The following is a 144,179-nucleotide window of genomic DNA, read 5'->3' on the forward strand; positions in this document are numbered from 1 at the left end:
GCACAATTCAACAAAGGACAGTTTAACATCACTATGGCCACATAGTGATGAATTTGGGAAACTTTTAGTATTGGGCAAGATTTTTCATTTATGGGATGCCTTAGAATAGAAAGACAATGAAAAATATATCTGCTCTGGTATGATGAAACTTGTAAAGGCAATTAGGACTCTAAAACTATTTCCCTAAAAGACTTCTGGCAAAAGTGTGGTGGGTTGAATTGCTTCCCTACAAAAGGTATGTTCAAGTCCTAAGCCCCCATACTTATGAATGTGGTCTCATTTGGAAATAGTCTTTGCAAATGTAATCAAGTTAAGGTGAGTTCATACTATACCCTAAATCCAATGGTCAGTGTATTTACAATGAAAGGAGAGGGAGGCTTGTATACAGAAAAACAGAAGAGAAACACAGAGGAAAGAGACCATGTGAAGACAGAGGCAAAAAATCAAAACAGTGTGTTCTTCAAAGCCAAACAATGCCAAGGATTATTGGCAACTACTACAAATTAGAAGAAGAAAAGGTTCTTTTGCCCCTGCTGACAGCTTGATTTTTGAATTCTAGCCTCCAGAACTTTGACAAAAATTTCTGTTATTTTAAGCCATATGGTCTGTAGTAATGTTACAGAACCCCTAGGAAAATGATACAAAGGACAAATGAAAAATAAGAAAGGCTTGAGACTGCTTCTCTTAAATTCTACTCCCCTGAGCTTTATCGTTGCTTTTCTCCAATTCTTACCTTTCCTGACTTGTCAGTAATTCCCTAACCTTCTCCCAGACTCCATGGGCCATGCCTGGTACCCACTGATGCGTTTTTCCTTTGATTTCTCCTTTGATCACACCTGTAAAACCCATGCAACCAGAGTTTGTATTATACCTGTCTGAAGCCCAAACATCTCTCCCTATTTTTTTCTGTTTCTCTTTTTTATCCTCACTCGGGAAATTTAAAAGGTAAATTGATCAGAAAAAAGCAATCTTTTTGTCATTATGTGAACACTCTAGGAATATCTAGTTCAGATAAGTAGTTAAAAATGTGTAAGAAAAAGTTAATTAACTGTGATTCTTTTGCTTTAAGAAATGTGAACAAGTAAATTTAAATAATAGCTTTTGTTACTATAGTTACAAGATAAGAAGAAAGGCTTTGGTTCAAGATAAAAGAGGAGCCTTCAAAAATGATTTAAAGATTCTTTAAAATTTAGTTCATGAATATCAGATTTGTAAATTGTATTTTTTGAAGTTTGTGTAATATTTCTGATAAATAGATAAAATTTTGAACTAATTGAAATGATTTAGTAATCTTATTTTAAAGACAACTCTACATCACTATGGCTTATTACATGAAGTGACTTTCTTGTTTAAATAAGACTAAATCTAAACTCATAATTCAAAGTTTCTAAATATATTATCATTCTTTCTAAAGGTTGTTTATAATTATAATCTAAGAAATAGTATTTAGCTATATGATATGATGATGATGAATATCTTTTTAAAGGTTTTTTAATGAAACCTCTGTTAAGGTATAATGATATGCAATAAATTGCACATATTTAAAACATGCAGTTTGATTTATTTGCACATAACTGTGCACTCATGAAGTCATCACACAATCAACGTAAAAAAAAAAAAAAAGTAGTCATTATCTCTAAAAGTTTTCTTATCCCTTACCCTAATTTCTCCCTCTTATCTCCCTATCTTCCACCCTGAACTTATCCAGAAGACTACTGGCCTGTTGTCACTATAAATTAGTTTGCATTTTCCAGATTTTTATAAAAGTGGAATTTTATAATATGTATGCTCTTTTGTCTGAATTTTATCATTCAGCATAATTAAATGGAGATTCATCAATATTTTACTGTGTATCAGTATTTTATTTCTTTCTATTGCTGAATAGTATATCATTATAAGGATATCTCACAGTTTGTTTGTGCATTGACTTTAATGGCAATTAAATGATCAGCTCTCTCAGGTGTCCTTGGTAGCTTTGCCTATAAACTGATATCTAGTGATTCAATATGCCTCAGAATATCTCCCCTAATCTTAGGTTCTGCCTTATTACAAGCTGACAGTATTATATATCCCAAAGGACTCACACTATACACAGTGCAATTGTCAGGAGCTGTGAACCACCTTTCCTCAACATCCTCCTAAATAATCTTTGCATACCCTAAAACTTGGACACCTAATTCTCTTCAGGTATTGGAAACAACACCAGACAAAAAGCTGTTCTTGCGTATTGATGTATAAGGACCTTATCAGGCACTGTTAACAACCAGCACATCAGTGAATGTCCTACGATATTATCTTTGGATTCATGTCTCTCAATTCAAAAATACTCAAATCACTTTCCCAAAAAACTTTCTTCATTAGAGACTACAAGCTGAGGATTCTTAAGCAACCCCCAATGAATACATACATATATTCCCAACCTTAAGTTTACAGTCTTTAGAAGAAGGAACTAACTCCACCCAAGAATTTTGGATCAAGTAAATGACTACAATGAGATGCAGGAATTTACAACATGAGATCTGCAGAGCACAATCACAGATTGCTCTCTTAATCTTCATTATTTTGTTTTTTAGTTTCCTAGCTATCTTTTTCTTCTGGTTTAAAGCTACTTTTAACCATGTTACTTATAAGATCTCAACTCTTAATATTGTTTTTTACATCATTAGTTACCCCTTGGTATGAGTTAAACATCTGTCTGCAATTTGCTCATGATTTGACTAAAACATAATAGTTAAACCAACTATTGAATTTCCTTTGGATGCTATACAATATCCCTTGGTGCCAATTTCTTATAATAGATCAATTGGCTTCCTAAGTATTAAGATTTTTTTTGGAAAGCAAACATCACAATAATTCAGAGAAACAGAAATCTAATCACCCTATTAAGTCATACTTTCTCCTCACTGAAATAACACTGAAATGCCCTTTTGTGGCATTTAGCTTTATAACTGGACTTCTAGAGATACAGAATTTGAGGAAGTCCTAGGGAACACATTGTATATATTTGAAGGCTTACTTTTCCGGACTATTTAAGAAATGTGTAGTACCTAGGCTCAGGTTTAAGTTTATTTAGTTTAGATCTACCTGATGGTCTATATTTGAAAAACATCATCATTTAATGCCAAGCAAAACTTGATAAATTGCACCAAAGTGTTATTATACTATTTGGCAAGCCCACAGGTTATTTTGGCCAAAGACAGACCTTTAGGTGGCCCCTAATAGCAGGCAACAGTATTCCAGCACAAAAGACTATTGGTATTACCAACTTATCAGAAAAAATCTGCTGTTTTGGTAAACTAATGCTTACCTTCAGGAGAGTCTCTGATGTCATTCAGCTCATCCTCTTCTATTCATGCCCTTTTCTCAGCCCTGGTGACAACTGATCAGTTCTCTTTAAATATTTACTTTTTCCAGAATTATATGTAAATGGAACCTATTGTTGTTTTTGAGATGGCTTCTGTCACCTAACATAATGTATCTGAGATCCATTTATGTTGTTTAAATGAGTCATCTACTCCTTGTGTTGCTCAGTGCTCCATTTATGAATGTAACTTGATAGGCTCTTTAGTTTAAAAATCTAACCTTCCTTTGTCTCTGAGACATTGTTTTCTAATTGTACTTTCATCATTTCCTTCCTCCCTTTTGTTCTGTTTTCTTCCTAGTACTCTTCCTCTTTTATGCTTAGTTTTCCTCAAATATTCGGCAAATCTCTGTTTTCCAACCACATGTAAGAATAAAAGCTTAGTTTAATATTAATAATTTAAAAATATTGGTAATCGATATAGGTTTCCTCTACCTCTCCCTACAATGTATGGAGATGCAGCATTTTCTTTTTAGATGTCACCTGGGTTAGATATTTCTTTTAGAGGAGGCTCAAGAGTACAAAAGAAGACTCACTAGGAGGGTCCTTACATTAGAACTCCCAGTTTCCCTCAGGAAGATTATTTAATTCCTTTAGAGGAGAGATCTCAGTTGTATGTCTGGATTTGGATACTGGCTACCAAGTACTATTCATGCATTCAAGGGCAGAAAAGGTGATGGCTGGGGTAGCTTCTCCGTAGATAGTACTTGAAATAAGCATTCTTCTTTCATTACTAGCTGCTCCTTTTCTTTGTACATCTGCTAGCAATTTGGCTGTGCATCTTTACTAGAAAACCTGTTTCATCTCTGCTATGGCATTTTTCTCTTTGTCTTCCAGAAAATGCCTTCTTTAGTATTTGTTTATCTGTCTAAATGTTCTCATTTACTTACTGTCCTCCAGAAATCTTCCAAGGTGTCTGGACTTAGAGGTCTCTGATCTGTTCTCAACAATGTAGGATTTCTCTTTTCAACTCTTTGGATGTCGTTCTTGAATGACCCAGACATTTATAAAATCTGATTACTGACAGAAAAGAAAGGAAATGCATACTGCCATACCGAAATATTTATTTATGTATTCACTTCAGCTTTGTCATAAAAAATTTGTAGCTTAATTATTCTATGTGTAAACCATATGGCTACCACATAGTTACTAACTAAATGTGTATAGAAAGTATTTTCTTTCTGTATATTTATTTATAAATTATATATAGTTTATTATGTGTAATAAACTATACTTAAACATGAAGTATTTCAAATTTTATTTTAATTGGTAGAATATTATAACTTTTATGGTTTCAATTATAAAGTATTAAAATTATACTAAACAATTTCTTCCTAGCATATTCTTTAATGGATTTCTTAAAATAAATTTTATTCATTATAGTACTTCGAGTCAGCAAAATTTATGTTGCATCATCACTGAAAAAAAAATAATCTTATCTCTTATGTTTAACTTTTAACTAAATTTGGATCAGCATTTACAATGGTATCAAATGTCTCACTTCAGACGGAATAAACTTCCAAAAGTTTTACTTAGATTCAATGAGTTGGATGAACATAATCAAACTATCTTCAAGTGAACTGGGTTTCATTGTATGGGATCTCACAGTGTTGAAAAAGTGGCATCATGTAATTGTTTGTGAAGTTCTTCCGCCGCTAATGGCATCAATGTATTAGTACCTAATGCTTCACCTGTCACTCCTGAACAAGAAAATGTGGGATCAAAAACTAAATGAAATTAAGTCAGAAGGGTAGTCTAACTGAAAAATCATGCTTTACAGAAGGATATATATGTGTGTGTGTGTATATATATACGTATATGTATATACGTATATATATACACACACACACATATATATATGCATAACCTTTCTCCAGATTTACATAGTAAAATGTTCATTTTAAACATATTCTTCCCAAAATAGTTATAACCTTTCAAAGTAGAAGCTAATGTGTGTTTCCATCACATATATGTCATTCAGTTCTCCTAATCAGTGATATCACTGTGGTGTCCATTGGGATAGTAAATATTGACAAATATTTTATGCAAGTTACATTTCATTTTTAGCTTTCTTAAGAAATGGAAATTCATTAAATTTTCATTAAACATGGACTTATCCCCTGACCCCCTAAAGCAATTATTACAAAATAAAATACAGCTGGTAGGTAGTAAAATAAACAAATAGTTGTGCAATTATCACAATAAATGACAAAACCATTATGGCAAGAATATTTAGACTATTTTTAAACAGTTTTATTGAGGTATTTTTTGCATACCATAAAAATCGCTTATTTTAAATGTCTCCATGAGTTTTAGTGAATTACAGAGTTGTGCAGTCATCACCACAATTTAATTTTGGAATGTTTCCATCATTCCAAAAACAAACCACATGCCCAAATGCAGTCATTCTCTGCTTCTACCCCCCCAGGCCTGGGAAACTGCAAATCTATTCTTTATAGATTTGTCTTTTCTGAGCCTTTCATGTAAACAGTAGCATACAATATGTAGTCTGTGGTTTCTGGCTTCTTTTGACAACACTGTTTTAAGGTTCATCCATGTTGTAGCATGTATCAGTACTTTGTTCCTTCTTAAAACTTTCTTGACGGGAATTTTGAGACTCTTGTGTTCCCAAACATATTGCAATAACACCTAAGCTACGAACTCTCACAATTGACCTTGAATATCCAACTGACTAGCTGCTTCACCTATCTTTAACAATACCACAGCACACCAGGCACTTACACCAGTGGCTGGAAGAGGCAGCAGTGTCCCCTTCCCCCAGCACCCCTCGGACTGGAAGATGTTGGCTGTGAGAAAGTGAGAAGGGTGTTCCCAGGTCTTCTTTCAGGATTTCACCAAGATTAAAGTGGGAACTCTGCCCACTGTGTGTTGCATATACTTCTACATCATAGCAAATACTAGGAGTAAAAAAAAAAGCCTTCCTAACCTATTCCACTCTATTTTAATCCTGTTACTAATAAACATTGCTTTAAATTTAAAACTCTGGATTCTGTGACAAGAGACATAAACCGAGTACACCAGATATCATGTGTGATCATTCTAAGCCCAGGGTCTTATCTCCAAATATAAGCAGTCTGGACTTCTCTTGTTACAATGATTGTAATCATTGTCATTGCTGCTGGGTTTTGTTTTGTTTTGTTTTGTTTTGTTTTGCATTTTCTGTAATTACATATTACATATGTAATTACATATTAAATGTTACTGATGTTTGCATATTAATATTGCTAACAACTACTATATCCTCCTATTTTATCTGAGGAGGTTTTTGTTGTTTCTTTTGCATTCTCCCTGTATACAATCACGTCAGATGAAAGTAATAAATTCATCAATTCAGAGCAGGTATGGAGAGGAAACTGGGGAAACAGAGGTCTATATTGTTTTACCTAAAGAGAGAGGATAAAATGGGGAGGTATGAGGTAAAGGTGATATGGGGAAATGTCCTATAATTATGAGCACCAGCCTGCTGTCTTATGCCTCTCTTGTGAGACAGTGCCATCGTCATATTTCGAAACATCTCAGGTCTGGTTTATAAGCCAATCTAAAAAAAATATTGTCAAGTGCTAGGTAAAGAGCCAATCAAGTTATTATAATAATCTATTTCTACCTAATTATATAGCAAGAAGAAACAGAAGAAAGGAAAGAAATGGACATTGCCTTTGCACCCTGTTTGTCAGTCAAAAGAAAAGCAAATGTGTTGATTGTGGTTAGAAAGCTATCTCTGAACAAGGCAGCTTCGGGTTAGCATTAAACTTGGGACTCTGCAAATTATTTCTTGCAAGTCACAAAGAGATGCTAATGAGTATCATGGTGAGAAACCTCTATTGCTCATCATGTGGCTTCAAAGCTAACATTAATCCAGAGGCTGTGTGAATGCTGCTAACTAAATATAAAAGACTTTCTTTTCTTGATATTCATCTTTTGGTATCTTCTATGTGGGACACAGCAACACAGTTTGCAGCCATGCAAACTATTTTGTATCAGGCAGGGGCTACAAGAACAATATGCTGAACAGAGACAAGTAGAGTAAACAAATAAACAAGCAAAAACTAAGGGTTGAAGATCTTCTGAATCAATTTTAATATAGGCAACAACTAGAAGAGAAGTGCATCACATGACTTGAACATAGTGATAAAAATGAAATGAATGCACAGTAAAGGGATGATGGGTGAGAAGCTTCTTTATAAGAATATGGATCTCTCAAAATCAAAGGATATTGGAAGGAAACTTGTGCTATGTCAATTGCAGGTCTATTTGCAAGAGAATTTGATAGATCTTTGTGTTAATACCCCTTATTTGTAGGACCCAACATGACCTCATTTTATGGGTTCATCCATCTACATTCAGAGTTTCACCCTATTCCAATCAGTCATATCAATAAAATACCACAGAATGTTATCCCTCACACAATGTGGGTGGAATAACAAAATTTTAAAAAGCATTAAAATTGGTGAATAATGGTTGGATTCTTCTGATACAGCCTATTTTATAGACTGTGTTCTGTTTGGCAACTCAGTATCCTTCTATAAGAAAGTATCATAAGTAGTCTTAGTGTAGGTTCTATTATCAGTCTGCAGACATTCTTCACTAAGGAACACATGAAAGATTTTAACTCAATATGGCTAAAAATATTTCTTGTGAATCAGTTAATACCTCAGGGCACTTATTACAATGACCTAAGTCTTCCTACTTTGGAATTCTCAAAGTTCACTTTGTAGAAGATTATGTCTTTAATTCATGATTTCACTTATTTTTAGATATACAAAGGATCAATGGATGCATTCTTATAAGCAATTATATAATAATAAAGCAAAAATTTTCAATCTACAACCCAAAATTTAGCCACAGATTTCATTTGAATAAATGACCCTGGAGATTTTTCTATGCATTTTACATTTATATGAGTGCATATAGAAATATGTTTGAGGGTATCCATATTTTATGTATGCAATCATTTTATATATACATATATTTCTACTTCTACAGCATTCTTTTATATGCAAATTATATGCTTTAGAATTTTTCTATATTGGTGCCATTTTTCTGCCTCATTTTTTTTAACTCTTATACTGGTTCTATAGTATGGCTACAACATAATTTATCTAGCACTTTCTCTGGGAATACAAATTAAGGTTGCTTTAACTTTATTTAAAATGTTGCCAAAATGAACATCCATATAAATACCTTTTGCAAACATTTCTTTGAGGATCTTTCTGTCTCTGTCTCTTTCTCTCTCTGTCTTTGTCTTTTTCTCACTCTCTATATATTATTATATTATGTATTTTTATTTATTTGAGAGAAGAAGTAAGGGAGCATGTGCAGGGAGTGGGAGGAGAGACAGAAGGAGAAGCAGACTCCCCGCTGAGCAGGGAGCACACTGTGGGGCTTGATCCCATGACCCTGAGATCATGACCTGAGATGAAGGCAGATGCTTAGTGAACTGAGCCACCCAGGCACCCCTATTTTTATTATATATATATATTATGTATATAAGAAAGAGAGAGAAGGAAGATGGAGAGACAGAGACAGAAAATTGGAGAATTATTCACATAAAGATTATTTTTAAATTTTTTCCCAGATAATATATCACAAAATTCCAGCAATTAGATGCCATTATGTTGTCGCTGCTTCTAACTCAGTAATTCAAGCTTTAACATTAATCACATGTTATTATGAGGGTAGAGTTTTGGCGAATGTCAGAAATTTCAGCTATGTCTTTGTAAAAATCATGATGTAGTAGCTCATATTTCCCAGATAGTTACCTATACTCTAGGAATAAAGGTATATTTCCCCAGATATTATAATTTGATTGAAGAAGAATTCAGGTTAAAAGAATTCAGGTTAAAAATTCATAAATTTTGAAGGCTGACAAGTTCCCAACTTTTGTTAACTATTCCCTGGAATTAGGTGAGGATAGTAGTGCATAAACTCACAGAATTGTTGAAATTTTATTAAGACAGAAATTCATTATATTGAATGAAAAAAAAAACCTATTCTGTATCTTTTTTAGTTTTATCATTTACTTGACAAATTGTATACCAGAGATTAACATTTAAGATGGTGCATACAAAACCCCTTCAAGATTGACTAGTGCAATCAAAAGGTAGTTTAATACTTGGAGAGATGAGAAAATATATTAATCTTTTATTTTCTAAAATCACAATTTTCTGAGGTAAGATAATAATGTGGTTTTATTTCATATTTTTAAACTCACATTCTGATAACCTCCTAGTTAACTTTTGTGTGTCGAACAAAGGCTGTCTCTTCCACTTCACATTGGAATCACTAAATTATGATGATTTCTCTAGAATAGTAATTTTTATGTGACTAGAGACAAAATATTCAATGATAACAGCAAAATCAGTTCTAGTCTGACTTCCAGCTCCTCTAGGTCAGAGGTTCAACAGAAAATGTCAGAGAGGATTCCTCATAAGATTTATAAAAAGAAATATGGTCGAGATTTTGAGACAATATAATCTGAATTTGATTACTCTATTTTTTTTCAAACCATGTGATCTTGGGTAATTTACTCAACTGCTCTGTGCTTCAATTTTCCCTTCTGAAAACATGGGATAATAATACCATTATCCTCACAAAGGACTAAATATGCTATTTCATCAAGTAAATAGCTTAGCACGGTGCCTGGAATATTAAGAACCAGATAAGAATTTGTCTCCCTCTGACCCCAGCTGCTGGCCAGGAAGGAAAGAAGAAAAGAAAGGAGGAAGAACACAAAGAAAGAAAAGAAGCAAGAAAGGAAGGAAAGGAGGAGGGAGAAAGGAAGGACCATCATCCCTGAGGTAAAACTAATTAACCGACTTAGCTGAGCTCCAAAATAAAAAGGTGTCATAGGGACATAGACCATTCCTGACACATCAAAGATCTGGGCTCTTGTGCTCAGGAGAACCTTTTCTCCCAGTTCACTCTTCCTTTTTCTTTTGCTTTGCCACTGTCCATATCCAACTGCCAGACCAAAATGTGCTTCTGAAAGTGCTGAGTCTCTGAGAAAAACTGGTGGTGAACATATGTTCTGAGAGTTTTTCCTTCACCACAAGCCAAGAAACTCAAGGGTCTGCAAAATGCTTCAAGTACAATTGGAATGGGAAGGGCTCAGTGATGATGATGATGATGGTGGCAGTGGTGGTGGTGGTGGTGGTGGTGGTGGTGGTGGTGTCAACATCAAATGATATTAAACAACTCTTTATAGACCTCCAGTCATGAACCAGGCTGTATGCTCAGCCCTGTGGGCCCAGAATTGTGTTAGAACAACTACTGTTTATTGCTTTATTTTTACAGATGTATATTTGACATAGAACATTGTGTCAGTTTAAGGTGACTTGATACTTTTGTATTGCAATACAGTTGTCATTTTACTGTTAGCTAACACCTCTATCATGTTACATAATTCTTATTTCTTCTAGTGTTGGGAACAATTAAGATCTAGTCTGTCATCAAGTTTAATGTTTCTGATACCGTTGTTGTCTATAATCACGATACTGTGTATTAGGTCTCCGGGACTTATTTATCATGTGCCTTCAACAATACTTCTCCCATTTCCCTGCCCCCAGCCCTTAGTAACCACCACTTTACTCTGTTTTACAAGTTTGGGGGTTTTTTTAGATGCCACATAGAGGGGTACCATTCGGGGACACCTGAGTGGCTCAGTCAGTTAAGGTTCTAACTCTTTGTCTCAGGCCATGATCTCAGGGTCATGAGATCTGGTCCTGCACTGGCTCCAAGCTCAGTGTGGAATCTGCTTGAGATTCTCTCTCTCCCTCTCCCTCTGCCCTTCCCCAACTTGCACGTGTGCTCTCTCTCTCTCTCTCTTTCTCTTTCTGTCTCTAAATAAGTAAATAAAGTCTTAAAAAAAGAAAAAAAAAGAATTTGTCTTCCTAACATTAGGAATTACATAAAAATTCCATTTTTATCTAGATAAAATAATTAAAAGTTTCCTTAACCAATTCTTATCCTTCTAAACTTGAAATTTCCATTGTGATACAAATCATCTTTACTTGTGCATAATATTTAACAAACTCCTGTTTAAACCACAGCTTGAGAACAGTGATCTCACAATATCCTTAGGTAGGAATAGGTGCACAATGATGGATGAAGCAAAACATTGGGTAGGAATCATTGCACTTCTTGGATTCTTCTTATATTTTCCAGGAGTTTCTGTGATATCAAACATTGAAGTGTATACAATTAAAGCACATATAGGTATGTGTCTATTTTTAACCTATGCAGAGGATCCTCTCACTTCTTACACCTGCATCAGCTAGTACACTATTGGAAAAGTTAATATTACACTTAAATACTTGTCCAGTGGCCTGCAAAATAGCATAAATTTTTGAACTCTTGCATTTTTTTCCTAGATGAGATTAGAAATGAGAAGGGTGAGAAGGACTTTTTCCCTCCTTGCTGCTGCCTCCAAATCTAACTTCCTATCTTTCCTATAAAATTAGCCTTAAAAGTATATTTTTTATAAGTGTAAATATATATAGATATTGATAAACACAAAATTAATATTTTCTCATGTTATTCCAGATATAGAAGCATCGATATCTATCTATATATATGATCATATTTTTGCTACAGAAACTCAAAAGGTCTTTGAAATATGTGTGTGTGTGTGTGTGTGTGTGTGTGTGTGTGTGTGTGTGTATAGAGAGAGAGAGACATATTTGCCCAAAAATCATGTAAATGATTTTTGGCTATTATTTTTTTGTTGTCGCATGAATATGTTTGATTTCTGATGAGCTTACTTTTTCTTTGATCATTGACTGAGTTACCACAGAGACTGTGAATCAGTCTATGTCCCAGTTACTGGCAAGTGGAGATGGCATCTCTTTTGCCTCACTGAATTGTCCAGTATGGCTTGAAAAGGATAAATTATAGAATTAGAATTATCTGTCTGACAGTAAACATTTTCTAAAAACTTGGTAGAATTCTTTTTTAGGTATTTGATATGTATATATGTAGGTTTTTTGTGATTTTTATTTACATTTTTCCACCAGTTCTTTACCTACTAACTTTGGTCTATTTCCTATTCTGAGAGTAATGTATTACTTTTAGAATTATCACCATATTCACTATTACATTAATTCCCTCTTGCAGGTTATTTTTAATTTCTTAAATTTATTTGATTACTGTCCCAGTAGGCAGTGTTTATGGCTCCAAGTTAGTCTATGTAATATTCACTGTTCATGTCAGTATTAAACACTTATGTTTTTATTGATATATCAGAGGTTAATTCACATGCCTGGAGTCATAACAAAATGGCTGTGAATCCTGGTATTTAAATGTAGACTGTGTGCATAAATGAGCCTTTTGAAATTCACAATGGCAGTTGTGCAGTAAAGATAATGTCAAAGTTATATATTCCAAGCCTGTACAGGATCTAAACAAATAATGTTGTTACCTATAGTCTGAACCTCATATGGCAGGAGGGTTTTTTTGTTTGTTTGTTTTTGTTTTTTATTTTTTAATTCTCTCAACAAGATATTCTCATACTCATTTTCAGGTGAGAACGTTAAGTATTAGAGATGTTAAGTAACTTTCCAAAGTCACATAGTTAAAAATTAGTCCAGATGGAAAGGTTCTCTATTTTTTCTCTTTTAGTATTCTTCTTACTTTAGTGTCCTTTTAATTTAAAAATAGTTTAACACATCTTTCTAAAAAAAGATATGATTGTAATGCTTGGCATGCTGAAGAGAGAGCTGGACAAATAGGAGGCATACTGTTTAAACTAGCTCTACTACTTATTAATGCCATGATATTACATATTTAATTTTTCACTTCTCACCTTCCTTATCTGTAAAATGCACAGGTTATATTAGATGACTTCTAAGTTCCCATTGGGCTCTGATACTTTAACTCAGGTCATTACCCTATAATTAATTATTTTCCCAAATTGTGACAGCTAAGCTCCACCTCAGTTTTAGTCTTTAGAGATACCAGGATATGTCATGTGTTAGGACCTGATTTTATAATCATATTCATGTTCTTATATCATTCTAATAATCTTTTTATTCTAGAGAAGTCTGACAAATTATGGGTCATTTGGCTGACTGGGTTGTCTGTAAATTCATAGCCATGGCTTCTCAATCTTGGCATTATTTAAATTTAAGTTGGGTTATTATTATGCTGTGGAGGGCTATCCTTTCCATTTTAGTATGTTTAACACCACCATGGGTGGGAGCAGCACCAAATGTGAGTATACCTGTCACCAATTGTGACATTCTTAAATATTCCTCTAGTGATAATTACTGATGCACTTATAACAATATGAATAGGGGGTGCCTAGGTGGTTCAGTCAGTTAAATGTCTGCCTTTGGCTCAGGTCAAGATCTCAGAGTCCTGGGATTGAGCCCCACACTGGGCTCCCTGCTCAGCGGGAGTCTGCTTCTCCTTCTCCCTCTGATCCTCCTCCCCACTTTGTGTTCTCTCTCTGTGTCTCAAATGAATAAATAAAATCTTAAAAAAAAATATGAATATAATGTTGTACACTAGCCTTATTGCTTCTGTGTTTTAATGAAAAAGAAAGAATTCTTTTTATGAGTATATTTTAAAACTCTGTGCCCAACAAATGTAATTTTCCCTGATAGTACCCCCACAGGGAATTATTTTGGGTGACCATAATCATCAGCTTATCATTTGACTCTAGGACACTTGGAAATACATCCCTTGAAACCCTAAGGATTATTTATCCTAGGTCTTTCCTAGTTTGGGATACACTTAAATTTCTGCTCCAAATCAGATCAGAACAGATGATGTGGCTCCCTTCTAAAATAAAAACAAAACCTGCTAATATGTCTTTACCTTTTAGAGAATGGAAAATCTGAAGTAAACACAATAGTTAATTTTCTTTTCCCGCTTTTCTTTCTCTATATATGGGTATAATGCATTAAGTATAGACAATCAGCTGAAATCTTGCCTGTTACCAAGCTCTTGTGGCTTTTCATTAAACGCCTAATGTTATTTAAGAGAGACTTTTGTAGCTCATTATAAAAACCTGCTGCCTTATATTACAACTGAGGCTCCCAGGGAGAAACACATTTTTTTGCTATTGTTCCCATTTACATGGCATATCACTTCTGAGAATTCAAAGCACTTTGCTATCTTTAAATAAACAGAGATATGGTTTATATAGGGGATGATGAGAGGGAATGAAACACAGAAACAAGGAATAAGGATAAAAAGATAAAGAACAGAAAAATCTAGAGAAAAAAAATCTTTTGGAATGTAGGTAGACTCAGAAGCAGGTCATTTGTGTAACTTCCACAAACTGAGAAGGAAAATTTTTCCTACAATTACCTCATTTGTTTTCTTACATACAGAAACAAGAGAGCAATTACTGCTTTCCAGACTCCTCAAGCATCTAGGGTTAATTCTAGCTCCCTTTTTTTTTTAAATCTTTTTTTTTTTTTAAAAGATCTTATTTTGTTTATTTGACAGAGAGAGGCAGGCGAGAGAGAGGGGGGAAGCAGGCTCCCTGCTGAGCAGAGAGCCGGATGCGGGACTCGATCCCAGGACCCTGGGACCATGACCCGAGCCGAAGGCAGAGGCTTTAACCCACTGAGCCACCCAGGCGCCCCTCTAGCTCCCTTTTATTTTTTTAAGATTTTATTTATTTATTTGACAGACAGATATTATAAGTGTGTAGAGAGGCAAGCGGGGGTGGGGTTGGGGGGGTGGGCAGTGGTGGGAAGCAGGATCCCTGCTGAGCAGAGAGCCAGATTAGGGGCTAAATCCCAGGACCCTCAGATTATGACCTGAGCCAAAGGCAGAGGCTTAACCCACTGAACCACCCAGGCACCCCTCCCTTTTCTTTTTTTCTTTCCTTTATCACTCTCAATCCATTCTCATTGTATTGCTAAACATTTCTTCTTATCGTGGTGGTCCTATAAAACCATAAAACCCAATATGTATGCGTGTGTGTGTGTGTGTGTGTGTGTGTGTGTGTGTGCAGAGTTTTCCTGGAAGTTACTGTGTCTATTTCTTTACCTCCATACTCTTCAGGGTTCTCCAATTTAACTTCTTCCCCATAAATTCACCCAAAGTAGCTTGCACTAAAGTCACCAGGAAATTCCAAGTCTTAAATCCAATAGGAAATTTTCATTTATCGTTACTTTGCTCTCTTCAGCAGTTTTCAGGATGTTGGTCCTTTCTCCTTCTGGAATATTCTATTCAGGAGGTTCCCAAGACAAAATAGTCTCTGGATTTCCTCCTTTCTTTGTGAATGCTTCTTGGTCTTTGTTTCACATTTATTTTCCTACTTGTCATAAGATTTCCTCAGGATTGAAGCCTGGGCATTCTTATTTTCTTAATCAATTTTATCAATTTAGGCCAAGAACATATAAAGCTTCAATTACACACTATCTACTGATGGATCACAGAATTTTTGTCAAAAGGCTGATCTTTAGTAAGAGCTCCAGACCCCTATTTAATGAGCTCCAGCGGCCTATTTAACGTTTCGTCTTAGAAGTTTCAAAGCCAACTCATTTCAACATGCATTTACAATCACAAACATGGTATAGTAGATCTTTCCATCTCATTGAGTGGTATCATCATATCTCTACTTGTACAACAGATAAAAGTAGTCTGTTTTTAAGCAGTCATTCACTCTTACTCCCTCTATCCAATCATCAAATTCTGTCTACTTTTTCTTCTAAGTATCTCTCTAGTCTAGGAAGAAAACCGTTGGGCACCCCTCATTAGAAGTCATTTAACAATCTTTAGCAATCAACCTATGTTTAATCTATCCTACTACGGTAGATTAGAAACATGGCTGCACTATATTTTTTTTTTTTATTGACACCCCTTTCCCATGTAATTTTCTGTGTTCTCCCATTCTCACTCCGGGTTCTGGCATGTGATTTAATTTGGTTACTAGGATGTTAACAAATATAAACAAAGATGGATTTGAAAAACACTTATATAAAAAGGCTTGTCTTATGTTTATTTTCCTGAGACTGCTGCCACCATTGGCACCATATGACAAAGCCTTAGCTAGACTATTGGAGGATGAAGGACATACAGCCACATCACGTCTGTTGCAGCAGCCAACAGACAACTACCTCTTGAAATACAGACACCTAGCTGACTGACAGGTGACTGCACATGCCGAAGCAAGTGCAGCTGAGTCCAGTGTAAATTGCTGACCCATGGAATAGTGAGGTAAATAAATGATGAAAGTTTTAAGCCATTTAGTTTCCTGGTGTTTTGTGGCACAGCAAAAACAAACTTTAATTTTTTTAAATCTCTCTTGTAAGCTTTTTTTATTCTGCATCTATAAATAGTTTTTGTAAAACAATCTGGTCATGTCCTACCCCAATAGATGACAATCACGTTCAGAATACAAACTCAACTTTATAACATGGAATAAAAAGGGTGAGCATATTCTGGCTTCTACCAGCATCTCCAATTTAATTAATTATGAGGTTTCCTTTGCTGTCTCTACAAACTATAGTGGCCTTTTTTTCTGTCATAAGAATTCCATGCTCTCTACTAGCTCATGGCCATTGTATAATCTAAACTTTGCCTAACCTAATATCTCTGCATGTAGTTTTTATCCATTTAGTCATTATGTATCCTTCACATTTCAGTTTGATTATCACTTTCCTAGGAAAAATTACCCTGACCTCTCTGACAAGGTCAAGTCATACATTTGTTACACTTCCTTACAATGTAAGTGTCCTTATAGAACTTATATTCATGTTGTGATATTATATTTATTTGATTAATATATGCTATTTTAGTAGAATGTAAGCTCCAGGAAGACAGTGACCTTATCTTTCTCACTGTTTTATTTCTAGTGCTTCACTGCGTCTAGCACGTGGTAGACAAACTATAATTGTAAAGATGAGGAAATTAATGAATTTAGTTGAAACATGCTTAAACTATAATTCTAAAACTTGTTAACTATTAGACTAACAATGATACAAGCTAGTTTTTAGAAGTAAGTGATACTGATTCTGCATTATGGGAGCATATAGCTTGCCAGAGTTTAGTATCTTTAAGAATCAGCAGAGTAGTGTATTAAAATAAAAATTCCTGATCTATAGTTTCAGAGATGGTAGTAGGAATTTATGGGATATTGCCCTTGAGACTGCATTTTTATTAAGCTCCCCAAAGTGATTTAAATGTGCATACTTCATGGAATTTACTCTGAGAAATACCAACTATTGAATTTTGCTCACCTACTTAAATACCAGGCTATGTTATCTATTCCACTTAGAATATTTCTGGTTACCTATTAAAATGTGTTCAGAATATATAAATTCATTTTAATATCGGTCTAAGTAAACCATGAATGGGAAAATAAATGTGTGCTAAAAAAACTAAAATAACAGAAACAAAAATAACTATTATTCTTCAGCAATAGTCTTTTTGATTAATCTATGTTTAGATTTATCCTATCTCTTCCCTACTTCCCCATTATGATTGGTAACTGACAGTTAATTGCATATAAAGAGATGGGAACCTATCTTGTTCTACGACACAGACAATCTGCTGTTTCTTCAAGAGGATATAGATTCATCCAATTTTAGCATTTGAAAAGGATTTGGTGTCTTTTCTAGTTCAACTGACAAATTGTGAGTACATGTCCTGATCAAGATGAAGGTCTCACTTGGGAATGATTTAGTTCTTAGTGTCCCCAGATTGCAAACTACTCACTCAAAAAAGAGAAGATTGATATTATTTTATTATTGAATATACAGGTTCAGCTACATTCTTTAGTCTAAAGGCCTCTATGGCATTTCTTACGGCACTTGGACATGGATACTTTTCCAAAGTAATAAAGTAGGAAGAAAGAAATCTAATCTATCATTTGTTTGGTCTCTGAAGGGAATCTCCAGAAAATCAAGATGGTAAGAATTACTGAGTAACTTGTTAAATTTGCTCATTTGAGTCTTTCATATCTTTTTCTTTGTGGTGATTTTAAGTAGAATAACTAAGGTTAAGAGATTAAGAATGAAATGACCAGATTCTAGATAATGAGTTAGGGAAAAAGCTGTCTGTACCTTCTATATGTTCTTGAGGAGACATATCTATACAGAAGTCAAGGGCAAACATTATTTTTATTATTATGGTTTATATGGGTGACCTCTTTTATCCCAGAATAGGTGTCTTATTTAGTCTATTTGCTAATTCAGTAGGCCTTACTCTTAATATTTTACATGCTTCTTCTCTCCTGCAAGCTAGGTTCCCCATCCTCTTGTGGTTTGACAAAATGCAGCAGTAACAATCTCAAACGACTGCCACCTAAAAAGAAAGATATTGATTGCTTTAAGAATGTTTTTCAATCAAGAATATACTTGTGATCAAAGATGGGGGCCCAGCATAGAGTGGCACTAGCAGATACTCAAAGTGTGTCTTATCCTTTCCTGCATAGGGCTTCTTTTTGGTCAACTGGCTTGTCTATGCCAGAATGAAGCCAGGAAATGGATTGAGTGGCCAGGGATCTGCTGGTGAGAAGACAAGTCAGCTCCTTGGCTTGTTTAGAATTCCCAGCCCAAGGTGATTTTCTAAGATGACGTGATAATTTCTATAAAACTAGCAGGCTGTTGTGACAAATAGTCCCAAATGCCTGTTGTTAAACATATAATAATATTGTTACCACAGTAACCAGCAAGCATGGATCAAGTAGGATTTTCACCTCTTGCCTGTACTCTCAGCTGTAGAATAGTACTGATTTACCTGTATGTTGGTTATCATTACCAATGGGAGTGGGAGGTAACAACAACAACAACAACAACAAAAAAGTAAGTAAAAATCCCCATGGGTTTATGCAATAGTTTATGTTTGTTCATTACCTTTTACTTGAGAATTTAGACAATTGCTTTGATTATTAAGGGAAGTCAAACATTCTGTCTGGGGATTTACAATGGCTAATTACACCTTCTCGTGTGCACAGATCCATATATGTGTATGTGTGTGTTTGTATTGGTATATATTGAGTTTGGGGCAAGGATGTTGTTTAGGGACTGTAAGTAAAATCTCTGCTACTTTCTTCCCCTTTCCCTTGAGCTCATAATAAATAATGATGAAACACCAGAGGTTTCTCTGATCAGGTGGAAGATATACATAGAAGAGGACAAAATAATTAGTTTAATGAAAAATAAACTCATTTCTCCTCTCTCTGTCTTTCTTTCTTTTCTTCCTTCAGCTAGTATAAAAAACAAATTATGTATTGGTTTCAAGAAGAATATTAGCCTGTTTAACAGTTATGTTCTTCAAGCCCATTATATAAGGTCATAAATTGTTACAATTTTACGAGGCCTTTTTGTGGGTATGTGTGTATAAAGCTTAGTTTTGCCCGGAGACTGCCTTTCAGTTGATCTTAAGCTATCTCTAAAATTGTTTTTTAATTATTTATTCCTTCTCAATTTCAAAATGTTTCACTGTAATCATTGAATGTTTTATGTTTTTCCTCCAACGGCTGATTCAACAGTTAAGTGTCTTAAATTTTTTTTGAAAGACAAGAGTATAATAAATAATGGTGGCTGGTATCAATGTCATACGTACAGTTGATATAATTCTTATTGATGATATAGTGATGATATAGGTCTTACTCTGTAAAGCTCTATTTTCTTGCCTTCATGCTCACTTCCCCAAATATTCTTTGTCTGTTAAAAAAAAAAAAAAAAAAAGATTAGGTGACAGTATGAAGAAAGTTTAGTGGATGCTCTTAGTTGCCTCGTGCAGATCCTTTTTACAAGACCAGAAACTCCATTCCATAGATGCTGTGAGTTTACTGCTACTGGTTCAAAATAACTTTTCTTTCTCTTAAAAATTATCTAAGGAATTGCTTCAAGCCAAAGGTTATCAACCTCTAGGAAGTATCAGAATATTCTGCAAGGGATGCGAAAACACTGATTGCTAAATCCCATTCCACTCCCAGATCTGGAGTCAGTAATTTACATTTCTGACAAGTTCCCTGTGACGCTTATGGTGCTGGTCAGGGGGACTGGACTTAAAGGAAGCTGCCTTGCCTGGGTCACTTTGCCTTCCTGCAGTGGAATGGCCCGTAGAGTAGAAACATAGGACCCTTCTTGGGTGTGATTTTTGCTCAAAAGTTACTCCCTTCCTCAGCTCAGAACAAGAATGGGATTTCTCTAGGTCCACAGTCTTGCTCAGCTCTTTTGCCTTCATTATATTGCTTCCCTTATTCTCTTAAAGGCTTTGCTAAGCACATTGTCTGAATAAATCACGTGCTAGAAGCCCTGGCTCAAGCTCTACATCAAAGAAACAAGTCTAAGGAAGACTAAGATAATTATTTTTCCTCAATATAATTAAATGATTTAAAAAATTATTAATTGTCTTCATTCCATGTTGCTATTTTTACCTTGATTTGTCAGATTTGTTAAATTGGGACCGGAGTAGAAATCCATTGTTGTTGGGATCAGTGCAGAGATTTTTGTAGTAGCTGGTATTCAGACATGGTTACCAACTGAGCCAGAAGAAACCTCCGTTCTTGGACTTCATTGCCTCCCTACCTGTCCCCCTCTATTCCCACCTAAGGCTGAACAGAAAAATCAGTTCTTTGACTGATTTTTGCAGGTAAGACAAGCCAAGGCTCATATTTTCAAACTTAATCAGCTTGCCCTAATGGAGATATGATCTATAGAATACATCTGTGTACACATGATGTTAAATATACCTCTAGCAGGAGATTTAGGAATATAAATATAAAGAATAATAAATAAGGAAAGGAAAATGTATCTGATTTAGATTAGTCTACCTGTATTACTATTACTACCCAAATTATGTACTTTTATATTCTCCTTTCTTGATGTTCTTGATGTTCAAATATTTATATATTTTTCTGTAATTTGTTTTCATTCTGTTAATTTTTTTAACAGAATTGGTGTCATCACTATTCATTTAACAGATGAGCATTTATGCTTAATTTAAAGAAATTAACATGGAGTAAGGTCTTCTCTTTAGGCAGCTTCTTAGGGAAAATGGAAGGAATCATTTTGAGAGATGAATGAGATACTTCTATTAAATAAATTTGAATAAATTTAGTAGACATAGGGCTTAGTGAATTATAGGAGAAAAGGAATTGCTTGTTACATTCCTATCCACTAATGTTTGTATCGTGGCTTTCACAGCTCTATGGAAACAGGAAGGACACACACACATACACCATGTTTTATATGGTTATGTGGCCAGGTAAATTATGGATTAAGAAATACATGCTGTAAAATAAAATCTTTTACGATTACATGAAGAATAAATTATGTTGATAAACTTAATTTGCAGTCCCATGGCAGGGAAAATATTCAGAGGAAATATGCATTTGAGAATATAATATTTCTCTAAAAATGATGAATTATTTAGAGGTGGCAAAAACTGCATTACCCATCAATGCTTTATCAATTATAGATATCCATTTGTTGTTTGTTTATGTAGGAATCCAATTTAGCAGTTTTATCCAAATAAACATCTCAGTGCAACAAGTGGAAAAAACTCAAAAGGCTTATAGAAAGGAAAAGCTGTCTTATCTGCTTGCCAAATATGCCATCAATAGAAGAGGGTTTGGGTATGCTTATACTAAGTTTAAATTCTGCATTTCAAAAGGAAGCTGTTTTGTTTTTTACTTAATTGCAAACGTTACTCTATGCTTTTTGAATAAAACAGATAGAAGAGATTTTAGGATTTAAGTGCCTATAAACTGTTTGTTGTTTTTGTTTTTAGGATTTTGCTCCTTGAAGGGAAATGAGGAATGCTTTCTCTCTCTCTCTCTCTCTCTCTCTTTTTTTTTAAAAGATTTTATTTATTTATTTGACAGACAGAGATCACAAGTAGGCAGAGAGGCAGGCAGAGAGAGGAGGAAGCAGGCTCCCTGCTGAGCAGAGAGCCCCGATGCAGGGCTAGATCCCAGGACCCTGGGATCATGACCTGAGCAGAAAGCAGAGGCTTTAACCCACTGAGCCACCCAGGCGCCCCTCTCTCTCTTTTTTTTTTAATTTTCAAATCAGGTTTTTACCCTCTGAGGCAAGCCTGTGTAACTTCTGATTCCAATTCTAACACTACCTCTATAAATGTGTGTTACTAAACATGTCAGTTCTATAGAATGTGAAGTAGGAAACAAAACACTGACCTCATAACTTCTTGTGATGATTAATTCAATTTATATCTGCAAAGAATGTCAAATAGTGAGTGCCTATCACATTGCTCAGCAGATGCATTGGTATTTGTTATTATTGCCCTTAAGAGCCCATATTCTAGGTCGTGTGTGTGTGTGTGTGTGTCTTTTAAATGTCATAAAAAGCACTTATTTCAAATTCAAATACATTTCCTTTTTTAGAGATAAAATGCCTAGCTCTTGCAAAAATTTTCAAACAAAACCATATTTCATTGTCACTTATAACACAACTTAAAAAAAGGAACACAAAAATACATTTGAGAGTTAAAATTATTATATTAGTGTTTTAAATATATCTGGTAGGGTAAATAAGAAGTAAATATATTATAATGAATCAGAAAAAAAAGAAGTAAATATATTATAATATATAATATAAATATATCATACATTTATATATGTATATATGTAATTATATAATATATAATATCAAGTTATGTAACTATGTAATATTAAATATAATATAAATATATTACCTGGTGGAATAAATAAGAAGTTAGAAGTACATTCAGGAAATTTACGGTGGCATTCTTATCTGTGCTCCTACTCTCCACCTTAATAATATAAATTTTTCAGATTTCATTTATTTATTTGAGAGAGAGTGCAAGAGAGCACAAGCAGGGGAATGGAAGAGGGAGAGGGAGAAGTGGGCTCCCTGCTGAGCAGAGAGCCCGATGCAGGGCTAGATCCCAGGACCCTGAGATCATGACCTGAGCCAAAGGCAGATCCTTAACCAACTGAACCACCAAAGCACCCCAATAATAGTCTTAATAGTGGACATTTTCATAAGAGTTTATGATAATTTTCATAATTTCATAAATGAATACATTAATTAGTATTAGCTTTGTTTTTCATTAAGTGTGAACAAATATTTTTGTGTGCCTACTGTGTAACAAGATAGAGTCCTAGGTCTTAGAGCTCTATATTCTAGTGAAGGGAATACAGAAAATAAAAATATTAACAAATGAAGTTTTAGATACTGATAGACACCATTAAAGAACTGGGCAATGTAATAAAGAATAACTTGAGGAAAGAGATACATGAAGGAGTTACTTTAGCCATGGTGATCAGAGAAGGCTTCTCTGGAAACCCAGAAGAAGCAGAAGCCAAGTTTGGGAAAATCTAGTAGAAGAAGAACGATCCATGATGAAGAAATCACAGCGTAAAAGACCTGAGCACGTTTAAGGGATGCAATAAAAGCCAATGGGAATGAAGTGTAATGACTGAGGGGCAGAGAGGAAAGAAAAGAGATCAGAGATTTAGGCATCAGTCAGAACATATAGTACCTTGCTGAACAGAATGGAAGTTGCTATATTTATTCTGATTGCAACAGGAAGTCACTGGAGAATTCTAAGAAGTGTGTCTTGAGATTTATGCCATCCATAGCTACAAACAGCAAACTATCAGAAATCCTTTGAGAGCCCAGCTTATTAAAGTCCCATCTGTCAAATTGTAATATATTTATCATTTTAATAGGCACTAATCATATTTTGAAGGTATTATGTATTCAGAAGTTATCTTGTAAATCATTGGGTTTTTATACCACTAACAACATTTGGACTCAGAGGTACAAGTGTGGGGAATAAAACTTTGGTAGAAGAATCACCCTGCACATCTCTAATCAGCCATTGTTCATAATTAGCTAAGCAACTGTTCACATAGGTACCTTCATGTTGCTTCTCTCTCTAGGCTTGCAAGCCTCAGTGGAAACTTGTTGTATTTATTGAGTAGTAAATTAACATCACAGTGCTTCAAGCAACAACATGTTTTTTAATTCTGTTATGATTTCAGCCCGTCTGCCTTCCCTGCTGCAATCCTCTGACAATGGAGCCAACTCACAAACTGAATGCTGAGATAGCTTTGTCAACTTGGCAAATCATTTTATTGTTCTCCCCTTGTTTGGTAGCAATAACAAGAAGATTCTCTTTCAGTATAAAAATAAAAGAATGAATAGTAGAAATTGTACAGAACCTTAATTCTTGAACATTTTATATAGGCAATACTGGATCATCGCCTTTTACAACAAGAAAAGCCATTGCTACTTCAAATGTTCTAAATCCCTTAAAGATCCACAATATACTTTCTGAGAAACATCAATTTCAGTAGAAAGAAATATTTCAAAGCGACCTATTTTATAAGCTTTAAATGGATAACAACACTCATATCCTTATACTGATACTATACAGTAGGAGAAATCACCATTATAAAAGACATGAACATTCTTAATCCCAGTATCGTTCACTGAGTCACTTACAGAATAGGAAGAATGACTGGAAAATTGACTGCTTTGAGCTAAATGAACAAAACAGAAGGAAAAAGGGGTCAAGGCAACCTCCTGACAGAGCAGAAAAATATGTCAAAAAATGAGTTAAATTAGAAACAGGAACAAAGTGGTATTTGAACTTTGAGGACAAATGGGGAGATCTACAGTTTAAAAACAGGTGTCTAGTAATGCTAAATCATACAAAGAGAATCTGGCTAAAGTAGAAAGTAAAAGAATTGTTGCTCTGTTTCTCTTTCTTTGGTAGTGGGATGGGGCGACATTACCTAAAGATATTGTCCCTTTAATAATTACAACTATGATTTTGCTTAATGCACATTCACCGTGTAATCAAAGAAAGGGCAGAATTATTAGATGCAGTCCATGATCTTCAACCAAACACAATGATAAAGTATCAGTTACATTTTAGCTCAATTGTTTCAGTAAGTATATCTCAAGTACCATTAACCACTACTTATTTCTTGGTATTTAACTGATTTATATGTAGAGGGAGCTAAACCAACAATCCACACTTAATTTTACATATTTCTAGAATGGGCATAAGAATATCTGCTTTTCTGTGTTGCTTAGAGTAAGAAAAAAAGTGTTTCTGTGTTCTATGCTAAACATACAAACTATAAACTAGATTGCTAACAAAATAATGATAACAGGTGAAATTTACAACTATGTCTTAGTTTTCAAGTGCATGTGACTATTGAATTATAGAAAATAATAGGATCCTGGGTTCCTTTTGTGTCTCCATGGATATATTTACTTTATTAACTTTACAATAGAATTCTAGAAAAGCAAGGGGTTTTCAGGCCACATTTAAAAATAATTAAATTCGAGTTATTTAATATATAGTGTAGCATTGGTTCCAGGAGTAGAATTTCATTACTTACATATAATATCCAGTGCTCATCCCAACAAGTGCCCTCCCTAATACCTACCACCCATTTAGCCCATCCCTCACCCACCTCCTCTCCAGCATCCTTCAGTTTATTGTCTTAACTTTAGTTTCGTATGGTTTGTCTCCCTCTCTGTTTTTATCTTATTTGATTTTTCCTTCCCTTCCCCTATGCTCTTCTGTTTTGTTTCTTAAATTCCACATACAAATGAAATCGTGTAGTATTTTTCTTTCTCTTATTTCACTTGGCATAATACCCTCTAGTTCCATCCACATTGTTACAAATGGTAATATTTCATCCTTTTTGATGGCTGAGTAATATTCATGTGTGTGGGGGGTGGGTATAAGAATATTTTACTTTTGTTTCCTTTACCTGTGGAGACGTGTCTTGTAAGAAATTACTGCGGCCAATGTCAGAGAGTATTCTGTGTTCTCTAGGATTTTGATCTTTCCTGTCTTACACTTGTCTTTCATCCATTCTGAATTTATTTTTGTGTATGGATTAAGGAAGTGGTCCAGTTTCATTGTGCATATCACTGCACAGTTTTCCCAACACCATTTCTGAAAAGTCTGCCTTTTTTTCCGTTGGATATTCCTTCCTGCTTTGTCGAAGATTAGTTGGCCATACAGTTGTGGGTCCATTTCTGGGTTCTCTATCCTGTTCTATTGATCTGTGTGCCTGTTTTTATACCAGTGCCACACTGTTTTGGTGATTATAGGTTTGTAATACAACTTAAAGTCTGGGGTCGTGAGGCCTCTCACTTTGATTTTCTTTTTCAACATTCTTCTGGCTATTTGGGATATTTTTTGGTTCCATACAAATTTTAGAATTGCTTGTTCTTGCTCTGTGAAAAATTCAGCCCACATTTTAGCTTGCATTATGATTTCAGCATTTTAAAACACCCCCTCCTTTATTGGCTTTAATATTTCATGTATGCAGCATGGCTATAGGAAGAACTTTGCTTTACTTTTCTTAGGCCGAATTCTTTTATGGAAACCAAACTCATTATGATGTATTAAGTACCTTTCCTTAGAAATGAAACATGTTGACTGGATGCCTTAGAAACTACAATACCGTAAAAACCACAAGAGTAGGGGCACCTGAGTGGTCTAGTCAGTTAAGCATCTGACTCTTGATTTCAGCTCAGGTCATGATCTTAGGGTCCTGGGTTGGAACCCCATGTTATATTGGGCTCCTGCTTAGCTGGGAGTCTGCTTGTCTTCCTCTTCTTCTGCCCCTTCTCCCGCTCACACGTGTGCTCTCTCTCTCTCAAATAAATGAATAAACTTAAAAAAAATAAAAATAAAAATCCATGAGAGTAGGGAACGTCCTAACACAGCTTTGCTGGAGTTACTCATTCAGTACAATTACTGAACTGAATTTTAGGAAAAGCTAGTTTGTTCCTGGAATATTTGTTGCTTAATGTCTACCATTACACAAATATCTACTCCCACACCGTTGTGTATGAGAGAGTAATCTTAAAAAATAAAACCAAAGTGTAAACTTTGTGTAAAATGTACACAATTATGCTTTCATTGAAGCATAATTATGTATTTTAGTGTTACACTTTTCCAGTGTATCTAGATTATTCCATAACGTATATAATTTTTCTAAAATATGAACTATATTAAAATTTTGTATTCTGTTTATCTAAAATATTTTAGTGTAATAAGATACACATTTTAACATCTAACCTGGTGACAAAAACTTGTATATCGCCAATTTACTTCCGGCAGTATGGGTGAACTGACTCCCTGATAGACTCTTGGATTTAATACAACTAAACCATGAAGGAGAGTAATATGGTATAAATGACCGAGCAAATTTGAAAATATTAAACAAAATTGCTTACAATAATTACAATAAAAATTAGAAATATATCACAATGAATTAGTTAATGGAAGATTTTATTAAGTTGTAGAGAGAATTTAGAGACTTGAGGAAAGTATTAAATGTGTATGTAATTCTCAGTAATAATTTGCTGTTAAGATAACAAGAATAAGCATGTGTTATCCTAGTTTACTGATAGACCCTTGACTTACATATATATCAGTTAGGGAAAAGAGATACTACCTTCTTATATTTGTTGCACAAATTTGAAACACTAATAAATGATCGATTTTCATAGAAATTCTACAACATGCTTAGTATTCATATTTAGAAATTTTATCAGCCAATACAAATTATACAGTGGTTATTTTTGTCCTGGTTAGCATTTCAATTAAAAGGCTCTTTAATTTGATGTTATTTATCATTACCATTATTTACATTTCTTAAATTTGTGACCTTTTAAAAATATTGTGTTATAGTTCCAATCCACTAAATAAATAGATCACTTTAAAATTATTCATTAAAATGTAAAATATGCTGAAATGGTAATATTAAAAGTCATATTTTCAAAATATTACATGGACAAATATGGAGGCAAATAGTAAACTGAACTCAGGATATACAGAATGTAAATTTTCATGTTCTGAGATAAGGAAATATGTGAAAAAATATTTCTGCATAAGTAACTCAAAAATTATAAAAAGAGCAAATAAAGTATATCTTTAAAATTATATGCACTAGACCAGCTATGTATTTACAGTTTCTTTCCTGTTTATCTGTATGTTATACAATTAAGTTTTCATACAGTTTAGAACAAAGTACAGAGATTGTTATTAAAGTTACTGGTTTTTGTGCATGTTTATTGAATAATCATAAAATGTTTTCCAGTACAAACTGATAAATTTTTGTCATTAAATGCAGGCAAGAGCCCAAAACTAAAGAAGTATCATTAAACCTACTAATATGGCACAGTTTTGTCAAAGACCAAAAAAAATGAGTTTATGCAAAAATTATTTATTTAATAGTAGAGTTATATCCAAAGTACCAAGTCAGTACCCTGACTACCAAGGGAAAAATTCTCCCATGCATTTTGATACTAAGCGAAGACACAAAATACTTATTGATGGCATTGATAATACATACAAAAAAAAAAAATCAGTATCAGTTATTTCATGTGATCTGCTACATTGCCTGAATAGGAATATATTTAATATCTTGTGTAGCGAGAACCAGATAATTTCCCAGATAAAAATCATTCCTTTTAACATTGATAATAAAAATTCAGTTATTTAAAGCAAAATCTCTGATATGAATAATTTGAAAACTAAAAGTTTGCCTCATTACTCCTTTCTTAGACTATACAGTAGTGATGCCTTATTGGGTGTATTTTTTTTAAAAAGACCTAAATATGCCACAGGAATTATGACACTCTTTTCACTATTTAACATAAACAAAGACTAATTGAAATACTCAACAATAAAAACTAATTTTGATACATATATCATCTTAACATATTACATAAGATTGCTAAACATTTTCAGGGATAAATATTTCTTTATTTTCTGAGTCCATGCCAATATTCAGATTCATACGATGAAGACACCAAGCACTTGCTGCTATTCCCCAAACTGTAGCTGTGAGTTTTGAACTTTAAATAATTATAGAGAAATAATTATATAGAAAAGAAACTGGATAAAATATCTGAACTAGAAGTTCACTGTGTCAATTACCAAGTCTCAAAAAGATCCTTTAGAGTTTACTGGGTAAACCATATAATCTCTCTTCAAACACATGAAATTAGTAGTTTCATTAATATTATCATATTAACAGAATGTATTTTATCCATTTTAGTTTGGAACTGTTCTGTTACCAAAATTTACCTACGATGGCATTGAGCTCCAGTTCTATGTTGAAGAACATTATGTTGACCTCAATTGCAAAAATTTGAGAAATACTGATCTAAGTAAACTGGTAAAAAAGAGAAAACACAGGGGCGCCTGGGTGACTCAGTGGGTTAAAGCCTCTGCTTTTGGCTCAGGTCATGATCCCAAGGTCCTGGGATAGAGCTCTGCATCCGGCTCTCTGCTCAGCAGGGAGCCTGCTTCCTCCTCTCTCTCTCTGTCTGCTTCTCTGCCTGCTTGTGATCTCTATCTGTCAAATGAATAAATAAAATCTTTAAAAATTAAAAAAAAGAGAAAACACAAATTTGGACTATAACATAGTATATTATTAAAAATGGAATATTTCTGTGTGTAACCTGGCCATTCACAGACCTGTACCCCTGGGGCTAATAATACATTATATGTTAATTAAAAAATTTAAAAATTAAAAAAAAAATTAAAAATGGAAAATTTCTGATTAATGTATTTTTCTCCCTATGGCCATCTCATTAGATTTTATCATTGAAGTTATTATTTTGCTTCAAATCTAGTTATTTTGTGTATAATATGCTTACATACATATAATAGAACATTATAAAAGGCAATTGACTTAGGTCCTAGCTAAGGTTTAACTCACATGATGACTAAGATAGTTAACCAGAAGTTCTATTCTTTGCATGAATGTTTAAAAAATACAACCTTGTTTAAAGCATAAAAAGATTTTAACTGATCTTATTAATTGACAATGAGGTCAGTGTTCTGGTAAGAGAAATACACTTTAGTGGCTCAATATAATTCTTTGATGTGGAAAATAAACCTTTGGGAAGGTGGGACAGAGTAGACATACATGTATTATCATTTAATATAATGGGTTTACTAAAAATTATGTTGTATGACAATGACCATGCTTAATTAACTTAATCTAATGTATGATTTAAAAAAAATTACTAAGAGCAATTTTGTTCATGGCTGTATTAGATTTAGACAAGTTAATTTGTTATTATTCTATAAAGTATATCTATCTTTTTTTTAAGGTTTTATTTATTTATTTTTCAGAGAGTACAAGCCGGGGGAGCAGTAGGCAGAGCAGGCAGAGGGAGAAGCAGGCTCCCCACTGAGCAGGGAGCCCAGTGTTGGACTCAATCCCAGAACCCTGGGACCACGACCCAACTTGAAGGCAGCCACTTAACCAACTAAGCCACCCAGATGTCCCTAAAGTATATCTATCTTAAATTATTTTTATCATGCCTTAAAGAATTATTTGCAGAGTTGAAGGCAGTGCCACATTCAACTTAAGGGGAAGTTCAGTAATAAAATCAGACGTGTGGAGTGCCTGGGTGGCTCAGTCGTTAAGTGTCTGCCTTCAGCTCAGGTCATGATCCCAGGGTGCTGGGATCGAGCCCGGCATTGGGCTCCCTGCTCCGGGTGGGAGTCTGCATCTTCCTCTCCCTCTGCTGCTCTGTCTGCTTGTGCTCTCTCTCACTCTGTCAAGTAAATAAATAAAATCTTAATAAAAAAATAAAGTCAGATGTGTTTAAATCTTGCCTTTCCAACTGTCTCAGTTTTCAGTTGTAAAATCAGAATGACAGTTACACATATCTCATATAATTTTGTAAGATTTAAATATAATAAATGCAAATAACATATAACTATGTAAGGGGCATTTGTGGATATTCTATATTTAGCCATTATTATCTTAGTACTCTTAGCATACCATTTTTAATCATGTATAGATCAATATTTTTATAGATGTGTTGATAAAAGTATCAATATCTTCAGGAAGATAAGTAGAATAAGTGTCAAAGATAAAGTTCTCTCCTTCAACATCTTCCAATTTTTTCTACATATCTCTCTTTGTATATGTATCCACCTAAATAAAGGCAGAGCTATATATAATTTCTCTCTATATTTTTTCTGTTCTATTTATTTGGTTAATAGTAATGGATATCTTTTGGATAAAATATTTTTTATCAATAAGCTTTGAGAAATATGAGGAAGTCATATGAGATGGTTACTCCCTCACTGAAACCCAAAGATAATCTGGATATATTGCTTTAAAAAATCATGGTTTTGCAAAACTCCTTATAAAATTGACTTCTCTCTCTCTCTCTCTCTCTCACACACACACACACACACAAACACACACACACACACACGTGAAAACAAATATATTCCAGAAAGCCTAGGGTTCTACTCAGGAGAGAAGAAACTCACAACTATTTCCATCCCTGGTAGAACTATTCAGGAAGAGCAATCCACAAGAGAAGTGAGTGAAGAGACATTAGTAAGATTTTAACAAACATTTTAACGGTGCTGTGTGGGCTGGTGTGGCAGAATAGAATCCGGAGAATTCTACAATAAAGGAAATTGCATCTACATGCACTCTTTACTTGTTATTCTTCATTTATGTGGTGGTGGTGGTGGTGGTGGTGAAGAAGCCAGCAGTACTGAGAGAAATTCATTGAGAGCTCCCTAGGTCTTCAGTTATAAAGAGGCTCTGGTCAGTCAGGGTAAGACAGCATGAGAAACACTGTTGGTGCCCTGGGCTTTCACCTACAAAATACTGAGGGGATGGCAAGAAAATGGAGAAACATGCTTCTAAAGAATGTTGTATACCTGAAATTCATACAACACTATGTGTTGATTATATCTCAATAAAATAGTTGGGGAGGAGAACTCCACACATCTCTTAACTTTAGTCATACAGAAGCTAGGAAAGGGGCAACTGAGCTGGGAGAGATTTACTCAGGCTCAGAAAACATAGAGCAGAACTAGAGATCAAAGACTTTCATAGAAAACAAAAAACCTGGTAGTGAGGCTATTAAGAAAGATGATATTTTCCACATATTTGAAAACTAGAAGTTTAACTGTGGAACAAGAAGATCTTTAGAATCTTTCCAGGGTTCAGCTCTCTCTCTACTCCAGGCTCTATCCTCAAAATGTTTGAAAACAGTTGTAATCTGAATCATATTGAGGCTGTACAAAACTCAGACCCAGAATATATATAGGTTATATTGACTTGGACTCACTCTTTTGGGATAACAGGAAAGGGATATGCCCTTTTCTGGATATTAACATTATTTACTTAAGTCTCCATTATAATTCTTTATAAAACTTTCAGTAGAAAATCAAATATTGGATACATCCCCCCATAACAAGAAAATATGACCCAAGTTCAAGAAAGGAAATGGTGAATAGAAATAGTCGTAGAGATGGTCCAAATGTTGGAATTATCAAACAGGGACTCTCAAATAATTCTGTGTAAATAATCAAATAATATATTTGAAAAAGTGGAAGAATGTGTTGAGATATGAACTTTCAGCAGAAATATGAACACAAAAAATAAACTGAATGGAATGCAAGAAATAAAAAAATATATCAGAAGGGAAGAAATCATTTGATAGGCTTAAATTCAGACTAGACCTACCTAAAGAAAAGATGAGTAACCTCGAAGAGAGGAAATAAAAAGTATGTAAGTGGAAAACCGGGAAAAATAGTTATAAGTGCAAACCAGAGAGTCCAAGATCCTTGGGATACTTTCAAACAGTTTAACATTCTGTAATTTAAGTTCCAGAAGAAGAGAAAAAAATATGCGAAGAATAAATTATTGAAAAGAAAATGCTAATTATTCAAATTATTTTTGAGAAGAAAAAGGGTAGTGTGTTACCCTTTTAAAGATGTATTTATTCTTTTATTTTTTTTAAGATTTTTATTTATTTGAGAGTGAGAGAGAGAGCAGAAGCTCCCAAATTCAAAAATACTGTGGCATGTTACACAACGGAATAGTACTCAGCAATAACAAAATAGTAGTGAAACCGGGGTGTGAGAGGTTGGGTGAGCCTGGTGGTGGGTATTATGGAGGGCACAAATTGCATGGAACACTGGGGTGTGGTACATAAACAATGAATTCTGGTACACTGAAAAGACCTCCTGTCTTTGTGTATGGACCCACTGCTGCCTTGTTGTAGTCACCAAGTGTGACCATGACTGTCATCTCTTGCTTGCCTGAAATCTCGCTGAAGGTGTTTGCATTTCCTTTGTGTCCTGCTCTTTGGGCGTGGGGGGGGGTTGTCTGCTGGCTCTGTTCTGTTCGTTCACTGATTTGTACATTATTTGTTGTCCTTTGCTACTGTAAACAGTAAATATAGTTTGGTATTCTGTCAAAAAAAAAATAAAAAATAAAAAATAAAAAATTTAAAAATTAAAAAAAAATAGTAGTGAAACTGTTTTACTGTAGTAGAACTACCAGTACATGCAACAGCAACACTTTTGACCCTCAAACACTTTATGTTGAGTGAAAGTAAACAGACCTACAAGAAAATATATATTATGTACATTTACTTATAAAGTTTAGGAACAGCCAAAATCTTTTTATAGCATTAGAAATAAAAGTATTCAGTTTGGAGGTAGGGAGAGGGAATTTGTTGGAAAATACGTGAGAAAACTCTCTAGGGTGATGGGTGATGGAAATTTTTGTATCTCAGTTGGGGTGGTGCTTAGATAGCTACGTAAAACTGGCAAAACTCTTCAAACTGGACTTCTTATTTGTGTGTTACTTTATTTTATAGTAATGATACATTTGTAAAAAATAAGTAAATCGCATTTGGAAATATCATACCATGTTCAAGTGTATAATATCTTAAATATAATTTATATAGTATCTGCAATTTTGTGATTTTTTCTTACATAAACAATATTTCAACAGGAGATTTTCTCTAAGTTTCATGGATGTTCTAAATTTTGTAAGTTTAACTTATTCTTTTCTACTCTTAATTGTTGCAAGAAGCAAGGGAGACATGAGTAACTGAATACTGATATATTCCTATCACTTAAAAGAAAATAGTGTAGGGTTCAGATTTAAGCAATTTTTGTTCCCATTTGATTAAATTTGCTTTACTATTTTTAATAATAAATTTATCAATATTATGTAGATGTTATTCTGTATATGACATTTAACCATATAAGTGTGCTTAACTTATTCTAAACTCATACATAGGAAATTACTAAGATAAAAGATACCTTAAGGGAAAGTACTTATTTTTTCATTATGCACACAACTATTAATCACCTGTACACTCTTAAGCCCTTGGGAAATTCGTATCATGACAGGATGAAAGAAAGGAAATAAAAAATAAGAGATAAAGTGTTTTTAATGCTTGCTTTCCTTTATTTTTCTTTTTGTTTGTGTCTTTAATTATGTGAATTAAACTAAGGAAAGTCGAGAATGATTAAATTCTAGATGCAGGAAAAGGAAATGGAATTCAAAGAACATAGAGAGGAGACCTGGAAAAAATAAATCAGAAGCCAAGAAGTTAAGAATGTGAGCTTCTTGCATACTAGTAATTTTATTTTATTTTTTAAAGATTTTATTTATTTGACAGAAAGAGACACAGCGAGAGAGGGAATACAAGCAAGGGGGAGTGGGAGAGGGAGAAGCAGGCTTCCCACCTAGCGAGAAGAGAGCCTGATATGGGCCTCTATCCCAGGACACTGGGATCATGACCTGAGCTGAAGGCAGAGGCTTAACTCACTGAGCCACCCAGGTGCCCCATCATACTAGTAATTTTAAACTCCCTCCTACCCAATGTACATCTAAAAGCTTCTCTTTTCACTGGTAAGGAAGTAAAATCACCTAGTAGAGGTGAAGTTCTGTAATGAGAACATGTCTTACATATTTTTTTCCACTATATACACTGTCAATTCACAAATTGGGGCTTCCTAAAGGAGACAGTGGTAGAACATTTTGCTCTTTAGTAGTCTATTAACTGAACAAGAGTAATACTTTTCCTACTTTTATTTGGCCAGGAAATTATAGTAATACAATATTAGGGTTAAAAACTGCTAAATAACTTATTTCAGATTTGTGAATCCTTATTTTCCTGAAAATCTTCTTAACTATTAAAAGCCATTGAAAATATTAACTTCATAAATATAAAATCAGGATTTTCTGAGAGGAATGTAATTTTTAATAGACAAAATTTTGAATGTTCTGATTCACTCAATAGTGTTAGAACCAAAAGTTTTACTCAAAACATTATCCTTAACATCTGTCATCTTACTAAATTAAGTTTCCATGTCTGCTAATTGGTTGAATGGATATTGATTGACCTAGGAAATTTTAACCAGAAAAAGTTATAATTTCTCATGGATAGAAAGAAATACATACACATATTTTTTCTAACCGTGGAAAAGCATATACACTGTACACATACACATATTGATGCTTTGAAGTTAAAGCATATGTTAAAACCTATACAGAATTCTAGCAACATGAGATACATTTAAAAGTCAGTTATCAGTACAATTTTACAGTATTTACTAAGACCTGTCAATGTTCTCAGCCAGGACAATTGAAACAAATATAATCTTTTGATATTATTAATTTCACTTTACTTGTCTCTAGATGATTTTTATTTTTATTCCTTCTAATGGTTTTCCTGCTTTCCTGACCACCTAGACTCAAACCTCAATGTTAGATTAATATTGGGCAGGAGTGCGTCTCTAAATGAAATTACCTTATAGCTGAATATACCAAGAGTATATAATATAGAATTGTAGAATCAGTAGAAATAGAAGATAAAACAAGAGAATTTTGTGAAATCACAGAGAATTGTAAACAACCCAATTTCAGGTAGACAACTTTTTTTTAGGATTTCCATTTTAAGAAAGAGAAGCAGAATTGGGAAGCTTGACAATACATGCTGAAAAAAAATTCTACACTAGCTTCATTAAGCATATGAGATGAGAAAACTTAAAAAAAAATCCCCCCCAAAAAAACCAACCCCCCCAAAAAACCTAAGATCACTATAAATAAATATGAACTTATTAAAAATTAACATCCACATAATAATTAATAATAAAATCTTTCTAAGGTAAAAGTCACTTTAATCCCAAGAATTCCTGGTCACTTTACTCTTAGCATAATTTTCAAATAAGGTAGACGCGACCCACTTTGTATCTATCTATAGTTTCCATGTGGCACCATTAGGAGACAGATTTTAGTTCAGTTTAAGGAAGAGTTTTTAGAAACCTAGGGCAATCCAATGGAACAAATTTCCGTGCTAAGCAATGCTATACTACCTTCTGGAGGCTTGATGCTATCTTGAGTTTTTTCAGATAGGATTCCTCTCAGTTTCTCACAATGTGTGGCATATATATACACAACACTAGATAAACAAGATGATTTTAAGTGGTACATAAAAAAATAATCAGGCAAAATCATACTCAAAAATATAATTAACACATTGAATCTGATTTTAATAATGATATTTCCTAGGGAGAGACTAAAATAGGTCGTAATTACATACCTTATTAGCTCTAAATGGAAATATTAGTTTAACAGTAATGAAATTATTAGGTAATACTAAAGTGAGAAAGTGATAAGAGGACATTTGGAGAACATGCTAAATTCTAAAATTCCTTGAGGACTTGCTAACTTCTAAAGTTTTCCTATTTTATAATAGCTTAGCTTTTAAATAAAGGTCCTCTATTTTACTCTTCTCATATTTTGCTTAATTAGTGTTTGTTCCCTCTTCCTGAATAGATATTGAGTAAATAGTAATTTATTTGAGTTCAAAAAATTGTAATTTTGTTCCAGAAGTTTTTGTGTTTTGAAAAAATAATTTTATTGGTTTTACAAGAGGGTGATTTGATATAATTCATGGTCTAAATGGAATGTTATCATATTTCAAAAAGTTTTCATATCAGTCAACTAACTGAAAATGTATCCCCGTAGCAATCAAACTTTCAAAATCACAAAGCAGAAACAATACTGCTCAGTTTTAAACCCCCTTGGTAAATATTGGCAGAACTTTTTATGGTTTGAAATGATTAAATCATCTTGGAAAGTCTTTATGAATCCAGATCTATAAGAGATTAACAAAAATGTTGGCAAAATATTTAACTTTGCATTGTCTTTAATATGACTGATGACATATTTGATAATATTGGCAGGCCTCAAAATTACAAATATATTGTGTTCCTAGAGTTCATTTTAAGTTAACCATTTATAACTTAGAACATATATTTTAATGGGAATAATACTAAACTTGTTTAGTTCTTAGCTTAGTTCTTAAATACTAATAAACTCTAGTGTAGCACAAATGAATGTTAATATTGCTGGCCTGAGTTCAGGACCCTGCATTTAGGAGATAATAGAATATCAAAAGGAAGAAGAAGAGATTCCTTAGTTTCCTGAGGATAGGTTGTTTTTTTCCTTGAGTTGTAAAAGTTTCTTTTTATTTATTTTGTTGTTTCAAGTTTTTTATCTAAATTTTAGTTAGTTAGCATACAGTGTAATATTGGTTTCAGGAGTAGAAGTTAGAGATTCATCACTTACATACAATACCCAGTGCTCACCATAAGCACCCTCCTTAATACCTGTCTCCCATTTAGCCCAGCCCCCACCCCCCTCCCTCGATCAATCCTGTCTGTTCTCTATAGTCAAGAGTCTCTTATACTTCGCCTCCCTCTCTTTTTTCTCCCCTTCCCCTATGTTCATCTGTTTTGTTTCTTTAATTCCACATACGAGAGAAAGCGTATGGTATTTGTCTTTCTCTGACTGACTCGTTTCACTTAGTTTAATACCCTCCAGCTCCATCCATGTCCTTGAAATGGTAAGATCTCATTCTTTTTGGTGGCTAAGTAACATTTTGTGTTTTATATATATATTTTTTCTTTACCCATTCATCTGTCAATGGACATCTATATATATATCTATCTTCTTTATCCATTCATCTGTCAATGGACATCTGGGCTTTTTCCATATTTTGGCTGTGGTGAACATTGCTGGTATAAATATTGGGGTGCATATGCCCTTTCAAATCACTATGTTTGTATTCCTTGGATAAAAACATAGTAGTACAATTGTTGGGTCATAGGGTAGTTCTATTTTTAACTTTTTGAGGAATCTCCATACTGTTTTCCAGAGTGGCTGCACCAGTTTGCATTCCCACCAACAGTGTAAGAGAGTTCCCCTTTCTCTACATCCTTGCCAACATACATTGTTTCCTGTGGTGTTACTTTTAGCCATTCTGACAGGTGTGAGGCAATGAGTCATTGTGGTTATTCTTGTTATTTTCTCTTTTTTTCTTTTTTTGAGAGAGAGAGAGAGAGAGAGCACGAGCAAGGAGAGGCAGAGGGGTGGGAGAAGCAGACTCCCTGCTGAGCAGGGAGCCTAACACAGGGCCCTATCCTAGGGCTCTGGGTTCATGACCTGAGCTGAAATAGCCACTTACTGACTGAGCCATCCAGGCACCCTTGTTGTGGTTTTGATTTGTATTTCCCTGATGACTAGTGATGTTGAATATCTTTTCATGTATCTGTTAGCTTTCTGTGTGTCTTCTTTGGAAAAATATCTGTTCATGTCTTATGCCCATTTCTTAATTGGATTGTATTTGCTTTTTTGCTGTTGAGTTTAATAAGTTCTTCATAGTTTAAATATTAAAGTTGTGTTGTTACTCATTATCATGGTTACTGTTATTATTGGTATCTGCTGCTCTCCCTTTCAGTAACCTTTTCTTACCCAGTTTCCTTTCTCTAGACTATTCTGGGTTTTACCCTTCCCTAAGGCACCCACACTGTATCCTCCAGTGAACCCATTCCACTGACCTGCTTCCAAGTGTTTCATAGTTCAAAGTCATTGCCTTTCTACATGATAAGAAGTCCTTTTTATTAAGGGCTGCTGATTTAGCTATATTTTAGGAAGAATGTAATATGATTTAACTGTTTTACACTAATATAAGACTACTACCCTTGAAACCCTTAAGGATTACAAAAGGTTATTTTTTTCTTTTTTAATTTACAGTGAATATATCTAAAGATAATCCTTTTTTTTTTTTGAAATTGACTTCTGAATTTACTTCCATCAAGTCTGATTATTTTCTGGGTTGGTTTGAGTAACATCATTTGTTTTATTATCATTCCAGTTTCTTTCATTATTCCGCCCATGAATTTATAAGTTCACCAAAAATTCCAAGTCTTCTTTCCCTCTCAAAAAAGCTTATGTGGTCAAAGTGGTGAGCTCTGGTGGCTTGGGGAGAGTCAGAGGAAAAAAGGGCCAGGGAAAGTCTACAGGAGAGGTGGCATCAGTCAAAAAGCAAAAGACATTTATGATAGAGATTGTTCAGAGTCAGGGTTCTCCAGATAGAGAGCCAGTAGGGTGTGTGTGTGTGATAGAGAGAGAGAGACAGACTTGAAGGAACTGACTTATGCAATTGTGGGTACTGCCAAGTCTAAAATCTGCAAGGCGGGAGGGCAGACTGGAGAAGCCAGGAACTGGAGTAGCTAGAATTTGAAGGCATTCTGTAAATATAATTCTTTCTTCTTTGAGGAACTTCAGTCTTTTTCTCTTAAGGCCTTCAACTGATTGAATGAGGCTGTTGGTTATGGAGGTTAATCTACTTTACTCAAAGTTTACTAATTTAAATGTTAATCTCATCCAAAAAAATTATTTTACAGCAATACCTGTACTGGTGCTTGACCAAATATGTGGGTACGTTAGCCTAACGAAGTTCACACTTAAATATAATCATCCCAAAATGACTTCTAGAACTATAAAAATGATGTTTAAATATATTTAAATGTAAGTATAATTACTCCCATTTTAATGTAAGCAATAGTATCATTGCATAGAATCAAAATAAACCAATTACCTTTTTGAAATTTAGTACTAATTGTTTTTAATAATGAATTATTTATATTTTTATGATTTTTGTTATTTAATCATTTAACAAACCCTCATTTGTGAAACTGATAGAGAATATGTCCATTTTTACCTCAAAACATATGTATGGAATATATATTCACATAAAAATTAGTCCAAATTGAAAATACTTCTTAAAGTGAATCTTGTGGTTTCATCAGCTAAAGAGATGAATATAAGAGTAGAGCATATTTATATTTTGTAACTGGATAAAACTCAAAACAGTTATGTACATCCTCAAAAACAAGAAAGAAAAAAAAAAGAAAAAAGAAAAAATTTTTCATCCTGGGCTCTAAATTCCTGCTTTAATTTGGCAGCACACTTTATTTATATAGTACATAAACTTTTTTTTACCTAGAGTATGCAACTGTTCCCATCATCATTACTTCACTGCTCTTTCAACAATAAAAGTCAGTATTTTAAGGTTTAAAAGACATACAGATTTTCAAAATCTGAACAACAAAATGAGAAGATAGTAAAAGCTCTTTTCACTGATATTATAATAAACACAGACATGTTCATAGTGACATTTTATGTTTAATGAAGTTCCTTTATTTAACAGATTATAATAAGAAAGATGCTGATTTTTAAATGAAATACTTTTATCTCTGTATCTATGGCAATATAAATCACTCTTTTATGGTTATTATAATGCTGAGCAATGATAAAGTCACATACACACATAATGAATACAAATGAAAGGTAATAGTTAGCTAAATAATGTGTGCCACATAGATGTATGAAACACTAATTTAGAAATTTCTAGCAACCAAAGGGAATATCAATGAGAAATAACCTAGAGCAAGAAAAAATCAGTTTGATGAATTGGGCTATATTAAAGAAGTTCTGAGACTTTTTCTTTTTTCAACTCTAGCAATAAAATAGACAAAACTTTCATGTGAGAAAGTAATATTTTACTCTTGGAAAATGAAAACTTCGAACCTTTTCCTTAAGGGAAGAACTTTGCATTTAAACCATTGGCTCTTTAGAGACATTTTCAGGATGAAAAAAATCAAAAGATTCATTTTACTTGGAGCATTAAAAAAGATGAAACACATGGGGCTTCTTGTATTCCTCTCATTTAAGTTTAGTGTCACGATGGTTTGATAGGGCCTGAACATTCATTTAAAAAGATATGCCAAGTAATTAAAAATATTGCAGGTAAGTTGAACATTTGACCTATTTGCTTATTTTAAGCTCTGCCTCGGGATCACTCCTATTCCACATTGTAGGCTATTCCACAGAAGTTATAGGCCATGCATATATTTTAGTATGATGAATGTTGGTATTAAAAGGCTACAGTATGTCCCATCTGAGGCAGCACTTTATATCAATATAGAAACTTAGCATGAGATTGAGGGTTACTGCAGCATCCTAAGGAATCAAGAAAAGTCATACTCTAATGTAATGAATATTCAGAAGGAACAACATAAAAATACCATGTTTTATCAACATCTCTAAAACACTATTTTATGTTTTATCAACACCTCTAAAATACTATTATATGCTCTAAAGCACTATTATGTGTTCTAAAAACACTATCTATACATTTTCATTTTGATAGCAACATTGCTCAATTTTATACTTTAATTCACTCATTCATTTATATACATCTTCATTTATTCAATATGTATTTATTGAACAATTATGTTTTCAGGAGCTCTTCTAAGTCCTGGAACACAACCATGAATAAAACAAAAGAATCTCTAACCCCTGTAAAGTGAGGGGAAATAGAAAATAGCAAAATGAATAAATAAAACATATGGTTTCTTAGGTGATTAAAAATAAAGCATGCTGAGAATAGGGAGTGATGGGTGGGAATGGTGATATGGAATTTTAGTAAACACAATAACAGAAGGCTTCAGTTAACAGCTGCCATTTGAGAAAATATCCAAAGGATGAGAGGAGAGCCATGTTTTGATATTTTGGAGAAAGTCCTTCCAGGCAGAAAGAAAAACAAAACAGGGATGCCTGAGTGGGTTAAGCAGCTGACTCTTAATTTTGGTTCTAGTTCATGATTTCAAGATCCTGGGGTCAATCCCGAGTCAGGCTCCATGCTCAGCAGAGATTCTGCTTCAGGAGAATCTTGAATCCTGAAGCAGAATGCTTCTCCTGAAGCAGAATCTCTCCCTCTGCCCCCCTGCCTCTCTCTCAAAAATAACGGAAGAAACAAAGAAAGAAAGGAAGAAAGGAGGGAGGAAAGAAGGAAGGAAGGAAGGAAGGAAGGAAGGAAGGAAGGAAGGAAGGAAGGAAGGAAAAGGGAAGGAAAGGGAAGGTAAGGGAAGGAGGAAGGAAAGTGAAAGAAAGAAAGAAAAAAGAAAGAAAGAAAGAAAGAAAGGAAGGAAGGAAGGAAGGGCACGTCCAAAGGCTGTACAATGGGAATATGATTGGCAAATTCAACAGATGGCAAGAGGCCTTGTTGTTGGAGTGAGGAAATGAATTCAGAGGAAGGGATAAACTTTCCAGGACTTTGTAGGCCTCAAGAACTTTGGTTTTCTTCTGGCCGTTCTTCTTTTAGAAGCCATTGGAGGACTTGAGCTAAGATACTAAAACTTGGGTCTTAACAGTAACATTCTGACTGCTGTCTTTAGAAATGACTGTATGCAGACAAGGAAGAAAGCAGTTATACCAGTTACCAAACAGTTATAAAGTTAAAGGACCTTCCCAATAATTCAGGTGAGAAATGACAGTTGCATATCAGTTGCTGAAACCTGGTCAGATACTACATCAATTCTGACTGCAGAGCAAACAGAATCAAGACTCCTGAGGATTTTCTGCTCCTCCTTCATGGGCAGAAGACTTTGCTTCTACCTTAAATTCAAATTTCATGCAAATAATAAATCATTTTTAGTATAAGTATGTCCTGTAGAATATGCTGTTTGTGCAAACATGTCCCGTGCAATAAATTTAAAAATATTTGTTTTGTATTTGAAATTTAAATTTAATTGGAAGTCTTACATTTTTTATTTGCTGAATCCAGCAACCCTACTCCTCTCCTTTCCCCAGCTATAGTGGATCTCTATTTGCATCCTGCTGGTGAGAGTGTTCTTTTATTACCCCAGATGCAGATATGTTTTCCTCCTTCCAACCCTGACCCTCTAGAAGCATGTGTTCTGCCTGGTTTTTGAGAGCTAGAGAGTGGGCTGTCCTTCACCAGTAGCCTACAATTTTTCCTCCAATGAAAGCATGTTCTGAAGGAAATGAGCATGGTTTTGTGTCTTTCTCCAGCAGCACCTAATCATCTTCTGCATCCTATACTAGGGAGAAAGGATCTTTGATTTTCTGCCTTGTCCCCACACCTTGTTTTTGTGTTTGTTTGATGTTTTTTAGTCCCCACGCCTTCTTATGAGGGCTATAAATTTACCTTGGGTTTGGGGTCCTAGCATTTCCAAACTGTCATCCTGCCCCATATTTGGCCTTTAAAAACTGGTTAACATTTCAGTCAATTTCTTCTTACCTTTTCATAAACTCCCTCTTTCCTATGGTCTTCTGAAGGTTAAAAAAAAAAAAACAACTCCTGTGCCTTACCTCTTCCAGTAATGACTTGTCACACTTTGGAGTTCAATTGATTTGTTACCTAATGGCATCCTATGTCTTATAGATTCATAAAAATTATGATTTTTCAGATTACTTGGACCTTTTTTTTTTTCTTTGTTACAGTGAAAGCAGTATTCCCTTACAGCTCCTACTGGCTCAGTGGAAAGAGACCAGTAAAAGCTTAAACAAAATTTAGACACTTTATCACATAACTTTTTCTTTTGTTGTTTTCTATCTACCACCCAGAAAGATTAGAGATCAGAGTGTTTATTTATTTTAAGATTTGTATCCCTCTCTATTTTTATCCTATTTTATTTTTCTTTTCCTTCTTCTGTATCTTAACCACTGAAATCAAATAGTTAGAAGGAAGTGTCAATAAAGAGAGCAGGAATTTAAATAATTAACATTTAAGTAAATGAACAAATAGAAAAACAAGGCTCCCTAAGATAATACTCTGCCTGTGTCTTTACTTCATTTCTTGCTTCCGTTCAGACTGATATTGCTGGAAATGTTCATGGAACATGAGACAAGAATCCAGCATGATAATTTATTTATCTTAGGTCTTCATCTCTACCTAGAAATCTGTTTATTGGCCTCATATGGATTCATCACCTAAAGAAGTATTTTTACATTTTTTATTCTTTTTTAGATCTTTATTTTAATGTCATTTTCAATATTATTATTCTCATTCCACAGAGAGGCATCCTGACTAATTTATTGAGGATGAAAGTCATTTTCACCACTTACATCATTGAGTTTTTTCCCTCCTGCCTCAAAAGGAGATTCTTCTTTTCTAAAACTAAACTACCACCCATTACCTTTGTCAAATTCCCACATTTAACATATTAGCATTCTTATTTATTTGTGATCAATCTTTCTCCTTATAACAGAGTATTCCCAATTCCTTTTTCTATCCTTGTACATTTTTCTCATTCATTTTATTTACAAAATATATTTGTCCAATATATGGTTGCTATTATTTTGAAGAAATAGCTGTTAAGTCAATTAAGAGTAAGACAAATAAAATATTTCATTTTACCATTCTTGCAAGGCACACCTACCAGTGACAAACTCCCTCAGTTTTTTGTTTAAAAGAAAAAGTGTTTGTTTATCCTTCATTTTTTTATTAATTATTTTTATTAACATATAATGTATTATTTGCACCAGGGGTACAGGTCTGTGAATCGTCAGGCTTACACACTTCATAGTATTCACCATATCACATACCCTCCCCAATGTCCATAACCCAACCACCCTCTCCATACCCTGCCCCCCCAGCAACCTTCAGTTTGTTTTCAGAGATTAAGAGTCTCTTATGGTTTGTCTCCCTCTTGGTCGCATCTTGTTTCCTTTTTTCCTTCCCTACTCCCCAAACCCCCCACTTTGCCTCTCAAATTCCTCATATCAGGGAGATCATATAATAATTTTCCTCTGATTAACTTATTTTGCTCAGCATAATACCCTCTAATTCTGTCCACTTCATTGCAAAGGGAAAGATTACATTTCTTTTGAAGGCTGCATAGTATTCCATTGTACATATATACCATCTCTTCTTTATCCATTCATCTGTTGATGGACATCTAGGTTCTTTCCATAGTTTGGCTATTCTGGACATTGCTGCTATAAACATTCGGGTGCACGTGCCCCTTCGGATCACTACATTTGTGTCATTAGGGTAAATATCCAGTAGTGCAAATGCTGAATCATAGGGTAGTTCTATTTTCAACATTTTGAGGAACCTCCATGCTGTTTTCCAGAGTGGCTGCACCAGCTTTCATTCCCACCAACAGGGTAGGAGGATTCCCCTTTCTGGGGATCCTCTCCAACATCTGTCGTTTCTTGACTTGTTAATTTTAGCCATTCTGACTGGTGTGAGGTGGCATCTCATGGTGGTTTTGATTTGTATTTCCCTGATGCCCAGTGATGTGGAGCACTTTTTCATGTGTCTGTTGGCCATCTGGATGTCTTCTTTGCAGAAATGTCTGCTCATGTCCTCTGCCCATTTCTTGATTGGATTATTTGTTCTTTGGGTGTTGAGTTTGAGAAGTTCTTGATAGATTTTGGATACTAGCCCTTCATCTGATATGTCATTTGTGAATATCTCCCATTCTGTCAGGTGTCTTTTGGCTTTGATGACTATTTCCTTTGCTGTGCAAAAGCTTTTGATCTTGATGAAGTCCCAATAGTTCATTTTTGCCCTTGTTTCTCTTGCCTTTGGTGATGTTATTAGGAAGAAGGTGCTGTGGCTGATGTCGAAGAGGTTGCAGACTCTGTTCTCCTCAAGGATTTTGATGGATTCATGTCTCACATTGAAGTCTTTCATCCATTTTGAGTCTATTTTTATGTTTGGTGTAAGGAAATGGTAGTTTCATTTTTCTGCATGTTGCTGTCCAATTTTCCCAACACCATTTGTTGAAGAGACCTTAATTTCTCTTTCTTCTGTTTTGCTATTGGTGTATAGAAATGCAACTGATTTCTGTGCATTGATTTTAAATCCTGACACTTTACTGAATTCCCGTATGAGTTCTAGCAGTTTTGGAATGGAGTCTTTTGGGTTTTCCACATAAAGTATCCTATCATCTCCAAAGAGTGAGTGTTTGACTTCTTCTTTGCTGATTTGGATTCCTTTTATTTCTTTTTGTTGTCTGATTGCTGAGGCTAGGGCTTCTAGTACTATGTTGAATAGCAGTGGTGATAATGGACATCCCTGCTGTGTTCTTGACCTTAGCGGAAAAGCTCTCACTTTTTCCCCATTGAGAATGATACTTGCTGTGGGTTTTTCATAGATGGTTTTGATGATATTGAGGTATGTACCCTCTATCCCTACACTTTGAAGAGTTTTGATCAAGAAAGGATGCTGTATATTGCTTCTTCAGCATCTACTGAGAGTATCATATGGTTCTTGTTCTTTCTTTTATTAATGTATTGTATCACATTGATTGATTTGCAGATGTTGAACCAACCTTGCAGCCCAGGAGTAAATTCCACTTGGTCATGGTGAATAATCCTTTTAATGTACTGTTGGATCCTATTGGCTACTATTTTGGTGAAAATTTTCGCATCTGTGTTCATCAAGGATATTGGTCTGTAATTATTGCTTTGGTGGGGGCTTTGTCTGGTTTTGGGATCAAGTTAATGCTGGTCTTATAAAGTGAGTTTGGAAGTTTTTCCTTCCATTTCTATTTTTTGGAACAGATTCAGGACAATAGGTGTTAATTCTTCCTTAAATGTTTGGTAGAATTCCCCTGGGAAGCTGTCTGGCCCTGTGCTCTTGTTTGTTGGGAGATATTTGATGACTGCTTCAATCTCCTTACTAGTTATGGGTCTGTTCAGATTTTCTGTTTCTTCCTGGTTCAGTTTTGGTAGTTTATATGTCTCTAGGAATGCATCAATTTCTTCCAGATTGTCAAATTTGCTGGTGTATAGTTGCTCATAATATGTTCTTATAATTGTTTGTATTTCTTTGGTTGTAATCTCTTCTCTTTCATTTGTGGTTTTATTTATTTGAATCCTTTCTCTTTTCTTTTTGATAAGTCTGGACAGAGGCTTATCAATCTTATTAATCCTTTCAAAGAACCAGCTCCTAGTTTCGTTGATCTGTTCTGCTGTTCTTTTGGTGTCTATTTCATTGATTTCTGCTCTGATCTTTATGATTTCTTTTCTCCTGCTGGGTTTAGGCTTTCTTTGCTGTTCTTTCTCCAGCTCCTTTAGGTGTAGGGTTAGGTTGTGTGCTTTCCTGAGAAAGTCTTGTATCGGTATATTTTCCTCTCAAGGCCATCTTTGCTGTGTCTTACAGATTTTGAACAGTTGTGTTTTCATTTTCATGTGTTTCCATGAATTTTTAAAAATTCTTCTTTAATTTCCTGGTTGACCTATTTGTTCTTTAGTAGGATGCTCTTTAGCCTCCATGTATTTGAATTCTTTCCAACTTTCCTCTTGTGATTGAGTTCTAACTTCAGAACATTGTGGTCTGAAAATACACAGGGAAAAATCCCAATATTTTGGTATCAGTTGAGACCTGATTTGTGACCCAGGATGTGATCTATTCTGGAGAATGTTCCATGTGCACTAGAGGAGAATGTGTATTCTGTTGTTTTGGGATGGAATGTTTGAATATATCTGTGATGTCCATCTGGTCCAGTGTGTCATTTAAGGCCTTTATTTCCTTGTTGATCTTTTGCTTGGATGATCTGTCCATTTCAGTGAGGGGAGTGTTAAAGTCCCCTGCTATTATTGTATTACTGTCGATGTGTTTCTTTGATTTTGTTACTAATTGGTTTATATAGTTGGCTGCTCCCATGGTAGGGGCATAGATATTTAACATTGTTAGATCTTCTCATTGGACAGACCCTTAAGTATGATATAGAATCCCTTCTCATTTCTTATTATAGTCTTTGGCTTAAAATCCAATTTATCTGAGATAAGGATTGCCACTTCAGGTGTCTTTTGATGTCCATTAGCATGGTAAATGGTTTTCCTCCCCCTCACTTTAAAATTGGAGGTCCTTTTGGATCTAAAAGGAGTTTCTTGTAGACAGCATATTGATGGGTTTTGGTTTTTTATCCATTCTGAAACCCTGTGTCTTTTGATTGGGGGCATTTAGCCCATTTGCATTCAGGATAACTATTGAAAGATATGAATTTAGTGCCATTGTATTGCCTGTAAGGTGACTATTACTGTATATTGTCTCTGTTCCTTTCTGATCTACTACTTATAGGCTCTCTCTTCGCTTAGAGGACCCCTTTCAATATATCCTGTAGGGATGGCTTGGTGTTTGCAAATTCTTTTAATCTTTGTTTGTCCTGGAAGGTTTTTATTTCTCCTTCCATTTGCAATGATAGCCTAGCTGAATATAGTAATCTTGGCTGCATATTTTTCTCATTTAGTGCTCCGAATGTATCATGCCAGTTCTTTCTGGCCTGCCAGGTCTCTGTGGATAAGTCTGCTGCCCATCTAATATTTCTAGCAGTGTATGTTACAGACTTCTTGTCCTGAGCTGCTTTCAGGATTTTCTCTTTGTCTCTAGGACTTGTAAGTTTTACTATTGGATGATAGGTCATGGACCTATTTTTATTGATTTGAGGGGGGTTCCCTGTGCCTCCTGGATTTTGATGCTTGTTCCCTTTGCCATATTAGGGAAATTCTCTACTATAATTCTCTCCAATGTACCTTCTGCCCCCTCTCTCTTCTTCTTCTGGAATCCCAATTATTCTAATGTTGTTTCGTCATATGGTATCACTTATCTCTCGAATTCTCCTCATGTGGTCCAGCAATTGTTTGTCTCTTTTGTTCAGCATCTTTATTCTCTGTCATTTGGTCTTCTATATCACTAATTCTCTCTTCTGCCTCATTTATCCTAGCAGTAGGAGCCTCCATTTTTTATTGCACCTCATTATTAGCTTTACTGATTTCAACTTGGGTAGATTTTAGTTCTTTTATTTCTCCAGAAGGGGATTTTATTTCTCCAGGAAGTGTTTCTCTAATCTTTCCCATGCTTTTTTCAAGCCCAGTAGCACCTTGAGAATCATCGTTTTGAACTCTAGTTCTGACATATTACTAATGTCCATATTGATTAGTTCCCCACCCGTTGGTACTGCCTCTTTTTCTTTTATTTGTGGTGAGGTTTTCCACCTTGTCATTTTATCCAGATAAGAATATATGTATGAGAGAATAAAATACTAAAAGGGTGGCAGAGACCCCAGAAAAATTTATGCTAAGCAAATCAAAAGAGATCCAAAACCGTGGGGAGAAGAAAGGGGAAAAACAAAATAATAATAAAAAATGAATTATATATGTAATAATTTTATATTATTATATAAATATTATATTTATATAATATTATATATAATTTTCATATTATTATATATAGTTATTTTATTCTATATGTGTTTTTTATATATATATATATATATACACACATATGTGTGTGTGTGTGTGTGTGTGTGTGTGTATAAAGACTGGTGAACAGAACAGAGCCACCCACTTGATTTTGGGTATATTTTGGTCTCTTAGAAGAAAGTATGTCCCAAAATTTTAAAGAAAGAAAAACATATATATACACAAAAATAAGGGTAAACACCATGAAGAGATAGAATATGACCGTAAAGATGAAAATTTAAAAATAATTCTGAAAAGGAATTGGTAAGTTTGTTGGAAAAAAAAAAAAAAAAGAGGAAACGTGCTCAGACTGGAGACGAAAACAAATCCATGTGCTAGATTAGGGTATATTTTGATATATTAGAAAAAATTCGTATCCCAAAATTTTTTAGTAAAAAAGAACCTGTATGTATACAAAAACTATGGTTAAATACAATGAAGGGAGAAAATATGACTATAACAATGAAGGTTTAAAAAGATTTTTTTTTAGATGATAAACCAGTTAAAAATGTTAAAAGGACAAAGGAATAGTTAAAAAATAGTAAAGGAAATGGGGCGCCTGGGTGGCTCAGTGGGTTAAGCCTCTGCCTTCAGCTCAGGTCATGATCTCAGGGTCCTGGGATCGAGCCCCGCATCAGGCTCTCTGCTTGGCAGGGAGCCTGCTTCTCCTCCTCTCTCTCTCTCTGCCTACTTGTGATCTCTCTCTCTCTCTCTGTCAAATAAATAAATAAATAAAATCTTTAAAAAAAAAATAAAAAAAAATAGTAAAGGAAAAAAATAAAATTAACAAAATTTGACTTTGCAAGACTAAAGGATCATGGGGCAAAAGCCATGAAATCCATGCATTGCTTTCCCCTAGCTCTGGAGTTCTGCTGTTCTTGATAGGTGAACTTGGTCTTTGCTGGATGTTCTTGCTGATCTTCTGCAGGAGGAGCTTGTTGCAGTGATTCTCAAATGTCTTTGCCCAAGGCAGATTTGAAGCACCCCTACCAAGGACCAGGCTGTGTAATCTGCTCAGGTTAGTTCTCGGAGCTTTTGTTGCCTGAACGCTCTCCGTACTGCTTTGGGGTACGGAAATGTAAATGGTGGCCTCCCAATCTCCAGCCCAGAGGAGCCAAGAGCTCAGGGCCCTACTTCTCAGTGTGCCCTCAGAGATAAGCAGTCAATCACTTCTGTCTCCCTGGTCACCGGCCGCTTACCAAGCTCACCTGGCCTGTGACTGAGCGTTTCTATCTCTGGCACATGGCCCCTTTTGGAGTCTCCAAACCCAGTAGATTCCTGCCATGCTGCTCCTCCCAGAGGAGGAAGGTGAGTCCCCAGATCTGCCACTTGTGGGGTCCGTGCTCTAAGAGTTGTGGTCCAACTGTGCCTTGGATCACAGTTTAAGGTAACCCCATTCTGAAAGCTCACTCTTTGGCTCTGTCTCTGTAGTCAGCTTCCCCACTTGATACCTGGCAGCTCTGCCACACTCAGACACCCCAGATCTTTCTGTGACCCATGGGACCTGAGACCACACTGTCCCTGCAAGGGCTCCACCCCTGCTTAACCTCTGAAGCAATGTCCCTCAGTGGAGCAAATTTCTAAAAGTCCAGATTTTGTTCCCCATTGCTCTGCCGCTTGCTGGGAGCCAGCCCCTCCCCCCAAGGTCTGTCTTCCCATGGCTTTGGATTCATTTCTCCACATGTCCTACCTTTCAGAAGGTGTTTGCTCTTCTGTTCCTAGAATTGCAGCTCTTCTCTTCTATCTCCTGTTGAGTTTGTAGGTGTTCTGAATGGTTTGACACCTTTCTAGACGAACTCCTGAGATCTGGTATCATTTCAGTCTGATACTCCTCTGCCATCTTGCCTCTCCTATCCTTCACTTTTGAGAATAATTTGAGTGGATATGGAATTCTAGATCATTGTTGTTTTAACACTAAAACACTTATTCCACTTTCTCTTGCTTGTATAGTTTTTGAAGAAATGTCTGATGTAATTTTTATCTTTGCTCTTCTTTAAGTAGAGCATTTTTCTCTTTTGACTTTTTTCAAGATTTTCTCTTCGTTTTTGATTTTCTGTAGTTTGAGTATAATATGCTTAGGTATAGATTTTTTAGTATTTATCCTGCTTGTTCTCTGGGTTTCTTGCTGTTAGTTATTAGTTTTGGAAATTATCAGCCATTGTTAGTTAAAATAATTATCTTGCTTTTTTCTCAGTCTTTCATCTCCTTCTGGCATTCCCCATTATGTTTATGTCCCACCTTTTATAATTGTCTTGTGGTTCTTGAATATTCTGTTTCTTGGGTTTTTTTTAAATCCATTTCTCTCTTTGTTTTTCAGTTCAGATTTGCATATCTTCAAGCTCACTGATTTTTTCCCCTCATTTGTGTTAGTCTAATGATGAATCCATCAAAGGCATTCTTTGATTCCTTCATTCAGTCTTTGATTTCTTGGATTTTCTTTTAAATTTTTCTTAAGGTTTCCATCTCTTTGCTACATTACTTATCTGTTCTTGCACATTGCCTGTTTTCACTGGAGCCCTTAACATATTAAACATAGTCATTTTACATTTCCTATCTGATAATTCCAAAATACTCCCTTATCTCATTTTGGACACTTTTGTCCCTTTAGACTGTGCTTTTTCTTGCCTTTTGTGCCATGTCTTATAATTTCTTGTTGAGAACTGAACATGCTGTATCAAGAAATAAGAACCAAGGTACATAGGCTTTTTCGTTAGAAGTGATATGTTTATCTGGCTCTAGTTTATGCTGCATTAATGTTTGCTGTAACTCAAAGGGTGAGAAGCTTCAGCTTCCTCTGTGCCCTTATTTTTATCCCCAGTTTCTCTGGGGTTCCCTAGAAACTCCTTAAATAGAGTCTGTCTTGAAGCTTTCTCAGTAATCCACTATCATTTTACTGGATCCTCATTGAATTGGTTAGAAGATATTGGGGAGGAAGAACATTCTGTAATTAAAAGTTAATTTTCCTTTTGCGGGTGTGCCAGTGTCTCTGGGTTGTGACATTTAGAAGCATTTCTTAGCCTTTTTCTTTTCCTCCCCCTGTGAGACCTGAGGGCTAGTTGTTTATTTCTTCTTTGCCTTAGTTGGATAAGGCTCTTATCCTTATTTGGATAAGGTAAAGTATTTTCCTTTGAGGGCAGTTTGTTATGGGGAACATAATGGTCTGGGACTATTTCAAAATCGTTATTCTCTAATTCTCCATGACTGGAAGTAGGAGGTAATTTTTCTTGGATCCTCAGCAAAAGCCTGCCTCCTTTCCTGAAGGAGCTCATGAAAGTACAGGTGTTGTCACCTTCATGAGGTGGGGATCCTGGTGATCGAAGCTTAAGTGATGGGGGACTACGGATTGGTGATCAGTAGACATCTTTATTTCTTATAATCACTTCTTTTATACCTTCCACAAGATCTGATTACAAACAGGATATAGATTTATGTGCAGGGCATGGGCTTCCTGTGAGATGTGATTCACTTGCAGGCAATCAAGTCAGACAAGTGCACAGCAACGATTATCTCTTAGCTTTAAATGACAACATCTCTTTGCTTTAAATGACAGGAGCAAGTTAAGGATTCTCCACACTTATTAGCTCTATCTGAAGGAGGACAGGAAAACACTCTAGGGATCCTCCCATGTTTATTCCAGGCATTGGCCCAGGAAGACTCTTGCCCTCCATCTCCTAGAATTTTCTCACAGGATTCAACATGACCCCAGTCACACTGGCAAGGATCTGGGTTGTATTCCAACAAGTGTCCTTCCTAAGACTGGATCCTCAGGAGTTTTTAACTCTCAACTCTCCCTATGAGCAAGTAATAGGTCTATATACATCTGTGTCTTCAGTTTTTGAGGCAGTGGTTTGCTATGTGACCTCAGTGCTCTGCTAGATCTAATAAGAGCTATTGATTATGAATGTGTTTAGTTTGTTTTTTGTTGTGAATATGGGAGTGATCCTTTCCAAGATCTTTCCATATCAGAGCAGAAACTGGAATTGTCCCTTGAAGTTTTTTTTAAAACCTGCTATTTATACTAGTCTTAGAATGGTTATCATACATTACGAAGTAAAATATATTTTGTATATCACACTTTGTGACACTTGCCACATACCTCAATTAATTACAGCATACAGGGATATTTTTTCTATATCCTTACTCTTTAATAAATAAATCCTAAAGCTAAGACCATGTCTTCTGTGCAGAAACATTTCAATCTGTGTCATTTTTGCAGTAGATATTTATGGGAGGCCTGTTCCAATCATGCATGAATGTAAATATTTAACTAAGCACCAGTTTTTCTAACTTGATACTTATTTTCTTTTTTATTTTCAGAGGTAGTTTCAGATATTTAAGTTCTTTTTAAGTTAAAAAGATGATCCAAGTTCAGTATTAAATAGATTCTTATTGACAAATAATGTCTATTATGTAAAAATTGTATGTAGTTTCTTAGCTTTGATATTTAAGGTCAGCATTGTTTTCAATTTGTTATGCATTTTTTAAAAATTTGGTCTTTGCCTCTTCTTGAACCAAATCTACCTTAACAGATAAGATATTAAAGGAGTTCCCCTGGAGAATTATTTCAAGCTATTTAAGCTGCCATCAGTTCCTGATTTAGCATTTTTAATAAACTTCCTAGGGCAAAGGATTAATTTCCCTGGACCCTCTTTATCCTTGATGTAAAATATAATGTTTAATTGAGGATGGATCATTGTTTGCCTGCTGTCTTCCCTGTGTGTTTATGAATAAATAGATACAAGTTTAGAGAATGGAAGAAAGCCAGGACAAAATAAAAGTATTCCCAATCCTTAAAATTTGTTGCTAAATAAAAACAGCAACTAATACATATGAATGTAAATAGGATTACTTTTACCACATTAAAATGAACGCATTAAAGAAACATATGTCTACTGAGGCAGTTTATAGCCAAATAGTTGCACTAAATTGCCTACATGCTTATTGATCCTTATCTAAAACTCATCTAAAAACAGAAGTTCCATTATCTTAGCAAAACTGTGGTTCACATAGTGACCCAGAAATTTGGGGCTATAGCATTGTTACAGAGAATTAGATTAGTATGTCAATGTTCAGTAATTCCTAAGCATTACAATGGGAAATAAGTCTAAGAAAATACATACAATTATTCCTACTGTTATTACATATATACATGTAAATATCCAGAACTCAGTGATTTCACAGCATAACAAATTAATATTTGTAAGATTTCCAAGCTCAAGGTTGAACCCACATAAAACCCTTTCAAGAAAATAAGAAACTAGATGAGAAGCCATATATTAGGTGGAAAGAGGTATAAGGATCGCTGGCAAACAACATGTGAATTAAGAATACTCTTTGTTGGGGCGCCTGGGTGGCTCAGTGGGTTAAAGCCTCTGCCTTCGGCTCGGGTCATGATCCCAGGGTCCCGGGATCGAGCCCCACGTCGGGCTCTCTGCTCAGCGGGGAGCCTGCTTCCTCCCTTCTCTCTCTCTGCCTGCCTCTCTGCCTACTTTGATCTGTCTGTCAAATAAATAAATAAAATCTTTAAAAAAAAACAAAAAAAAAAAAGAATACTCTTTGTTAAAATCAAACTTCCTCTCAGGGTTTCTAATAAGATCTGGTAAAACTTATATATGACAAAAATCCTATCATGGTGCCATGAGGAAAGCACAAGCTAGGGCCATTGACAGTACTTTTCTTAATGATAACAGAGGATGATATTATCTCATCTGTGTCAATCTTATTCTTATTGATGGTGACCATATAATATATTGTCAAATGAAACACATTTGAAAATAAAAATGGCACTTACTGGACAGGATGTTGAGACAACAGGCTCAAATTGAGACTATCTCGGGAAAACTGAGATATATTTGGTAAAGTAAAAAACATCAGCCTTATGGTTAGGTGACTTATTTTCCTTCTATCCAAAGAGAAGTGTTCAAAAATTACCAATGTTTTCTTTTTTTTTTTTTTTTTTTTTTTTTAAATTATTTAATTTTTTATTTGACAGAGAGAGAAATCACAAGTAGGCAGAGAGGCAGGCAGATAGGAAGGGAGAAGCAGGCTCCCTGCTGAGCAGAGAGCCCGATGTGGGGCTCGATCCCAGGACCCTGGGATCATGACCTGAGCCGAAGGCAGAGGCTTAACCCACTGAGCCACCCAGGTGCCCCGAAAAATTACCAATGTTTTCTATGGTAGAACGTATATACTAGTAAATGGATAATATGAAATATTTTAAAAATAAAAAATTTTAATCATTTTAAGGTCAGTTTTAAAAATAATAAGAAAGCAATTATTTTTCAAAAGAAACTGATGCTAAAGCAAAAGAATTTAGAACCAGAGCCTTGGAAATACATCTAACATGTATTTCACATATAAAAATTCCATTATTTATGTACTTCTACAAATTAGAAATTCACATCTAGACTCTTTAAAAATTTCCAAAAGGAAAAGATTTAATGGAATATTAATCCATAATGGGATATGAATCCACTATGTGCTTTTTTCTTTTTTATATATTTCTTAATTTTACTTTTAAAAATTTGTAAACTTTTTTTGGGTGATGTCATAGGGTGACAGACAAATTCAAAGAAAATTACAGAGAGTTCCCATATGTACCTTCACACAATTCCCTTCCTATTAACATTTTGTGCTAGTGTGGTACATTAGTTACCTTTGGTGACCAAAAATTGACATATTACTAACTAAAGCCTGTAATTTACATTTAGGTTTACTCTTCATGTTGTATATTCCATAATTTTTGATAAATGTACAACATGTATTCATCATTACAGTATTGTACTGCATAGTTTGCCTGCCCCCCCCCCCAAATATCTGTGGAAAATCAGTAAGGACAAAGTTGAACTGAACAACACCATGAATGAACTGGGTGTCATTGGCATATATAGACTACTTCATTGATTAATAGCAGAATTCACATTTTTCACAAGTCACATGAAACACTCATTAAGATAAACCACGTTTTAATGTATTTAGAAGAATAGAAATCATTCAGTGTCTACTTTTGGATTATGATAGAATTGAACTAGAAATCAGTAACAGAAAGATAACTGGAAAATCCCATAATACACGAAGATTAAAAAACACACTTCTAAAGAATACCTGGAGTAAAAAAGAAATCTCAAGAGAAATTTAACAGTAGTTTGAACTAAATGAAAATGAAAACACAATCTACCAAAATGAAAACAATACATAAAGGGAAATGTATAGCTTCAAATGTATATATTAGAAAAGGAGAAAGATCTAAAAATCAATCACATGTTTCCATCTTAGGAAAGTCTAAAAAGAAGAACAAATCAAATCCAAAGTAATAGAAGAAAAGAAGTAATAAAATTAGAGCAGAAATCAAGACATTAAAAACAGAAAATCAATAAAGAAAATCAACAGAAGCTAGTTCGTTGCAAAGATTAATAAAATTGATAAGCCTCTAGCCACACTAAGTAAAAAAAGAAAGGATACAAATTACTAATATCAGAAATGAAAGAGGGGACATTACTACAGACTTCAGGGAATTTAAAAGAATAAGAAAAAGCATATTACGAACAACTCTATGTCCACAAATTTGATAACTGCAGAAGACCCAATCTGTCAAACTCACACAAGAAGAAATAGAGGATTTGAATAGGTCTGTATCTACTGAAGAAATTGAGTTGATAGTTAATAAACTTTCGAAACAGAAAGCAACAGGCCTGGGCAGAGTACAGAGAATTTTTAGGGCAGTGAAAAATACTCTGAAAGAAGAAGAAGAAGAAGAAGAAGAAGAAGAAGAAGAAGAAGAAGAAGAAGAAAAATCTCCGTATGATATTACGATGATGGATAAATGTCATTACACATTTTTCAAATTCACGGGATGCGCTATATTTATACAGAACCCTTAAGTCAACTATGGACTTCAGGTAATTATGATGTGTCAATGTAGGTTCATCTTTGGTAAAAAAAAATGTATTTTTCTTGTGAATGCTGTTGATAATGGAAGAGGAGATATATGTGTGGAGACAGGTGATATATAATAAATCTCTGTACCTTACTTTCAATTTTGTTGTGGACCTAAAACTAATCTAAAAAAAAATAAATCTTTAAAAACTGTCCCCTATGGTCTACTTATTTATTCTTATCTACCTCACCCCAAACCTCAGGCAACCACTAATCTTTTTACCATCTTTATAGTTCTGCCTTTTTGAGAATATCTTATAGATGGAATCATGTAGTACATCGCCTTTAGAAATTGGTTATTTTCACTTAGCAGCATGCATTTAAAGTTCCTTGGTATCTTGCTATTAATTGATATGTCATTTATTTTTATCATTATAATAATATTCCATTTTGAATATACCAGTTTACCTATTGATGTACGTCTTGGTAGCTTCCAAATTTTAACAATTATTAAAAAGCTACTATAAGCACTCATGCATAGTTTTTGTGTGGACATAGTTTCATTTCCTTTGGGCAAACACCAAGTAGTGCCATTGGTGGATAATAAGGTAAGAGTGTGTCAGTTTTGTGAGAAACTGCCAAACTGACTGTCAAAGTGGATATGCTATTTTGCAGTCCCACCAGCAAAAATGAGAATTTTGTTGCTCCAAAACTTCATAAATAGTTTCTCAAGTAAAAATTCCATTGTCTGTAGGATTTCAAAAATTCAAAATTCATATATAAGCTCTTTAATATCCCAAAGTAAGAGTTTTGACAGTTATGAATCTATATAACTAATATTGTTTAAGCAGCCATTTTTAAAGTTTTAGGGGCAATTTAATGTTCTCAAGAATGTTAGAAATGTCCTTGGCAATTAAAGATAAGAACACAAAACCAAAAAAAAAAAAAAAATCTATGCATTCTTGATAGGTGGATTTGAAAATATCTATAATATTTTAGTGAGCAAAACCCATGATTAATTCACTCTGTTTTGATCTATATAAATTTTATTATATCTTTACTTATGATCATTATTATAATTAACACATAAAACTAGGAAGATTGGAGTCATGATATATTATATTAATAATATAAAACCAGAAAAAATATAAAACCAGGGTTTTCTAAATAACTAACTTTATTTATTTTGCTATAATCACTTAAAATCTGTTACTATTACTATTGATATTTTGAGGGAGAGCCAGTAAATATTTTTACTAATGATAGATAAAATAATTAATATTACTCTTTTATTCCATTTTGCATCTTTTAAAAAATATTTTTGTTGAGTTTTGTTTTATAAAATGTTTGGAAAGATGAGATTAAAAATAAGGTTTTTCCCTAGGAAGTAAATTTTTAGTGATGTTAATAATTTTAGAAAACTATATTTGTGACTTCTTAGACTTATATTGCTATGTGGCATTTTGTTTAACACTCTACAAATTAAGAGAGAGCCAAAGAAAAATAACATGGTATATGATTAAGTTATTGTAAATAAGCATTATTAGGAAAGAATAAGGAATGAGAGAAGACAGAAGCAATGACTTAATTGCAGTTCCTAAACATCATTAGAGATCTTGAATGAAACTCACTGAGCCTTTGCCCTTTCCCTCTGAAGATCATGGGGAATATAGTTTAAATTTGGCAGTGCTGGTATTAAGAGTTGTGTTTTCAGTATGGACAATGAAAACCCACAATTAACATCATATTCAATGATGAAAAATAGAACTTTTGCCCTAAGATCAGGAATAAGACAAGGATGTTTGCTCTTACCACTTCTATTCAACATAGTACTGGAAGTCCTAACCACAGCAGTCAGACAACAAAAGGTTTTTTTTTTATTAAGGCATCCAAATTGGTAAGGAAGAAATAAAACATTCACTACTTGCAGATACTATTGCAGATACTATGATACTATTCTATATAAAAAACCCTAAAGACTTTGTGGAAAAGGTACTAGAACTGATAAATGCATTCAGTAAGCTCACAGGATACAAAATCAATGTACAATATTCCATTATATTTCTATACACTAATAATGAAGCAACAGAAAGATAAATTAAGAAAGCAATCCCATTTACAATTGCACCAAAAATTATAAAATACCTGGGAATAAACTAAACCAAGGAGCTGAAAGACCCATACTCTGAAATCTGTAAAACACTGATAAAACAAATAGAAGACAACACAAACAAATGGAAAAGTATTCCATACTCATGGATTGGAAGAACAAGTATTGTTAAAATGTCTATACAACCCAAAACAATCTACACGTTTAATACAATCTTTATCAAAACACCAATAGCATTTTTCACAGAAGTGGAATAAATAATCCTAAAATTTGTATGGAACCACAAAAGACCCCAAATAGTCAAAACAATCTTGAAAAAGAAAAATGAAACTAGAGGTATCAGAATTCCAGATTTCAAATTATATTACAAAGTTGTAGTAATCAGAAGAGTATGGTGCTGACACAAAAATGGACATATTGATTAATGGAACAGGATAGAAAACCCAGAAACAAACCCATGTTTATATGGCCAATTAATCTTCAACAAAAGAGGCAAGAATATGCAATGGAAAAAAGGCTTTTTTTTTTCAAAAATGATTTTGGGAAAACTGGACAGCTACACACAATAAGAATGAAACTGGATAACTTTCTTTCACCATAAACAAAAATAAACTCAAAATGAGTTAAAGACCTAAATGTGATACTTGAAACCATAAAAATCCTAGAAGAGAGCACAGGTAATGCTCTCTGACATCAACTGTAACAACTTTTTTCTAGATATGTCTCCTGAGACAGGGGAAATAAAAGCAAAAAATAAATTATTGGGACTACATCAAAATAAAAAGCTTCTGTACAGCAAAATAAATAACAAAACTCAAAGGTAATCTACTGAAGGGAGAAGATATTTGCAAGTGACATATCTGATGAAGTGTTAGTATCTGAAATATTATACAGAATTGATATAACTCAACACCCCCAAAACAAATAATCCAATTAAAAATCGGCAGAAGACATGAATAGACATTTCCCCAAAGAAGACATCTGAATGGCCAACAGGCACATGAAACGATGTACAATGTCACTCATCATCAGGGAAATGTAAATCAAAACTACAATGAGGTATCACCTCACCCCTGTCAGAATGGCTAAAATCAACAACAAAAGAAACAACAGGTGTTGGTGAGGATGTGGAGAAAGGGGAAACCTCTTGTGTTATTGGTGAGAATGCAAACTGGTGCAGCCACTCTGGAAAATAGTATGGAGGTTCCTCAAACCATTAAAAATAGAACTACCCTAGGATCCTGTAATTACAACTGCTGGGTATTTACCTAAAGAGTACAAAACACTAAATTAAAAGGATATATACAACATTACTTATATATGGTATATTATAACAACATTATTTATAATACTCAGATTATGGAAGCAGCCCAGGTGTCCATTGATAGATGAATGAGTAAAGAAGATGTTGTATACACAACATATACAATGGAGTATATTCAGCCATAAGAAATAATGAAATCTTGCCATTTGCAAGAACATGGATAGAGTTAGAGAATATAATACTAAGTGAAGTAAGTCAGTCAGGGAAGGACAAATACCTATGACTTCACTCATATATAGAATTCAAGAAACAAAAAAATGAACAACGAAAAAAAGACAACTACAGAGGGAAGACTCTTTTTTTTTTTTTAAGATTTTATTTATTTATTTGACAGAGAGAGATCGCAAGTAGGCAGAGAGGCAGGCAGAGAGAGAGGAGGAAGCAGGCTCCCTGCCAAGCAGAAAGCCCAATGTGGGACTTGATCCCAGGACCCTGAGATCATGACCTGAGCCAAAGGCAGAGGCTTTAACCCACTGAGCCACCCAGGCACCTGGGAAGATTCTTAACTGTAGAGAACAAACTGATGATTAGCAGAGAGGAGATGGTGGGGTCAGAGGTGAAAATGGTGATAGATTTAAGGTTATACTTGTCATGAGATGCTCTGAGTAATATATAGAATTGTTGAATTACTATATTGTCCACCAGGAACTAACATCACACTAAATGTTGACTATACTGAAATTAAAGAGTTAGAAAAACACACACACAAAAACAAACAAAAAAACATTTCTTTAAAGAAAAATAGGAGATAAGATTTAAAAAGAAATACTGGTGGTCTACCTAAGGAAACACTGTTATTTTCCTTCTAATCTGAAGCTTCTTTTCACACCTGGGGGGGGAAAAAAGTCATTTAAAAAAATTAGTCACTCTTTCTACTACTTTGTTAAAATTGCCCTCCCAATGTGAACCAACTTCCTACAGTAATATTTTTAAAGTGTTCTGGTGCTGTGAAGAATATTTAATTATGTGATTATCTTTCATGATGTGTGTAGTTAATTGTCCTTACGTCAAATGTAAATGATTTTGAACAATAAAAGTGAATGAGTAATGTTCCGGCTGTGAACAACAGATGTCATGTGGATTTTGATTTCCTAGTCATTTATAAATATTTCTTTTCAAGTATAGAAAAACAATTAGTTAGGATTACAGATTAATACCCATTCAAATCTAAGTTTAAGAATGAAAAGCAATATGAATCATGGAACTATAGAACACTACATAGGAAAAAAATTTGTTATATTCATGTTCTTAAAAAACACAAAGTATGATATTTATAAACTATGGATAGCCTAATTATAATTCTTTGGAACAATTAGTGCATTCTCATATAAAACAACATCTTTCTCTGCTTCTGACCAGTGCCTTATAAAGTCTTGCCAACAACAATCTGTGTTTATTGAATGGTATAAGTAAGAGTAAGAAAAATAATAAAGGATACTTTTTTAGTTTGGTGGCTATTTTCTGTTAACTGACAGGCATCTATTCCCCTTTTACTTGAAAACAGAACATATTTTCTTGGTCATCAGCTATCCATCCACTTTGAGCCCACGTAATTTAGGTAGAGTGATTACGATTCTGAGTCCAGGATTAGTCCAGGATTAGTCATGTGACACAGATCCACTCAACAACGACATCACATTCATCCCTCAGAGTATTTTGGCTCAGAGAGGGTAACATGATTCATGGAGTGTCAAACTCTTGGAACTTTTGCTTGAGTGATTAGGAGAAAGGCAAACATTCTTCTGCACTGGAATTACTGAAGTGACCAGAAAAGCTTCGAGCTCAGGGAATCACGAAGAGCAGTCATTTTGCTAAGGAGAGAAGCCAAAACAGAAGGAAATAGAGCTGTGAGGCAGAGAAAAATAAATATTGATGAAGTCATTTGAGCTGCTGGATTCAGCCATGTGATACTTCTTCCTCTAATTTGTGAAAAAAGAGTCTCTTCAGACCAAACTCTAGCCAGGTTCCTCTGAGCCCTTTCTTGACTAGGCCTCAACTTTTTTCTATAAAGACTTGAGCAAACATGAACAGTTACTAATACATCAAGCCTACATCCCTCAGATGACCCTTGGATCAGTTGAAATGCCTGCCTGAGAAAACACAAGGCTGCCAAATGGATTTACTGTTTGTTCCAACCAACACCCAAACATAGCAGACCTATCTCCCAGTGTCTGTGGGAGGGTAGGAGCCTACTTTCCGGAAATGTTAGTTAGCAAATGCAGATAGGTTTCTCATGGATCAATCCCTCATTTGCTTTTTATAATTTTCTGCTTCCCTGACTCTTTTGAGCCTTGCTCACCCTGCTCCCTACTCTTGCATTCTCCCTTTACGGCTCTCAGTCCCTTCTGTATAGACTGAAGCTCAGCTCAGTTCATGGGAGGCTCTTTTCCCTATCGCAATAACACATTATTGATGAAAATCTGTCCTTACCACTCTAACTGGTATACAGCTGTATCTTTGACGTTTGTGTATGGGAGCCAATAAGTTGACATGTAGCAAGTTGAGTTCAGTTTCTTTATCATCTGCAAGCAAAAATAATGAAAGTTAATTTACTGTATGTGTAACCTGGAGTTTGATTTCCCCTCTCCTTGTGCCTGAATTTGTATTTTGTAAAGATGATCCTGATAAGATCATTGTGAGACAGTTGTTCCACAGACTCCTCTTCATTTCTAGGAGGAAATAAGCATAAACCTTGTCTGATAGTTACACTGATATTGCCTTGATTGGAGGAAAAGTCTAAATTGTAGGAAAGAGCTTATAGACAAGGCAATATTTTTCTAGAATGATTACTATTGACAACTACAATTTGTTTTTTCACAAGCACAATTTTTAAAGTTCTTCCTGTTATTATTAGTTTCCCATTCAGTAAATCCTTTAAGATTTTCCTCCACCTTCTTTCTCTTTTTCTCTCTATTTTTTTCTTTTTTTCTCCTTGTTCCCTCCCTTATTCCTTTACTCCTTTTTTCATACACACAGGCTAAATCCAAAGTGTTTGTCTAAGTGAAAGTCCTGTGCTTCAGAGTGGTAGCAGCTACCCCAAGCTGAGTGAATTAACACGGACACATTGACACTCTAAATTATGGTTGGAGAGAGCCAATAAAGACTTTTTTCCCCCTAAATCTTTTAAAATCAGATCCTTAGCAAAATATGATGTTCAGTGTGGCTTTAACTGTGGAGAACAAAGAAGGATCAGACATGGGCAATCAAGAGAGGTAAAGGAGTGTAAAGGAGTGTAGCTATTGACCTACAGGGAAATTTACTTCAAATACTCAAACAATGACCTGTGCCTACAAATATATACTGTATCATCACACCAGAGTGTGTGAAACTCACTCTGTATGTGTATGAAAATCATGTGTTGAAAAAAATGGCACTAAGCTTCAGAAAAGCAGTAGTTTCTGCAAGCAAAGGGGGGTTTGGTGAAACAGGAATGCCCTTTTTTTTTTTTTTTTTTTTTTGGTAAGAGTTTATTTATTTGAAAGAGAGAGAGAGCATGAGCATGGGAAGGGCAGAGGGAGAGGGAGAAGCAGACTCCCTGCTGAGGTGGGAGACCTGTGTTGGTTTGGGACTCAATCCCAGGACTCTGGGATCATGACCTGAGCTGAAGTCAGATGCTTAACTGACTGAGCCACTGAGGTGCCCCTGGAATGGCTTTTAGAGTTGTTACTCTCCAAGTTGATTGCATATTGAAAAAAAAAAGGATATTCTTTTGTTTCTTTTTTCAAATTTTTATTTAAATTCTAGTTAGTTAACATATAATGTAATATTGCTTTCAGGAGTGTAAAAATTTAGTGATTCATCTCTCTCTCTCTTCTAATGCTGATGTCTCGTTTTTGCTCCACAGATTCTGATTTAATTCATCTGGAATTAAGGCTGACTATTGGATTTTAAAAAATATATATAGGGGCATCTGAGTGGCTTAGTGGGTTAAGCCTCTGCCTTTGGCTCAGGTCATGATCTCAGGGTCCTGGGATTGAGCCCCATTATCAGGCTCTCTGCTCAGCAGGGAACCTGCTCCCCACCCCCCCCCACCCCTGGCCTGCCTCTCTGCCTACTTGTGACCTCTGTCTGTCAAATAAATAAATAAAATCTTAAAAAAAAAAAAAGAAAAAGAAAAAAGAAAATATGGGTGTAGTGTGAATCCAAGGTTGAAAATTATTCTTTTGAGATCCCAGGACAAAGGCAGGCTAGGCATTGTGGGGCATTTCTATAGTGGCCTCCAGTGTAGCTGCTTGATACTAGGTCCTAGAGATTTATAATTGAATAAAGATTGAATATTCTTTTAAGGTTAATGTAGCTTCCTGTTGAGAGGTGCGTGGGTTGACCAGTCAGTTAAGCATCTGACTCCCAGTTTGAGCTTAAGTCATGATCTCGGGGTCATGAGATCAAGCCCCACATGGGTCTCCGAGCTCAGCACACAGTCTGCTTAGATTCTCTCCCTCTCCCTCTCACCCCACCTGCTCACTCTTTCTCTCAAATAAATAAGTAAATCTTTAAAAAAATATATAGCTCCATGTTGAGCTAAATATGCTTTTCATTGAAACTTAAGCAATATCTATATTATTTACATAGGAAAAATGTGAATGAGTTCTTAATGAATTTTGAAAGAAAATATGCAACTATTCTGAGTTAGGGGACTCCTTGTACATTATTAATTTAATATAACAGAAACAGTCCCTTAATGGAAATTATTTTAAATATATTACACAGCTTAGAGTGTGCTTCAAATTCTTAGATAAATTGCTTCAATTGGGAAAATTATAATGTATGTTAAGCTGAATCCATTTGTAAATTTTTGTAAAACTGCTTGATAGTAATTATTTTTTGTAGATAAAATATAAACTGTTTCTCAGATTTGTGTATGATTCTGGGAATTATAGGTAGGTATGTTTTCATGATGTGCTTATAAGACTTTTTTTCATTTGTGCTTATAAAAAACTTACATTACCTGTAAGATATATTTAACTGTTACAATTTTTTGAGTGTGTCTTATATTCCCTGAGAAGAAATACATTTTATTGTCAAATACTTTGTAATTGTGTAAATCCCTTCAAGAAACACAACCCTAGAATCATCACCTTATCAAAAAAAAGTATTAGGTGTATTTTTATAAGTGTACAATGTTTATTACTGTTAAGGAAATAATTATTACTGTAAAATAAAGGTAATATCTGGATCCTTCACTTGAGTATTTAAACTTTACATTTAAAAATATATATATAAATTTTAAAAATAATGGATGCATACATCAAACATTCATAAGGTTGTAAAGGATATTGTTCAGTTCTGAGTCCTTAGTTGTGAATAAAGACTAAATTCATAGAGGTAGAATTGTTCTCTCAGAGTGTGTTATTTTAATTTTGAAAGACATTGCCAGGTTATCCTGCATAAAGTTTAAACTAACATTCCAACCCAAAATAGGTGAGAATAATTCATCCCCAGCTCTTGTTAACATAGACATTAAACTGATAGGTATAAATATTTTTGTTAGACTTTTCATATTCATGTCTTAATCATATGTGTGTTGAGCATGTTTTCATATATTTACCAATTTGTTTATATGAAGGCTTTGAATTTTTTTAAAGGGTCTATAGTTATGTATATGTATGCATGTGTGCATGAGTGTTGCAAACATGTTGTAAATATGTTTTCCTGGCTCACTGTTTGACTTTGGGCTTCTTGGTATTTCGAGAAATGCAAACTTTAAAATATTATATCTTCAAAATTATCAGTTATTTGTATTGCCTTCCCCATTCTGAGACTATGATAATAATAATATCCCATTATTAATTACTGTAATTACATATAGTGTAAATTATTGATTGCCCACTTTTTTCATTGAAATATAATGCTTAGCAGGAGAGAGAGAGAGGAAGAGAGAAAGAGAGAAAGAGAGAGAAACAAAAATCAAAGAAACATTTAAGTAACTGCAACCTAAGTAAAGACAATGTTGTCAGAACTTCAGGAGTTCTATATTTGTTTTCTAGGGCTAGAGTAACAAATTACCACAAATTGGGTGGCTTATTCCCTCACGGTTCAGGAGGCCAGTAGTACAAAAGGTTTTGGCTGGTTTCTTCCTTTTGTAAATTCATGGTGAAGTTATCTGACTTTTCATTTGCCTTTGGAAAGTACTGAATCAGTTGTATTCAACAGATATAAAATCAATCAAAATTTCTATTTCTCTGTTTAAAAATTTTGTTAACTTGTGCTTTTAGGAATTTGTCCATATAAGTTAAATATTCAAATATGTAGTCATAAATTTCATCATATCATCTTATCACCTGATTTTATTTTTTTTTTATTATTATTAAAGATTTTTACTTATTTATTTGAGAGAGAGAGAGAGAGAAAGCATGAGAGGGGGAGGGTCAAAGGGAGAAACAGACTCCCTCCTGAGCGGGGACCTGATGTGAGACTTTATTCTGGGACTCCGGGGATCATGACCTGAGCCAAAGATAGATGGTTAGCCAACTGAGCCACCCAGGTGCCTTTTTTACCTAATTTTAATGTGCGTGGGGTCTGAGGCACTGTCCCATTTTCTTTCTTTTCAAAGTACCGTCTTTGGGCTTTGTAGAGGCTATGTTATGTTCATCTTCCATTTTATTATTTTCTCCTATATTCTTCTTTTTCAAAAGATTTTATTTATTTATTTGACAGAGAGAGATCACAAGTAGGCAGAGAGGCAGGCAGAGAGAGAGGATGGGAAGCAGGCTCCCTGCTGAGCAGAGAGACCAATGTGGGACTCGATTCCTGGACGCTGGGATCATGACCTGAGCTGAAGGCAGAGGCTTTAACCCATTGAGCTACCCAGGCGCCCCAATTTTCTCCTATATTCTTTATTTTTCTCTTTTCTTTAAGATTCTCTAGGTTTGATTGGCTATTTTGTTCTAATTTGTAAACCATAAAATATGTACCAAAATAAATTTTCTCATAAACATGGTTTTAGTTTCCTCACATGTGTTTTTATTTGGAATGTTCTTATTATTTTACAATCAAATTTTTTTTTGTTTTTTCTTTGACCATAAATTATTTGAGTGTTATTTCTTTCTTAATTTCAAATATACAACTTTTCAAAATTTTGTTGTTTTTTATTAATTTTTATTAACTAAATTCTATACTTCTCATGAGGGTCACTTTTTGCATTCCACAGTTCTAAGGATTTTCACAAGTATGTAATGTCATGTATCCATCATTATAGTATCATACAAAATTGTATCTCCATTCTGAAAATCTCAGTGCTTCATGACTCTTCCCCTCCATACAGCTGCAGACTCTACTCATGTTTTTACTCTCTATAGTTTTGTCTGTTTTGAGAATGCCAGATAGTTGGAATCATACAAGGTATAGCCTTCTCAGAGTAGGTAGGTTTTCTCTTATGTTACCTTCTAGCAATTTTATAATTTTGTGTTTTTAATTTAGGGCCATGATCCATTTTGAGTTAACTTTGTGAAAGTTTTAAGGTCCGTGTCTACGTTCTTCCTTTTCTTCTTCTTTTTTTAGTGCACATGCCCAGGAGTTCTAGTACCATTTCTGGAAAAGATTATGTTTTCTCTATTAATTTCCTTTGTCAAAGATCAGTTGTCTGTATTAGTGTGGATTCCTCTATCTCCTCTTGTTCCAGTATTTGACACTTTCTTCATAGGTATAGATGCATTAAGGATTATTATACTGTCTTGGAGAATTGACTACTTTATCATTATTTAATGCCCCTTTTTGTCCCTGGTAACTTTTCTTGCTCTGAAGTCTTTTTTGTCTAAAATGAATACAGTTATTCTAGCTATCTTTGGGTTAGTGAGAGCATGGAACATCATTCTCCATCTTTTTAATTGTAATCTATGTCTTTATATGTAAATGTAAAGTAGGTTTCTTATAGACAGCATAGAGTTGAGTTTTTTTTAATTATTCTCTTAATCTCTCTTTTAAATGGTATATTTAGACCATTCTTATTCAATCGATTATTGATATAGTTGGATTAGTATCTACCATACTTCTGTTTTATAGTTGTTGAACTTGTTCTTGACTTCTTAAATTTTTTCTTCCTCTTCTGCTTTCTCTGGGTTTATTGAGCATTTTATATGATTCCATTTATCCTCCTCTTTTAGTATATCAGTTACTCTTTTTTAAAATCAATTGCTCTAGAGTTGTAATATACATTTGCAGTATACATTTATACATATTTGTAATACACATTTACAACTAATCTAAATACATTTTCAAAATACATTGCATCATTTCAAGGACAATGCAGTTAGATTATAACAGAATATTCCCAATTCTTCCTGCCCTTCAGGTATAACACTGCTGTTCATTCATTTTACCTACTCACATCATATAATCTTTCAGTACATTGTTGTTAGTATTATTTGAAATAGAGTTATTTATTACCTCAGTTAAGAATACAAAAATCAAAATATTTTATTTGATTCAGTATTTCTTCTTTAATGCTCTTCCTTATTTTATATAAATCTGAGTTTCTGACTATATCAATTTCTTTTTCTCTGAAGAACTTCAACATTTCTTGCAATGGTAGATTTACTGGAAATAAGTTTTCTCACTTTTGTTTTTCTGGGAAAGTATTTTTCTTTGATTTTCAAAGAATAATTTCACTAGATACAGAATTCTGAATTGACAGGCCTATTCTTTCTACATTTTAAATGTTTCCACTTTTGTCTTATTTGTGGTGGTTTCTGAGAAGGGTGATGTCATTCTTTGTTTCTGTGTAGGTAAGATACTCTTGTCTTCGGCTCTTTCAAGTTTTTATTTTTTTCCCCTTTGGTTGTCTGAAGTTTAAATATGGTATGCCTATAGATTATATGTACATATACATATTTATATTATTTATTTTATATTATATATAATATATATAAATATATATCTATATAAAAATATATATATGTTTATCCTTCTTGGTGTTCTCTGACCTTCCTGAATCTAGATTTTGTATATACATTTAATTAAAAAATTAACCAGCCATTAAACTTGAAATAATATTTTAGTCCCTTTCTCTGTCCTCCTTCTGGTATTCTCATTTCTTGTATGCTGCATCTTTTGTGTTAGTCCCACAGTTCTCCAGTACTCCGTTCTGTTTTTCTCATTCAGTTTTCTTTTTTCATTTCAGTGTGAGAAGTTATTATTCATATACCTTCAAGCTCCCTTTCCCTTGGGCATGTCCAGTCTGCTGATTAGCCAATCAAGAACATTCTTTATTTCTGTTACAGTGTTTTTTATTTCTAGCACTTCCTTTTGATTTTTTTCTTAGAGTGTCCATCTTTCCACTTGGATTACTCATCTGTTGTTGCATGTTGTCTACTTTTTCCATTAGAACCATTAGCATAATTAATTATTTTAAGTTCCTTGCCCAGTAATTCCAAATTCTCTGCCATATCTGATTCTCAATCCTTGCTTTATCTCTTTAGACTGTATTTTTCTTGCTTTTTAGTATGTCTTTTAATTTTCTGTTGGAAGTCAGATAGAAATATACTGAGTAATAAGGCTTTGTGAGGTTTTTGTTTTTTGGGAAAGAGTTATACTGTGTTTAATGTTTTCTGTAGCTGTAGGTGTCAGAGGCTTCATTTTCCTCTAATGACCTTATTTTTCTCCACTGTTGTCTTTGGGTTTCCCTAGAAACTCCTTTTTAAATAGGGTCTGTGTCATGCAGCTCTCTCAGGTTTAATCTACTATTCTTATACTATTATACTGGAGGCCTGTTGATGTGGTTGTAAGGTATAGAATGATCTATAAAATCTTACGATAAACAGTTGTTTTTTATTTTTTGTTTTTGTTTTTGTGACCTTCAGAAGCCTGTTTTAGTCCCTTCTTTTTTGTGAGATAAGAAGGCTAATGTGGAGTTGACTAATTAGTCTTCTCTCAGGTCGGGTTAGATATTCCCTCTTGAGGGGTGGTCTTTGTTATGAAGAACAGAATGGTCTGGATGTATTTCAGAATGGCTGTTTTCCCCCTTTTTCATGCCAGAAGCAGTAGGGAATTTTTCTCTGATTTTCATTGTGAGTATCTAGTGAATCTCCTGGAGGTAAAACTAACAAAAGTTTGCACATATGCTGGGGCAGGTCTCTCATGCCTGGGATGCAGGGTTTTCAGCTCAGAAGGTAGCCCACATTCAACTTCAAGCAATTCACCATTTGGTATTTAAGATTTTATTTATTTATTTGGCAGACAGAGATCACAAGCAAGCAGAGCAGCAGGCAGAGAGAGAGAGGAGGAAGCAGAGTCCCTGCTGAGCAGAGAGCCCGATGTGGGACTCAATCCCAGGACCCTGGGATCATGACCTGAGCTGAAGGCAGTGGCTTTAACCCACTGAGCCACTCAGGTGCCCCACCATTTGGTATTTAAACATTTCTACTGGTTACTATCTTTAGCAGCCTCTGTTCCTGATAAGCTGACATGTCTATATTCACATGTCTCTCCAGATTTCAGAGCAGTGATTTCTGTCCTGTCACCTGACTTCTCTGATGGTTCTGAAAAGATTTGTTGGCCATTTCTTCAGCAATTTTCCTGTTAAGAAATTGGAATTGACAAGTTCCAAATTCTTTGTAGGCCTAAATGGAAATTGTAGACTGGTTTTGTCTAACTTGATTTTGGTTTTGATTTTTAACTTAATTCCCTATGTTCATGGAAAACAGAATTATTTTTGGCCCATTATAATGTCAGTTTTTAGTAAATATTCCCTTTGCATTTGCAAAGAATATGTATCCCACAGCTTTTGGTGTAGTATTTTACGTATGTGAATATGATTGTGTGTTTTGTTCAAGTCATTTATATGCTTACAAAAATTCATATTTTTAAAACAAAGAGAAGCTCTTCCTATAGATTTTAGGTATTCTGGTACATTTGTTCTTCTACAAATAAATCTTTAATTATTTTGTTTCATGTATTTTCAGACTATATCATAAGTTAGACATCACCTTTAGGAGTTGTCTTCCCATCAAGTTGTTATCATTTTGTGTCTCTATCATTGGTAGCATTTTTTACCTTAAAGTCCATTTATGTAATATGAATGTGGCCTCCATGCAGTGTTTTGCTTACTGTTCATACAACATATTGTTTTCCATTCTTTCATATTTAATTTTTCTGTATTTATCTATATCCCTCAAAAAGATATATTATTGTGTATCTTTTCTTTATTTCCAGCCTCACAATCTTTTCCTTTAAATTGAAGCATGCGCATTATTTGCATTAGATCTCATTACTGATACATTTCATTTTAAAATTTATGTTTACTGCTTCCTTTGTTTATACCCATTTTATTATCGCTTTTGTTACTTTTTTGGATTGATTTTAATTTAAAAATAAATTTCCTCTTTTATTTGCTTTAATATAATCCAGATTTACAACATGAATTCTTGACTTACCAAAATCTAAAATAAATTTGAATGCATTATACATATTTATATACTTAACCCTACTCCTGAGTTATCTGTAAGATTATTGTATACTTTATTTTATATTTATAAATTCACAACACATAATTTTTAAAGTTTTATAAATATTACTGTTGTTCAGTGAGCTTCATTTCCTCATAATTTTCTACAGCCAAAAGAGTATTCATTTTTATTCTACTAGTATCGGAAGTACATATTTTTGTTTCCCGTAATTATCTTTTAAAAGTCTTTTTTCCTAAAGTTATTTTCAATAGAATTCAATATATTCAAGAAATGAATTGTTTTCCAACTCCCATTGTTTTGGTTAACATGTTAAAATTGTGAATGTTTAATATTTTTAATTTAATCATGTGAATTTCAAAATTTTTATGCAGATTTTTTCCAGAAGATTGACCTTTTTTTTTCATTTTTCCCACTTTATTCTTTTCTCTATGGCTTTGATATGCCTTCTTCATCATGTATTAATTTTTTTATCAGATATATATTCTTTTTTATGTATTTGGATATTTTTCTGAATTTTCTTTATTTTTACATTGAATTGCTGTCCGTTCATGCATTGATTTTAATTTATGTAATATATCATTCTAGAAAACTTTGAATTGGTATCACTGCTCCTGACAGTAGCACTCTTTTAAAAATATTTCCCAGGTTATTCTTACGTGGTCTATTTACCATGTGAATTTTATCATTTTTGCCTTTTTGAAAAATCTCGTTGGTATACTCAATGAAAATAAAGTTTGTCATATTTTCTAACATTTTGAATTTATTTTATTTATTAAAAATTTCAAATTTTTTTTAAATGAGGCATTTTATACTTTTCAATAGAGTATAAGATGACATGCAACTCAGGATTGGTATTCTCCACCAATGTTGCTTAGTCATTCTTAAATTTTAGTATATAACTTAATTGTCACTCCCCTTGTCAATTCTTTTGTTAAGTTTTCCCTCACACATATATTTTCATCTCATGTTTCATTTTGTTGTTCTTGATATTGTTGCTCTTATTGTTGCTATTGTTTGGTTGTTTGTTGCTTGGCTATGATCTCATTTTATGGAGCATAACGCCCACATTTTTTAGTTCTTAGAGAAAGTGCATGGAAATAATTTTTTTGACCTTCAAAAACTGAAGAAAAAGCGTTTATTTTACTCTTACCTTTCTTTGATAGATAGCTTTCTGTGCATATCTCCCTGACTAAAAGTACCCCTTCCCCCAAGTATTTTCAAAAAATTGCTCCTTTGTAACATTTTCTTCTTACTATTCCTTGTGTAGATATTTATTTTGGTGCCATTCTTATCAGTACAACCCATTACTCCTTCTTCAGCCATGCTTGGTGTCACTAGGGCTATATTGTTTTTGGTTCGTTCTCTCCAGAGAGCAACTCCTAACTTTCTGCTTAAGTAAGGAAATTTACCTGATAGAGACCCAAAAGAGCCTAAGGGCTTCATAAAATTGCTTTCAACCGCTTGTCTTCCCCTCAGTCCCACTCTGTGCTTTCAATTCAGCAATACATGTTTGCAGTGCCTGGCTTTATTGCATTAATCAGCTTGCTTCATGGTGAGTCTCCTTTCAGGTATTTATGTTGTAGTCACTAATTTCATGCCTTTTCTGTTATTAATCATTATATTAAAAATGATCCATGAAGGGTGCCTGGGTGACTCAGTGGGGTTAAGCATCTGCCTTTGTCTCTGGTCATAGTCCTGGAGTCCTAGGATCAAACTCCACATTGGGATCCCTACTCAGTGGGGTGTCTGCTTCTCCCTTGCCTTCTGCCCCTCTCCCTTGCTTGTGCTCTCTCTCTCAGGTAAATAAATAAAATCTTTAAAAAAAAAAAAAAGGATCCATGAAAAAGAGCTCTGATAATCAGGTGGATACACACAATTTTAAAGCTACAGATATTTTTTAATAGCATTGTATATTACATATTTATACCAAAAAGCATAATTTCCAAGTTTTAGGGTTTTTTTGTTTGTTTGGTTGGTTGGTTTTCTTTACTTTATAAGTGATTCTTCCTCATTTGTTCAGGTCTCCATTCAAGTGACACCTTCTCAGCAAAGTCTTCCCTGACCATGTCACCAATGCCATCATTTGCTATCATTGTGCCTTTATATGTCATTATATATTGTACCTTTATTCCAATTTCCTAGAATTTACTTGAAATAACTCATTATATTTCACACACTTCATCTTTCTGTCTTGTTCAATACTATATACCAATATTGGGGCACCTCTGTCACTTAGTGAGTTAAGCATCTGCTTTTGGCCCACATTGGACTGTCTGCTCAGTGGGGAGTCTGCTTCTCCTTCTCCCTCTGCTCCTCCACCCTGCTTTCTCTCTCTCAAATAAATAAATAAAAAATGTTCTTTCTCTCTCTCAAATAAATAAATAACCTTTTTAAAAAAATACTGTATGCCAGTCTCCTTGAAAGGTGCCTTTTTGAAGATACATAGTAGTGTGCCATAGATGTTTGATGAATGAAAAAAAATGAATAAATGAATATGATGTTTTGTATATTCAAGATATTTGTTACTGAAAAGATGTAACAAAAGATTAGCATTGGCACAGGTCACATTACTTGTAAACATCTTGACACAAGTTAGGTACTTAATAAAATGTTGATTTAATAGAGATAGAAAGATTTTCAGTTGTCATTCCAAATGGAATTTTCTGTAATATACACCCATTTTTTTAATAAGCAAAGCCCCTGAGTATCAGAGATCATGTTATGTTTTCAGAGCATTAACTATGTGATACTAATCCTTTAAGTTGTTTTTCAAAACACCCCAGTTGATTTTCAACCAGTAAATACTTATTTTCATTAGTAAATACAAAATCCTAAACTACGATCTTGTTACAACTTCAGGGTTTTGTTTGTTCGTTTGTTTTTTAAGGTTTATTTATTTGACAGAGAGCAAGAGAGTACAAACAAGGGGAGCAGCAGGCAGAGGGAGAAGAAGAAGCAGGCTCCCCACTGAGCAAGGAGCCTGATGTGGGGGCTTGATCCCAGACCCCTGGGATCATGACCTGAGCTGAAGGCAGAAGCTTAACACAACTTCCGTTTTTAATGCTTTGGTAGCTTGCTTTCTTTCTTTCTTAGAAAGAGTATGTGCCTCAGTGCACCTGAGCGGGGTGGAGGATGGGGAGGCAGGTAGAGGAAGAGGGGGAGAGAGAATCTTAAGCAGGTTCTGTGCCCTGTGCAGAGCCCTGCAGCCTGCTTCATCTCTCAACCCTGAGATCGTGACCTGAGCTGAATTAGTAGTCAGTTGCTTAATGGACTGAGCCACCTAGGCACCCCACTTTGTCTTTTTAAGTATCCTAGGTCAACATGAGTTCTTGCTATATGAGCCTAGAAGCACAATTCATTCTTAGATGACATTTTTCTTCTCTTTAGAAGAATCAATGTCCTGCTGTTTCACTATTTGTGAACTTTTACACATTGTTGTATATTTATTGTTAAAAAATATGCCAAAAGAAAAGTCCCTCAAAGGGCTAGAAAAGAAAAATTGAAAGCTTTAAAGCATCAGAGTAAAATGCATATTTCATGTCATAGTGGTAAGTGCTGCATTATATTAGCAATTTAGCTATAGGATCAGTGACTTTTCTGTCCTTTATTGAATTTCTAATATCATAAGAAAGTTACTAATGTGATAAAAGTCTTAAAGTATTACTGAATTTCTATCATGCTCTTGAAGTGAATTTTTATAGCATTAGCAAAAACAGAGTTTCAGAATACCATATAAACTGACCAAAATGATAATAAAAAAGCTTAAAAAATCAATAATACAGTTTATTCAGCTGATCTATTTGAAGCTTCTCATATTTCATTTTCAGATCTTTCTCTTTCAGTGGCTCCTGCTCATTGATAAGAGTAAAGTTGCAAAATCCAAACTTCCTCTGAAACAACATCTAGCTTTTAATAGATTGTCTTTCTAAGAACAGACGCTAAAAATTGCTTGTAGTATTTTTTACAGAAAAAAAATAGTAACAAAGTACTTACAATACAATAAATGTTACTGTCAGCTTTAAAAAATCTTTAGCAAAAATAAAGTGCAGTGACTGAATCACACTCTAAATGTTATCAGCTGTCATTCTGAATAATTTTTCTATTTTAGGTCTTATACATATAGAATGTTTCACTTCTGACAGACAAATTATCAGGTATAAGGAGAGTTATTTCCATTTTCTGTAAACATAATATTGAATATGCAAAATAAGAAAAAACAGGAAAAATTTTATTTTTCTCCACTTCTAAAGAGACTAGAGTAATTGTTATTTTTAGCACCCATTCAGTTTTACTAATGTAAAGTCATTACAGTTGTTTGTAATTGAAATGCAATATAAACTGACTGCAAGAACAGATTTTAAAAATATACACATATTAAAACTAGTTTATACAGGTTAACTTTTCCTTGGTAGCAATTCTATCTTATTTGACAAAAAGAAATCCTTAAAATTTGCTGGCTTATTGAGGATTTTTATACTCTCTTGTAAAATAGCTACTTTGGATTACTTACTGATTAGTGCTACTTGTTCAAACATTTTCCAGTGTACTCCATGTGTAATTAAATGCCAAAAAATGCAATTTGGAAGATAAAATTTTAAAGGTATTAATCATTAAATAAAACATTTGGTTCTACAAATTTTGAAAAAAGTCACAAAAATGATAAATTCTCCCATATTTTGTTTCTATAATAGATCACAAGTAGAAATTAGTGATGTTAGCAAAATATCTAAAAAGAGCTTTTTTTTTTTTAATCCCTTGGTTATTTCACATTTCTTTCCAAATAGGTACACATCATTGACTGATTTTTAACCTCCTCTGAAGTTGATTCTTAATATATTTATCTGTGTTCTATGTATATTTTCCTTGTACTGTGTATCTTTTAACGACTGTATTAGAACTTTATAGTTTCCCACAATTTTTTATTGTTTAGTAGTTTGTTTTTGAGTAAAAGAATGAGGGCAATGAAGAGTGCCAAAATGTATATTGTAACAACTGTTGAATCAAAGACTTACACATCATTCCACTCTAGCTCTGTGTTCCTTTATTTATTTTTTTTTAAGATTTTATTTATTTATTTGACGCAGAGAGAGAGATCACAAGTAGGCAGAGAGGCAGGCAGAGAGAGAGGGGGAAGCAGGCTCCCTGCGGGGCTTGATCCCAAGACCCTGAGACCATGACCTGAGCCAAAGGCAGAGGCTTTAACCCACTGAGCCACCCCGGCGCCCCTCTGTGTTCCTTTAAACCTTCTTCATATATTGTTCATGATGTGCTTATAACCATAGTGCTATGCACATTTATTTTCCTGACTAGAATGTAAGTCATATGTGGGGACATCATATGTAAGTCATGTAGACCATGACACTTAGAGCATAACTCAATATGACCCAGGAAATACAGAACCAATTTAAAGCACATCTCAAAGAAGCCATTTGAATTAATCTTATCATTTATTGCTTAAGATCACTGTTTATTCAGAAAACTGATGTCTTACTGAATATAGTCTTCCATAATTGTGTTCATAGATTTGTTTATTTGATGAGACAAAAGTTGCAGTGGCACATAGGCATACCATTATAAAGATGAAGTTCCAAATAATAGCATGCCAGCCACTTCCAGCCAAAGACCAGCTTGAACACACTATAGTTTAACAAGTTGAATTTATTTTGTGTTGCAGCAAGGAAGATACTCCTTGGGAAGCCATGGGAAGTCTCAGTAAGAACATGTTAGATGATTTGAGGGAGGGCTTAAGAAAGTAGGGACTTGTTACAGATTGTATGCTATCAAGAATTAGGGTAAATCTGTGCTTGGGTATTTTTAAATAATGATGATGAGACAGAGGGTAAAGGTGTAATTTATTAAAAAGAAGCAATGGGAAATGTTTGTTATCTTGTGATGGACAATGTTTCTTTTTGTTGTGTTCAGACATGATTACTTAGTGGTCTTGTTTTTGTTTTGATCCACCATGGTCAGAATAAACCTTGTCTGATGTTGATTTTCTTTCAGATTCTCTAGGTTCAAGAGGAGAACATTCAGACTTAACTGTGAGTGCCAGGCTGATTCATGGTTAACACCAAAGTCTAGCTGACATTACCAGCAGGGCTCCTGGATGTCAAAGATCACTTTTCTCTTTCTCAGTTATTAGTATATCATTTAAATATATGTACCAGCATGTAAAACATTCGTTAAATCTATTTTGACTTTGTATTAGAAAATACGCATTGGAGAGACTGGCTTAAGTTTTTGTAATTGTTAATTGTTTTCCTCAAAATTATGTATAATACTCATTTTTTCCAAAGTAGTCTAGTAAATCAGTAGAAGTAGAGAATCAAATATAAATAATTATTTTGCATGGGAGCTTAGTCCCCATATATGTAGAACGAACCAACTTTGATATCTATTTCAGTACCAGTATGTCCTTGCTTCTAACAACAAAACAAAATGCTAATATACAAAAACAGCTTTCCATGTTCCTGAATGAAGTTGATTTACCCTCTTTAATATTATCCCATGAATTGATGCCAGACACTTTGGGCAGTTTGAGGTTTATTTTGGATGTTCTTTTAATTAAATCTTCTAGAGGAGAACCAGATTTTAACTTCATCAATGTGTGGATCAACTATTGCCCCTCTCAGAAAAATTGCATTATAGATACAGAAAAATCATTATGAGCTTGTAATTGTCAATTTAAATATTATTAGTTGCGTTAATTATAAGTAAATGTTTGACAAACCAAGTTCAGGCGCGGACTCCCGTGTGGAGGCTTGGCAGTCTCTGTATGAGTATTCCATCACCGCTGTCCTGTTTTGGAAAAATAGATTAAAGTTTCATGAATGTGAAATTTAAAACCATATTCCTGGAGCTCTCAGTGAAGGATCTTTAACTAATTTAATAAAAATGCTCCTTCTTATGGGCCGGAGGAGCAAAGTCCCAGAAAATGATGAGAGGCTCTGCCTAAAGGCAGAAGAAAAGGCTGAGCCTTAGTAAGATTATCATTTCCACAAGTTTAGCCTCACAACTGCATCAGAGAACCAATAGTAATTTTATTTGCCTTGTAAATCTAGAATGATGACTGAGCCATTGTACAGGGTAGAAGGCAATGATTACCATGCAGCCCAGGTGCCTTGGAGTATCTCATTCCATCTGAGCAAGAGTGTAGGCTTCTCAGTGATTTTTGTCATCCTTTCTGGCCAACCTCCCACCCCGTAATATTGCCAAGTAGGACTGAAACAAAAGTGTTCAGACACAAGAGAGGATTTATGGCTGATGTCGAATGGAAAAAGTTAATTGGATATTTTCTATGTAAGGGCACTGCTGCAATTGCTAACTGTATTCTGGTCACAGAAGAAGCCATGTGTCTAGGAACATGATGATATAGCCCCTATTACTGGTCAATTAAGAGATAACAACAGTGTGGCAGTAATTTGCCTTTCCATCTGCAGCAATCTGTCACTAACTTTAAAAGCCACTTATCCTAGGAAGACAACCCTAAAATAAACCTCAGAATTAAAGAATAATATATAGACAGCAAAGGAAGATTTTAGGCAAGAGTACAGGGTAGAAGACAATGATTAAAATCAATCAATCTGACATCATTATACATTATTTTGTATGTTCTAAATATCTTTCCTATTTCATATAGAGGTTGAAGATAAATCTTTCCTTAAATCTATGGAAAAAAAGGGAAAATTATCTTTTTACAAAAATAGAATATTTGAAATAATTTGTATTTTATTATTTCCAAGGAAAATTTCAGATTTGTAGAGAACATAAACATTTTAATTTCCCAGGTTTATTTTATGTTAAAACATATACACAAACAAAAAAGAAACTGAGGCACTAATTTTCAGTGAGATTTAACCATGTCTGTCTATTATATCACCAGAAAATTTCTAGATTTCTAGATGACATTACTGGGTATCATTTTTCTCATATAATGAGGTCATAAAGTGAATTTCTTACCAGTTTAATTACAAAAGAACCAACTGATGTACATATATTGATCTACTTAAGCTTTATGGGAAGGTACTATGTTTGTTTCTATTTTACAAATAAGGAAACTCATCAATAACAATGGTTAAATTGCTTGCCAAACACCATATAAGTAGTATATACTTAAATATACTACAATCTTTGTACACTACAATCCAGTAAAAGTAGTACCAAAAATGTAGTAACTCAGTTAACACATGATAACTATGTAGCTAATCTCCTTTACAAATTTATATATGAATTATAAATTACCAGTTGACACAGGATCATTATGTATTAATCTTCCTAACAAATGTGAATAATAAATATTGAAAAAGGTAGTCAATCAAAGTGAATTTTGAGGGACAACACAGATTTGTGTATGGTGATTTTTCATTTATTTGGGTAAGGGGGTAGGGAGTAGTGTTAGTAAATAATAGGTTATCAGGAGGTTAACATTATAGTGTATAATAACAATAAGATCATAGTAGTATCTTATTTCTTTAGACTATGATACAGAAATGTGAAATGAAAGAATTACATTAGAAACTTATTTGAATTCAATGTAGTTGGTTTTTTTTGGATGCAACAGAACAGAAGGCTTATCTTCCTTTCCCCTTGATCATCTTAAAAATCAAACACTCTCCCCTTAAAAAAAAAAAAAAAAATAGTTGACTTTATGTACTAGAACCGAGACCCTATATTTCGTAAGACATGCTGTGTGGTTACATGTTTTGTTGCTTCTCTCAATATAAATTTCCAAGTATGCCATAAATATAAAAACCATTTCAGAGTAGAAGTAACTAGTAGTGATCTTCCATCTTTAAATGTCTTATGGATTCTGAAAGACTTTTTTTTTAAGGTTTAGCAAAGTTGCCATGTTCATTTCATTTCAACCAGGATATTAAATACTTTTGAAGCTTGAAACCCCAAATTTCTTTGTTAAAAATATTTGTTTGAAAACTGACAGCTATTAAAAGGTAAGAGAAAAAGAACATTTAATAACAAGAGCATATAATTCTATCAAAATCTTCAACAAAATAACATACTCTTCTCTTTTGCTATTTTCTGTCAGGTTTGTACATTTTACGTCGCCTTAATGGTTGACAAATACTCAGTAAATTTCTCTGTAGGAAATTTATTTTCAATATTCAAATTTACACTTGACATTTAAAACTATCATTACAATTCTCACCATTGATGCATATCATAAGTTACTCTATTTTGTTTACTATAGCTTCATGCATATGAAAACACACTGTTAAATTTAAAATATCAAGTTTACAATTTTTCCATCTCATCAGGTGAACTATTTGAAGCAAAACTCCCTGTCAACAGTATGATACATAAATTTAAAGAAAATATTTTTCAATTAAATTACTGTGGGATTATATGTTTCATTTTAACATTTCAAAATACTTGCAATCTTTTCTAAAGTTCTGGTTTCATTTGAGACATCATTTTGGTTTTCATTTGAGATGAGAAACTTAGTAATTATTTTTGTTTGGAGGTAATTTCTTTTTGGAAGTAAATAACAGGTTTGCTAATGCAAAAAAATGCCTCTGGAAATGGACACGAGAAAACTTGAATAGTAACAGAAGGAATAGAGAGCTTGATATTAATGGCCAGTGGCAGTCATTTTTAAGGGATCTTCTTGTATATATAGGAAAGGAAGAAATAATCACTATACTATCAATGATCAGAGTTTGACAGGTGTTCTTTTAGCCAGTCCATAGTAAATTGCATGTACTAAATATTCTATCAACATTTGCAGAATTAAATTGATATTATTACCTAATCTGCACTCTACCCTCCGAAACTACTTTGAGTAAGGTTTCCAAAATATATAAGGGGCTTCTTTCAGTAGATCAGGCATATTTTGAACAGACATGTTCAAGGTCTTGAGATATGCTTGGCATCTGTGGATACTTTATCATCATTCAGACTGTTGTCTTTCTCCCAGAAGTGTCTGAGCTATACTGAAGATCATTTCTATGCATATAGCTTGAGGAATAATCTGTCACATCTCCCATGTCAGGACGTGATTAAATCTTAACCAAAAGAATGACAGGCCTGCTAAAAATATAAAACGATATTCAACCATCTTAATAAAATAATGTGGTACTAATAACACATTTTTATACAACTAAATCAGTTGCTTAAAGTAGTATGTGTATATCATGGCAAAAGAAAAGAGTGTGTGTGTGTGTGTGTGTGTGTGTGTATTTGTGTGTAACTTACTTGTGACTCAGGTAAGCAATTCCTAAGAATGCTAAGGTCAGTACAATGTGTACTAAGATATGAACTTAAAGAGAAATATCACATGTAGTTAGATTTATGTTTTCATTTGAAGAACAGATTACATTTGAGTTACTCAGAGTTGAATGTTAGGTCTGGTGCAAATTATTTCATCTCTTAAATTGTATCCAAAAATTTGAATTGACTACCTTTTAAAAAAATCACTATAGATGAGTGGAAGGGATACATTCCGTTAAAGGATGTTTTGTGAAATAACATGAAGCATTGATTGCAGCAACAAGAAATCATATGGTGCTCTCATGGAGATAAACACCAAGTTCAATTTCACTGAAAATTCATGAATCACAACTAAGGAAATTAATGTTCAACCATGAAACCTTTACCAAACTACCTACACATAAGATTCTCACAAGATATATTTGGACAAATATGGATGAGCATATCTTGTCAAAGAACATTAATTGTTTCCCATCTGAAGGAAAGACCTGATGAAGATAAGAGGAAGATCTTTTGAAATTCAGGATTAAAGGGAAAGCTTTTTAAAATTTTTCTCAGAAATGGGTCTTTGAACACCGGAAATTACTACATTTACTTACTATATCTTCTGAATTTATACTTTATTTTTTATATATATGTACATATACATATATATATAAACCTTATATATTCAAAGATACAGATAATTGTGCAGGACTATATTTTAAAGTAAATACTACTATTTATGTGTATCTAACATACATATATGTGGTTATATGTGTGTGTGTATGTGTTTGTGTGTGTGAGTGTATATACCCTGATTTCTTTGTAGAACTCAAGATGAGAAATAAATTGTTTCTCCTGAAGTTACATACTTGCTACTAGTAAATAATAGGCTCTAAATATACTGAATTTCTTTTTTGCCTTGAATATCTGGATGCTTGCACAAAGGAAAACCAAAAGCTACTATTTTATTCAACTTTTCAACTTCTGTGAAGGTCCTCAAAAGGATTGTAAAAAAACATTTGTTTCCTTTTTGTTTTACTTCATGTTTTTAGTGTGTTTCTTTTGTCTTTTAGATTAGTAACTTCCCATTTATTTAAAATGCTTCTACTGCCTTGATGCTTTTTGGTAGTTTGTTATATTGGATACGAGTATAAATCAATAAAATGTTTTTCTTAATTAAAATAAGATTCAGAAATGTGATTTAAAGAAAATGAGAACTAGGCTCAGACTTAAACTACTATTAAGTGTTTAGGATATACAATTAATTTAAAAATAGAATGTAGAAATATAATATTTGAAATAATGATAAAAACAAAATACTAGAAATATCTTTTATCATTTTTACATTATGTAAGAACCCTAAGTCTACCAAAGGCAACACACATATTAGCAACAAAAAAGGTGAAATATTCAAAATGAAAAAGGAAACTTCTCAGGAGCATATGTTGAGTTTTCGCTTGGGGTTTCTGTCATTTCTATGCTTGAGTATTACTTTCTTACTTTACATTTTGAATATTGATTCACTCCATAAAGGAGAGTTTCTAGACTTCAAAATATTTGAAAAGTTTAGAATTGGTATGTGAATATGTATTTTATATAGGCATTATAATTATTTTTTAAGTATTCTTTTTATTTTTGAGCAATTTCTGTGTTCGATCTAGTTGTTTTTTGCTATAACCCCAAATTTGTAGCTTTATAAATTATTCTTTTGATTGTGCCATGGTTTCATAGAAAAACTGTATCAAATGTCTTCATAATATTTAGTGTAACCATTCTTTAGCTGTGGTCCTAAATGAAGTTTAATGCTTTTGTACATACAAAATTCGCAAGAATGGAAATTAACCTGTGTTTGAAAATTAAAGAAAGCAATGATAATTTAATATGCTGTGACTTAAAGAAAAGACAATGAGAAATAATCAAGGTCTTTTCATAAATTTGTAGTAATTCATAACATTTCTCTTTGCAGAAAACAGGCCATGTTACCCAAGGTTACCTTGTAAAACATGGGCTTACGACTGAGTATTTCCGATTTAGTATAGGGCCGTAATTTATTTTCCTTTATGATAAAATGAATGTTGAAAATGAAACAGATTATAACCACTGGTTGTGAAGCCAAATGTTTAAACACGATTTGGAATAGTAAAATAATTCAGTCATATTATCATAATTAAATTAAATTTGCCAAAGAGACAATATATTTTGTTTCATATGTCATTGGACTTCCATGGTATTACTTAAAAAGGAAACTACAGAAAGGAGACAGAGTATGATGCTTTTAAAGTATTTATAATGAAAACCAACATTCATCACAAAGTGAACATCTCCATCTTTTTTTTTTTTAAAGATTTTATTTATTTATTTGACAGACAGAAATCACAAGTAGGCGGAGAGGCAGGCAGAGAGAGAGGGGGAAGCAGGCTCCCTGCGGAGCAGAGAGCCTGATGTGGTGCTCGATCCTAGGACTCTGGGATCATGACCCGAGCTGAAGGCAGAGGCTTTAACCCGCTGAGCCACCCAGGCACCCCTGAACATCTCCATCTTATAAGCATCAATATATTTTAGAAGATTTGTTTTGAACTTTGATCTCCAAAATGATCATAACGCTATCCTTAATCTAGACTGGATTAACCAACCTTTACTTTCAAATTATTTTTAGTCCTAGTATTTTTTAAAACCTCTTAATGCTTTTATTTTTAAAATCTGGGAGGAAAACGGATTTCCCTCTGAAGAAATGGGAAAAAAAAGTGTTACGTGTTCCAACCCCTCTCCCTCCTACCACCAGCCAAATTAAACTTAGGTGCAGGGCATTTCCCTTGGATCTGAGATCTTTTTTTTTTTTTTTTTTAAGATTTTATTTATTTATTTGACAGAGAGAGATCACAGGTAGGCAGAGAGGCAGGCAGAGAGAGAGGGGGAAGCAGGCTCCCTGCGGAGCAGAGAGCCTGATGTGGTGCTCGATCCTAGGACTCTGGGATCATGACCTGAGCTGAAGGCAGCGGCTTAACCCACTGAGCCACCCAGGTGCCCGGATCTGAGATCTTGATATCAGTATCGAAAGACACGGCCTCAAGAGTTAATGTCGGGCAATGGAACGGAGTGGGGCTCAGAAGCCCTCCAAGCAGAGCAAGACTGTGTAGGGACGTCTCCCCGCTCCTGCGAGGGGAACGCCAGGCTTTGTTGCTCGGGCGGATCCTCAGGTGGGCGGCCGCGGGGGCTGACGGGACGGCGTCTACAATTAGCTCCGGAAGTTTGCGGCGCTGACTTCTCTTCCTTCAGGACTTTCGCGTGTGCGTTTCCACCCGCCGCCACCTCATTAGGGTGGCTGGCCTCGTCCGAGGGGTCGCCAGGCAGGATTCGGCAGTGGTCAGATGTGCACCCCGGAAAGCATGACTGCCCTTGTGGCACACGAGGTCCGCTGTGAAGCCAGAGCACTCCTTAACGGGCAAGGTAGGCCTTCAAGGCAAACACGGGCGCGCCTGCCACCGGGAATCCTCGAAGACGTAGTCCCGCTTCCTTCAGGGCACAGTATATGTCATTATACCCCTGACCCTGACGCTGTATTTCCACAGAGTAGGTGGGCTCTACGAGCCCGGGCTGGGTGGTCAGCACGCACGTGTGGAGACAGAGCAGGGTCGTGGGGATGATGATCAGTATGACATCAGCTTGCAGGGTCTCCTTATGGAAGAGTGTGCCGCGCTTGTTGTTCTTGTGCAGTGCTCCTCTTTGTGTGATGTTCCTGCGAGGCACGACCTCAATGGGCTCCTATAACAACCCATCATAAGGATTGCTCTCTGGATGGGTTTCTAGTACAGGTCCTCCTTCTTCCTGTTCACGTAGTTCAGGGCCTATACTGTGGTGATTGTTTTGCAATATATACAGATATGGCATCATTATGAACTTCTGTCCAGCCTTGGGCAGCCATCTCTAAGGGACATGCCAGTGATTTCACACAGACGTTGTGGTCAGTCTGATCCCAAAAATGACTGGGAAACTAAGTTGTCGTGGTTATCCCACGGATGAAGGGTGTTTAGTTCTGTTTTACAAGTAGTACTAATTAAAATCCCCAAATCTAGGACTTCCAGAGAGTTCATGAGAACATGACTCAGAGAAGGGGCTACTCTTCTACTTCCATTCATTTAACATGGGTTTTAGCCATTCTAGTAGGTGAATAGTGGTGACTCATTGTTGTTTTAATTTATGTTGTTTAATTTAATTTGCATTGTTGTTTTCTTTGGTGGGCTGTTTATTAAGGACTCCATATATCATCTTTGGTGGGGTGTTTATTAAGGACTTTGACCCATTTTAAAAAATCAGATTATTTGTTTTCTTATTGTTGAATTTTAAGAGTTCTTTGTATATTTTGGATAATAGTGCTTTATCAGATGTGTCTTTTGAAAATGTGTTCTCCCAGTCTGTGGATATTGTCTCATTCTCTTGATATTATCTTTCACAGAATTCTTTAATTTTAATGAAGTTCAGATTATCAATTGTTTCTTTCATGGATTATCCCTTTTTTCTCTCAAAAATGGCATCATCATTATCAAGGTCATCTAAGTTTTCTCCTCTGTATTCTTCTAGAGGTTTTATAATTTTGCATTTTACATTTAGATTGATGGTAAGTGGTATTGTGTTTTTAATTTTAATTTCATTTTCTAAGTGCTGGCATATAGGAAAGCAGTTCACTTTGTATATTAACCTTGTATCCTGTACCTTACTATAATCACTTAGTAGTTGCAAAAATTTGTCAATTCTCCCAGATATTCTACACAAAGAATTATGTCTTCTGTGAACAGATACAGTTTTATTTCTTACTTCCCAATCCATATACTTGTTACAATAAATAAATTCAGCTAAGTTGTAATTATAAGATCAACATACAAAAAGCAGTTGCATTTTATTTTTTATTTTTTGTCACTTTTATTAAGATATAATTAACATACAGCACCATATAAGTTTAAGGTATACAGCATAATGACTTAATATATGTTGTTGGATAATCAACACAATACATCTAGCAAAGAACAGTTTGAAAATTAAATTAATAAAACAGTTCAACTTACAATAGTGTAAGAACAGTAAATAATTTGTAATAAGTTTAACCAAGGAGGTATAAGATTTGTACTCCAAAGTCAAAACATTGTTGATAGAAATTAAAGGTGGCCTAAATATATGGAACTACCAACCAGGTTTCTGTATTAAAAGATTTAATATTGTTAAGAAGACAGTACTTCCCAGTGTAGTTCAGTGTAATCCTTATCAAAATTCTAACTGCCTTTTCTGAAGAAATGGATAAACTGATCTTAAAATTCATATGACATTATAAGAGACCCAGAATAGTTAAAACAATCTTGTAAAAAAGGACAAAGTTGGAGGGAGAACACTTCCCAATTTCAAAACTACTGAGGATCTGTAGTATCCAAAGTAATCTGATCCTGGCATAAGGATAGTATATAGAATAATAGAATAGACCTGAAAGTCCAGCAGTAAACCTGTACATCTTTGGTACATTGGTTTTTGCCAAAGATGTCAAGACCATTCATAGGATTGTAGGAAAACTACATATGAATGTGGTTACCCATATAAAAGAATGAAGTTGGGATATGGTAAACTTTCATGACTATGGATTTGGCAGTGGGATTTTAGATACGATACCAAAAATATAAGCAGCAGCAGCAGCAGCAGCAAAAAAAAGAAATTAGACTTCAGTGAAAAAAAATTTACATCAATGTATGCTATCAGAAAAGTGAAAAATCAGTCCATGGAATTGGATAAAATATTTGCAAATCTGATAAGGGACTAATAACCAGAATATATTAAAAATAATTTTCTCTGCATAATAAAAAGACAAACAGCCCAAATTTAAAAATAGACAAAAGACTCGAATAGACATTTCTCCTAAGAGGATGTATGTTTCTTGGCCAGTAAGTACAAGAAGGTTATACTTAACCTCTTTATTCATTAAGGAAATGCAAATCAGAATCATAATGAGATTCTACTTCGCACCTGCTGAGATGGCTATAATAATTTAAAGTGCCAAATAAAAACAGAACATGTGGTGGCAAAGGTGTGGAGAAATATGAATCCTCATATGTTAGTTGTAGTAACAAAGAATGGCTTAGTGTTTATGGAAACCAGTTTATCTGTTCCTCAAAAGTTAAACATAGAGTTACCATGTGACTCAGCAGTTTCACTGCCATCCTTAAACCCAAGAGAATCAGAAATTAGTGTCTAAACAAAAACTTGTACACTAATGTTTTTATCAGCACTATTCACAATAGCTAAAGGGTAGTAACAACCCAAATGTCCATCAGCTAACAGATAAACAAAAGATGGTATATCATAAAATGGAATATCATTCTGCCATAGAAAGGACTGAAATAACTGATACATGCCACAACATGGATGAACCTTGAAAACATGCTGAGTAAAAAGTAAGACACAGAAGGCTAATATATTATATGATTCCATTTATATAAAGTGCCCGAAACAGGCAAATACACGTAGACAGAAAAGTGATGAATGGTTTTAGGGGCTGGAAGGAGAGGGGATTGTGGGGTGACTGATTAAAGGATATTGAGTCTGTTTAGGGGATAACAAAAATATTCTGAAATTAAATAATGTTGGCAGTTATACAATATTGTGAATATCCTGCAAGCCAATTAGATGTATATTTAAAAATAGTTAAACTGGTGAATTTTATGTTGGTTGTATCTCAATAAAATAAACAAATAGGTTTCAGTATCTAAAGAAAATGAAATCTTATTAATTTGAAAATGACCAGTATTTAACTTGCAGTCATATGGACTGAAGATAATTTGGATTTTAAGAAGTTGCATAAACAATGAATCTTGGAACACTGAAAAAAAATGTTAATGGTCAATTTAACTTTCTGTCAAGTAAAAAACAAATACAGGCAAGCCAGAAGAGACTTTATTTAAAAAAAACTATTGTAACAGGGAGAATGCTTCAACTATGAGATTGAAGGAGTAAATAAAGCTAGGAAGAACTGGTCATGGTTGGAGTTGGGTAGGGCAGATGGTGTGACTGAGTTACTGAAAGGCAATAGTTTTCTTTGAGGACTGCAATTCTTTAAAGGGTCTCTTGAGGTTGTTCCGTGTTCCAGTGTTTGCTTTAGCTCAAGTGTGGGCCAAAACCTGGGGCCTTTGGGAAGGAGGGAGGCTTGATTTTGGTCAAGTTCATGGATTTTTCATCCAGATTAGTCAGTGCTAATTAGTAATATGAAATATTGCAGGGGAAATACCTAATCAACAACAAAAAAGGACAATCTGTTATTTAATTTGCTTGTAGGTGTCTAAAACTTATACAGAACAAGAATATGCTCTTTTAAAATATTCCCCCATCTCTTTGGTTTTATAATATGCACAAATAAGAGCTCTGTGCAAGTGTATTTGTTAAGCTGTTTTCTGCTACTGCAGCTATTGAAAGTCACTAAAGGTATACTTCTTTAGAAGAGACTCTGTAGTTCATATGATGCACTAATTCAAGAAAAACTTTCTTCCAGTTATTTCGAATTAATGAAGCTAGCTAAAATAGCACTCGAAAGGATCATAAAATAATCAAAAGGTAGACAGCAGTTGAGATTAGTGAAGTTCATGTATGTGCTAATGATGAATAAGATTGCAGACATTCATACAGTTAGGTAGAAAATGATGAGGACTTCAAACCATGTAAGAGTGTTTTTTTTTTGTTTTTGTTTTTGGTTTTTTGGGGGGTCACTTAAGCTGTATTATCAAATGATTTGTTAGTAGTATGCAGAAAGAAGTTCTTACAGGTAAAGGCAGCAGAATTCCTGTAAAGCCAAGTAGCTTGAGCTTCATGGCTTTCATTTCGTGGCCCCTTCTAAGGCCCTGGAAGGAGCTGGCAGTGGGTTCACAGGGCCATATGTTTTTATAAATTGTGATGAAGTAAGATATTTTAACCATAGTTATTTAAAACCACTGTTTCTTTCCACTCTGACTTCCCCTCATTTTTACTTCCCCTTGTGTCATGGTTCACTAATGGCACCAAGAGATTGCCTTTTTTTTTTTTTTTTTAAAGTCCAGCTAAGGGAAAGTTAATTTTGGAGTATATTCAGTTTTAATTTAAAAGGGTATAATTATGTGGTTCACATTTCTTTTATATATGGCTAAGTTATTGTTAGCTGCCCAATGTAGGGATGGGTTCTAGAAATACTTCTGCAGCTTACAGTGTTGACTGCACAGAATTGCACTAAGTCACAAAGGGCTAGGTGGTATTGTGATATTGATATGCCCTGTGGTACCTGGAATGGGAAGAGTGGGAGGAGAACTGAGTGAAGCCGGAAACTGGCCTGTGCAAAAAACTTCCCAGCATCAATTGTATAAAATTTGGTTTACAGCAAATTTATCAACATCCAGTCAAAAGAGAAGTTCCTTCTTGCAGAGTATATAAGAATATGCTCCACATGATTTTTGATCGAACATCAAAAATTCATAAAATGTGAAACTGTACATATAGACATAGATGGTATCACATGTTTTAAGGATTCCAACTATTGATAAAGAATAATAACTAACTGTTAGAGGAAAGAACCGTCATCTTTCTCTTCTTTAAATAGAAAAAAACTATAAAATATCGTCATATGAAGATTCAATCAAAAAGCATGCTGCTAAAAAAAAAAGCAGAGGAATATATTACGGTAGTGTGAAAGGGAATATATTATAGTAGTGTGAAAGGGAGTATACACACACACACACACACACATATAATGGTATTTATCAATATTTTGTGATGATTTTAGTTTATGATGGTTTGCTGAATATTGACTCTCAAAGATGTCTGGGTCCAAATACCTGGAGCCTGTGAGTATACTTTAAATAGCAAAAGAGACTTTTTAGATGTAAATAGTTACGGATCTTCAGATGGGGATACTAGCCTAGATTATCCAGTGTGACCCAGTGCAATAAAGAATGTCATCAAAGACAGAGACAGAGTAAGAATGACACTAAGACAGAAGGCAATGTGACCATTCAAACAAGTTGCAGTGCTATTTGGCTTTGAAGAAGAAGGAAAGGGCCACAAGTCAAGGAATACAAGAATGCAGTGCAAGAAGCTGGAAAAGGAAAGGAAATAGATTTTTTCCCTAGAGCCTTTAGAGGGTTCATGGCTCCCTTTATCATGAAATTAATTCTGGACTTCTGGTGTCCAGAACTGTAAAATAATGAATTTGTATTGTTTTAAGCCGCTAAATTTGTAGCAATTTGTTGCATTTGGCTTCACAAATTGTTTCACAAATTGATCTCACAAAAGCTGGCTCCAGTCCTGGGTAGAGTTGCACATGTACTTTGAGAACATCCATTCATGTTCATCAATGTTGCCAATAAAGTCATTAATGTAAATACATGATCAAATGTTTTTAATGTCAGGAATGGTGCTAGCAATGATGGGGAGCAACTCAGCCATAACTTAGACTGGTGCCTAGTGCTAAGTCTTACAGAGGGTGCTAGGACCACGAATTGATCTGATTAGTAGATGAGTCTGGCATTAGGTGGCCCTGCACTATCTTGGGCAAGCTTTAAGATTAATTCTGATCATGAAAATACAGAATTTGATTATAAGTAATTACCATTCTGCCTTCTATGATCCCATTAAATATTTCTTTGTTATTTTTAGACTCCTGAAAATACAGGAATATGAAAAAGATTATGTAATATTAATTGTTTAGAGAAGTTTTTTAAAATAACATGCTATTTTATTCCTTGTAAGATATCAGAAAAAAGATATAATATTGTAAAACAACCTGAATTCTTTGGAATGTAGAATTCAAAATTGACAAGGGATTTTATAGTTAGAGGAAGATATGAAAAATGTACTTAATTCTGAGATGAGAGTAATACTTTTATTTCTTGCTCTTGTACTATGTATTTAATTCTTAATCAAAATAAGAATTCCTTATTTTGTGTACTCATCTTTCTGAAAAGAGATAGTCTGTCTCTCTCACTATCACTCTTATCCTGTCTGTATTTCTCTCTGTTGTTCTATAGGGAAATGGAAGAACAAGACCCCTTGTGCATAGAGAAATAGCACAATTTCTAGTGGTCAGTAGAATTCAGTTTAGAATTTTTATTTTATCATATAATTAGAACTACTTGACATTTTCTTGATGAAAAAAGAAAGGAAATAAATTAAAGCTGATGAGACTAAGGGAGAATGGTGTTTCACAAGTTAGTTCTTAATTTCTCCTTTATTGGAAGTTCACTAATAAGCAAGCTTGAATAAGTTCTGTTATGATTGCTTTATTTCATGTTTCTCTTCCTAGGGATAGTAATAGCAAAAGTATGATTTGGTGAATTAAAAAAAATTTAGAACATTTATTGTCATATATATACACACATATAAATAAAAACAATAGGGGCATCTGACTGGCTCAGTTAGTACAGCATGTGACTTTGATCTTAGGGTTGTAAGTTGGAGCCCCACATTGGGCATAGAGATTACTTTAAAAACACAAATAATGTTCTCAGTAAATATCTGTTTGTGTGTGTGCTTATGTATGTATGTAATTAATGCAGAAAATAGTTCAGAGGAAGAGCAGTTGCTGTATTCACCAAAATTTACTTCATCCTTTGTTTTTAATCTCTAAGTGTCCCGATCTTTGAATTGACAATAGATATTAAATTATTTAAGATTTAATAAGCTTTTTTAAGGTATTGAAGGTATGATCAACATGCCTTTACTTTGTAATAGAAAAATATCTGCTGATTTAAAGAATTGCAAATGTTACCTTTTAAAAGCATTTTATAATATTTCTACATGTTAAAGGTATGAACTTAGTTGAAATAAATAGCCTTAAATAATTTTAAACTCAATAGGAAACTTCAAGAGATAATGGCAATGTTTTGTTTTTCACGTTATGTGCATTTTAATAGTAACTTTTAGTGAGTTGGCTATTTCATTGATTTTTCCTAAAATATACCTGAGGTGTAGAGTACCTTAATTTTTTTTTTTTTATCCTAGACTCATGAAAACTGAACAACTATTAAAAGCACACCCATGCCAAAGGAAGAGGTCTATTTTACTAAAAAAAAAAAAAAAAAAAAAAAAAATTAAATGGAGATTCACTTTAAAAGCTTTCGTTAAGAGAATGAATGTATGCATATAGTATATGAGTGTATGTTGTGTCTGTGTATGTCTGTATAAACTTGAGGTACTAAATAGAAGGGGGGAATTTTTTCTTTTTTAAAAATTATCTCAATGAAATTTCAGACATAAATATGAAAATTAGGACAATAAAACATTTAGAAGAAATCAGCTTCTTAGTCTTTCTTTGAGTAGGCAAATTTTGGGGGGCAATTATTTCTTTAACCACTTTTTTAAAAACTTTATTTATTTATTTGAGAGAGAGGGAACACAAGCAGGGGGCGTGGGAGAGGGGCTCCCTCAAGGCAATTATTTCTTAAATCAGTCACAAAACTCTTGTTAGAAAAAATATATAAATTGGACTATAATAATAAAAAGAAGAACTTCTGTTTTTAAGGCACTCCATCATGAGAATGAAAAGGCAAATGATGGGGTGCCTGGGTGGCTCAGTCATTAAGCGTCTGCCTCTGGCTCAGGTCATGATTCCAGGGTCCTTTGGATCAAACCCTGCATTGGGCTTCCTGCTCAGTGGAGAGCCTGCTTCTCCTCCCTCTGCCTGCTGCTCTGCCTACTTGTGCTCTATCTCTTGCTCTGTCAAATAAATAAATAAAATTTTTTTAAAAAAGGCAAAATAATGTAAATTCAGTTTATGAAAAGATTCCCTACAAATCATTAAGAAAATGACAGTTGAATAGAAACTGGACAAAAGTCTTGACCGTACAGTTCACAAAAGAAAAATCAAAATGGGTAATTAACTTACATAAAGCTACTCAGCTTCATTATTTATCTTGGAGGTGCACATTGAAAATGTGCTATGGTATCACTGCACCCATAATAGAAAAGGAAAATTTTTTAAAGTAGCATTTGGCATTAGTGAAGATTTGATACAGTGGAAGTGCAGCTTGGTAAAATCAATCAGAACTTCTGAGAGTTTCTTATAAATTTAAACATATATCTGTCCTATTACATAGAGATTCAACTTCTAGGTATATTTCTAACAGTAGGTGTGCCCAAATGTTCACCAAAAGACATTGATCAGAATCTTTGTAATAAGAGATTGGTTCTTAATTTGTGTGCAGTTTACAACTAATAAGTTTGATTTGCAGATAAAGTCATCAGGATTTGAATGTATGTACATTTGATTACATGTATTTTTTACTTCAACAAAAAGTTTAAAAGTGTATTTCCTAAATCAATCCTAAGTTTCAGTAAAGTGTAAGATTTATGGAAACCACTAAAGGAATAAAAACTAAGTTTTTCATTGCTCATTCCTATTATTTTTCTCTTTACTCCATATATTTAGATGTATTTAATTTCTTTGTACCCAAGTTTTCCAGATAGCGTAATGATACATTGTAAAAAGCTCAATCCAGACATGGAATTTCAAATTTGAAGAAAGAACTCCTAATCAAATACCTCTTCCTATTGAAGTTAAGTGTCAGCTTTTTTATTGGAACTCAACAAATGATGAGCACCTAGGACATGTAAAGTAAATTGAAAAAAATGCCAATTGTGAAAGTCAGACTTGATGTTACTTGAAGGCATTTTCTAGATTGGATTATCAGTTTTATGTGATGTGTTTTGCTTTGTTTTTTGTTTTTTGTTTTTTCTTCATGCTGGGAAATGTGTATTGTTGTGAAACAAATGCTGAGCTCAGGAAACTCTTGCATGAACACTGTCTAACTTCTAACAAATGATTTTGACACTGTTTTCTGGTCCAGTTATTCTGAAAATGTCTGAGTATGCTTTGAATTGCTTATTATTTTGATTTTCCAAAAAGAATGTAATTATTCAAGTGGGGTATGGAGAAGGTCACAAGCAAGTCTATTATATCAATTTATCAATTTTTCTTTATTTTATGTTCTACAGAGTTCCAAATTTTATATGAGGGAAGATTCTCACCTATATTAATGCACAGTAGTAAAATACATTGGTTACTGGAGAGGAATAATTTGTACCCATTCACAGTCACTCAGAGTTCAGAAAATTAGGCTGGCCCCTGCCCTTCCTCCCAATCAGGTGAATATGGTAACTGTCTCTATATCCCAGTCTGGCCCAGTTGGGTTTTGGAGAATTGCTCCCCGCCCCCGCCCCAGATATAAGAAGAGCAGGTTAGCTCTTCCTTTGGATTTAAACACTCATACAGTTTTGACCTCTGATTAATTACTGATGACAGCTAGGTGACCTGAAAGTTTTATGTACTGATATAAGTGCCTAAAAGATCCAGAATGCTAAAATCCTTACTGCCAACATCCATGGAACTCACCTGAGTGTTGATCATTTCTACTGGAGATTTACACATTTTTGAAAATGATCTCTCTACTACTGAATTAAACTGTACTTCAAAAGTAGTTGGATGTTGTGAACATTCAGCTATGTTTTGTAATTTTAAGTGTTTATGGGGTGCCCTGAAAAGTGCACATTATTTTTCTACCTAAGTTATTTTTATTTTGTTTTGCTTTAAAGTTTCATCCTGTTATATGTCAGTGGAAAAGAAGGTAACATTTATTGGCCCCTCCACTAAATGTGTTTTGCTGCCTTGCCCTCCCTCCCTGAAACTCCTGTGACAGCTCAACCAGAGTCCACAGTAGATTTAAAATGAGGCATACTAATTTGATTTCTGCTTCCTCTCTTTACCTGGAGGCCGTTCTCACCATCCGATCAAAATAAGGTCATTTTGGAGTTGGGACATTCAATCCAGCAACTCAGTACTGTCACCTAAGAAAATTCAACTGGTCTTGCCTAAGGCTAGTAGAAGTGGCATTTTCTGTATTTGTTTGAGGACAGTCAGATCTAGAAAAAAGAAATTCTTCAGGAATTTCTATCACTTTTAATACATTTCCTCTTCCTGAAACATTAGGCTCTTTTATGAAGTTTATTTTTTGCAGCATTCTTTAAGTCTTTGCTTCTTAATCCCATATTTTTGGTCAGAAGAATTATAGTTTGTAAGCTTGACTCTCCTTCCATTTAGTCTTTACAATATGGAAACAGAGGTGAAAGTTCATGATAGGTGAATCAAATTTATCCTTTTATCTTAATATTAAGTTTTTTTAAAAGATTTTATTTATTTATTTGACAGAGAGAGATCACAAGTAGGCAGAGAGGCAGGCAGAGAGAGAGAGAGAGGGAAGCAGGCTCTCCGCTGAGCAGAGAGCCCGATGCGGGACTCGATCTCAGGACCCTGAGATCATGACTTGAGCCGAAGGCAGCGACTTAACCCACTGAGCCACCCAGGTGCCCCTGTTCTTTTATCTTAAAAATTAGATAGTCCATACTCTTAAAAGAGTCATTAATATATCCTAGTACTTGGGTAGAGCTTTTTAGTTAACAATGGACTTTACATACAGTTACTTTCTCATTCTTACTCCCATAATAATTCTGGGAATTCTTCCAGGGGAGCTGTGATTATTTCTATTTTCAGTGAAAGAAAATGAACATCGTATAATTGAAGTGCTTTCTGAGCCACCCTTGATTCCAGTAGGTGTTATTATTTTAGCCATACCATTATAGATAGTATAGTTAACTGGCCCATCTTGCAGGTTCCTTAAGGGTTTCGACTGGGTCTTGTTGAGGGTAGCATAGGATGTGACACATGATATGTGTTTATGAATAAGTTCTAAATGTAATAAATGGAGTTGGTTAAAGGTACTGACTAGAAAGTGGGAGATTATGTAAATTTGGTCAATCAGCTATAAGTTTTGAGTTCTTTTCACTAAATATGTTGTTGCCTAACCCTATAATTAGGCAACAAGCCAATTAGTTAAGAACACTGCATGAAGTGGCAAATACTTTATATAACCTACATAGCCAAGTGTCAGTAGCAATGAAATAAAGAGCAGGAGGATTCTTTGTAAAAATCTGTTTCTCTTGATTTCTCCTTCCCAGTTGAGCAGATCAACTATTCACGTCACCATTTTCATTTCTTTTAGTGGAAAACACTCAAAACTCTTCCTATTGTTATTGCCTTTTTAGATTTAAGTTTCATTGCATTTTAGCTTTTCAGAAAATATGTCAAGAAAAAAGTACTCTTTCTTCTCATTAAAAATGAAAGATGTATACCAGATGACTTGTAGGAATTTGTGGGTGAAAGTTTGAATGGATTGAAGGAGAGGCTCAAAGTGAATCCAGAATTAAGTACCTTATTTTTGCCTATTTGTGAAGATAGTTCAACGGGTAAACTAATTTTCTTCCCTCAAAAAAGTAGAAAAGAAAGGAAGTGAGATAAAACAGTTATTGACTGGCTTGAAAGAATGAAATATTGGTTGAATGAACTTTTGAGATTAATGCTGAATTCATAAGAATTACAAATTTTCCTCTCCATTCAAATCAAGAATATCATCGTAGTGTTACTCTTAAGTTCATAAACTTTTGGAATAATGTGTTTTAAAACTGAATGCAGTTTGGAACTATAGAATCACATATATGCTTTTTATTTAGTAGATCTTTCAGTAGTTGAGTCAAGACACTTACTCCTTATGTTTTAAAATCATTGAAATCCAGAAGTTATACCACACAAAGAACAAATGTGTGAACCAAAGAACATTATATATCAAATACAAATTTAGTACTTTTGAGAGATATTGGGCAGGGGGAGAGAAATTATTTGATCAGGGCCATTCGATCAAGGCTATTTTCTATATTTTTATAACCATAGGGCTGAGATGAACCTTGCATGGTCATGTGGTTCAGCCTGCCTTGAGGCAGAAGTATATCACTGAAACATGAGAATCAATATTCTTTGTTGAGAACCCCCCCACCCCGAGAAGATCATCCCCAGACTCCTTTGTAACCTTTGAATATTTCTCTTGTGGCTATTAAAAATCCATATGGGTTTCTGAAGCCCTGAGATTCCTTTAAGAGTAATGAGCAGTAAGCTTCTGAGACAAATCAGCCCCCACCCCCAGGAGATCTTTGATTACATATGTGTCTAGAGATTAAAGTATTTAACCAGAAGAGAACCACACAATTTAAGTCAATTAAAAAAAAAAAGCCAAATACCAAATTATTAGCATACTTAAATAAAAACTGCTCAAATAGTGTTACTTCTAAAACGGCTTGTTCATTTAGTAAGAAGCCCACTGGTCTAATGCTTGGTTGAAAAATATAATGGTATATTATAATTGTCTTGGTGCTGTAGATTGAGGAGGTCTTTGAAAGAAAAGTCTACTCATTCTTTACTTCAATAAAGCCCTTTTCCATGTGGGGTAGGTTAGAGAAGAAAACTACTTAACCAAACCAGGTAAAATGTTAAAAAAAAAGACAACAAAATTACAAATAATATATAATTGCTATTGGTTAAAGCTTATTGGTAAAGAGCATTTTAAGGAGTTCATATTTACCTTGAGTTCTAATTAATAGTGAATTATACTGAGGCCCTGAGCTAAGATTATCTTCATGCTCAATATATCATATATTTACTAACTTCAAAATCCTTAAGTCTTAACTTCCTACTTTTCTTTTCTTAGTTGTGGCACTATCATTCTTATATTAATTCTATATCTACTCCTTACTTCTATCTGTTCCCTTTCCCAGAACACATGCAGATGTGATAATATTTGATGGCTTATGTATTTGCCAAATGATGTAATAAATGGATTGTGTAATTTAAATGTGTTAATTTTTGCAGTAGTTTGAATTTTAAGTCTTTATGATGTTTGAAACCATCTTTGACAGGCATACTTTAGATACTTAAAATACAACCTATAGATTTAGTATGTAGAATCCTGCATTTCATTTAGAGTTTACATTTACAGTTAAATCCAGTAGTTTCATTGCTCTTGAGATTTTTCCTATTCACTTTCTGTTTTTTCTTTTTTTTAATAAACTCCATATCTATTTGGATAACTTGCTTTGTTCTTTTTTAATGATGACAGGATTCAGACATATAAAAGTGGAGAAAAGAGTATAAAGGACCTTATTATACCCATTATTAATCATTAACCTCAACAGTTAACAACATGTTTTTATATTCTCTCACTTCCTCTCCTTATACAAAATTATAATACTGATTATACAAGGGATTTTATTATCTCCCCTGTAATACTTTACTTAGATTTTAAATGACAATAAGGTTAATCACTCAAGTTTCAAAATGATCTTTCTGTGAAAACTAATAAATTCCCTAAATTGATAAATACCCTAAATAATTCAGTTTTATCTAGAAAATATACTAGTCATAGAACTGACTATGTGATCCTAAGGAAGAAACAGAAATCAAGACATCTGGACAGTTTTGAGAGAAAGATGTTTCAGGATCATATACTGTTGCAATTAGATTAGAAACATGGACGAAATTTGTGGACCAAGGATATCTACTAACAAGTGGGAATGTATAGGTTTGATTTTGGGGTGTATTGGGTCCATAGCACATCAGTGTCTTTTAGATAAAAATTAATAAGGAGAGGGGTGCCCGGGTGGCTCAGTGGGTTAAAGCCTCTGCCTTTGGCTCGGGTTATGATCCCAGGGTCCTGGGATTGAGCCCCACATCAGGCTCTCTGCTCAGCCTGCTTCTCTGCCTACTTGTGATCTCTGTCTGCCAAATAAAGAAATAAAATCTTAAAAAAATAAACAAAAATATTAAAAAAATTAAAAAAAATTAATAAGGAGTTGGTATTTGATGAGCACTAGTATTTACTTATATAAATTTGGGGGAATATTCAGCAAATCATCAACAGGGAACTGAGAAAGGAAATTAAAATTTTATGACATAGGGTGCCTGGGTGGCTCAGTGGGTTAAAGCCTCTGCCTTCGCCTCAGGTGATGATCTCAGGGTCCTGGGATCGAGCCCCACCTTGGGCTCTCTGCTCAGCAGGGAGCCTGCTTCCTCCTCTCTCTCTCTCTCTCTCTCTCTCTCTCTCTGCCTGCCTGTGTACCTGTGATCTCTGTCAGTCAAATAAATAAATAAATAAATAAAATCTTAAAAAAAATTTTTTTATGACATAGAGAAATTAAAGGAAAACAACTTTCAAAAACTATCCTAGAGGAAAAACAAAGAATTTAAAAGAGAATAATTTGTTTATATAATTACTTTAGACAAAGACAACTAGTTAAACTAGAAAAGATTGAATCTTTTCTTTTCTAGAATCTTTTCTAGTTAAACTGAATGTCTAGTTAAACTAGAAAATATTTGAATCTTCATATATAGCTTGAATATTTGAGCCAACATAAAATAATTGAAAAAAATAATGATTTTGTACGGTGTTGAAAATTAATCATTCTCAAAACTAGGTAAGTATTGAAAACTAATCATTCTCAATCTTTCCTGAGCATATACTCTAGTATTCATTTGTTCTCATTTTGCTTTGACTCAGGTATGCCATGGCAAATGTGATATCTTTCACTATACCCAGTGATGCTCAAATATAATGGGAAGTTGGGTCCATATTGGGCTCAGTATAGTGGAATCTCCTTTAGGGGATATATGTAGTTAGATATTCAAAACTCAGTATCATGGTATAAAAGTGATGTTATAATACAAATTTTGAAGAAAGTAAAAACAAGACCTAATGAAGAGAATTGTTCCAATGTGTAAGGACATAGGTAACAATGTATCTAATCATTGTAGTATAGTTTCACACAGTTGCTTATTACCAAACTATACAAATCTGGATCTTCAGTGCAGCCATATTGTAAAGAGAGGTATTTGTGTGTGCTACAGCTAATGTCATGAACTACTAAATCAGGTGTTCTGGACTCTAGTGCTTAAAATGTCTAAAAGATAGTCTCGATGAAATGATTCATGCTTGTATGCTGGTTTATAGGAAATTGAATCACACTGTTACCAAGCTTTCTTTCCCAAAGGAATTATGGAAAATGCTCTGCAACTTTGAAACAACCATTTTCCTAAAGTTCATTGATTTTTGTAAAACTTTTGATAGACATCCCTCCCCTGTTTAATTAGGTTATTCAGGGAAGCTATAATCTCTTCCAATGAAGTCTTGTTTTGAGGATTGTAAAGGGAAATCCATGGAGGAAATTAAATGCTGATTTAATGATAGGCTCTTTCATTACAGTGACATCTTTTTCTTTCCTCAGCTATCATGTTATTTGAGACATTGCTGGGAGAGCATTGTGCGAATTAGGGTGCACCTGGGTACAATAGGAAACTTCTTATGAAAATGTTGATCCTGCCTTCATCATGCCATCTTTTGGCCCATGTTAAAATTCAAGTGACTTGTCCAAAGTCTAATCCTAATTAAGGGAAGGTGAGGTTTTTGTTTTGTTTTGTTTTATCTTTTAAGATTGATTGATTGATTGATTGATTGATTTTAGAGAGGGCATGACTGTGTGAGCATGTGTGAGCTGGTGGAGACCAGAGGGAGAGGTAGAAACTCAAGCCAACTCCTTGCTGAGTGGAGCCCAATGTGGGGCTCAATCTCACGACTCAGATTGTGACACGAGCCAAAAATCCAGAGCCAAAAATCCAGTCTAGGCACTTAACTGACTGAATCACCCAGTCACCCTGTAAGGTTTTTAAAAAAATAATAATAATTATGATTTAACTAAGTCCAAATTCTAATGTATATAATACCTAGAGCATATATATGTTATATATATTATATATATAATATATATACAATAAACATAGAATACAGCGTATGTGTGGATAGACATGCATATATTATACTATATATATATATATATATATAGTGTCTATACTCATGGGTAGACACACACACACACACACACACATAAAATAGCAGTAGCAACAACAAAATCCTTAAGAACTAATAATAGGATAAACTGAGTTTTTTACTTCACTGATTAAAACGAAAAGAAAAATGGATTATTTGATCAGATTATTTGAAGTGAAGAATCTTTTGCTTCATGGAAAGTATAAATGCAGTTAGAACTTCACCTCTCATATGATGTTGATAGTCTGCTGAAGAGCACCAGTACTATCATTCAGTTAAAATATCTAAATCTTTTATGCACCTGGTTTTATAGATTCTTCCTTGAGCCCTGTAAGGGGAGATTCTGCCTCCAGCCAGCCCTGGAGGTTCTTTTCCTAACTAACTGTGGAAGGATAGGTGAATATTTGGCAGGAGCAGGGCTCTCTGGGACCTTTTTCGTACTCTTGTCCATGTTTATTCTAATTGATTTGTGCCCAGGCACACTGGTGGTTATGTGATTTTTCAGTATAGATCACCTATTTCAGAAGAAATAGTTAAAAAATGAAAGGAAATATTTAACTGATCATCAGATGAAAGGAGATTGAGCATAGAAGCAGTGGAGGAAATTACAAAGAGAAGGCTCAGTAGCTTTTACACAGGTTCTACATACAAAATTAATGTTACATTGGAAAATATTAAAAAAAGAAAAATATTAATATGCACATTTCATAGTTTTAAATATAAAAGTGATTGAACCTTAAATAGATAAAAGAAAACTGGAAAAATATATGACAGTTTACGAGAAAACCCAAATTAACAAGAAATACAATTTTTCATAGTATGACTTTGTAGTTATCAAGGAAATAAAAATTACTACAACAGTATATCATTTTTAACTAAGAATTTATCATAATTGATCTCTTAAGTAGTAAAATCCTCAATTTGAAACATTTCAAGTATTTTTCTCACAAATTCTATAAGATACACAACTGCCTCTTGGCAATAACACTGAAAAACTCTATAGTTTCTAAAGAGATTTGTATATTTCTGATTGTTGAGGAATAATTGTTATGCTAGTTAATGCTATACCACATAAATCATTATTTAAAAAGTTACTGTCTATAAGATCCGTACACTGTACAAGTGAACTAACTGAAAAATCTCAATTCCTGGATAAGATATGGTTCTTAATATCCTTTGCAAAATCAAGGTGTATTCTCAAGACTAATTGATAATTATAATAATTGTATTAAATATGGTTAGAACATTTTCTTTCTTCGAAATTAATTTCACATTGAAATTATGTTATACCAGTTTAAGTATGTATGTATGTATTTTTTTTAAGAAGTATGGCACATATTTAAACAAAATTAACTTAGGATAAGTTTGATGTATTCTGTTTCTGATTTTTTATGAACAATTAGGTAGTCAAACAGTTTTTGCTTTTAGGTTATTCTCAAGTAGTTTTTAATGAAACCTTTTTAAGGGGACCTTCTGCCATATGTCCTCTACTATTTTCCAGTGGAGTGTCACTGTATAAATGTGCTGTTTTAAAATTATAATTTCATTTTTGTTAGCAGTAGAGGTGTGAATCATTCATATCTGAACCACAATGCATACAACACTTCCTAAAAGCACATTTTAAAAAATTATGCTTCTAAAAAGGTTGTTAATGGAAATATGCATCACTTTATAATTAACCAAACCTACAACAAATTAAAGTGCTGATTGTGAAGGCAAAATAACACTAATCTATAATTATAATCAAGAATAGCAGCAATTGAAAACCATAGCCAACACTAGACAAAATTTTTATGAAATGCAAGAGCCACAGGAGATTTTTTGGTGAAATCTAAAGTAAACTATAAGAAAAATACATTCACATAATATACTTTTGCAAGTTTTGTAGATCTTAATCACTTATTTAGTAGTGTACTGGTTGTACATAAAAGCAAAACTACAGGGAGTTTTCTGTCATGTTTTCTACAAAAAAAAAAAAAAGAACAAAAAAACATAGAATTTGAATGTTTAACTCAATAACCCCCACTAAGAGAATTTTGTTACTTTAGGCTGCGATTATGCCATAAAAATCACTGTTAAAAGACAAAACTAACCAATTAACAAAACAAAATAAAACAACATGCTTCAGTACTCCTATTGTCAGCATATCCTGGCACTTTAAACTTAATTCCTATATATTGATGTTATTGATTGAATTTTTTTCTTCCTAGAGAGAAAAATGTGATTGCACAGATACCTGTGTTTACTAGATGACACTGACTTCTAATTTTTAGTGGTAAAGTGCAGACATTTAGAGGATCCCATATCAATTTTTGCTAGTAATTGTCCATTCCTCTAGGTAGAAGTTAATTAATATAATGGTTAAATGGTCTAGATAGCTTAGATTCAAATGTAATGTCCTCAGATTACTAATTGTTGCTTTCTCTCTCTAAATCTCCATTTCCTCATCTTTAGGGAATAATGGTAGTATCCATTTCTTAAAACTCCTGTCAAGTTTCATTGGGATAACAAACGTGTACTATTTTACATGGTATATAGTGCAGAGCAGACTCAGTAATTTTTTCAGTATTATTATTGTATATGGCACTGTAAATATTTTCTACTGTTGCATGAAAACCACCATAGAAAACTCTCTTAAGTTTCCACATTAAAATACTGAATTCATCTTCCTGCTCAATCCAAAATCTTTTTGTTTAAAACATTGTGACACATTAGAGAATTGACATATTTCATAAGTTGGTTTGTCTCTGCCCTTATTTTGAATTAGAGTTCATAAAAGAGATGTTATCATGTTTCTTCAATGAGAAAGAGATGCTAATGATTCATAGAATTGTTGAACTATTCCAAAAGCATTTCTAGTGGTTTTACATGATCTGTGAACAAGATTTAGAGTACAAACATGTCAGCCAGATATAAATTTTGTCACTTTTTCTTTTTCTCATTCACTCACACAAACATTACACATACACATGTCCTTAATTTTTTTATATAAAATTCTATATCTAGTCCAAGAAATGAAAGTAAGGAAATCTAATCCTATAATAATAACTTGTTCCCAGATGATATAATTTCTTGTGGAATGAATGAATTGATGTTTCCTATGTAAATTAAATGCTTACAAGTTTGTGTTTGGAATAGTGCCCTGCTGCCAAGGCAATATATTGGCACATCTTTTCCTGTGGGTCCATAAATAGCATTTTTTTTTCAAATTCATAGTGAGAATTTAGTTTGGGGAAAGCTTTGTATTCATAATGGTTCTTTTTAAAAGGTGAGAACATTCAGTGATGATAAAGCCATTAGCACAGTGATTTATATATAATAGATTTTGTATATATCAATGGATTGACTGATATGAATGACTAAAAGAGTAGGTATAAATTTACAAGATTAACCATGAGAAAAATCAACCTTTCCTTGGAAAGAAATGAATAAATTTATTTAATGTAGAAACTATATATTATTAAGGTTATAATTAAAGGTTATTTGTACAAAAATTGCTTTGTTACTAGAATGGGAAATTACTTATTTAGTTATGTTTTGTTTATATCCAACCTTCATGAGCTATTTGGTTTACAATTATAAATTTAGCTATTAATACCAATCTTTTGAAAATAACATACAAAGTTAGAAACACAATTTTAAAGCAGAGGGTAAATTTTATATAATTACATAATCTTCAAATCCCAGGAGATTGCATTTGTTCCCTAACTTATGGGTAATGGACGTGATTTAGGTATACATAATCAGTGGTCCTTTACTCCAGATGTTCCCAAATGATAGTCAAATGGACTGTTACAGGATTGATTGTACAGAAATCACCTAACAGAATTTTTTAGGGAGACTCAATCATGGAGAATACTTAGTAACTCTAACGTGGAATCTAGAAATCTATGTATTTTACTCTTACCCGATTCTTCTAAAAAAAAAAAAAAAAAAGTGAATAGTCCAACAACTCTTTTTTTTTTTTTTTTTTAACATGCAAGAAACCTGGAACCCCAAGACATTAAGAAACTTGTTCAAGATCACAAAACTATTGGTGAGCAGAATCACAACTAGGAATAACTGACCTGATTCATAATCTTACTTGACCATTTCAGTAACATATTATCATCATATTTCTCCCAAAGTTAAAATGTATATTATGTTCCGATGTCTCCATCTTTCTAGAGCAAGTACACTGCAAAGAAAAAGAGGTTTTTTCTTCAGTGTTTCTTCCCCCACCCCTGCATTGAAATAGATTGACATACAACATTGTGTAGGTTAAGTTCTACAACCTGTTGGTTTGATATATACATAGATATCACATTTTCTTTATTCATCTGTCCATGGACACTTAGGCTGTTTCCATATGTGCTTACTGTTGTGAATATCTCTTTGAGATACTGATTTTATTTCCTTTCAATATATAACTGGAAATGGGATTTCTATCATATGCTATTTTCATTTTTTGAAAAAACTCGTCACTGTTTTCCACAGTGGCTGTACCAATTTACATTCTTACCAGTAATGCAAAAATTTTCCTTTTTCTCCATATTCTCACCAACACTTGTCATCTCATGTCTTTTTGATAATAGCCATTCCTACAAGTGTGAACTAAAATCTCATTGTGGTTTTGAGTTGCATTTCCTTGATAATTAGTGATGTTGAACATCTTTTTGTGTATCTGTTGGCCGTTTATATATTTTCATTGAAAAAAAGGTCTATTCAGTTTCTTTGCCCATTTTTTTTTAAGATTTTGTTTATTTGAGAGAGACACAGAGAGAGGGAGAGAATGAGTTGGGGGAGAGGGAAAAGCAGGCTCCCTGGCAGGGCTCCATCCCAGAACCCAGGATCAAGACCTGAGCCCAAGGCAGATGCTTAACCGACTGAACCATCCAGGCGCTTCTCTTTTCCCATTTTTTGATCACATTGTTGTGTTATTTTTCTCTTTCTTCCCAACCCCTGTCTCCCCACTCCCCCAGCTACTGAGTTCTATGAGGTTAACAAGGTATGTTTCTTACTCCTCTCATATCCCTGGTGCTGAGGACAAAGAAAAAATAAAAAATAAAAAATAAAATATAATAAGATTTTCACACTGAATTAAATTGATATTTATGAGTCCAGTATTACTACAACATACCTTTGTAGTTAACATGTCAGAATTTAATGGTTTGTGGGTGCCTAGAGTGTAGGGAATTAGTTGTAGTTAGCATGCTCTGTTTGAAAATCTCCAAGTGATTTTGACAGGTTCCACCAGATGAAGCTTTTCTTTTTCCTTGAAAATCATTGATTTAAAAATAGATGCTTTATTTTGGAATCATGTCAAAAAGAGGCAACAGCGGTGGAGTTTTCTAGACTCTTTCTCTTAATGTAATCAAGGCTAATGATATTTTATGTTGCTATTTGCTCCAGAAAGTGAGTGCACCTCCAGTTTATGGATTCTGTCCTAAGATGGTTGTATGCATTTTTATGAAGTTTTTAATGAAGTGTTTCTTTTCTGTATCCTGGAAGTATTTTATTTAGGTACTATCTGTGTAGAAACTATATTACCTTAAGATAGAAAGTACTGCAACCTTCAAGGCTCTTTGTCCAACTTTTTGTCTTCTCAGATCTCTTTCTCTTTTCACTGTATGTACTCTTCCTTGGTAATGTCTTCTATTTTCTTAGCCCATTTAAATTGATAACATTTATCACTGTAACTCAAGGTTAAATATCTCTTAAGCTTTAGCCATATACTTTAGACTGAATTTATACATCTCAACTTGGATATCCCAGAGGTGATTCTAACTCAGCCTGTTTAAAACTAAACTTATTGTCTTCCTTCTATGAATGATTTGCTTTTGAATTTTCTATTCAAGTCACTGGAACTATTATTCATTTTGTTGATCAAAACAGAGATGTGGTCTTTCCTAGAAATGCCACATAGAACCCCATATTCACTACAGTGAATAGCCATATATTATGTCAGTCCATCTTTAAAGTTCTCCTTTGACCCAAGGACAAATCCAGACTTCAAAACAGGGCCAGTGAGAACCTTTGCAAATTTGGTCTTGGTAATTTCTTCAGTCCTCTCTTCTGGATATCTGCACAAGGTATTTCCTATAAGCAGAAAACTGTACCTTTCTTTACCTGCCAGTTTATCTTTTTTTCCTAATTCCATGTAAATTTTAGCATTTGTATTAGCTATCACTTGGCTAGACTCCCTTGGCTGCAAATGTCTGGGTTAGGTGTTTATTATTATTACATTCTACTATAATTGAAAGTTTATTGGTCAGCATCCTCATCTGTCCTGAAATATGAGATGTTTCATAAAATAGTCGTACTCTAACTGTAATCCATGGCCTGCTGCCAGTCTACAAATTCTTACTAATCTGAGATGAAATAGGTAAAGAAATTGAAGTTAAGTGTTTAGAAACTCTTTTGGCCATATGACAGAGTAATCTTACATTTGATGGGTGTAATAATAAAGAATTTGGCCATGTATTTCTATTTCAGTTCTCTGTAATATGTTTTTACTGTATCACACAAAAATATCAGTCAGTGATAGTTTGGGAATCACTGAAATTGAAATTTTCTGCGGCTTTGTAGCTTATGTCTGTCAGTTGCACAATTACATCACCAGAAACCAATGCAGAGCTTTACTCAAAATACATTATTTTTGTTGATTTATTAAGTAAATAAAAATGCTAATGAATATATATATTCAGACCTCATTTAAATTTGGTAACCAGTGCTTAAATGAAGCAAACTTGTCAAATATTGGAAAGCCATAAATATTGTGAAACACAACACTCTTGAAAAAGCATCCTCTATATTTGGAGCAGCGAGCAACTTTTCTCAGTTACAGACATTACTTTCAAAGTATTCGTTTGGTATAAAATCAGATTTTGAAATACCCGTTTTCCCTGAAAAGATATTATTTACAATTCTTTTGACTTTCTAATGTTTTGTCAAAAATTATTACAAACTCTTAAGAATGTTAAACACTTTAACTGATAGAAATATATACACTGCTTCATGATGGGCCAAAGAAGAGCCTAGATAAGTTTTATAACTTATGTGAGTCTTTCTCTTCTAGACTTTTTCTCTAATATATGTTTTATTTTCTAAATATTCTTACCCCCTCCCATCTTTACATTTTTTTATTTTCTTAAGCAGAACTTTGGAAAGGAATTTCTTGAGCAATACTTTCGTAATAAATGAATGAGTGTGTCTACAAAGATGAACAGTTGACAGGTCTACTTTTGCTGTTTTTTTTTTTTTTTAAGATTTTATTTATTTATTTGACAGAGAGATAGAGAGCACAAGTAGACAAAGCAGCAGGCAGAGAGAGAGGGAGAAGCAGGATTTCTGCTGAGCAGGGAGCCTGATGTGCGGCTCCATCTCAGGACCCAGGGATCATGACCTGAGCCAAAGGCAGACTCTTAAGCAGCTGAGCCACCCAGGCACCCCTCAACTTTTGCTGTTAATTCTGTAGTAGATTATATAATTATCCATTCAGACTCTGCCTTTAGGACCAAGGCACTCATTTTTAGCTACTGCTGGGGTTTTTAGCATGATTCATAGCATATTCACTTCCCAGGGATTGGCTTTTGCTGATAATGGCTATCTTACCTGAGGTTATACTCCTCCTGGGAATTTCCCAAATCTAAAGACTAGTGATGGTGGGGTGGGGGCAGGTAAAACTGACCATTACCATTGTTTCAGTTTGGAACAACTACAAGTCTCTCCTAGTTCCTTTGCATCTCATGGGATGGGCTACTGTCTTTGTTATAATTTTATTACATTTCAATTTCTCCCTCTGCTCAAACCTGTTTTCTCCTTCCCATACAGGAATAGTTTCTGAGAGCATTCTCTAATAAACCACATAAATGAATATATACATCTTAGATTCCATTTTCTAGGGGGAACCAACTTAAAAGAATGAATAAAACATGTTTGACTGGGATCATATGGTCAAAAGACATATAAACTGAAATAAGTTTAAAAATATGGCAGAAGTCAGAAGTCACAGAGGAGAAGCTTATAAACTAGTGGTTCAAATCTAAACCAAGCCGACTCACAAAGTATTAAAATGTAAATAGAATGCGAGTAGAAATACAACAGTGACTCTCTGGAGCAGTGATTCTGAAACTTCATTAAACAAAAGCATTATGTTGAAAACTACCAACAAAAAGATTCTGGGTAGAAAATACACATTAACAGGCTTCAGAGAGGAACTGCTCATGTCAACTGTAGCTGAAGTCCATTTGTGTGTCCCTGGTGCTGAAACAAAAGAAGAAAGAAGAAACAGGGTTTAAAAAACAAAAAAAGCAGGAACAGAATGAGGAAAATTTTTTTTGTTAACTTTTTTTAAAGAATCATAAAATTTTGCATATAAAAATTTATATTGGCCCACTTAGGAAAAAAAAGCCATTTTTCCTCCTCCTTGAATAGGAATTAAATTAGAGTGATTTGTAGAAATTCATCTCACGTTGTAGACTTTTTGACGACATGCTCTTTGGGCTATGTAAAAATCAATTTTGGTATTTTAGAGTGAAAACAGTTATTGTTTTTCTTTTTAAAGAGCATATATGTTGGTAATATGTGGAGTTTTGACCTCAATGTTTTTCTTAATCTACAAATTTCCCCTTGGTAATCTTAATCACTTCCATGCCTGTGACTGCTACTTTTTCCTAATGACTTCTAATTGCTTGCTTCCAAATGCAGATCTCCCCTTGGGATAAGATATAAATATATATTTGCCTGCTTTACTTTTATGATTGTCTCATAGTCTGTTCAAGTTCATCATAATCAAAAGCTTGCTCTATTTAGTCACCCAAATATGAAATTAAATTTCTTAGTATATTATAACAGTATCTTTGTGAAGTTTATCCTACTAGCTTTTCTGCCTGCATCTTATACCAAGTTCTAACAACTCCAGTGCTCTGGATTTGCAGTTCTGTCTTGCCAATGGCCATGGGTAGATACAATATTTAATTTGTATTAAAAAATAGAACTGAATAACTTAAAAATATCTTAATCAGTTTCCTTAAATATTATAATAAACCATTATGTGGTAACATAAAAGTGTTGTATATTTTATGAAGAGTAACCATAGTTTCAAAAATATGTAAGAAAAGATAGCATGGATTTTACAGATTTCTTCCATGTCTTGTTTTATAGGGAGCCAACTAACTAGATTCTTCTATTTGTTTCTGTATTCGACCTATTGAAATATTTTGTTTTGGTTGAAGTGTGTGATAAAAACATAGCCTCATACAGATATATAACTGGAGAAGGGAAGGGTTTTTAATAACATTTTTGGATAATCATGGGCATTTTTCTTTGATAGTATATCCAAATTGTCCAAATAGCAGTCTTTCAAAGACTAGTTTCAATGTGGAATCTGAAACCATATGAATAAACTTTGTGTACTCTATTATATTAAAATTATTTGGTCTGTCTTATACTTTGAGCAGATATTTAAATCTCTCTTTCAGAAAATATTGGCTTATTGATACACAACTTTTCCAATTTTTGATGGGATCTATTATAAAATTGTGTTAGATAAACTTTTCCAAAATGCTATTTGTTTGGAGGCTCAAATTGTATCATTGGAAAAAAGTCATGTCATTTTTTGGTCTTCTTGATATGACTGACTCATTTATCTTCAAAAAATTCTCTGCCAAAAAAGAATAATTTTCTGTCAAATACCCAACTCTGAATAATTCTACTTTTTTTGATTAGCCACCCTTTTGAGTTAAAATGGAACTTAATGAGTGAGAAAAGTGGCTAGTTCAGCTTACAACTCAAACAATCATAAAACTTTTTTCCTCTTGGATACTTCAGTGGTACTGTGGTATGCATACTTCCAGTTTGTTATGCAGAATATCAAAAACATGTGTATTTAAGAACCAAGATTTACTCTGCCTCATTAAAGATACTAATTTTTAATAAAAGTTTTTCCATTTGGTACAAGTACCTGATGGTGAAGAATGCAATGGCTGCTAATACAATTTTGTGCCACTGCCTTGATTCATGTTAAGACATGCAGAAATTTTGATCACCGGTGCCTTGACATGCAGTATTGGAACCTGACACAAAATGAAGTACGTTTGTGTTTTTGTGTTGTGTTTTATATATGTTTTATATATTTGAATTGTATATGTATATATTTATATATGTTTTTATGTGTTTTTAATTGTTGATTTTTTTCCAGAATTTTAATGTAGTTTAAAAACATTGAAACTTTTTTACCCAAACCCCAGTGTAGCTCAGCATGGCATTGTTCTTTATTTAAAATTTTATTTTTTATCATCAATTTTTGCATAAATTTTGATTTTTTAAAATACTGAACTAAAATATTATTTGTCTTGATTACTGAACATTTTGGTTTTCCTTTAAATTTGGACCCAGGGCGAGTGTATCTCTTGCCCCACCCAAATTTTTAACCTACTAAATCAATATTGCTTTGGTAATATCAGTGCAAAGTTAACACAATAAAAAAGGCAAATGACATCTTAGTAGTGTTAGAAGCTTAATTTTGACCTTATAGACCTCCTGAAAGAGTCTCAGTGGCCATCTGTGGGTCTCATTTTATTTTATTTTTTATTATTATTATTATTTTTTTTTGTGGGTCTCATTTTAAATACTCCTTCAGGGTGCCTGGGTGGCTTAGTTGGTTAAGTGTCTTCCTTTGGCTCAGGTCATGATCCCAGGGGCACCTGCTTCTCCCTCTCCCTCTGCCTGCAGCTCCCCCAGTTTGTGCTCACCCTCTCTCTGTGTCAAATAAATACATAAAATCTAAAAAAAAAAAAAAACCCACTGCTTCAGACTAAAATAATTAAAAAGTCTTTAAAAATAATTTATATTTTAATAATTATTAAATAATTAACCCCCTCGCTGCCTCAAGTCCACAAAAAGAAAGCAAAGCATTTTGGCTTTGTCACTATTCAGTATAGGAAAATATATCAGTTCTTTAAAAGACCCTCATGTTTAAAAGATTTGTGAAAAGTGATACTGAATGGGAATATTGAACAAGGTAAGTGGCAATACTCTCAACATAGGGGGAAAATTCTTCCTCTATCCATTTCTTATAATGAAATAAACAGAATCTGTAAGCCTATATACTATTCATATGTAACTCAATGAAGGCCCTTTTCAGAATAATTTTCTAAATTTTGGCCATGACATAGATGATTATGTATCAGGTGATTTTGTGGTTGTTCGAATTAACAGTCTCTAACTGTTGCTCATTATCATTATCATTAGACTGAGACATTTCTAATTATTTTCAAGATTATAAATGCCTTGAAATTAGGATCATACTTTTTACACCTTGAGATTCCCTACATCATTAACTATCATGATCTAAACATAAATGTTTATTAAATTGAAGTGAGTCCATAAGTTAAAGGTTTACTAGCCAGGGTGATGTGATTTTATTTTCAAGCCCTAAGAAGATAAAATTTGTTAAACTAAAAAGACTGTTTATTTCTCATGTAATAGTAACTTCACATGAAAGTGTAGAAGCTTGAAAAATTATTTTCAAAAGTCTATCATGACTAGCAAAAAAAAGCTCTTAGCAAGAAAAACAAATTTACATAGCTACTAAAGTTATCTCTTAATCTTCACCTTAGCTGATTAATGTTGTATGTACATGAACTATATATTGCCATCTTTTTAAAAATAAAGAACTTAAAAAATAAAGAATTTGTATGAATTAAATTTTTAGAGCAGAACAATTAGAGATACCCTTCAAAATTCTGAATTTTGTCATTACAGATTAATGGCTAACCCTTTATTCATACCATTAGAGGAAGGAAAGAATTTACATGATCATTCTCTCCTTATGTACCGTAGCTTTGTGTGATACATGAAATTATGAAGTTGAATTAGGCCACATTACCAGAGTAGATAGAAAAACAATTTGCCTAATTAAAGTTAAAGTAGAAGTTATTATTAGACTGATTTGTAGGCCATGTGTTAAGCAAGAAATATCAGTGAACAGTAAGGTCAGTGCCAGGATCTAGGAATCATATGACTATAGCATATAATGTATATAAGAATTTGCATTTATTAGGTATCATAGGTGTGCAGTGTTGACACTAAAAGCAAGACAGTATTTTAGTAACTGTGATAAAGGGTAGGGATGGACAGTTTTAATCACTCCGTGATTACCAACTATGACAACAATAAAACCATGGTTCTATGCTAGGAAATGTTTTCTAGTAATTTATTCCGTTCATCCTACCTCAAGAGGTAACAATCTTAGTGCTGGATGGAAACAGAAAGACTAAGAGCTTCCCATAAACTAGAAAGCCAGAGGATTTATAAACTGACATTTTATTCCACAGAGGTTTTTATATAGACTCACTGCATTGCTTAGTAAGGAAAATTCTTACAGCTCACAAAAGGATTTAGAAAGAAAAGTTCAAAAACTGGGCATTTTTTAAGTGTTTCTACTTCCTTAAGTGCTCAGCTTTATGAAACTAAATCAGGGTTAGGGTGGAATGAAAGTTCCTCTTTAACAAGATAAATGCAATCAGTTTAATGACTCTTCTTGGAGACAAGGATGAGATGGAAGAAGTTATTTGTTCATTATGCTAATTAAAAAAGGGGATCTAAACTCTATGAAAACAAAACTGATTAAAGCATACCCAGTTTGTCTGCTTAGAGTTGGGAAGCACAGAATCCACACATAGTGTGCAAGCCATGGATATCAGTTGGAGTCTGCACATAATTTTTTTTTTTTTACATGTGGTGAATATGGTTTTTGGTTCTTACCTATGATTGTTTGACATATTAAACACATATGGAAAATAGAAATTCAAGAAGAGGGAAATCATTGAGCAAGCCAGAAGGAAACTCTTACTATTCCATTACAATTAAGCAGCACATAAACTAAGGTATATAGAAAAAATATCCTAATGGCTTTCTTTTATGAAACTGCTAAGAAGTCCAGTTGAAACAGTGTTCATAATATATAAGGCTGGCTTGACAACAGAGAAGAATGTTTTTCACCAGCTTTTTTCCATTAGCCAGTCAGAGGGAGCTTACAGGGATGTAAGAGTTTAATCATCATTTAACAGCTCTTTTTGATCCACCCCATATCCTTGGTGAGGGCTGGAAAGTGTTTCTCTTGCACTCATAGTTTCAGTTGATAACAAAAGTTCTAGTATGAATGAATATGCATGACCTTGAACTCTGAGCTGCTGAAAAGAAAACAGAAAGTTTATTTCTGAATGGGGTTAAATGTAGATCAACTTCTTTCCTAAGAGTCAAGAGATCAAATGGGCTAAATTTGGAATTAATTCCTTGTGAAACTTAATATGCCATATTAGACTAAAATGACTACATTTTCCAAACATTTTTATATGATGAAGTGTATTTCAAATCATAAATACGGAACTGATGAAAACTCTGGAAATCTTGCAAGCCCTCCCCCTTTTTAATAGTCTGATAGAAGTGATGTGTACTTATTGAGTAAATTTAATACTTCCCACTGGCATTTTACCAGATTTCATATAACTTAAATTTTTTTTCTGAATGGATAGGAAACAGTTCACATTTCATGCTATTTTAATAAGTTCTTTTAAAAGAGTGTTAAGACTTTGCTTAACCATGTCTTTCTTTGTGCAGTTTTGTTCAGCATGTATAGACAGAATGAGTTACATTCTACATAAACTTAAAATGCTCTTTCCTTTTTTGATCGTAAGCCTAGTGGGAAGACCACTGGTGTCTGGGATTCCAAATGTTATCAACAAAGTAACAACAAGTAAATAATAATGCTTTACCAATATTGATTAGATTTCTTTATACCCTTGAACATGATGAATACTAGTTTAACCCATATTTTTAAGATAATGTGATACAGTAATGAGAAAAGAAGTTATAAGATACAGTAGGAGACATGGATTTCTGAGGAGATTGGAACTTGAATTGGATAGAATAACATTAAACAAGATTTTTGAAAATGAAGTTACAATAGTACAGTATTTTAGCACCTTGCAATTTTAAATCTCTGGAGACTGCATACTATCTGTTTAAGACTCCAAAAGTGAAAATAAGAAATCCATTTAAAAAAAAAAGATAATGTGATATGCGAGTAGAAGCATGGAAGTCAAAGTCAAAAGATGTGAGAGTTCTCAAAATAATACCAACCTTGGGATATTGAATAAGTCATTATTTGTCTGACCGTATTTCCATATTAGTAAAACAGAATAATAACCAATCTCTTTCTGTCTAACACATAGTGTTATCTAGGGACAATTTGTGGCATATATGGTCTGCTAACTCGCTGCATAGGAGTCCCTTGGATGCCTATTAAATAAATAGATTCTGGGACACAGACATGACTTATATAATTAACATTTAGGGGGATACACCAAGAATCTAATTTTTAACAAGTTCCCCACCGGAAGTTTGAATTGTGATTTGGAATATAATTTCCAAGGAATATGCAAATTAATAGTTCTATATATTGTTTGTGTTTTTGTGTTAGTAGAGATGCCTCATTTGTGCTTTTAGAGCTCTTATTTTTCTTCAAAAAAGGTGTACCTATTAAAATATTAGTCCTTTACCAACCTTAGTGCAAAAGCAACACTTTTCAATCTTAATCTGTCTACATAAGGAGTAGCCTTACTCCATTATTATTATTGTTGTTGTTGTTTTTATAATTCCTATTTGGCTTTGCCACATGAGGGAAGTAGCACACACTATGAATCTTGAAAAACAAATCTTTTAATATTTGAGCCACTCAAGATCATCTTACTTTTAGTATAATTATTCTCAAAGTGTGGACCCAGAACCAGTATCATCATCTTCACCTGGGTACTTGTTAGAATCAGAAAACATGGAGCAGCACCTGGCAAGCTTTGTTTTTATAAACCTTCAAAGTGATTGGGATGCATGCTAAATTATGGGAGCCACTGTTCTAGGATAATTGGACTAAAGCCTAGTGTTATAGGATAATTTCACTCATCCCTCAGGATATATCCTACATTAAGCCTGGGTGATCTTCAGTGGGAAAAAGAAGCATATGCTATTTAACACAGGTTCACTCATTGTATTTATCTTTTCTTAATTCAGGGTAATTGTGGTAGGGCCAGTACTGTTTTTCACAACTTATCCTATTGTCAGGCCTCTCCATTTATGTCTCCTCAAAGGCAGCCCAGAGAGTCCTCTAATTTTATATTTGAGGGTAGACTTTAAGACAACTCTTGATAACCCTTAAAGATAAAATTTCTGGCAGGAGGTATTTGGTTCTTTTAGAACAAGCCTTGATCTTTTCTCCATACCTAATTGTACTGAAAGATTAGCTATCTTTTCTCTGCTACTGGGAACAGAGATAAGGAAACTGACTAGAGTTTATTTTCAGCTGGAAGCCCACAGGGGAACGAAAGTTATGCTAATAGTATGCTGAGAATTCTATTCTAACACCATTTGAGATCTACATCTAAAACATAAAGCCAATTCTATGTGGCTAATTTTTATCCAGTCTCTTATATTCATAATTTGGGAGAGCTAATCTATGAGAAATTAATTTTCTTCCATCTGTTTTTCTACTAGGCTTATAATGGGAAAACATCTATGCTATTATGAAAATTTATAAAAGAAAATAATTTGATTTTTTATAATAAGGATGACATATTCTAGGCCTCTGTTCACTTTGGTACACATACCGAAGAGCAGTGCTTGTAGCACTGATTTTATTTAGGACTCTGAGAAAATTTTGAAATGCATAAGTGAGAGGCTGACATTCTGTAACCCTTCTTCCTTTCCTTTTCCTTTTTCCCTTTTCATTTCCTTCTTTTCCCTTCCCTTCCATTCCCTTTCCTCTTTCTTTCTGCCACTGGTTCTGTTTTTCTAAATTCTCCTGTTCTTGATGGGGCCACTGCTTCAAAGTACCTGGTTTCTCCTCATCACCAGTATCCACCTCTACTCTTTCTGGTTGGCTTGGCTAGGTATTCAGAAAACTTCACAGTTCTAATCCCTTTCACAAGCATCACCAGCAGCTCTGGAATCTCCAAATATGTAGTTAAGATAGGATAAAATATGATACTGTTCTCATGGGTACAACTGACTAGTCCAGGATAGACCCATTATCATCCAGGATCAATACAGTTTTCTGTTTTGGAAATTGAAGAACAAAGATATTCAAATCATAATCTAGTATATCTAGTATTAATAAAATTAATACTATCAAAGTCAGACAGAAGAAAAATAATATGTTTTATTTTAGTGTAAACTGAATGCCTCATAAATTTAACATTCAGAATTAAAAAAATAATAATGTTAAAAATTAAAAGCAAGCAAAGACATATTTTGAATTTTGCTGCAATTTCAAGAATAAAATAAAATTTTCAAGTCCTATATTGTTGTGGATAACCAATAATGTATTAAGTAAATCCACATAGAATTTTTGTTCTTAAGATAATCGTAGATCTGAGATTATGTGAATTTATAACAGAAGAAATTATAATTTAAAAAAAAAACCTGGAAGTTTTGTTAGGCACTGGTTCCAAGACACTTTTCTGAGATCACATTTTCCTTCTCAAATAGCACTTTTTATGGTTCTTCCTCCAAATTGTAGTCATGTGGTTTATTAAACTAGGCACAAAACTTGTTACTTGTCTACATCTCATTTCCCTGATTTTTTAACATCAAATATAGTCTTGGATTTCTAGATTTGCCATGTGTTTCTGGATAAAGACATTGTTTTAGATAGATTTCTTATAATTTCTACCTAGGAATTTCTGATTAGGAAAGGAGGGGAATCAGCATTTAGTGATGCCTTATTAAGTACCAGTCAACTTGTATGGATTATTCAATTATGTTAGCCATATAACACATTCTCACACATTTACCTCTTAAGATTGAGATTTTCCTCTAAGTAAATGAAACTCAGAGCAGCTGGAAAACTTGCTGAAGAATTCAGAGCTTTGAGAATTAAAGCCAGAATTTCAATCACAAACCTGTGCTTTTTCTAATACATCTGTCACCTGTTTCAAGTAAACAGTAATGTGTGAATACATGGAACTGAATTTCGTATCACTGAGTGAATAGTTTGATACAGATATTTGTTTGATAGTATAGGACCAACTTTTATATTTTGAAACCTTTTTATTTTGGCCACGTCAAAAAAGTTTGTACATTTGTTGAAGTCAAAGGGGGATTTGTGACAGAAGAGATGGCTCTGCCTCTTTAATTATATGAGTGTTAATTATAGAACTTTTGATTCCATAGCAAATTGTTTTGGTAGATTTTTAAAGATGCTTTAAGATAGATATTTACTTTTCTCTTACAAACACAAGGAATAGGTCTAAGGCATAAAATTAGCCTTAACTCATTTCTTTTGCCCTTCAGCAGGCATTTTACTTTCCTACTTGAGAGTTGCATTGTTCAGTATATATAATCTGCATCTAAAAAAGATAGACTTTGGTGTCATATGTTTCGCATTTCCCTCAATTTGATTTTCTGAGAGAAAAATAATCACAATTATTATAAGGAGATCATTAAAATTTAGTTAGATTTGAGCTAAGATATGAATTACATATATGTTTTGTATATTAACAAATAGAAAGTAATGAATTCTACACTGTTGAATAAACATACTTTTATTCAGAACAAGGTAACCACAATAGCCAGAGTTTGCTGACATCTAGTTTCTCAACAATGTCACAACAAAAAAGATATGCAAAAAAGGCAATTTTTAGTTTGGAATTTCCTAAGACAAAGTAATAGCTCCCTTCTGAGACTTTATTTGGGTGTCCCAGAAGACCTATTTTTGTGTTGGCTGGTTGCCAGCTGTATGGGAAATTTCTTCTGTATGCTCAAGTCTTACAAGGGCATGGAGTCCAGGAACGCATCACTCCATGAAAGTGCTGTAGTCCACTGAAAATTGAGGGTCAATGAGAGATTAATACATTTTGGCAAATGTTTTGAAAGAATATTTTTTTGATTCTTTGACCTTTCTGATCTAAATGGTTTTGGGGGAGAACTGAGCACAAAGCACATAATATGGATGAAAATGGCTCCCTTGTAGTAAAACTCCAGATAACAGAAAGGAAAGGAGAACAAAGAAAAAAGGAAAAGGTAAAAGGAAGATAGTAAGAAAGAGAATACAGGTCAGTTGGTAAGTCCAGAATAACTAGAAAATTTCCTGTCTTGACATATATTGCTAACTTTTATTACTAGCCGCAGTCCAACAAATCCTTTGTACCTTAACTTTCAAATAATTTTCATCTATTGTGATACCTTTGGTTCCCTTTCACTTTCATTCTCAGTCTTCGTTCTCTTCTTATGGCAGAGGCAGGTATGATTCTGGTACTACTTTGTTTCAGATTTTTATTCTTGGTAAGTTTTAGTGCACTGAGAATCTTGCACTGAACAACTGTAAGTTTGAAGGAACAAAAATGTCAGCATTTCTTTTCTATACATTGCCAGGCAATTGGCTCCCCATGCTCACACTCTACAAAAGATCACCTACATAGGTGTCCCTAAATTTCAGTAAAAGCTACACATTATGTTGAACAGTTGAAACTTACTCTGTGGAAAGTAGAATGATACATATGCATTTTCTGTTCATAATATCTAAAAATAATATAGTATTTTTATCTCATGCCGTCTTTTAAGTCATCTCTTGCTGCTTCGTGTACCTACACAGAATAGAAAGTATTACTGATTATTTTGAGTTACTATAAGAGCAAAAGCAATTTCTCTTTATGTGTTGTATCTCTTTGTTTTGTTTTGTTTTCTGGATGACTTACAGATTTTTTTTTTCCTAGTTAGGCTAACTTTTAGTGACATTCCACATTTGTATGTAGTACAAGCCTTTCAAAAAACATACATTTTCACAATCGCTTTTGTCAAATGCAACACAAGCCTATGTCTTTGACTTATGTCTTTGCACCCAAGCCTCATATCTTTCACTCATATCTTTCTCTTTGCAGTGGTGTCCAAAAGTTAACAAGGACTAGACAAAATGTCTTTTGGCTTTAAGATCAATGATCTATTTTGGTAAAATCTAAAACCTAACATGAGTCATTGAAGCATCAGTTTCTCTTTGAAAAAGGTGAATGGAACTATTTCTATTTAGTCAGGAATAGCAATAGCAATGAGATCAATCAGTTTCTATCTTAGGAGGGAGCAGAAGGGCCACTTGGCCTACTGATAGAAGCTGTATGTAAATGCTCATGTTTAGATTGAAACCTAGATATTTATCTGTATCTTTACTATGAACAATTATATTCTGCCACCTCAGGGTAGCTCATGTAAGCACTCTAGGCCATATGTTTTTGCTTTGGATTCTGCATGACTAGTGGTGTTTGTAAATTTCCGTTGTCTGATTTTTGAAAACTGATGCTACTTCAAGAAGTGATGTACCATTTATGTGAGAGAGAGAGGAAGCAATATTATAGGAATATATTGTTATAATAGTGCTATATAATAATACCACCTCAAAATTCAGTGGCTTAACAATAAAAATTTGTAATTTTACACGCAAGCATACAAGCTTGGTGGACCATGTTTCTGGTTGGTTCTCACCCACACATGCACCTGTTAGCCATGAAGCTTTGCTGAAATTTGCTAGGCTCTTTCCTGTTTCTGGATTTTCAGTTGGGACAACTAGACTGGATTGGATCTGCTCAACATATTCCTTCTGGTAGGAATCCACAAGAAGAAAAAGAAGACAGAAAGCAATGAAGGTTATTAGACCTAATTTTGAGACAGGAACGTCATCACTTTCACCACTCTATTAACAAAGCAAGTCAGAAGTCTATCTCTGAATCATTGTGTAGAGAAATAGATTCCTCTTGTAGAATCAATTCTTTGTGGATATAGCAAGAGACATGGAGAATTGGACTATTTTTTCAGTAAATACACTGGAAAGAATTCTGCATATACTTTAAAAGATGAAAAAGTTTCTTATAAATGTTCAGTCCTCATTTATAATCTTTGCAGTTTTTTTTCTATAATCTTTTCAGTAGACTGGGAAATGGCTTGAAATTAATTCCAGTTATCTAAATAAGAAATTTCAACTAAATTTTATATTGCTCTTAAAAATAGAATATTTGTATGCTAATGTCACCAGGTGAATAACATTAAAGTTATATCTTTGTGTTTTAAATCCAACATTAAACTGTATAACCACTGATCTCCTAAAACAGTGAACTCAGCAACTTGTTATGCTTTAGGAATCCCTCTTTGGAACACACATCAATGTAGCAAAACATTGTTTTTAATTAACAAAATGCCAGGTCCATATGTTGTCCACATCCTCATTGAAACTCCTGTTGACATCAACAGGAATATTTTACACAGCATATGATCTTAATAGGTAATAATTTTTATTTTGAATAATTATTTTAACTCCCAAATAATAGAAGCTTTTGATTATAATTTTGCTTTTTCTGTCAGTTACCATTCTTTTAAGGGATCTTAGGTTTATTAGCAAAAACATTGGAAGACATTTTAAAATCCCATTAATTTAGACAGAAGACAGTTTTGCAATGCTGATATGTATTAAAATATTATTATGTGAAGGTAATAGTTAATAAAGCGTTTGCATTAATTATAGAAATAAAATCAATTCCCTGTAATTTAAGTCATTCACTCTTAACTTTTCTGATTTTTATACATGCTTGCTACTTAAGGAAGAAAAACATAGCTGAGATTTGAACAACTGAGTTTTATCTGAAAGTAAAATGGACAAATACATCATAAGCAATTTATGCTTTATTTTACTAAAATAAGTTTTAGTGGACTAACACCATCCAGGAATGAACAACAAAAAAAAATAGAGTTCAAGAGCACAAACATTAGAGTCTGATCGAAATAGGTATTAATTCAAACTCTGCAATCAAATAAGCCGGGTAGCTGTAAGGTTTCTTACCAAAGTCACAGCATTCTTATCTGTAAAACAGAATTAATAGTGATTCCATAGGTAGATGACATGGGGATTAAATGAGTGCTTGCATAAAAAAGTTTTTACTTAGTACGTGAGAAAAAATATCACCCAAAAGTAAGAAAATATATAGTAAATAAACTGAAGTTTTTGTGTCTTATACTGTTTTTATCATTATTGGTGGTAACATTCTCATACACTTTTACTTTCTTTTTCATCTTTTCTACCTTCTCTTCTCCTCCTCCTTTGCTTCTTTCTTCTAATATTAATATTAGAAAATATGATTACTACAGATATAATAAAACTATGTTTATTCACTGCTTATTTTTAATTTTTTCCCTTCAAGTAAACAGAAATGTGTAAGATTACAGATCTAGTTAGCATTGTATTTGCTAACTTGAGACGTTTTTTTCTTATTTTCTTCATTTTGGTTGTAGATCTTTCACATAAGGCTTTTCATAAACCATAAGCATCAACTCACTCCAGAGAATCACATAAATGAACTAGCAAGAAATTCACTCTTACTTTTGTAAATTACAAGGGCCCTTTAGTGAGGTGGGAAATGAGGATGACATTTAAGGCTGATTTCCTATTAAGTTTTCCTCAGTAAAATATTAGACTACTGAAAACTTAATAATACATGGTTCATGATAATAAAGAGGATAGCAAGTAAGTTAATTAAATATATACAGTAAAATTTCCTTTTTCAAAAGGAAATCTATAAAGAAATATTAGAAATAATTTTGTTATATATGTATTATTTCCATTGCCCTAAAATAATAAATTTCTTTAAAATATATTTTTTAAACTATCACAGGTGAAATACTTCAGAATAATTTAGGAAAAAAAGGATTTTCATTTTCACTGGTCATCAGTTTTCTTTTTCAGCATATGTAATAGGAAAAAAAGATAAATGCTACATCACACATTTTGTGGTAACAAGTATTTATAAATATATGTTTATGGACTGAATCCAGGAGGTAGATAATACTGGTCATCTGGGACATGGAAAAAAAGTTTGACTTATAAAAATATATTTCTAATTCTGTTATCATAGGATTATTAAGACTTTGGTTGAAATTTGAGTTTAGCAATTGACTTTTTGTTTGGTTTTTTAGCTAATTGACTTTTTAAGTCTGCTGTGGAAATAGATTTCAAAGCAGTTTGTCATTCTTGTTTTATGCAAATATGCCACTTGGTAATTGATTCCTTACCAGTTGGTGAGTTTGAAGTTCACATTGATATTTGGAAGCAATCATGGTATGGTATGTGTTCCTGGGCATAGTTGTGTAAGACAGTGGGGAGTGATTGAGGAAGGGAAGTGTATAAGGGAAGTGCCAGTTTCCAGTTCAGTATATGGAGTGGAGTGGAGAGATTTCAGACAAATATCTTACTAGTACTCTCTCTGCATGCCTAATGATTTGGGAATGTATTTCTCATAGCACAAAACTACCTGGGGAACCAAAAAATCTACCTATTTTTCCCCAAATCACTAATATTTTTGATAGTGAATATTAATTTTATATCATACTGTGATTTTTAACCTCTGGAAAATTGTGAACAAGACCTTTTGTGGTTCTTTTAAACATACTTTTTTTTTTTTAAGTTATGACTTGAAGAATTTTAAAATAAATGTCAGGACTTTGTTGTGTTTATTATGAAGGTTTAAAGTATATAGATGTATATTTATACATCACATAATTACAGATCCCCTCCTACAGCTAATCATGCATGCATTTCCATTACACTCAAAGCTTCTATTCCTTAATCAAGCATTCTGTGATTATGCAAATTTGAAAGATAATGAGGTACACCCTATAACAGATAGCAAATCAGTGTTGTTAAGTAAGTCCTGAAAAATGAGAAAATTGACTCTTTTGGTTCTGAAAATCTTAGGGAACTTTCATAATTCGTGGATTATTCACCTAGAGGAAGGTGGCACATTGTCATATGTTATATTGGTTTTCTCTTTGCATTTGTTTGGTTGTTTTCTTTGCTTATTCTCAGTGACTAAATACTCCCAAATTTCTGATCACATACAGCAATCAAAAAAATTGTGAAGTACATAAAAGAGGACTTCAATCCAGATACACACTTGGCGTGTCTCTTGCCTATTGCTAGTTCAGAATTGTTTTAAGGGTTCACTTTCCATGGATCATTTGCCTAATGAAAATGTGATACTTTTAAGTCAGTGGTACAATTTCAGGTTGTAGTATTTTCTCAGCTAGGGCATATTTGACAGCAGAATGTTTTTTTAGACATGAAACAAATAACTACCTTTTTTCATAATTGGCAATTTCTTATACCACTATTGATCCATTTCATGTAACTTTGCTTTAATCATTGCAATGGACTATGCAGTGGTTATTTGCAAATTGAAGTGCATTTTTGTTGAAAATTTTAATTTCTTTCCCTTTTCAGAAAGGAACACATAGCTTGGGAGGAGTTGAAAGAAAATGTTAATGCTTTGCTTTATTCAGCTGTTTCTGTTACTAGGTCTTCGTTAAGGGTGGGTTAGTAAATATTTCATCTTCAAAAGCCAGGAAAGCATCACAATATAAACCTTATTTCCTGGAAGATATAGGAACAGAAGAGTGATTACAGATTATTTTAAGAGGTATTCTACAATAGGTATTCTACAATGTAGTGTGGCTTAGAATTAATAAGACACCTTCCCATCCTAGGACATTTTCTCTAACTGTATGTGATGGAGCCTGAAATATTAGTTACTCTTTCAGTTAACATATGAATAGAGACAGACCCAATGGGCAGACCATGCTTAAGGTTCCTAATAGTTAAAAATAAAATTGTAGTGGTACCTGGGTGCTCAGTTGTTAAGCATCCAAGTTTTGGTTTTTGCTCAGGTCATGATCTCAGGATCATGAGATCAAGCCCCATGTGGGCTCTATGCTCAGCGTGGAGTCGCCTTGAGATTCTCTGTCTCTGCTCTGCCTCCATGTGCCCCCCCCATACTTGCACTCTCTCTCTAAAATAAATAAAATCTTTAAAAAAATTGTAAGGTGGACCTGGGTGGTATAGTTGTTTAAGTGTCCAACTCTTGATTTCACCTCAGATCATGATCTCAGAGTCCTGGGATCGAACCCCCTGCCCCCCAGTCTGGCTCCGTGCTCAGCCCATTCTACCCCCTCCCCACACTCTATCTCCCTCTCTCTCAGATAAATCTTGAAAAAAAATTATAACACATTTGATTTCATTATATATACATTTTATATAATTAAAAAAAACACTCTTCTTCAAAGTAATATTAAATGAGATATAGGACTTGCTGTTAAAAGGGGAGAGAAAAGGGCGCCTGGGTGGCTCAGTGGGTTAAAGCCTCTGCCTTCGGCTCGGGTCATGATCTCAGGGTCCTGGGATCGAACCCCACATCGGGTTCTCTGCTCAGCAGGGAGCCTGCTTCCTCCTCTCTCTCTGCCTGCCTCTCTGCCTACTTGTGATCTTTTCTCTGTCAAATAAATAAATAAAATTATAAAAAAAAAAAGGGGGAGAGAAAAAACAACCTGCAGCTGTCCATGAGGGAAACAGCGTTTTAGAAAATAAAATCAGATGCTCTCAAAAGTCTATTCCATTGGTCTCAAGATGCTAATTGGAAAAACTAATATTAGAAGAAATTGTGGGTTTTTTTTTTTTTTTAATGAAAGAGGCATATTTCAGAGAATGGAAAGTTGAAAGTATAAGAATTATATCCAAGTGCTGGTAGTTGTGGTATTTATTTGTTAAGTTGAATTCTTTCAAATATATTACACTTTGTTGATTATTTGCATCAGATACTTGCATTTTAAGAGAGCCACGAGTTTTACTTCTCTAAAATTCCCATTTTCTCTCTTCAGCAGTCTCTGCATCTCTTTGTCATTAGAAAGTTTAATTTATGTTTCATAGTCTTTTTGATCACTGCTACAATGTTCCATTACATTTTATCATGGGGTAATATTTGAAGATTTTTATTGAAGGTATTTTTATTTCTTCAATGTTTCTTGCCACTGAACAAATGTATTTCCCTCCCTTCAGGAGGTACTAGATAGAATCTAGGGTAAAGAAGTTAAAGTGATGAAGAGATGTTTTAGCTTATAGTTGATACTTTGATTTGAGATAAAACACTTTTGAGATGAACACTGCATATAGACATACATGTATTGGATTTCCAAAGACTCAATTTGGAATATTCAGATAGGCTCTATACTGCTAGAATCTGGATTACTGGAAGATAGATTTAATGCTAACAAATTGTAGACTAGGAATAAAGCAAGCTAAGCCTGGGGCATGAGGACTGTGGAGAATATAATTCTAGATATGTTGAGGGTAAAGCCAGTATCAGATGCTTGTTCCCCGTTGCTTTTTAGAGGCCTGGCAGGAGACCATCTTCAAAATGGGAAAGCTACAGTTTAAAGCTTACATTTTAATGAATATGTACTTAAAGCAGAAATGAATTCTTATCTACTAGTAAGGATTGCTGTAAAATGGCAAATTTTAATGCTTTTTATACAGTTCTTTATTGAGCATCTACTATAATATGTTGAAACAAAATAGTGTCTCTGCTGTCCTAGAACTTACTTATAGAGAGGATGAGGGGCCGAGGGTAAGAGTTTTTAGATAACAACAGAATTAGGTGCTTCTCAGCTAAGTTGAATTTTTTATAGGAGATTAATGTTACATTTCTGTACATCTTAACAGTGAATGTACATTATAACATGTATTTAGAACTTATCCATATTATCTTAGACTTCATACACAGAGTTCAGCTATTTTAATCCTTTATTGGACTTTTAAATTTTAGAGAAGTTAGAGGCTCAGAAGCAGAAACATTATATTTTTAAAAGAATCACTATTGCATGCTATTTGTCAAAGTCAACATTTTTTCATTAGCATCAATGGTGTTTTGCGTAACTCCTGTTTTTTTTCTGCATTTGTGGTATGGGGGTATCAAAAAATTGTATCTATTAAAACTTATGAAACATTCCTACATATTTTAGAAAAAAAGATTATTTTTAGATAGCCATTGTTTCGTTGTCTTAATAGCACCTCCTCAAAAATGGATTTGGTATCTATTTAATTGTTAATGGCTTTTATAGTTACTGGTTCTTTGTAGATGCTCATGTTATATTTTAAATGTGTTAGCTATCCATCAGCAGTTTCTAGATGTACTGCACTATGGGTAGGTTTACAATATTTACTAATTTAGTGATTATTATGTATGTGTTTTCATATTAGCCACATACTTCCTGAGAAACTATAACTAATGTCAGGAAAATTACCATTGTTCTGTAGGGCCTTGTTGGTCAGTAGCACTATACTCAAGGAAAGCCAGAGTTGTGTCCCTGTTCTATTAAAAAGAACAATGAGATCCTTAAACCTTACACAGAATCCCAGAAATAGACACACTAACAAAGTTGGGGGAGTAACAAAGACACACTTCCCTCTATTATGCAGTTTTGCCCAGGGCTTTCTTTGTTTTCTGGTTATGATTTATGACTGTGGGAGATCCCCAAGCACTTACATGATTTCACATTATCATCTTTCTGCTTTCTGGAAAGATTTAAGTACATTTGAACCGCTGACATTGACACAAAGTTTTGTTTAGCATGGAAGTGCTCCAGGAATTTTAGTTCATATGCGGGATACTCCTTGTCACCTAATGCTATTATACATCAAACTTATGTGAAGAAATTTATAATACTTAACCATCTGCAAATATGTATGGAATAACAGGGTAAGTGAAGACACACAACAATGCTTTAATTACCCTTTTCTTCCTTAAAGTGGAAGAAGTTTATCTTCCCTGTCTCTACCACACAGGAGGCCACGGCTGCTCAATGGCAACACTGTCACTAACACAGTGTTCATCAAAGATTCAGTCTTTATCATAAATGAGCCAAGGCAGGAAATTCTTGTTCCAACTAGCAGTGATTTCTGACCTGCCCTCCTCCAAGAAGAACACTTGAAGTAAATGCAAGCTTTCATTTTATCAACAAAAGACCTCACCATAAAAACAGAGTGCCTTGAACAACTTAGACCTAATTGGGAGAAATGGTTCAGAGAGAAGTTGCCAAAGGAGATTTTTTCTCTCCTTCTTCATTCATAAATGATTGTATATTAAAAAGTAACAGAGCTGATAACTAGTGAAAGCTAGATAAACCATTACTTACTCAACTTTCAGTTAGTTTAGTATCTCTAACTATAAAATAAAACATATTTTATGGGTTGAACATACCACAAAAGATAATAACTAAAAGCGTATCAGATTTACTTACAAATCTGTGAATAGTTTTGCATGGCCCATTTTTAGGTTTGTCAAAACATCACTATCATCATTATTGTTAACAATATAAATTTTATTATAAGACTAAATACAAAAGTCCTTGACTACACAATGCTATATCCAAGTTAAGAAGAAGTATTGTTAGATAAAAATAAAAGCATAGAAAGTGATAACAAAAATAAACATTTGGTTTGCCCTGTCAGTTGCAATAGGAACTCACAGTGATTTTGAGACAACTTGATTGGGAATTAAATTATTTTCAATAAATTTACTTCTTAAATATTTGTTTTTTGACATTTATAATGGCATTTAGCATTGGCGTGCTAAGGGAGCAAAATCATACGGTCATATCAGTTGACACAGAAAAAGCATTTTTTAAAATTAAAATTAAAATGTCTAGCAAACATCATATTAAGTGATGAAAAAAGTGAATATTGCTCCCCTAGGAGATTGGAAGAGTTTTTCAATATAACCCTTGAAGGTCTAGCCACTACAATAAGTCAAGACAAATAAAGGTATATAGAATGAAAAGGAAAAAGTGAACTGCTGCAGGTGACATTGTTGTAAATGTAGAATAGCTTAAGGATCTAAAAAACACTTGTGGAACTAATAAGTGAAAATATCAAAGTTACATGATTACAAGAATGTAATGAGGTGTCTGGATTCATTATTGATGTTGACTGTGAGACCTTTTTTTTTATGGAGGGGAGTGGCAAAAGGAGCGGAGCAGAGAGAATCTTAAGCATGCTCCAGAACTAGCATGGAGCCCTGGGGATGGGGGGGCTCCATCTCACAACCCTGAGATCAAGACCTGAGCTAAAATCAAGAATTGGGTGCTTAACCAGCTACGCCACCAAGGTGCCTTGACAGTGAGAGCTTTTAAGTGTCACTCATCTTTTATTCACTTATAACCCCTGTTTGGACTAGCTGATGAAAAAGCCTGGGTAGTCCATTCTTTTGTGTAAGTGGGGAATTCACACCATGCAAGTGCCTTCCACTGTACTGGGATGCTTATCCTGGTTCCACCTTCTAACCATGATGCAAAACTAAGCCAGTCTTCTTTCCTTGCTGTCTTAAGCCACTTTAGATACACTTGAGAGTTCTGCCCTATTCCCTCAAAGACTTCAGTCATGTAACAAAACTTTCGTACCTTCTTGGTGGTTTGTATTGTCAGTCTCAACATCTGAGCTATACTTTTTGTGGGGTCTGTCTGCCTCTGCAGGTAAATATAAAAAAGGCCACTACATTAAAAATTAATTGCATTTCTATATATTAACAATGAAAACAACAATGAAGAATGAACACCAAAACTAAAACCACAAAACTATTTGCAGCTACATCAAAGAAAATGAAATACTTAAGTATACACTTAATCAGATATGTACAAGAACCATATGCTTAAAATTAGAGAGGAGCCAAATAAATAGACATACCATGTTTATGGAGTAGAAGACTCATGATAGCAAATGTTATTTGTTCTCAAGTAAATCTATGAATTTAATGCAATTAATATAAAAATTCCTGCAAAGTTTTGTGTAAACACAGACAAAATTATTTTAAAATTTAATTAGAAAGATAACAAAACTGTAACAGAGCAGTCTTGACTAAAAGTGAAGTGGGAACAGTCACTCTACTGAATATTAAGTTTTGTTGTATAGCTGCAGTAAGTAAGAGTTGCTATTGGTGATGTCGTAGACACATAGATAAATGGAACTGATGTATAACCACACAAATATGCCCAGCTGATTTTTGACAAGGTGCAAAAGCATTTTAATATAAGGAATCCTATTCAATAAATGGTGCTGAGGGGCGCCTGGGTGGCTCAGTGGGTTAAAGCCTCTGCCTTAAGCTCAGGTCATGATTCCAGGGTCCTGGGATTGAGCCCCGCGTCGGGCTGTCTGCTCAGCAGGGAGCCTGCTTCCTCCTCTCTCTCTGCCTGCCTCTCTGCCTACTTGTAATCTCTGTCTATCAAATAAATAAAATCTTAACAAAAATTAAAAAAAAATGGTGCTGAAACATTTGGTTATTTGCAAGCAAAAAATGAACCTCAACCTAAACATGATAAAAGAATTAACTCAAAATGGATTGCAGATGAAAATGTACAATACAAAGCTATACAACATTTAGGGGAAAAAAGAAACATATATGGGGCCTATCACTAGTCAGAGTTCATAGTCTTAGCGTGAAAACACAATTCATAAAAAGAAACATATAGATTGGAGCTCATTAAAATTAGTAACATTTGCTCTACAAAGGCCAATGTGAAAATCTTGCAACTTAATAGCAAAAATAAAAAAAAATAAAAAACAGCCCAATTAAAAATGGGCAAAGGACTTGTACAGATATTTTTCCAGAGAGGATATATAAATGGCAAATATGTATAGGAAAGTATGTTCAACACCATTAATTATCAGGAAATGCAAATTAGAACTGCAGTGATATAGCACTTCACCTTAGGATGGCTATTATCAAAACAAAAGAAGTATTGGCAAGGATGCAGAGAAAGGGGAACCCTTGAACCCTGTTGGTGGGAATGGAAAGTGGTGTAGCAGCTATAAAAAAACAATATGGAGATTCCTTTAAAAATTAGAAAAATAGAACTACTGTATGATCCAGCAATCCCATTTCTGGGTATATATGAAAAATATATATATATATATGTATGTATATATACATATACACACACATACACATAAATATATATACACACACACACACACACACATGTGCATATATGTGCGTGTGTATATATATCTCCAAAAGAATTGAAATGAGGATCTCTAAACAGTATCTTATTGCAGCATTATTCACAATCACCAAGATATGGAAACTGTCCATGTGTCCACTGCCAGATGGATGGATAAAGGAAATGTGATATATACATAAATGGAATATTATTCAGCCTTAAAGAAGAAGGAAATCCTGGGAGCCTGGGTGGCTCAGTTGGGTAAGCATCCAGCTCTTGATTTTGGTTCAGATCATGTTCTCAGAGTTGTGAGATAGAGCCCTGTGCATTGGACTCTGTGCTAGGGGTGGAGCCTGCTTAAGATTTTCTCTCACCCTCTGCTGCTCCCCGACCTCTCTTAAAAAAAAAAAAAAAAAAAAAGGAAATCCTGCCATTTACAACAAAACGGATAAATAAAAGACATTATGCTAAGTGAAATAAACTGGTCACAGAAGGACAAATATTGCATGATTCTACTTATATGAGATATCCAAAGTAAATACAGATAAACAGAGAGCACAGTAGTGATTGCCAGGAATTGAGGGATGAGGGTTGTTCCATGGATATAAAACTTCATTTATCCTAAATAAATAAATTTTAGAGGTATATTATACAGTATAATGCAATAGTTAACAATGTGGTATTCCATACTTCAAAATTTATTGAGGGAAGATTTCACATTAAGTGCTCTTGTCCCCCCCAAAAACAAAACAAACGAGAAACAAGAAAAGAAGAAACAAAAGCAAAGGCTAATAAGGATAATTTAGCAGGTGTTGGCTATGTTTATTATATTGATTGTGGTGATAGTATCACAGGTGTTTTCATGTGGCAAAACTCATCAAATTATAGACATTAGATATATTTCTTTGTGTATAAATTAAACTTCAATAAAGCTGCATAAAAATGTCCATGTGAAGAATCGGAAAGAAAAGCTACATTCTAGGCGAAAATCTTGCAAATATCTACCATAGGATCAATATCTATAATACACAAAGGATTCTCAAAATTCAACAGTGGAAATTAAGTAAACAAAAAGTGTGATTTGGAAATAGACAAAAGACATGAACAGACGTTTCACTGAAGAAGATATTCAGCATCATTAGCCAGCAAGGGAAGGAAAATTAAAATCACAATGAGTTGTCACTACATACTTCCCAGAATAACTTTTTAAAAAATGATGATAACAAATGGGTGAGAACAGGGAGAAATTGGATCACTCATACATTGCTCGTGGGAATGTAAATGGTGCAAGCAATCTGTAAAACAGTTTATCACTTTATTATAAAACCAAACACACAACTACCATACAGCACAACAACTGCACTCTTGGGTATTTATTCCAGAGAAATAAAATTTGTGTTCACACAAAAACTGATGCATAAATGTTTGTTGCAACTTTATTTGTAATAGTCAAAAAGCTGTAATGTTCCCAGATGTTCAATAGGTGAATGGTTAAACAAACTGTGTATGCGCACATACACCATGTAATAAAACTCAGCAATAAAAGCAACAAACTAGATATATTAGCAAGTTGGATGAATCTCTGTGGCGTTCTGTTAAGTGAAAAATACCAGTCTCAAAGGGAATATATAATTCATGATTCCACTTATCTAACATTTTTGAAATGAAAAACTTTTAGAAGTGGAGGACAGTTTAGAGGTTGCCAGTGGATGGGAATAGGCAGGAAGGTCATGGGAGAAGCGGAATTAAAGAAGAGTAATAGTAATAATAATTTGTGATATTGGAGCTGTTCAGCATTTTGCCTTTATAACTTCAGTTTAGAAATAAATACCATACACAAATGAGTACAAGTAATACTGGAGAAATTGGGGTCAGATTGGAAGGCTGTATTGACGTAAATACCCTTGTTTTAATATTAAATTATGGTTTTGTAAAATATTACCATTGGTGGAAACTGAATAAAATGTATGTGGGTTCTCTATTTCTTATAATTGTGTATGAATCTAAAATTATCTCAATACAAATTTCAACTTAAAAAATGAAACCAAAGACCAAAAAATGAAAATGCATTTAGTTATATTTAAAAAAATCTATTAATTACATATAACAACTGTTTTACTATCTTTCCTGCACAGTTCAAAACATTATTTGTTTTTTTAAAGATTTTATTTATTTTAGAGAGGGAGAGAAAGTGCATGCGCAACAGTGGGGGGAGAGGCAGTGGTAGAGGGAGGGAGAGAACCTCAAACAGACTCTAGCTGGGTGCAGAGCCCGATGTGAGGTGCAATCTCACAACCCTGAGATCATGACCTGAGCCAAAATCAAGAGTTGGATGATCAACCGACTGAGCCACCCAGGCATCCCCATCAAAATATTATTTGTTAAACTGCAAGTTCTTCAACTGTAAATCAAGTTATTCCCTGAGGAGTTCTAATCGTATGTCTTTAGTCCAGTTGGTGCTTTTCTTTGTACTTTCTCTTGTAATATGGGATTTAGTGAAAAGTATAGGCAATCTAAAATCCATTAAATCTAAAGATATAAAAATTAGCTTATGATCAATAAGGGGAAATGTAAAATATCTGCCTTTAGTCACTTTTTAGGTTTTCCAGAAATTGGATTTTTTTTTGTTTTTTGGCAATTACATTTTTGAAAAATATAGAGCAATTATTTTGTCGAATAGCCTAATTTGTTTTTCTTGTGTCTCATCTGATCTGATCCACAATCTGATCCAGATTATGTGATTTTTGCAGGAATATCAGTCATGATTATTCAGTGTCTTACATTCAGGAGGCCTTTGATGCAAATTTTTTTGATGCAATATTGATAAGGTTGTCTTTGATGACTTTGTTAAATATCCACTAGATTCTCCACATATAGTTATAATAAATTCTCTTATAAATGGTAAGTGATTTGTGGAAAGATACTTATAGACAATATATATATTTTGTTCTTTATCAACTTTTCACCCCACCTACTCTCCACTAATGATGGTTTAATGTCATCTTTAGAAGAAATTTTCTTTGATTTATATCAGAAAGAAATTGTTGGGTACCTGGGTGGCTCAGGGGGTTAAGGCCTCTGCCTTTGGCTCGGGTCATGATCTCAGGGTCTTGGGATGGAACCCCACATCGGGCTCTCTGCTCAGTGGGGAGCCTGTTTCCCCTCTCTCTCTGCCTGCCTCTCTGCCTACTTTTGATCTCTCTCCCTCTGTCTCTCTGTCAAATAAATAAATAAAATATTAAAAAAAAAGAAAGAAATTGTTCCTATCATAGAACTTAAAATATATATATACTTACATATAAATTCATATATTTAAATATTAAATGCATATTTATAAAGTTCTAAGTAGATAGACCTTTAAACATTTTTTTGTTAGTTTCTATTTTTATTGCACATTGATTCGATATTTTTTGTGAAATTTCTTTATAGAATTTATTTTTCTGCCAGCTAATGAAGGATCAATTTTGAATATTTTAAATTATGAATGTTTTTCTGTATTGGAAGGAGGATTTATTTTCTGTTATTAGGATATAAAGTTTAATGTGTATCCATATGATCTACCTACTTTTTTTGTACAACCGATACTGATGTATTGTGTTTAAAGTCAGGTTAATGGTTACCTTTGGATGGGTAATTTACTGGCTTTTACATTTACTATTTGTGCATTTTCTAAAACTTAAAATTAGGAAGAAATTGTTCACATAGGCTATTGATATGAGCTCTGGAAAAGGAAAAAACAACTTTCCTCTACAACGTGCATGGCTTATTTCTGTTGCATAAGTAGGGTTATGCAATTTCATTAGTATTTGAGTAAAATGTCTGGAAATATATTAAATAATGTTAAAATCAAGTGGAAGTTAATGAAATATTCATCAGGAAACTTTTTTTGCTAAGCTTTAAGGCAACTGGGGCATTTTACAAAGGGATGCAATAATAAATATGACATTACTTCAAAGTATACACAGTTTAGTGGGAGAGACAGAAAAGAGAAAAAAATTTCCTGCAACTCTTTATGGTAAATTCTACTTCTTATGAGGGTATTACTCAAGTTGTGATGTTAACACAGCAATGGATGCTGACAAGAAATGCTCAGAAAATTGTAGAAGTGACCTTGGGGAGGAAACTCACAAGTGAAACTGATGAGTTAAAATAATGTAAGAGGTCACTGGTACTTTGAGGAAGAAAATTTTTAGTGGCTGTTGGGGTAGAAGAAATATTAGGTAAAGATAAAGCATACTCTTTTGTTGAATTTGAATAGAAGAAGAAATAAATAAACTATATTTTTAAATTTGATAATTATGATAAGAGAACTTGAGCTAGTTGGTGGCTTGAGGGTAGAGATCCCCCCCGAAAAGAATAAAAAGTCATTTAAAAAAATATTGAATACTTGAACTGTAATATTTCTAGAAAGGTTGTAGAGTAGGATCAATATCACAAAAAAGAACATCTTTTCTCAGTATTTCAAATACTGTGACAAATAGATGCAGTTAAATTGAAGTGACTTGCATTAAAAATTGTTTCCTAATATTCTTAATTTTGCCTTTACCTGTGAATTGTTGACCACAATTGCCTTTTTTGCCATTATTCCCACACATTTATTTTTTCTACCTCTATTCTCCATTTCTTTAGTACCTCCAGTCCCTGACTCCTCACTTTTTTACACTCTGTTCTAATCTGACTCTTCTACTTATCAAGTACTTGATCAGTCACTTCTCCTTTCAAATTCCATACTATCCCATCAATCTTAACATACAAATCCTTTGTTTTATATTCTCTTCTACACATTGATTTCTGTATTCCTGCACTAGAAAACTGTAACTTTCACATTTCTTGGACTAGGAAAGGTGCAGGTTGAAGTCACAAAAAGGATGGCTGGAGTAGACTGAAGGGTGGACCATTACTGTAAAATCAGACTCCCACAACAGCAGAGACATTATTTCAGATGGTGCCAAAAGTTGAATTTAGAAGGAAGGAAAATTATAAACCAGATGTTAATAAATATGAGTATATCGTCTAAAGGTTATAGTCACAAAGTAGAGGTTTGGATAGTGATATCAAATCATACGAGATTCAGTAGGAGAAGATTTGTTTGTTTAGTAGGAGATGAAGGATTGTGAGCAGGGACTTGGACCTGCAACCTGACTGTTGGGATTGCATGAGAGAAGGAATGAATTGTTTTTCAGAGAGCTTTTAAGAAATAGTGTTTTGGTGAGAGGGGGGCACATAGAACTTTCTGTTAGCACAAAGAGGGCATGAAAAATAGGGGTACCCTCTAAGTTCCCAGTATTTCCCTCCTAAAGATGTCTGCAAAATTGGCAGAGATTCTCCTGAGCTGGCCATGACTTGTCTTCAACTTCCAAAGCAGTTGGAAGCTATCATACATCTCAGCATGGGAATCTGTGGGGGAAAGTTTTTCTCTTTGTTTTTGTTTGTTTGTTTGTTTTGGTTTTTTTTCTTTTTTTTTTTTCTTTTTCCTTTCCTAGCATTCAACAACAGAGGGTATCCTTCTATATTACTCTACAGTCATGGCCTGTAAACTGTGTGAGTGGAGAGAAAATTTATTCTTATGAAGGATCAGGGCATAGTGCAAAAGGATTAGACCAAAACTTAGACCCACCCTTCTGTACTTTTCTTAACCAGAGTAACAGAAACTTAACAGGAAGTAGAAGGTAGTAATGAAAAGTTTTAAAATTGAAACTGCTGAAGAAGCGCAGAGAACCTAGATTATGAAATCCCTTCCTTCCTTTATATCTAGTTCCTTCCCTTCGGTCCCATTCAGAGCTGGTTGTCTTCACAGGAGACAATTAGACTCCTTTGCCTTGCCCACTCAAATACTTGTTTTAACATATGGCAATTTAGATGCTGTTGCTTGTCTCCTTAAATGTCTCTCTAAGACCATTTACTGTTTTTATGGCCAGTTTTAATGTGCTGCCATGTTTTCAGTACTTGGCTGCCAGACACTATTTTAATACCAGCATATCTCTTGCAAAGAAGCAACCTGATTCATTATTATTAAGTTATCTTTTTTGGCAGTAAGTTCTGCATGGCTCAAAGATTATGTAGAAGAAGAAGAATGTCCTTTCACAATCATGGTTGCCTCCTTGACGTTTCTCTGATAAACTTGTTTTGTATTATCTTCTGTTTTCTTTGTACAGCTTTTCTTCCAAGATTTCATTATAGTCAGGGTGACAAAGATTTTGTTGTTGTTGTTTAAGTGAGGTGGCATGTGCTAAATTGCCTGTGATAGAAGAAGAACTCAATCAAAACTGACATTGTCTGTCTAGTGCTTCACTAAAAGTCCACTAGGTTGTGATATGTTTTAATGTTTAGACTTCAGTTCTGCAATGAATATTAAATCAACAATTCTGGTTCGCATACCAATTCAGGGAATTAACACAGAGTTTGGAAACTCTTGAAAATAAGGTGTGACCCTGCTGAAGATAATTCTGGTTTCCAGGCTTTCATGGAGGACATATTAATTCATTAAATTATTCAAGCATGCTGCATACAAATGCTGACAGGGACTAAAAGGTTTGTTGTCTCCTATTAATCACTTTATTATTCATATCATTCTTTCACTAGAGGCATTAGAATATGTTTGATTAATATCTCATTTCTGTTGTTTTTGCGAGCAATGTTCATTGGCTCTGCTCTAAAGAACTTCATTTCCTTTCAAGTAAATGTGAACAGAACAATAGGTAATTATCAAATCTTGGTGTTGTTTTCTATGATTGCATGGTATCTTCTAGCAAACATAGCTATTATAGCTTGTGTTTAGGTTGGGTGATGGTGATATGTGGTGTTTCATCTTAACCTGATAAGAAATAAAGAGTCCCTGAAGATCAGTTGACTTAAGACAAATCTTAGTGACCTCTTAGTGTTCCCTGACTTTCTCATTGTTCTCTCACTTCTTCGATTTTATACTGAGATCATATCCATTTGGTCTGAATGTCAGGGCAAGAGAAACTTTCTTTCATCCATTCTACTAAACATAAAGAGAGGTGAGGGAAATTTTAGAAGACTCCTGATGCTCCAAATGTTGAGCTCAGAATTACATATATGCTTTGCTCTAATCTTGAAGGCAAAACCATTATGTAAATCTTAATGATTTATATGCTAGGTAATTTGCTTTGCTTTTTGAAGCATAAATTATTCTAGAGCATGTTTTGAATTGGTTTAAGAAAAACCCAGATTTGGATGTGTTTCTTGTACAAATGTTATAAAATCAGGTTTTTGAATATTACTAATGTTTTAACAAGAAGAACATTTACTGTAAGAAAGGAGGTAAGCAAACCAAGCCTGGAGACTAATGGAAACAGGATACACGAAGTGTGTTTCGTAGACAAAAATACCTATTCTCAGTTGCTGATTTTTTTCTGTAGTCCCTTGATTTAGCATCTATTTTTTTTTCAGTGCCTATTTTTTAATATAAGTAGTTGTCCTTGGCATTAGGGTTCTGCTTTCTCTAAACTGCCTTGCCTTTTATTCTCTGGGCTGGGAAGCTTACCACAGGAAGCTCCAAGAACATGCTACTTAGAGCTAATGCCTCAACATCCATATGGCTGAATCCAGGTCCTTTACAAGCTTGAATGCATGCACATTGTACCTGGAATTTATTGACCCTGCTGCTTTCCTTCTGTTAATGGCATTGCCATTGTATGCTTGTTCTTTTTCTGCCTCCCTAAAATTAATAAATAATCAACCAATTGGACAGAAGATTGTCCCACAGAAGTCGATGCCATCTCACTTAGCCAGATACCAATTTTCTTTCTGTCTTAATTCTACATGATCTGGCTATGAACAAGCCCAGATCTGGAAGAAAAAGTCATTGGATAAGTTGAGATTTATAAGTGAGGGCAAGTCAGCGTAGTGCTATAAGGGAAAGAAGTAAAGATAGACTGTCAGAAGCATCGCTGCTTTGAGCAAATTATCTCATCACTTAGGACCACTTTTCATACTCTTGTGTGTGTTATTGGAAAGGAAGTGGGGAGAAAAAGGAAGAGAAATGGAGAGGATTTGTATAAGGAAAAGTTCATAGATTTTAAGTTCAGAGACAAAGTTTCTCATCTTGGCTCTGCTGTTTATGACACTGGCAAGTTATTTAAACTCAAGTTTTATTCCCTTCATCTGGTAAATAGGAAAATATTACTTTATGTTTGTTTAAAGTTTTTTTGTGATTTCATCTGAAGTTCTTGATCTATAATATAACCTCAATATTGAAATTTTATAGTTCCTTTCCTTTAATTTTATTAGTACGGGTTCCCCTTTCTTGAGGATATGTCATTTTCCTTTTTTTATCTTTCACATCTGGAAGGGGGAAGAATACAATAAATATACATAACCCATGATATTCCTTTAAAGAAATACTGTACTTTTGTTAAGATATCTTCATAACTCCTGATCTTTTCTAATAAGGCTAATTATTTAATTTCCCAAGATTCAGCAATAATGGAAAAAGTAAATTAGACTCAAACTTGGAGATTGCTAGTTTGGCACATAGGCTATAGTAAAAGTTACAGCTGACAGGTCAAGGATACAGAAAAACTGAAAAATGCTTGGCTGACCTGTTATGTAGCTCTCCAGGACACACTGTTCCCATCCACTATCATATTAAAGAACAGACTGGCATTCATCTAAGTAGACTCTTTGAGCTGTAATGGATGAGTAAAATTATATTAAATTTATCCTGCTTTAGAAAGCATAAATGTGTGTAATATGTTTTAGAAATATTTCTATTAAAATGGTTACTTTCAGTGCTTGAAAAGTTAAGCTTCAATTATCTGTAAAATTAACATATGTGTACAGATCATTCCCCATCAGTGTCACATTAATAGAGTGTTCTGCTTATTGCCATTACAAGTCATTCTTCCACCACCCTTTAGTATTTTTTCCCCACCAAAATATGCTAGAGTTATGAGTAGATTTTTTTTTTAAAGAAAGATTCCTTTTAAGAAAGGTAAGATCTACTTTAAAATTAGCAAAAGCCATCCTAGACCTGTTACATGTGATCATTAAAACTTTTATATTTCACTATGAGGTCAAGGATATTCCCAGGCTTAGCCTGGCATCAGTGCCGTTGTATGTATTTGTAATCTGAGCCAGACATCTGTGAGTGAACTCAACAAAACCCCAGGGCAGGAAGGCTGGCATTTTTCCACCTGAATGACTGTTTAAGTAAAAGCAGGACAGGGGCGAAAGACAGGGTAGTCTGTTCTCTTTGTACTGGTGTTGGCTTCAATGTATGCAACTTTTAAACTGGCTCAAAGACTGTTCATTTTCAAGAAGACAGTGCTTTCACATAATGTACCAATAATCAAAGAGCTGGAAGATACGGTAAAATTTTAACTGTATGAATAATTTAAACTTTTCCTTACAGCTTTTCATTCATACTATAGCTCTCCCCTTCCCAAATATACCACTACATGATTCACCACATACATACACATACATACCTAAAGTTTGTCTAAAGTATGTGGCAGTTTCCTTACTTTCTTGGCTTATTTGAGTAACAAATAAATAAATAAATAAAAGATATTCCTGTAAGAGCAAGTCCCGAGTTCCTGTTGGTGGCTTACTGAGTTAAATTATAAATGGCTTCATGAATATTGAATATGGATGAAAAACTATACAAAAAAAGCATTATACAAATATTTTGATATTCCTATGTAAGTTAGAATTCAGAGATTTTTAAGAAAGTAAAAAGTGATTAATAGTGTGTAAAAGTAGAAAGTAAACAGGAGGCTAGTTTCAGTAATAATTTCTGAGAGCAACTTTAGTATATTGCTGTGAATAGTAGTACAGGTTATTTGGTAGAGGTGCCAGACATAAGGATCGACTAGTGGCAGATTGTGAGGGAGCATTCATTGTTGACTACAGAGATAACATATTATGTGGGATTTTATTTGGGACTGTGTCCTAGCTATGGGACCTTCCTTCTTTATTACTCTCACTTTTTTGGGGTGGGGAGAGGCAAGGTAAAATCAGGTTTGTTTTCAGAGAAGAAATATTTTGGGTTTTAATCAAGGTTAGCCTAGTTGCCAGTTTTGAGGAGACTGCAAGGAAATGCCATCTGCCTGATACTTGCAGACATTAGGGGTCTTTAGCTCCTGTGGACAGGCTGAATGTGGGCAGATCCCTTCCCCTCAAAGGGGAAATACAAGTTTCTAGTCCCAGTTAGGTTATTGCCAGATAACCTATAATGAATCTCTGCGATTCTCATCTGATTTTCCTAATTGCTTGTTTTCCTAAAGGGTTATAATATTATTGAATATCAAATTTAAATCAGAGGTTTTATTATGACTATTTTAAAGAACATATGAATTTGATTAAATTTATTTAGAAAGCATAGAATTAGGAAGATACTATGATTTTCATCAAACCCTTCATTTTGCATGTGAAGTTTAAGGCTTAAGTATTTGTTGGGAGTTTTAACCTTTCTTGGTTTGTGCTTTTAGTCCAAAACCATCTTCTCAATATCTATCAATTTTCCTAAAATAAAGTAGTTGCACATGTCTTAGGCTTTGCCAACTAGAGGTCACCTTTTCCTCCTAATTTTTGTGAAACAAGTGAAACAAGCCCCCATCAGCTTCACTGACACAAATTAACTTCTGTTAACACATTCTCAGTTACTAGGAGTTTCAAGATAGGTCCCCAAATCACACACACAAATTAGTCTGTCAGTTGAAGTTACTGTGTGGCATGTGCCCTCTTTTTTTTCTCCACTACTTTGACATTTTCTTTTTAATATCTGATCTTGTGAGTCCTCATTCTTGGCTTTGCTGAGGATTTGATCTACAGCCACTAGCAGTTTCAGTTAGTCCAAATACTCCAATCATAAGGGTACAAAATCATTTCTGTGTTTTCTGAAAAGGCTAAGAGAATGACCTCCAACATGCCACAAGAGCCCTATCTAATAAGTTTATTTCAGCTCCAAAACAAACAAATAGAAACAAACCAATCTAAAAATCCATCAAAGGAGATGACTAAATAAACCATGATAATGTATTTGTATACTACAGCAAGCTACTCAGATAAGGAAGTGGGTCTGTGGAAAAATCCCCAAGATATTACAGTAAATAAATAGATGGCCTCAGAATAGTATTTTTACATTAACATTAGTAATGAAATTCTCCTATAAGTACAGTGTTTATGATTTGGGTACTAAATGAACCAAATGCATATAACAGAAAGGACAGAAAAATTACAGAGCAAGTTCAGAAAAATGCTTTCCTCTGAGGAGTAAGGAAGGGAATCAGGCTGGGGATGCTGCTCAAAAGGACATTTATCTAATGATTTTTTTTTTTACAGAAATTTATTTAAGTATCTCTTGTATAAATCAAATTACTTTTCTACTTATCTTACTGAACCCATGAGAATTTAAAAGGTGATTATAAGTGACCATATGAAGGGGCCAGGGCTGTTCAGGAGACTTTTAAAAAACTTTACTTATTGTTACATAATTACAGATTATCTTCTAAAGCAGTACACAAACAATAGGCCTTCTTGCTCAATATATCTCTTTTTCCATAAACTTCCCTCAGAAAGCTTAAGTTGCAGTATCAATTCCGTGGGCCAGTGTTACAGGAGGGCTGCTTCATTCAAATGTGCCCTCGGTTGGGCAAGGTGCAGAGATTGATTGCACCTTTAGGTGTCATCTGGAGTAAAATGGGGGTAAATGAATTTCTTTTTTTCTTTTTTTTTTTAAGATTTTATTTATTTGACAGACAGAGATCACAAGTAGTCAGAGAGGCAGGCAGAGAGAGATAGGAGGAAGCAGGCTCCCCACTGAGCAGAGAGCCTGTTGTGGGGCTAGATCCCAGGATCCTGGGATCATGACCTGAGGTGAAGGCAGAGGCTTTAACCCACTGAGCCAGAGAATTTCTTATCTGACCAGAGAATCTCTGGCTTGAGGACTACAAGTGTCGATGGCCTGAATAAACACTACATTTATTCAGGCAAACTCAGTCTTGGACAAATTTCTCCTTAGTCTCCCCAGAACTGCATTTTGAATCAGGAACTCCAGAGCCCTTGGTGATACACCAAAGTAACACTTCTTATTAAGTCCCCAGTGAGGGGCGCCTGGGTGGCTCAGTGGGTTAAAGCCTCTGCCTTCGGCTCAGGTCATGATCCCAGGGTCCTGGGATCGAGCCCCGC

Source organism: Martes martes (assembly GCF_963455335.1).
Source record: "Martes martes genome assembly, chromosome: 5".
NCBI classification, from domain to species: domain Eukaryota; kingdom Metazoa; phylum Chordata; class Mammalia; order Carnivora; family Mustelidae; genus Martes; species Martes martes.